This window comes from Gavia stellata, chromosome Z (assembly GCF_030936135.1).
Source record: "Gavia stellata isolate bGavSte3 chromosome Z, bGavSte3.hap2, whole genome shotgun sequence".
Taxonomy (NCBI): Eukaryota; Metazoa; Chordata; class Aves; order Gaviiformes; family Gaviidae; genus Gavia; species Gavia stellata.
This window is the reverse complement of record NC_082637.1, coordinates 59,504,821-59,648,999: the sequence shown is the minus strand read 5'-3', so window position 1 is coordinate 59,648,999 and position 144,179 is coordinate 59,504,821. Positions and strand designations below refer to the sequence as shown.

Here is a 144,179-nt window from a genome sequence, read left to right as displayed (position 1 = left end):
CAGTGGTAAGCTTCTCAGCCACAAATGACTCCATGTTGGAAGTTCAATAATGCTACATTTCCATTGCATTTACTACAGAAATAATGGTAATAAAAATATCAGAGATAATACTGATTGCATTTTATAGATATTTATGCATATGTATTTAAATATGTATATGTACTACATACATAAATATGAGACTTTTGATGCTGAAGATTGATTGTGTCTATGGCAAAATTTTCATTGTCTTAGCTGATATCAATACATTTAGGGCTTTCTGGCTCCTCTCTTCCACAACTGCTTTTCATTTCACCTTCCACCCCCCAACATCAACACTCCAGGAGACGAATAACTAGTTTGAAGTTTTAGGCAGTTTAAATATGTGTCTGTGTGCATATTTGTACACATACAAACATGCACACACAGAGAGACATATATATAGGTATGTATATATACAACTGGAGGAGAATGTTAAGTATCCTGCAAAAACAAAGTGATATTACCATTTTGACTTCAAGTTTGACACTATGTTGCAGAAGTTATTTACGACTTGTTTGAATGCTTTCTTTTCCCCTAGGAACTGTTATAATGAACTTTAAAATCCTAGTTATTGTGCTAGTAGATTTTCATTTCACATAACTGTCAATAAATGAAAAAAGTTAATTGCAGGGAAAGCTGGTGCACTTTATCTTTGTTCTTTTCAATGACTGCCCGTTGTCTGACTTCAAGTACATGAAAGCTCAGACTTCAACACCACACAGAAAAAGAAAGAAAGAGGGGCAATACTCTCATCAATTATATTATCCTTCAGCAATTTTTTGACATTTCATTCAAAGAAATCATTGTTCACACTTACAGCTGTTCTGTCTAGTATCATCCCAGAGCACACCAAGGTGTGGTAGAAGTTGCGATGACTATCACAAACTTTTTCTATCCATCATACACATTAACAATGATGTTTATCATAGTCATTCTGGCACACAAAAATGTTATTTCTTATCTCATAATGGCACCCACTGTTGAGGTTTTCTATTGGGATTATACATCTTCAGAACTACAATTATTAGACGGTGTAAGTAAGTGATTAGTAAACAAGTTTCAGTAATTTCTCATGTATAGAGTTATAATAGGTAAGGGAGCTAAAAGAAGTTATACTGTATGTTTTAAAGATGAAAAAGATAACAGTTGCATGTATATAGTAGAGATTCCTGATCGCCAGCAGTTCTGTAGATAAACTGCCAAAGAGTTAGATTTTTCCAAAATAGATGTGAATTCATATGCATGTATATAATTGGCATATTCCTCCCAGTCCTCTTGAAAAAGTGGCATAATCAAAAAGACAGGCTTTATTCTGACATTAATCTAAACCTAAGGCTATATATAATACCTATTATTTACCCACGTAACATAGATTTGAAATCTACTGTAAATGTTGATAGCCTTTGGCATATCCAAAGTCTGATCCTTAGCAATTAGCAACAGCTATAATAGTGTAGAACTTGTGTGGTCACTTAATTTAGTAAAATATATGATATCTGTCTCTAAATCCTGAATCTCAGAAATAAAAATAATTTCTCCTTCCTTTTTCTTGTACACTTATGGATCGTAACAACACCTTAATAGTGGAATATAAAGCTAGAAGGATATAATGGTACCTGTAAAAGAGTCTTTTCTGCCCCTCAATCTTAGGCTCAGTCTTTGCTAGTTCTATTTCATATTATGATTTGTGATAACATGGTCTTGTTTGTAATTCCTGAAGGGCTGCTACAGAAAGTAGGATCTTGAAGGGCACAGGGAAGCTGTTGATGACTCTAGGGAAGCAGCAGGGCCTGCTGGGGTTCGCCTTCTTGTCTGTCTCCACTTTCCCCAGTCCATACTTGCCTGCCCACTCTGGTGCACATAGCACTTCTCTCATATGTCTACTCTCTCCATCCTGCCTTTCTCTGCAGGTCTTCTGTTACACTCTTCCCCTCCCTCCATCCAGAGTGCAGCTGTGAAAATGGTCAACCCAATCTTCCATCCCATCCCTGAACTTCTTCCTGATCAAGGAATTGACTTCTGCTTGTCTAAACAGTTGACTACAAAGCCACATGGAGGAAGCAGTAGGGACAGCTTTGGCATAGAGTCTTTTTCTCCCCAAGATGGGCACAGCATCAGGTCATGTAGTTGCTCAAGCAATTCAGTCTACAAGTCCCTGGCACCATGTGCAATGTGTTGGGATGCAGCTCTGCTCCTGGTGTCCATCACCAAAATGAATACGGGAATGTGTGTGAGGACACACTTATGCTCAGTGACACTGGGCTAGGCAAACCTATGGAAGAAATCAGCTGATGGTCTCACTTTCTATTCCTTGACCTAGTTCTCACTGCTGAAACAACACCTATCCCCAAACAGACAGCAGGATGGTGTCAGTGGCTACCTCATGCTCACAGAAAGCAACAGGGCATGCTTTCCCACAGGGGACTGTATCTTCTACCTTTGTGTTTTCTCTGGAGTCCTGCCAGAAGAAAGTGAGGTGAGAGACCATTCAACAAGCACATTCAGAAGGGGAAAGGAAAGAGATGACCTTTGGCTGGCCTGCAGGGATACTAGGGCTTGCTCTGGATATGTGTGAGCTTGGTGCACTCCTTTACACCAAGAAGTCTGGGGGCAGGTTTAAGGCAGGGCCAGCTAATTTAATGACAGTTCACTAGAGCAGTACACATGTGGGCAAAGATTAGAGCAATTCAGCATACAATTCAGGAGAGAAAGAAAGACATGAAAAAGAAAGATAAGGAGAAAGGGAGAGAGAAAGAAAGAGAGAAAAAGAAAGAAAGAAAGAGAGAAAGAGTGGAAGGAAGGAAGGAAGGAAGGAATCCCCAACGTACTCCCTGATGGAAGGATTTGAGGGAGAGAATGATTTTCAGAAATACCCAAATTACTTTTGAAAATAAGTCCTAGCACAGAATTGGTTTAGACACCTGAGCCTGTTCAGAGTTGGGCAAATAATTTCCTAAATACTCAAAAAACAAGGCATCAGACCTAGGACTCCAGTACAAGTTATTTGGCATCTCTGAACTCAACCATAAAGAAAAGAGAACAAGATGCAGATTTTAACCAACAGCCCAGAAGCTATTGGCAACAAAATTCCCCAGGCACATAGGACTATCCTCAGGTTCAGCTTTCATGGACTCATTGCTTTTTATGAGGTGGGGTTGTGCACAAATGAGTTAGCTCTGTTGTGGACTAAAAAAATAGTTTTGAGTCAGAGTTGGAGAATTTTAATCAATTTTATTTATTGCTAACTAATAAACTTTTTATTACTGATTCTGATATTGAAAAATAAAAACTAACAATCACAATCTTAGAGAGACACACCTCAGCTCCCCTCCAGACATTTCTCCCCCTTTCCTGGTCCCTAGTCCCCTTACACACTCTCTACTCAGTCCCCTCAGTGTGGCGATGGGTGGCACAGGGCACTGGGGTCAGCACATGGCAGCTTCTACTCAATCGGTTCAGCATGGTCTCCTCCACTGGCCACAGTCAGACCTCCTCCTCCATCTCCCTCTGTCCTGCTGAGGTGGCTTCTTTGCTCCTGTCTGGCTCAGGGCAGCCAGTTTGGCTCCAGGCCTGCTCAGGGCAGCTAGTTTTGGTGCTGCCCTGCTGAGGCAGCTAGTTTCACCTCAGCGTTTCCCCTGCTCTGATGTGCCTCCTGCTCTGGCATCCTTCTGGTTCCTCTCCTGCCCTTCCTCAGTTGTGTCTCCTGCCCTGGCATTGCCTCTTGTGTCTCCCCCCATTCCCCAGCATCCCTCCTGCTCTAGCATCTCCCTTGTGTCTCCTCCCATGTGTCCCTCCTGCTCTGGCATTTTTTTTTTAATGTTTACCACCCTTTCTTAAATAAGTTTTGCAGAGGTGCCATAAACTCCTCTGACTGGATCAGTTTTGGTGCACCATGCATCTGGTTTGTACGTTGTGAAACAGGGTGGAACCAGCAGTGACTGGCACAGGGCAGCCCTGGCCTCCTCCCACAGGGGCCAGCGCTGCAGCCGGTTATACCCAGTACGAGCACTCATGAAAATGCCAAAGATAGTCCCTGCTTTTACTATGGATGCCTATAGCTACCCAAGACCAGGGATCACACTGATGAGCTCACCTGTGTTGGTATTCCGTTTCACTTTGAGGTTCAGTTTTGCCTCATGGATTTTACACCTTGCACTGAATCCTCTTCTGTCATGTAGTGTTAGTCCTGCTTCTTGGCCCCTTCTAACTGCAGCTCTCCCAAAGAGCACAAAACTGAGTGCCAGAGTTTGAAGAGAATTTGCTGTTTTAATGGCATGGATGTTATTCACAGACCTTCTTCTGATCAGAGTACTGCATGTACTTAAACCTTAGGAAACTTAATTTGCTGCCAGATTTGACCTCTTTTCAGAGGCTCAGGACAGAGAGAGACTTCCAAGCTCTGTGCTGAACCTCTTCACCACATGATCAGTACTCCAGACCACAGCAGGTTCTCATGCCTAGCAGTAAGACCTGCAGAACTACTACAGGCTGTCAAGATCCCCAGTCTTCCTCACTCACAGCAGCAGCAGAAATGCATGATGACTGAGGATGTTGAATTGCACAAGAGAGAGCTCCTTAACACCCATTGCCAGTAACACAGCACAGTACATGGAGGTCCTACACTATCCCTGACTCAGTCCCGTAGGACCCAGGCTACAGGACATCTTCCTCCTGATCTGCCTGGTTCTGAAATATGGGGAAATGCTGTATTCTTTTTTGGAGAACGTAAGTACTGGGAATACTTATTTACAGTAAGTACTGTAGAAGTGACAAGTACTGTGGAAGTAACAAGTACAAGGTGAGAATTTTAGCATATCTAAAATACCCTCATGGCCACTAGCAAGACATAGTTTACAAGATTAAAAGGCCAGAAGGTCCCAAACTGTGCGCCACTAGTCTAAGAACTCGAATATAAGACAATGAGCTTCTCCCTGAGCTAATTCCCATTTGAAACAGTCTCTAAAAAGAAAGCAAAGGAAAAGAAACCAGTCTTAGTGAAAGTGTCAAGGAGGAAGATATCAGCAGAGCTGTAGGAACGTGGTTCTAATGGTTAAAATAGCCTACAGTCCTACAGTTAAAATAGCCTACCTTCAACTTCAGTCAGATTTCTACCTCTTCAACTTCCATGTGCATATTCTCCTTCTGCTTTAGTCTTTAGGACACTGACAGAGCTCAACTGTCTTTGTGGTAGGAAAAGTAATTTCTGGCTCTCCAAAACAGGCCCATTTTCCACATAATTAAAAGTTACTAAGTTGAGTGTTGTTCCATCTCACAGACATTTTGAAGCTCTGCTCACATCGTACCAAGAGAACTAAGGCTGACAAGCTCAGCCCTATACCTGAGCTAAATTAAGTTATCTAGACTTAGTAATTATTTATTTATTTTGCTTTTATTTGAGAGCGTTTCACATCTTAGGCTACAAAAAGCCACTTTCCAAAACAGGTTCCTTTGGAAAAAATCCTTTTAGGGTTGAAAATTTGACTACAGTGTGACAAGGCCTAGAATAAGTCTTCCCTTAGAAAATATTATTTTAATCAAGACAGTTTCAGTCATTAAGAAAGTGCTACATATTTTACTGAAATGTAAGTACTACTACTGCTGTTGTCTTTGTCTTGTGTTTTGGGTTTTTTTTATATATGAGTAAGCTTCTCATGTATCAAGATGAGGTATTTTCTGTTGGTATTCTTTCTTTCTGTCTCAGTGCTTTTCTTTTCCAATTGAAAGTTTAGTGACATTCTGGAACCGCAGATTTAGTACTTCTAAGACAGATCACCTGAAAGCAGAATCAAAACTTTCCAACTTCAAATCACTCCCTTCTCTGGTACGACTGATAGGAAAGTAGCAGTTAAGAAAAAGTTCCCAGTAAGCTTCCTTTTCTGTCATTTCCATATGTAGTATAACGAGAGCTGTTTGTTGCTGTGTACCAACTTAGGACGAGTGAAGAGCCCTCACAATTTTGGCAGTCCAATTTTTGTTAGTCATGTACCATGTGTTGTTCATTGTCTTTATAGTCTGGATGAGATCAGTTGCCTAACTGTTTGTACTGAAATTTTCCATGGAGTAATTTGTAACTGAGGTGAGAGAAATGTAAATCTGTGACTTTTACTTTTGGTTGTCCCTACAAAGATAGGCTTTATGAAATGTAATTAAGTCCTTGCATACTGTTGTCCTTTTTGCATGGGTCATCTGGACAAGCTGTATGAATCAATGTGCAAAAGCCCCAATGTGAATAAAAAAATTAAAATCAATGTGAATAAATCCATGCATGTCCCTTTGTAGTTGAGAAAAACATGTTTCAAAGAAAGTTTAAAAATCTGTAGTATCTATTCAGGTTCTTCTGTAATTTTGTTCTTAAACTCAACCACTCCACAAGCTTTGCTGGAGGACAACATGTATTCAGTTATTCTGGTGCAAACTTGTGATTGCAAAGTATTCAAATCCTTCACATGCCTCCTTTACTACGAAAAGCATAAGAGAAGTGCCAGAACAGTCACAGGGAGTTTCTTACAACAACATGACACATAGATACAGTTGCAGTAGCATTTGTTAATTCTATCCTATTAGTAATGAAAATCACTTCTCAGAAACATTACCTGTACACACTTCATAATGTTTATTTTCACTGAACTAAAGAAGCAAATACATGTTCTTGAACACACAATGAAATATTGATGGCAGCATCACATCTTTTTCCTTAACCTTATGCATTTCAAGTCACTGCAGCAAGCAAATATCTTCCAGACATTAACAAATGTGTCCTTGCTGCATTCTAGGGAACACAATAATCCTATTTACATAGGGAAAACAATGAACAGAGAATAAAAGTGCTCAGAGCTACACAGGGGGCATTATGTAAAGGTGGGAACAGATGGCATTTATGCCACAGGCATTAACTCCCCCCTTACTATCTTAGCTCAAGTTCCTACTCATAATTGAGACACGCAGTCCTTCCCACTGTTACCAGCTTGGCTTTGGCTCTGCCTGCCATCTGAAGAAAGGAAAAACAGGCTTCAGGACAGGGACAAGGCTTAGACTTGAACCTGACCTTGACTTTGCCCTGTAGCCTCTGTAGGCACTGCAAGTAAGCTGAGTTACAGCAACATGGATTTCTGGGGAAGATGCTGAGTATTCCCCTGAAATCTTACAAAGAGACTGTAAAACTGAGCCTGTGTAGTTAATCTTATCGTATCACAGTGCCTGGGACACTTTGTATCACTCTGACATAAGATGTGCCCTAGTTTACATTTACTGACAGCTCTGGTACCAACTTTTTGCTTGTGTTTTATAAGAATTACAAAGATATCAGAATTTATTTGAGTTTTGGGGTTTTGGAAACTATGCTGAAGTACCTGTGCCAGAGCATATGTGAATCCATCTGCATTGGTCCAGCCACTTACTATCTAGGAGTGAGGGTTTGGGTATTTCTGCACTTTGATACAAAGAGTAAACACTTCTCCCTATGTGAAAAATCTAATGTTTGACTCAGTGCATCAGAACTAAGACCACATTTCTAGCCTGAAATAGCTCTGGGATAGCTTTTTTTTTCAGCATAGTGAAGACCTAGAGTATAGCTTGTTGCAAATTTCTCAGCCAAATCAGTTTTTGCCGTAGCAGAGCCTGTACTTAGACCTTCTGAGCACAGATAATAATTGGCTTATGCGGGCTTTTTCTGATGATTCCAGGTTGACTTAATCAATCAAACCCTCTCTAAAAAATATGGGGTGAGCCCATTCCTTTTTAAAATCAGAATCTGCTTTCACTTTACACTCTGAAACCTTCTCCCTGGGATGTGTTTGACATATGGGCACTGGGCACATCTGTTTTGTCAAGACAATATCGCACATCCATTAAATCTTATTAACCATTGAGTTACATTTCTTGAGTAAGATGCTTGAGAGGATTGTCAGGCAGGTTATTTATTCCCTGGGAGCTGGCTGGGAAAAAATGCTTTCTCTGTTGCTGCATTGGGTTATGTCTGGTATAGTGCTGAAGGAGTCTGAAGGAGCTGTGCAGTCCTCAGACTAAGTTATCAGTGTTGTACTGTTCCAATACTTCCCTCTGTGAAAACTGATCATCTTTAAACAGGGTAATAATGAAAATGCTTGAGGAATCAAGTGGCCGGTCCAGAAGACCCCTGGGTGAGAGAGGGAGAGAAACCTAACAACAAACTTTCTTGAGTGACAGGAGGGTTCTCTCAAATTGGGCCTTGGCATGCAGCTCATGCACAGTTACTACTGTTTCTCATCCTGAGCAGCGACTTTGCTCTGTGGTGAGCAGCTTATGCCAGGACAGACACTGTCTTCCCCATCTCAAACTCACAACACATATCAAGCAGGTGGGGAGGTTTGAGGACTCAAAAATGGCCTTGGTGATTCAGCAGTGGCTCAGTCTGTAAGCTCCAGAGACTCCTGGTTCAACCCAGCAGTAGTCTTCTCACTGGCTTATGTATTTTTTATAATACTGGAACACAACATAACTCTTTGTCACAACAGTGTTAAAAACAGAAATTCCCATTCCCATTGCATTGTGTAAGGGAATCCTGTTGGGGGAGGGGAGAGGAAACTTTGACCAATGATAATCTTCATTGGGAAACACTGAAGTGGGGGCAGTGGAAAGCATGGGAGAAGGAAGAGAAATTGTATCATCTGAGGTCATTGGACAACATACTCATGAAATTCCTGATTACTCTCCACTCCCATACAGAGGCATTGGCAGCAGCAGAATATTTGCCCTCTACATTTACCTGGATCTACTCCCATTTCCTTGAATGTTTGGTACAGCATGACTCACAGGACTAGCAAAGACTGAGGAATGAGAACACTCAAGCCTGGCAAGTCTAGTCACCCAACCCCACACAATCAAAAATGTGTCTGCTTAATCCATGTAAAGAGATTTCCTGTGGGGGAGAAACTGTGCTGCTCTTTCCTGTGCTTCCACACTTGATGCCCAAAGAAGGAACTCAGAATTCCTACAGTTCCTAGTGGGGGTGGCAGATGGACTTTCTCCAGGATATTAGTTTCCTATTCCATATTGCTGCTAAGGATCCTCAGTGGACCTGTTGCTATCTAGTGCTTCAGATACAGATCCTTGCAGTGCTTGAGGATGATGGCGAAAGGTACTGACTGGCTTTGATGGTACAGGAGAAAAACCACATGGTTAAAAAGGAATAATGCAGTGTACACCCAAAATCAATGCAGAGAAATTGGCCCATGCTCCCTTTGGCTGGAGTAGCCTAGAATTTTTTTATTAGCACCTGTCATTCATGATTGACATCCAAGAGGGGACTTAGCGATCATGGTAAAAATGGCTTGGGAATTTCTTTCCTCATTCTATTGCTTTGGTCTAGAGTTTTCCTTGGGAGGTTTATGTGAATGAGAGAAAGGCCAGGACCACAACTGTGGGGTAGCTAAACAGCTGAGGGCGTCAGGACCCCCTGCCTGAAGGATTAGCCCTGATCAGTGAAAATCAGTGTCATGGCTACATTTGCACATGATCAACACAGAATAGTAATATTCTACATGCCTATTTTTGAACAAAAGTAATTGGTGTAGCTGTAACAAAGGTGATGTATAGAATAGGAAGGCCATCAACTGAGAGGCTAATGTCTGCAGCCACAGGAAATACCTACTCTGGAAAGAAAGTAAATACCTAAGGAGATGACCAAAATCTTTGATTTGCCATGCAGGAATTTCTCCAGATTAAGGAAAAAGGAGAGTCAAAAGGGCTCTGCTGGACTCTTCTGAATCCTGAGACACTCCCAAGCTTTACTGCCTGACTTACCACAGTGGATTTCAAGGAAAAGTACAGAGCCCAGTAAAAAATAAATGGTTCACTCCTGAATGTGTGACAAGGTGACTCATGACAGCTGAGCTTTTCAGCCAGAAGCAATGAGAATTCACTGTTCTACCAAGCAGCCACTGGAGCCAAAGGCCATCAATACCAAGGTAAAAAGAACCTTTGCTCCAGACATCTGGATTTTGATCACTTCTTTGCTAAACTAGCATCCTAGTTGAGAAATTTGAGGGAATGAAAAACGGACTCCATAGTCAATGGTAAAAGGAGACCTTTATTGCTTTGCAACATTTCCTTTTATACCTTCTCAACTGACCATACGTGATGCACGCGTGATGCACGTGCCTCTTCTGCTTCTTTAATTGGCTTATAGCTGTTATCACGCAATATTTCATTGGCTGTGGCTACACAAGCCTCCTTTGTTTGTTCTCTACTCTGTTAAGTTCCCTTTTTCCTCCTGGCTTTCTTCCAATGACCTTAGTTTATAGACGTGCTTATCAGCTCAAGGTCACTGGCGTACTGATCTCCTGCAGAAATTCATAATGATAAAACAACTTGATGATTTAAAGAAAGGAACAAGTATTACTTACAGAATTCCCTTCCTCTGCATAGCCTGGAAAGCATACTTCATACCAAAAGTTGCAACGAAACCTTTGCATTATCCACATCAGCTACTGTCTTTACTATTTGTAGCCAAATTCTTGCTGTATTGCAATGGTGAGTTCCCTTAAAAATCCAAATTGCAAGAAACCAACGTTGGTCAAGATATTTAATTTATTGTTTTTAATAAGTTTGAAATTTATCAATCTTTAGCAGAGGATGAAAGGAGATGAAAAAGAAATCTACTTACATTTCATGTGTTGCTTGTCTCCCAGCTTATTAGAAACCTTTTTAAAAACCAAATGTAGGAAAGCCTTAAATATGTGTACCTGTTCATTTTGAGTTTATTTCACACCTTCATCTGTGTACACAAACAGAGTCTGCCCTTGTGGTACTGAAGTTCAAGTGTATGCAAACAGCTTATGGAGCCTGTTTGCTGGCCAAGGGCCAAGGCCTAGTGCTGGGTCCTGCACTTGTGTCACAAAAACCCCAGGCAACGCTACAGGCTTGGGGACATGCAGCTGGAAAGCTGCCCTGCAGAAAAGGACCTGGGAGTGTTGATTGACAGCTGGCTGAAGATGAGCCAGCAGTGTGCCCAGGTGGCCAAGAAGGCCAACAGCATCCTGGCCTGTATCAGAAATAGTGTGGCCAGCAGGAATAGGAAAGCGATCGTGCCCCTGTACTCGGCGCTGGTGAGGCCGCATCGCAAATACTGTGTTCCATTTTAGGCCCCTCACTACAAGAAGGACATTGAGTTGCTGGAGTGTGTCCAGAGAAGGGCGACGAAGCTGGTGAGGGGTCTAGAGCACAAGTCTGATGAGGAGCGGCTGAGGGAACTGGGGTTGTTCAGTCTGGAGAACAGGAGGCTGAGGGGAGACCTTATCGTTCTCTACAATTACCTGAAAGGGGGTTGCAGAGAGGTGGGTGTTGGCCTCTTCTCCCAAGTGACTAGCGACAGGACAAGAGGAAATGGCTTCAAGTTGCACCAGGGGAGGTTTAGGCTGCATATTAGGAAAAATTTCTTTACTGAGAGAGTGGTCAAGCATTGGAACAGGCTGCCCAGGGAGGTGGTGGAGTTACCATCACTGGAGGTTTTCAAAAAATGTGTAGATGTGGCATTGTGGGACATGGTTTAGTGGGCATGGTGGTGTTGGGTTGATGGTTGGACTTGATGGTCTTACAGGTCTTTTCCAACCTTAATGATTCTGTGATTCTGTTGACCAGCAGAACAAAAGACTAAGAATAAAAAGGGAAGATTGGATTTTAGATTAGAGTGTAGGAGTAGAGTGTAGAGAGTGCTTCCAACATGAAGAGTAAACAGCTAAGTAGAAAAGTGCTCAGGAGTTCATTTGGTGCAATTTCCCTCTGAGATCATTCTTTTAGTTTTGGAGTGAAATTTCCTCTTCATGAATAACAGTATGCAAGGGAAGTTCTCAACAGCAGTGAGAGGTATTCATTGCTTTATCTGACCTGTGAATACTGCACAGGATGTGAAAGTTCTCCTTCTAAATAGTACTGGACTGTTTTTACACCAAGTGCCAAAAACTCTTAGTGCTTTTTCCTCAGTACTGTGTTTCGTTCCTCCTACCCTGGTCTTTCCAGCACACACAGCTCCACCAGGACTGGGTTCTTTATCAGCTTTGTAAATTTCAAATGCCTAATTTAGGCACTGTTACAATCCATTCTGTAGGTAAAAAATAAAAATAAAAAAAAAAAGTGAACTATTTCAGCTAGTCTGAATTCTCCTGCCAGTCTGTGTATCTCTAAGTTGGAGGAGTCATTTGTGTCTCTAAAATAATCTAGATGCTAGACTCCAGTACTAATTTAGATGCAGGGAATAACCTAGACGCTGGACCATGGGGATCAGGCTCTCATGGTCACTGAGGGAGGATTAAAAACACATGGTGCATTTAAAAAGGTTCACACTATGAGCTCTGGACCAGAGTGGGACTAAGGTATGGTATTTAGCTTTGATGTCCATCCAAAGTGTAAGTGCCAAGACATTCTGCAGACATTACTCAGAGACTGGGAGTAGACTGCAAACCCGTAAAAACTCTTCCCTCCATGCAGATCCATTCCATCTAGCAAGCTGTCTATTGCTTAGTTATCTGAGTTTCTGTTAAGAACATCCTCCCATGCAAAAATTACAAAGACAAGACTTGGTGTTAAAGCAAATTAATGTGTGCCAGAACACTGAACGCTTTCAATTTCCTTTGAGGAAAATGAGTCATCCCTTATGTTTACGAATAATGGCAATGACCTTGATATTATGTGAACTCTGGTTTAAGGAAATACCTTTATGCTTGAGCCATCAGAAACATACCTGTATTGATCCTATATCTGGGAATACTCCAAGAAGAGTGGAGATACAGTTCTGACAGCTCTGTCCTTATTAATAAGGGTGGAATTGACATGACAAGAGGAAATGGCCTCAAGTTGTGCCAGGGGAGGTTCAGACTGGATATTACAAAAAAATTCTTTACTGAGAGAGTGGTGAGACACTGGAATAAACTGCCCAGGGAGGTGGTTGAGTCACCATCAGTGGAGGTGTTCAAGGAACATGTGGACGTGGCATTGTGGGACATGGTTTAATGGGCATGGTGGTGTTGGTTGATGTTTGGACTTACAGAGTCTTTTCCCACCGTAGTGATTCCGTGATTCTGTGATTCTGTGAATTCAAGCCTAACAGATTTATAAATGTCCACATTACTTTTTGTCCTGGCACTGGTAAGGCCGCACCTCAAATACTGTGTTCAGTTTTGGGTCCCTCACTACAGGAAAGACATTGAGGTGCTGGAGCGTGTCCAGAGAAGTGCAACAAAGCTGTGGAGCACAAGCCTTATGAGGAGGGGTTGAGAGAGCTGGGGTTGTTTAGCCTGGAGAAGAGGAGGCTGAGGGGAGACCTTATCACTCTCTACAATTACCTGAAAGGAGGTTGTAGAGAGACAGGTGCTGGTCTCTTCTCCCAAGTGACAAGTGATAAGACAAGAGGAAACGACCTCAAGTTGCACCAGAGGAGGTTTAGATTTTATATTAGGAAAAATTTCTTCACTGAAAGGGTTGTCAGACATTGGAACAGGCTGCCCAAGGAGGTGGTGGAGTCACCATCACTGGAGGTATTTAAAAGACATGTGGATGAGGCACTTAAGGACATGGTTTTGTGGTGGACTTAGCAGTGCTGGGTTTATGGTTGGACTTGATGATCTTAAAGTTCTTTTCCAACCTAAATGATTCTATGATTCTAATTCCACTGAATTCCTCACTGAATCTCCAACTCTGCTGACGCCACTGTGACTACAGACCAGAAGGAACAGCTGTGGAAAAATGAAAACTGAGGAGATGTCTACAGTTAAGCTGGGGAACCATGGTCTGCCTCCTCACAGTTGCTTCAGGACTGTACTTAGGTGACTTAGTGACCAATGCTCTGACATGGTAGAGCAGCTCCCTGTCACAAATGCTTGTTTGGGGTAGGGGTACAGAATCCATTTATCTTTTTCCAAAATTCAGCAATCTTCAGCTCTGTGCCATGCCTCTGAGAGGTGGAATGAAACCTGCAAGACCTTGTCAAAATGAAACCTGGAGGACCCTGTTAGAAATCTTGCCTGCTGCAGATGACTGTTACATTTCCCTGCGTGGCCAGATCAAGCTCTTATCACTAAGTGTTCAGCAATTCCTAGCCTTGGTTCAGATTAAGTCCAAAAGCTATTTCAGAAGTAATTTCATGCTTCTGAAGGATGCATTTCCACATGCGGTAGATTTGTTAGTCGGTCTCACCCTGAAATACATCTTCACTGCCAGAACCTAGTGATAGTGCTCTTCGTGTCACCAAAATCCATGTATTAATATGAACAGTGTCTTGGGACAAACATGGAGCACTCTGAGTGAAATGTTTTCATTTAAATGAAAGTAGGATCACTAATGGCTTAGCAAAATATGTATTTCTACTAGCATCAAGGACTGTAGAATGAGACTAATTTGACTGGCTTATGACAGTTTTATTCTGTGCAAACCCACAGAAAGGTTATGTACCCATGTGATGGAAATGGGCAAAGCAAATTAGGCACAGAATAATCACAACTGAAATTTAAAGAAACTGAAGAGTTAGGAGTTGGTGACTACCTTGTATAAAAATTATATTCATAGACATTTTACAGGTAGCCCAAACTTTTAGATCAGGGCTTGGCATAGCTCTAGAAACTTGCTTTAAGGCTTGGGTATTTCCTAGTCTGTGTTTTGGGGGAAGGGTGATATAGGGGTTCCAAATATGCAGGAGGGCCAGATGTGAGTGTAATCCAGGTTATGCCAGGGTCTCTGAGGGCATTTAAACTGAAGTTCTTAGCTATCTATCTGGTTGTAGAGTGGATTTTGCAGTCCAGGTGGGATCTTTTTTGCTGCTAGTACCTGAGCCTTTTCTAACTTGTCCCTACAGTACACTGCAGAAACAGCAGTGATTTCACCCTGTTGACCTTGCTAAATGATTGATGCATTGTCTGCAACCTACTAAAATCTTGTAAATTCTCACCCAGACTTTCCTCAGCATCAGTTGGAAGGGAATCATATTCCTACGAGAGGGAGTCATTACTCTGGTATGCTTGTCAGCATTGGTAGAGGATTTTAACTTGAGTGACCTACCTGACATCAGGAATGGGCCCTGGGTTGGGTATCAAAGAGGGTAAACAGAAGATTTTTCTTTATGAAGCTAGACAAGAGGATTTTTCATTCTTCCTTTCCTAGCAGCACAGATAAAAGACTGGACAAATGGTTAATACCCACCTCTCTCTCCTGAAGAATCTTCAAATCCTACAATTATTCCTGCTCTTGAGAAAGGCTTCTGATACCTGATTTGTGCTAAATGCTGCCCTGACTCATTCAGTGACTTTCCTCCAATGCAGACATGCTTGGGACAGTAGATAAGTGGTGGGACTACACTGTTAACTTAAACTGTGAAAGTACTGAAGTCATGTTCAGGAAAATGGGGAGGGGAACAGCTTTCTATTATTTAGGACATTTTTCCTTTGTAAAAAAAAGCAGATTGGACTGTGGTCTCAGAGAACAATGGGACAGTATCCTCTGCTGAGAATGGGACCTCTCAGATGACCAACTGGCAGTTAGTGAAGCGCTCAGCAATGTAGAGGATCCTTTCCAAGACTGCAAGAAGAAAAAGTGCCAACACAGTATAAAGCATAGATGGAGATCCCTCCCACACTGTATGTAAAAACTTGGCCCTGAAAAGAGTTGTGCTGACCAGCAGAGGCTGGGCAGACAATAAATGTACTGACATGAAGCAGATTAAATTTTAAGCTGTGGCTAAATTAGTTGAAATATTCTTTGATATGATAAATATGCCTGTAACATACTTTGCTTTTAAGACAGCAAATCCACGGAACATTGAAATGCCTTTTGCTGGGATATATAAGCAAGAGCACAAAATTGTTGTGCCTGTGCTGGAAGGGTTTTACACCAAATGTTAAAACTGATGATAAAACTGAACTCTTTATATATGTACCTATGCCCAGGACCAATGGATTCATCTAAAGTAGAGAAGCATTTTGTTTTGCACATGAAACAGTTTCATTTTCCACAAGTCACACTATGCTAAAGTGGCTCTTTTTACTCTCAGTAGGCTAGAAAGTTACCTTCACTTCTCAAAGTTTTTGCCTTAGGAAAGACAACTGTACTTTTGAAAATTAGGTTGCTCCTTTTTCTCTATTCTGAGTCGGACAGGAGAGAACAGATCTGGAGGAGTCCTTCTTGGGTCTTTATGAAAATTTGAGTTAAAGGATCACACAATAGGGTGAAACTTACAGCTAAATGTGGTTGAATTTTGTATGTCATATAGTAAGTATACTAATTGTCAGTTGTACAAGTTTCCATAGGCTTTGGAGCTCATTGTTAACCTCTCATGAATTTCTACTGATAATCAATGTCTTTCAGTTCAAGGTAAGCGTCTCTACATGATAGCTGTACTACCCTTATTAGCTGTTGCATAGACAGTCTGTTCTCTTCATTCATGAATACCTAGACTCCAGGCACTGGAGATTTCCAAGTGTCCCCATGAACAAGGTTCAGTTTCTATAACAGTTAGACCTGAATGAGACATGGGAGATGCAGAGACCCCACCTCATATAGGAAGAACAGGAGATTTTGCAGGTAAGTTGGTAAGAAAAATGCTTTTATTTTCAAACTCAGGGTGTTTGCAGTGGAATCTGTTGAGACATGGTTCGGAAGCACTGTGCAGTTCCATTAAAATGGGGTAGTGGTGCAGTAAAGAGCAAGAGAAAGCATGCATGGAATACCTTTTTCAGTGAAAATTAGGAACACACAGGCTGCCAGAGATTCCTGTAGTCAGGCCTTTAGTCTATGGAACTGTATGATCAAGTACTCTGACTGCTTGGACCAGAGACCTCTCCCTTCAATCTGCTGGTGGTTATCATGTTGTTGTGGTTTAACTCCAGCCAGCAACTAAGCACCACACAGCCGCTCGCTCACTTTCCCCACAATGGGATGGGAGACTGAGTCAGAAGGGTAAAAGTGAGAAAACTCGTGGGTTGAGATAAAGACAGTTTAAGAGGTAAAACAAAAGCCGCGCACGCAAATGAAGCAAAACAAGGAATTCATTCACTGCTTCCCATTAGCAGGCAAGTGTTCAGCCAGGAACAGGAAAGCAGGGCTCCATCACACATAATGCTTACTTGGGAAGACAAATGCTATCACTCCAAACGTTCCTCCTTCCTTCTTCTTCCCCCAGCTTTTTATTACTGAGCCATTACCATCATATGGTATGGAACAGTCCTTCAGTCAGTTGGGGTCAGCTGTCCTGGCTGTGTCCCCTCACAACTTCTCGTGCACACCTAGCCCACTTGGTGGTGGGGCGGTGTCAGAAGCAGAAAAGGCCTTGACTCTGTATAAGCACTGCTCAGCAACAGCTAAAGCATCCGTGTATTATCAACACTGTTTTCATCACAAATCCAAAACATAGCACTATAGGAGCTACTATGAAGAAAATTAACTCTATCCCAGTCAAAACCAGAACAGATGTCAAAAGCATTTTTCAGAAAGAGATGCAATTTTGTGTTGGCATATCTACTGCATCCTTCAGGAATCTCAGTGACAATTGATTATTGTCACCAGCAGAAAACAGCCCATTTGTTCTGATTCTGGTGATTAGATTCTGGTTTTCTTTATGTTTGCTATATTAAGGGTCTCTTTTGTATTAGCTGCCTGTCTGTAATAGATAATGACACGGGCTAGTAATAAATCCAGTCATAAGTTATTGGCCTGGAATCATAACACTTTGTTGCATTTTAACCTGTCGCGTTTTTTCTTGTTACTTAGTCCCTATGTATCATCTCTTCTGTGGGATTCCTCTATTTTTTATTCTTCTCTTGGCACTTCAATGCCATGAGCAGCTTCTAATTTATCTAATGTTCCAGGCTTCAGTCAGCAACAGGGCTTTTCCCCTTCACTAGAAAAGTCTGACAATTTTTCAGAGGTTGGTTCAGCAGAATGGACAATGAGAGATAAATGAGTCTCTGCCTATTCACTGAGTTCCAACCAATAGTCCCATGCAAAGTCATTTGTTAGAGGCCAAACAGTAACTGTTGAAACAGAGTAGGTGGGATATTCAATACATGGAAAAAGTTGTTCAGCTTTCCCTCATTGTGTCCATTCACTTGGGCTACAGCTGAACCTCTGATACTGAAATAAATTACAGAAGAATGAGAATGAGCCAATGATGTGTTTCCTCTGGCAATGTTGAGCGTATCATTCACACAGGTGACTATCATTTTTAAGATACATTACATAACCTCTCAAAATCCACAGGGCTTTCTGTTTTCTCCTACAAGTAACCACAAAAACATCTCACCCGAATTATGCATTTTTCCCCAAAGGAGTTTGAGACTCATTAAGTCTTTTAAAAAATATCTTTAAAAATGTGAAAGACCTCAAAACAATATATTCTGTGAACCCGAACTGCTTTTACTTTTCTCTAAAAGAAGTTTTCAAGATTTTTCTCCCCCTTTTCTATGAAGATATTTCCAAAATGAACATTGATAGCATGTGGAGAAACAATATCTAAAATACCTTCTCTGGCAACGAATTCTTTGTGGGCTGATGAGGACAAGGAAGAACTGCTTGTGAGATGGGAGAAAGGATCATTTCAAATTTTCTCAGACTGCAGCAATGGTGTGCAATAAGACAGGCCAAGAAAGATTATGAGAGTTAAGCCAAATACGCCTCTCAGAGCATTGTCAATGAGCAAAAATGTCTAATACAAGTGCATTGTGCTGTGCTCTCTAGGCCAATGAGACTTAAATCACTAACAGTATACATACAGCAGCTATCTCCTAAAACCAAACTAAAGATAATAAAACAATTACATTTTACTTCTAGTGCCCTAGAGGTATCTGGGCTGATTTTATGACTGGTTAAATCTTCTTTGTGAATTATAGAATCATAGAATGGTTTAGGTTGGAAGGGGCCTTAAAGATCATCTAGTTCCAACCCCCTGCCATGGGCAGAGACACCTTTCACTAGACCAGGTTGCTTAAAGCCTCATTCAGCCTGGCCTTGAACACTTTCAGGGATGGGACATCCACTACTTCTCTGGGCAACCTGATCCAGTGCCTCACCACCCTCATGGTGAAGAATTTCTTCCTTATATCTAATCTAAATCTACTCTCTTTCAACTTAAAGCCATTATGCCTTGTCCTATCACTACATGCCCTTGTAAAAAGTCCCTCTCCAGCTTTCTTGTAGGCCCCCTTCAGCTACTGGAAGGCTGCTATAAGGTCTTCCCAGAGCCTTCTCTTCTCCAGGCTGAACAACCCTAACTTTCTCAGCCTGTCTTCATAGAAGAGGTGCTCCAGCCCTCTGATTGTCTTTGTGGCCCTCCTCTGGCCTTGCTCCAACAGGTCCATGTCCTTTTTATGTTGGTGGTCCCAGAGCTGAACACAGTAGTCCTGGCGGGGCCTCAGAAGAGCAGAGTAGAGGGGGAGAATCACCTCCCTCGACCTGCTGGTCATGATTCTTTTGATGCAGCCCAGGATATGGTTGGCTTTCTGGGCTGCAAGCAGGCAGTGCTGGCACATGTTGACCTTCTCATCAACCAACACTCCCAAGTCCTTCTCCTTAGGGCTGCTCTCAATCCATTCTCTGCCCAGCCTGTATTTGTGCTTGGGATTGCCCCGACCCATGTGTAGGACCTTGCACTTGGCCCTGTTGAACTTCATGAGGTTTGCACGGGCCTACCTCTCAAGCCTGTCAAGGTCCCTCTGAATAGCATCCCTTCCCTCCAGCATACTGACCGCACCACACAGCTTGGTGTCGTCTGCAAACTTGCTGAGGATGCACTCAATCCCACTGTCCTTGTTGCCAGCCAAGACATTAAATAGCACTGGTCCTAATACCGACCCCTGAGGAAAGCCACTCGTCACTGGTCTCCACTTGGACTTAGAGCTGCTGACCACAACTCTTTGAGTGCAACCATCGTGCCAATTCCTTATGCACCAAGTGGTCCAGCCATCAAATCCATGTCTCTTAATTGGCTTAGGCTAATCAGATAATGTAGGAACATCCTAATTTTTTGTAACCAAGACAGATTTTTTTCATGACAAGTCTCTCAGCTTTTCTGGCTAACCAAAATGGAGGCAGTGTGAAGGGATCACTGGAGCCTGAGCGGGAGTTAAAGGAGTTGTGGCAGCTCAGCCAGAAACGGGATTACTTTTGACATAATAAATAACTTTTGAAAGTGATTCATAGTGGTGAAAACCATTTGAAATATTTGTCTATTGTGTTTAACCAAATGTGGCATACAACCATGTTGTCCCACAGCTAACAGAAATCAGCCAGATATATGGGAGATGATTTAACAGCATTTCCACTGGTGTGTTAAATATTCACACACTTGGGATTTAATTATAGGCATAACAAGCAAAACAGGACACTATTGAAATTATCTGTATTTCCCAAGGTAGGCTGGAGCAACACTCATGGAGCAAAAGAGAAGGACCATTTTTTATGTGTAGAAAGGTAGGAGATTACATTTCAATAAATGCTCTCTGCTATGTCAGTGATGGGCAAACTTGTCAAGTGTCCTGTACATAAATGTCAAGTACCTAGTTTACAAAATAATCTTCAAAAGCAGATGAGTGGTGAATCCAACAACATGATTAGTCCTAGATGTCTTATAGAAAGAGGGGAATTATTGCAAAGGCATATGTTCAGCACACAGATCAATGAACACTCAAGAATCTACTGGGATGCTGAGGCTGTGGCAGCCAGTTGCTGTGGAAGGGAGACTTGTACTGGTCAGTTTCATTATTTTTCACTTTGATATGTTCATCTTGGCTGAATCAAACTAGAGAAGAGGGATAAAAAACATGCCATACTTGGAGACTGAGCAGTAAAGAAAAGGAGCCATTTCAGTACAGTATGATGGACAGAACTAAAAGACAATTCATTTCTTCTCATTCTTTACCTACATTAAGCCCTCCTGTGTTGTACCACAGTGAACCCATAGAGCAGGCCTTGGAATCGGCACAGAATTCACTTGTTGCTGTAATAAATAGATGCCTGTTGAGCCATCTCACAGGCCCATGCCTGGCTGGTGATCTCACATAACTTGCGGGTAAATGCCATGTCCAGGCTCTGGATGACAAAATGGTCAATTCAGTGAACAACTCTTTAAGAAACACTATGCTAGTAATAGACTTTCTTTCAGGACCTTTATCTCTGTGGTGTTGAGAATGTGTGTGCTTCTAAATCATTATGGTGTTGTGTGCACTGTGGAAGAGGTTCATTCTCTTAACTAGTTTCACTGTACACAGCAAAAGGTGTTGTATTTCACTGCAGTCACTGTAATTTATACAGACATGACTGGTCTTTCCTTGGAGAATCAGAGGTGTCACTCCATGCAGTGTACTGCAAGATGCACGTCCACAGCTATTCACATGCCCCATGAGCCTTTAGCACCTCTAGTTCAACAGAACTCTTGACCCTAAGGAAGGATGGAGGCATATGAGGCATTTTGCTGGAGGCATATGAGCCAAGTACAGCCAACAAGCAGAGTATGAACAGGAGTCAGATTCATGCAACAGCTCACACATCTCTCAGCCTCAAACTCTTATTTGAGTGTGAGCACCACATTTTGTCCATACAGCCTCTGGAAATGGCCAAGAGACCTGTCCTGCTCTCATGAACAGGCAATAAAGAGAAGCAAAGTCTTGAGAGAAATTAAGGTCTCCAAGCTCTGATGAGACCTAAGAGCTCTTCTGAATGAGTGGGATACAAGAGGAAATGACACAAGTGTGCTGGCCTTAGAGGGATATGCCTTCCTCTAACACATTTAGAAAGTGAACATTAGGCCAACAGGCAGTATGAGATTTCATCTGATATCTTAAGCCCAATCACTTATGTTTAGATGAGACCAGGGGCTTCTTACTGGGGAGATGTGTGTGGAGTAAATTGCTACACAGATTACATGGAAACATCATCTGAGGATTGATTATTCCCCCTCAGACATGGGCTTTTCACTAGCATGAGTCCAACTGGCCATATTGGCCTACCATTGACATTACAGGCAGGTGGAAGACAAGATATGCCTCTGGATGGTCCCAACAGCCAATCAGTTCTCCTCACATGCATGGCCAGCAACTTCCTTCCTTCTGCTCCGAGCAGGTGCAGATTAACACACAAGTTCCCTGAGATGCAATAAATAGAGATTTGCAAGTACAGTTAACTCCAATTATGACTGCTCCCTTCCACTATCTCCCATTTCCCTGAGTTTTCTTTTCTCCAGAGGCGGGATTAATCCCTGTGCATAGTCACAGACCTTCAAAGGACAGATATAGGTGGGAAGGTAATACCCCACTGCCGTTAGGACAAGAAAGTCATCTCATGCTTTAGTTCTCATGCAGTTTTTTTATCTCATCTAGCCAAGAAAGGAGCAAAGTTCAGAAGGAGACTTTAAGTATCTTTTCTTCCCCACTGCTCCAAGTGCCTCTATTACTTCCCACATTCCAATGTATGAGGTATGACTGGTCACCACATTTCATAGTCATGTCTTCCAGATATGTCTGGAGGCCAGTGGCATAATAAGCTGGGTGCGGAAGGCAGAAGGTCAAATAAGGCATCTGCAGATACCACACATCAGTCACCAGCTCTTTGCAAAGGATGCCATAAGACTGAGATTAAGCGATGATCTGGTGTCTATGAAATACCTTCAGTAAGAAATGTTTTTGTTATCTTAGGCAAAGGAGGAGCAGGGCATGCTAGAACTTCTCTTAACCTTTGTAATTCATGTCTTTTCATGCCTTTGTCATTGTGATCTTTTTACTTTTTTTATCTTTATTTATCTATTTTACTTTTATACTTTTGTATAGACTTTGACAAGGTCTCACGGGAGTTTTTCTCTCTTTCATGTCGATTTCTATAACTTTTTCCTGAGAACACTTGTTGCCATTTGCACTAGCAAGCGCTTTGGATTAAACCATTGCCAGCACAGATTCCAGTGTATTTTATAGTGCTACTCAGTCCTGCTGGAATGGAGAACTCTCCATAAAATAAAATCTAAAAGCAGCTTCCTTCTGTGTCTAAGTTGAATGTCTAGCATAGCAGGACGTGGCTCTATGCTGCTCCACACAAAAGGGGCTCAGAAGGGTGCAGCAGAAACAGAGATAATTCAGACACTAGAGGATGTTGAAACCCATGAAGCCTGTTGTCAGAAGGCCAAGAGCTCAGAATCGGTCTGGCAAACTGCCAGACTGATTAGTTTGAGAATGAACAGAGGATACTTTCAAGAGTCTACGTGTCACCTAACTACTAATGTAGGAGATGACAGCAGATTTACATTGGTTTTGATTAATTCAATGCTTCTCCCAACAACATTAAATGAATATAATTGATGTTTAGAGCTTCTCATTCTTACCAGTCTCCCATACAGGACTAGCTAGATGTGGTATTCAGCCAGATATATATAGAAATATAGAACTGTGAGATGTTTCTGGGGTCACCAAAGACCAGTTCACAACTAAAACATGTAATTATAACATTGAATTACTCCCATTTCTATAACAAAAAATTTTCTTCATGAAAGTATGGATTAAGTCTACTTCTTTTCTCTCTATTTGTCTTTCAGTTATTATTGTTACTTTTAAAGAATAATAATTTTTATACCAACAACTTGAGATGGAATTTATTTACTTACTTGATTTACTATTTATTTGCATGTACTGCAAAATAAATAATCTACCCTTTACTTCTGATATTTCAGGAATGTTTTGGCTTTTCACTGCGATTCACACAATAATGCAACTAGGAAATTGCAGCGTTTCCTATGAAAGGAAAATGCTATTTTTCCACCATTCTTCTGTTAATAGAAAGGCAGCAATTAGAGTATTTTGATTGCAGCAACACGTGTGTTGTTGTAGTTTTGTAACTATGTAAGGATCGTTCCTCCCTTCTTGACACCACACGTCAATTTGGGAAAGTAACAGGTGAATACACGACATTACAACAAGACATAATTTTCTTTGGTTTCTGTATTCAATGAAAACATAAATATTTAGGCTCTAATATCATTAGTGGAAAATTAATGCCAATTAAAGACATGATTGTTATTCCACGCTTTGAGTCAAGCAAGTTTATGGAACAGACCCCTTATAACTCTCGGATAATAACCATCTGGACTCAGGATCAGGAATTCAAAGGATATTAAGCTCTGGTATCCCCAATAATGATGTTTTATTGAGTCTGTGTAGAAGACAAAGTGGCATTTCATAAGGGAATATATGAAAGGGTGATAAACAAATTGGTTACCATGTTAAAGGGTCTTCCAAGTTGCATTCTTGAAATATAAATATATCTGTATTCTTTCCTGTTCATTTTGGTGGCAAGAGTTGTCCCTCAAAGCTGGATTCAGTCATTGGAGACTTACATATACAAGTTTTTTCCAGGAGTCATAGTAGAGAGGTCTGTGCCAGGAACCTCAGGGCGGGTCCAGAATCCAGCCCCACTGTATAATCCTCTCAAAATCTCCTTTGTGACAGACAGCAAGCAGATTCACAAGCCCAGCCACTACTGCTGTGCTATTAAACCTTTCGGGCATGTGGTCAGTCAGCTTTTCAGTGGCCTGTGGGCAGAAGTTTTGTTGAGGAGAAGAAAGGTGCAGTGTGGATGCAGACCATGCTTTCCCTTTAGCCATGCTGTTCCACCCTGTTGCTACAGTACAGCAAATATACCACCCTGTCCACTTGTTCCTGTTTTTCTCCACCTGCTACATCTTGGCCTGCTGCAGCTTCTCTAATCAATGATCAACTCCGTTTTGAGTGAGTGAATGGAACGCAGCCAGGACACACTGGCTGAAATGAAATTCATTGTAGGGTTAGTAATGATACTTTATGGATATATTTACAGTTGTATTTTCTTTGAAGACAGCACCAAGCGTCAAACCTGGATTAAGAACTTCAATATGAGTACTTGAACATCTGCACTTGAAATCTGCTGGTCAAGTATGCCAGGCTGTGTAAAAGACCTGCCTACAAACTGCCTGAATTTGAAACTCCCCAGGTAGCCAAAACATAAGGTAGAGCCAGGCCCGTACCTGATGTGAATTACCACAATCTTCTGGTCCCATTCACATTACATCCTTATGTACTTTACTAGTAGCAAACTAGTAGCAAACTTTACTAGCTCACAGCCTTTTCTCTATCACTGACAGAAAAGGAAGACTTCGCTTGCTTAATATGAAAGCAAATTCTGCCAAGCAGTAATGAAAAATGACAGCCAAGACAACCTGCTTTCTGGGATTTCTGCAGCACTTTTGACTCCTAGAAGAGATCAGAATGGACAAGAAACAAGAAACATCCTCTTTTCCCAGTGACTGCCTCAGATGAGCCTTTTCTTCGCTGTGACTAGGAAATCTTTCACTTCCTTCATGGTCTAGAACAGGCCTTTTTTGGACTTACTACTGACGGATATATGTGATACTAATGCAAAGTGGGTAGATCTCCAAGCTGTTACTTACCCAGAACTGCCTGCTTTCTTCTGTTTTGTAAACTGCTGTGTTCTTACTTGTGGTGGATAATTAATTGCTACACACATGGAAAATTAATTCCTCAATAACTGAAAAGCACCTTGTCCCTGTTCAGAGCACTAAATCAACCTCAGCCACAGATGGCAAAGCAGGGAGAAGCATCAGCAGAGGTCGAACTATTAGGAGAGAAGAGAAGAATAGGCATGTGCATGTGGGAACACTTTCACTGTGGGAGTCACTACGTTCCCAGGTCTTGAACAACCTACTTCTGCAGCTCTTAAATGCACAACCATTTTCACAGCATCAGCCTTTCACAGTATCATTTGCCTTTGTTCAGGGAAAAAATATACAACATCCTCAAAAAATCTATTATATTTAAAAGAGCCACTACATTTCACCATTCCCTATTAAAAGTGACCACAGACACCAGTTGATGTACCTAGACATCCTGCAATTGAATTTGCAGTAGATATTTTAAAGGGAGATACAGAGAATCGCCAACATTTTTTCTCAAAAAAAAAAAAAAAATTTTTGGGCCAAGATGGATGCATTTGCAGTGACCACTACAGATTGTTACAAAGTCCGCAGTGGAAAATCAGTGGCCACTACTCTCTACATGGTCAGACTATGAATATTCTTTAAAAACTTGGTGAACTCTGAGGGTTTCAAGGGGACCGTGCAAAGGCTGTAATAAGTATGTGCAGAAACAAGACCTCTGGCATTTGGGTGAGTTACATTATTTGAGTGAGTTTCATTATCTTAACTGAGAAGGCTGTCATTTGACCGAATTTAAACAATATGATTCTCTTTAAAGCTCCTTTCATGGTTTCCAAGCATGCTAAAATGCAAATCTGTGTCTGGATTACTAGCAAGGCCATTGCAAAATCTCCCATCATGTAACATGGCCAAGTTTGGGCACCCAAAAGCCAGGATACACTAGATAAATGGAAGCAATTAACCTTGTATTGAGTCCAATGGAATGAAACATCTCATAGGAGGACACTGACTCAAGGCACAGAAATGATTTACTAAAAAATCAGAGCTGCCTTGGTTGTCATGCAGCATATGCCCATGTACAAGTCACTGAACCATTCTGCTCTTCAGAAGCAGAATTTCAGGCCTCTGCAATGGCTGTGTGTCTGTTTTCCTTGTAGGAATTTCAATATTGTGAAACATCTTCGTATTGTTTGGTTACAGACCATTCTCCTCTTCTGTACAAGCTAAAGTAGAAAAATGCCCTACTAAATCTGACTGTAAGAAAATGTTGGTGTTGAGAGACAAGGTCCTTTTTGCCAACACAGTCCAATCAAGACCTAGAAAGATGGTTTGTGTTCCTGTTGGATATTGGGAACATGATAGGAAAGCTGTGAATCAGGGAACTCAGGAACTGAAGAAGGGCTAGAAGAGCTGCTTACACCACAGAATTGCATCAGGCCAGACAAATGCATTGTAAATGGCAGTTGCTGACTCTTGCAGGTATGAAGCAACACCTGATCTGGATTAGTTGGAAGAGTATTCTTCTTTAGATCCACAATGTGCAGGAAATCAACAGTAAAATCTGCAGGCCCATATTCCAACAGAGTTATAAAGATAGATGTATGGCCAGCCTAAAAAATCAAACTGGAGAAACTGTATTTCCTCTTTCAGTCGTAACTGAAACCTGAGGAAAATGAGGTGGAACAAGGCCTCTGAAAGTCATTAATTCATTCTTCTCCTTGAAGGAGGGCAATGTTAAAACACAACCAATAACAATAGAATACTCTATGTGCATTGTAGATTTGGGAAATGTTAGAATTAAAGTTGCATGCATAAACATAATTCAACATCTTACTTGCAGGTCTTATAATTCAGCCTTTAATTACAGAATTGTATTTTATGTTTCCATAGAATTCAGGCTGAATTACTGCACCAACTGGATGGATTGCATATTGGGAGCCTATGTTCAATATTAGCTTCCTTTCATGTTTCATGCATGGAGCAAGGCCTCAACTTCTACAGACCAGCTCTGAAACCAAGATTATGAAATTTCTATCTCTTGTCTCTGTAGTTGCCACTTGTGTATTTCAGAAGCATCCATATATGATCACTTGACCAATTGCTGAAGGCTAAACTCACTGTGCTACAGTATCTGCTCAAGCCTTTTAGAGGAATGTAGATGTTTATGGGTGGATGTGTTCATTTTCTGGAGTCTCTGGATTTGAGTCCCACCTCAGTTCTTTGCAATTGATTAAGACAGATTAAAAGTTTCTTATAGTGCAGAACTTTACATGTTTCTGTTCCAATTCTCTGCTGAACAGCTCATTTTGAAGAAATGCTCACTTCCAATCTCTGACCAGTGAAAATCAGTCATTATTATGTTATGAAGCGGAATTATGCTGATATTTTTCTTGGAGAGTACAGAGACTAACTCCTGTAAAGTACTATTTCTTCTTCATCATCATACTGAAAAAGTAATTAGGTATTCTGAGTCTGATGTGAACAAGGGTTAAAAGGAGTAGGGTGGTGGGTTTTTTTCAATCTTCTCAGTAAATCTGGGAGCAGTTTGTGAGTTTCCAAATTGCCACTTCCACACATTCTAAGAGTGTAATGTGGAACCCTTCAAACAAGAGGTGTTTCCTCATTAACAAAACTATTTAGCCCACAAAAATTAGAAATAAGATCAGAACAAGGGCGAAATTTTTCCTAATTCCTTTTTTGGTTGTCAGAAGGCTCTGGAATTTCACTGTAATGATTTTTAAATTATGCTTCCTGAACAATGGACCTAAAGCAATGCAACAGTACCACTGCCAGCAGGATGCACAAGACAGCCATGGAACAGTAGTTTTGCAGATGAGAGGAAAGCTTCTTTAACAAGAAGAATCTTCTGTTTTCTTCACAACCCAATAGACTTTTTAGCAGACATGATCCCACAACAAATTAGAAAACACCACCTTGCAAAATGGGAATTTTCCATCCAGATATTTCATTAATAGAATAGCCAATTTCTTCCAAATCTGTTATTTACATTCTAATCCACCTTAAGACATAATAGGGTCTCCTCTGATTGACCATGATTCATGATGTCCTAAGGCTAGATATAGCCAATGTTCAGGTAGAGCTAGTATGGCCAGCATATGAAGGATTGAAAGTTTTGGTAAAGACACACACTAACCTATTACAGAGTTTGTGAAACATGCCTATTCTGCCTATATTGCATGTTACATTAATAACAATCAACAAACAGTACTGAGCAACTGACTAACCTTCAGTGAATCAACTAAAGCCAAGTTTCAAAATTCACCTCGTTCCTAAGTTACTCTGCGTTATCGCACAGCCTTCTGTGTCCTGTCTGCGGAGGTCAGCAGTTGTTGATGATCTGAGGCCTGCTTGGGTGGAATGAATTTCCTAATGCTGTCAATTGTAGATTGGCTGGGCTTTTGCATCTTTCCCTGTGCTTTGTCAAGAATTTTCCTCTCTATTGAATCTATGGGTTAGATTTTTTACACAAGATAAAAGGCACAATGCTATGGGAGGAGGAAGGAACTACTTCAGGGGCAGGATCTGCACAGTGTGCCATGGGAAAACCCATTTGGGGTCTGCCCAATGTTGCATGAAAGCGGGGCTCCCAGCATCTGAAGGGACATAAGAATGTCTCACTATGTATATTCTTCTTTTTATGCTATCTTATTAAAATGGCTTTTTTATCACACCATTTTTTATTGGGTCTTCCTTACTGAGATCCGGAAAGAACCATGGACTGTGTCTGCTGCCCCACTCCCATGCAGAACAGTACCCAACTTACATGTGATTTCTGTTGCTGTGCTGGTCACTGTTCTGCTGAAGGAAGCCTTTGATGACAATACGGCACTACGAATACTTGTTGCAGGTTTTTTTGTACTCACATGGCAAACACAAAACCTGTTGTGACCCGTGTTGTTTGTCTCAGCACACACAGCTTCATACAATGAGATATTGTTCTTCACTCCAAGCCCCATATATCATCTTCTATATTATGCTACTAAAGGCTCCAGTTCTGCTTTATCATCTTTAATCTAAGAGAAGACACTTTTTTTAGCAAGTATTTTTCCCCTCTCTGATGCTAACCATGCTCCACTCATCACTTCTGCAAAATCCAGATCTGTAGTTCAGCTGAAAACTCTAATATTGTTCACTTTCCTTTTCTACTCTGTATTTAGAAAACACACCCTTTCAGATGTTAATTTTTTATGCTGGGTCATATATTCCTCAATATTTTGAATCTCACTTTTGAAGTAAAGCTTCTTTTTCTATGCAGTAATGAAATCTGTTTTATATAACAGCAGTCCAGATGCAGTTTATACTGCATCTGGAAGTAAGCAAGAAGAAAGATCATCTTCTAATTATGTTCTACCTCACTGTCTCTTTCACCCCACCCCTTCACTCCCCAGAATTTTCTTCATCTGCTCCGTGAGGACAAGACTGAGTTGATCATTCATAGATTTACAGATCAACACAAGTCAGCAGTAGATTAAACCCTGTTGTCTGTGTATCCTTAAGGGACCCACAGACACCTAGCTCAAGAAAGAAATTTGATTCTCACAGGGTCCTAAGAGCAAATACCTGAAATAAAAGTCAGGGATGAGGCTTTACATTGAGAACCCTTCTGCTAATAGATAGCATTAATATGGACATATGCAAATTTGGTTACAAAATAACAAACAAAAAAAGGCAAATTATGAAAAGGTTCAGAAACATGTGTAAACTTTGGAACATGCTCCCAATCTAGCCCATGCCCATTCTAGAAAACCCTGGAAGTTCTTAAGGCTCCTAGACCACTTAGAAATTTTCCTCTAGGCTCATAAACCTATGAGAGAGACACCAGGAGCTGGCTGACTTTACAGTACAGTGCTTTTTGTGAGATGCTGAATTTGTTGTAGAAGGAATTCTTCAGAGCCTTATCTTGAAACTGGAAAGCAGTGTCATTTGTCTTAAGGAGTTGGTACATAATCAGAGGAGAACAGAGATGCAAGATATCCTCAAAAATAGGAGTGGAAACCCACTTAGACCCTACACTGAGACAGAGGCTTGCACACAGGGGCACCCAGCTTGGGTGGGGCCAAACAAGGAATGACCAAGAAGTTATTGAGAGCCATGTGCACAAATGTGAGTGGCAGGGTTCGATCTAATATTGCAGAAGACTGTTTCAGTTTCCCAAGTACTTCAGTTTTAGAGAAGTCATATATACTTGATCTCAAACAACCATACTTTATATTTGCTCAGCACCTTGAAACCAAATGCTTTTTAAGTTAGTTTTATATAAACACGAATTCGGACACTACTTAAATATCAAAAGGTGAGTTATGGAAATTTACTTCCACAATAGTTTTCACCTTTCTGAAAGAATTGTGGTTAATATCACCATAGATAGCCATCTTTGGGTATTGAAATATATCCCACAGAGTTATCAGAGTACCCCAAATATGGCATACTGTCTTTGGGTCTGATAGCCCAGCATACAAGGAGGTAGGAACCTTGTAGAATGACCGTGAGTTGACACTGCATCCAGGTGTTACTTATCTGTCTTGATTTCTTTGAATTACATCCCTATGGAGATCAGGACTGTGTCACTGACCGCAGTGGCAGAGGATGGTCTCTTCCAAGTGACAACAACTGCAGCACCCACTCCTGCCGTCACAACAGAAGCCAGCAAGCCTGGTTATGCTCCTTTCTTCTGGTCTACATTCTTTATGTGTATACTGACAACAGGACTTCAATACAAGCACCTTTCTCAGCAGGTAGTATTCAATCCTGTTATCTTCAGATGATGACAGAGAAGAGGCAAACTCAGATCCCTTGTTACCCCATTGTAAGGAGGAAGAGATCTGCCAGTGACTCTGCTTCAGCCGGAGCCAGGCTGGAAGCAGCTGGGCTGGAAGCACATGGCTTGCCTTTTTATAACCACTTGATGGCAAAACTTGCACACCAGTGATTTGGGACAGCTAGGCTCTCTCCCTCCAAAGATGGGTGACATGGTGCTCTGTTGCCTAGGGGGTACCTGCATCCATGTTCTTTGGCCTTCTCTAGCTGTTTCATATCCCTCCCATGCCATCTGACTAAAGTAGGCATCACTAACTGGAAACAAAAGACTCCACGTTTTATCCAAGGCTCTTCCTGAAGAACCAGAACTTCCTGTGAATGTATGCTACAGTCACAGGTTCTTCTTGCATTCCAAAACTGGTCTTTTAAGGTAAATGCTGTAGTAACTTGGTGCTGGTTTAAACGGCAAGAAAGTCCCACTGAGTTGATTCCATCCCAAATTTGTATTCAATAAGACTTGCTTTTCTATAAGCTGAATGGCCTGACACTGGTTTGCTAGCCCCTCTTTCTTATAGCACAACTGCCCTTTACATGCCAATACAATGTGAATGATTTTCTTTGCATGCACAATATTGGAATTCTTCCCCCTTGCAAATCTTCCTCTAGCTCAGCTCAGTATAGGCTACATGTGAGAGAGCTGCTGATCTGCATGGGTCAGGCCATACTTCTGGTTATAGTCGTTGGAAGGCCTCTGCTCCATCAGCTGACCCATCTGGCCTTGTAGACTTCCATTGAAAGAGCAACACTGATTAACCTAGTGAACTCATTGCTGCAGCATGTTTGGTCCTATATACTCACATTTTAAGTTACGCTTTCCCTACTCCTACGGTGCTACTGCAAAGTGTCTTGACCACCCAATAATCCAAGTTTCCATCCTGTTCTTTAGCCTTAGGAGCACATTTTTATTTTTTAATTCCATCTCAGCCCTTTTATTCTCTCCCTAGCTACCCATTTGTGTCATTGCACCAGAATAACATGGCTCCACTTCTTCTTTTGAATGGTGAAGGAATAGCTCCTATCGTCTATATTTACCTTCTACAACACTAGAGGCTAAGGACTACAATTCATTTACAAAACTGAACAGATAATAAGAACATTAACCATATTCATAGTATGACATAGATTCTCCAATGGAACAGGGATTTGCCTAGAATAATAATGAACACAAATTACAAACAGGATAATATTCCTATCAGTAGGATGTATCACTGCAAATGATTCATATGCCATGACAACGACAACAAATTATGGTGTTACTGCTTATTCTGGATCATCTCCCTGCCTGTGCAATACTAGACCAGAGGAGATAATGTTATCAGCACTTGGCAGCAAACACATCTCTAGTGGTTTAGGGATGTGGTTGAGGTCACGGGTTGCCAATTCTAGTGTTCAATCTTTGCAGAGCCCTGATATCTTGATTTTGAGAGGGCGCTGTCAACTGGTCTGGTTTTCTTCATCTCCCAATTTTATTCCAGGTGAAACTCATGGAAGAGCAGTGAGGAGGAATGAAGACAATTTTTTTTTTCTTGCATTAACCTAGACTAGTATTTATTACAAATGGTGTGTAGGAAAAACATAAAATATCAAATGAAATCATAGCTGTGTTTTCCTGGAACTGAAGCCTGGGTAAAAACTAGCTGGTAACCTTGAGCCACTATTACTTAGCTCTTGTTTTCCTATCTGTGAAAGGGCACACTGCCAGCTACAGTAGAAAGCAAACTACAGTGGCCTTCAGTGTCACTCCCAGAATGATGTAACGAACAGTATTTCTACATGGATTGAATAGTACACAGGAAACCCAGTAAACTAATTGGCGAAACATGGTCTTATTTGTATTCTAGCCACAAAGGTGCTCCAGTAAAGCTTATATGGGGGATTTTGTAATTCATCAGACTGCAAAGAATTCTGTTAAGTGTCTTTTGAAAACAGTATTATTAGAAACAACTAAGTACAACTTTAAATCGGAAAGTGCATCACTTAATACAAACATGCACAAATCAACGGATCAACATAAAAAGCAGATTTGGAAGGTGAAGCTGTGCCTAGCTACTGTTAAAATTCTCAAAAAAAGTTAAAGTGACAGATGAATAAACTGAGGATAGGATTTAGCTAGGCTTTCAAAAGGCTTCTGATACTGTTTCTCTCAGGATACTTTGAAGGAAATGAAGTAACAAAAGAACAGCACTTAAAGTCCTGTGATGCATTAAAAACTGGCTAAGAGACTGAAAATTAAGAGAAGGCATAAATGGCCAACTCTCACCTCTGAAAGAGGCTAACAGCAGCATGCCTGTGGGATCTGTGCTAGGATTGCTGAGGTTCGCTAACTTATAATTACTTGGAAAAGAGTCTGAACATTGAGCTGGCAAAATATGATGAGGACTTAAATTTACGTAGGTTACCTACAAACAGGGAAGAGCTTGAGGATATCTCAAGAGGACCTAGGAAAACTAGGTAGAGTGAGAAGCACTGACACAGTCAACTGCAAAGCAACACACAATGGGAAGACTGTAGTGTGACCGAGAACCCCTGCTCCTGACCTCCAGTAATACGGTTAGCGTAACTAATGCCATTTTATAAGGCAAACAGCCATTCTCTGTGACTGAGCTGGTCACAGAATCACAGAATCACAGAATCAGTACGGTTGGAAAAGACCTGTAAGATCATCGAGTCCAACCTGGGGGAAAAAAAAAAAAAAAAAAAAAAAAAAAAAAACCAAACACACAACATCAAAAAACCCACAAAAAAAAAAACCACAAAACCCACGCCATACAACAACAATAACAAGCCACAACCCACCCAACACCACACAGCACCATGTCCATCAAGCTACATCCCACAATGCCACATCCACACGCTCCTTGAATACCTCCAGGGAGGGTGACTCTACCACCTCCCTGGGCAGCCTATTCCAGTGTTTCACCACTCTCTCAGTGAAGAACTTTTTCCTAATGTCTAGCCTGAACCTCCCCTGTCGCAACTTGAGGCCATTTCCTCTAGTCCTGTCACTAGTCACTTGGGAGAAGAGACCAACACCCACCTCTCTGCAACCCCCTTTCAGGTAGTTGTAGAGAGCGATAAGGTCTCCCCTCAGCCTCCTCTTCTCCAGCCTAAACAACCCCAGCTCCCTCAGCCGCTCCTCATAAGACTTGTGCTCCAGACCCCTCACCAGCTTCGTCGCCCTTCTCTGGACACGCTCCAGCACCTCAATGTCCTTCTTGTAGTGAGGGGCCCAAAACTGAACACAGTATTCGAGGTGCGGCCTCACCAGAGCCGAGTACAGAGGCATGATCACCTCCCTGCTCCTGCTGGCCACACCATTTCTGATACAAGCCAGGATGCCGTTGGCCTTCTTGGCCACCTGGGCACACTGCTGGCTCATATTCACATATAAGGTCCCTTTCCCCAGTTCATCAGGTCTTGAAGGTCCTGCACACCAGGCAGACTTCTTCTCTACCCCCATATCAGTCTCAAGCTTTCTGGGTGCTGGGTCACCTTCTTCCCTCCTTACCGGCCTTGAAGGTCCTAGGCACTCGGCGAACCAGGTTGTGATAACCACGTCACAGAAAAATGAAGCATAACAGCACACAGAGAACTGTCTATAAAATCAAGTAGTTACAAGACCTAAGTGGGACTTGGACAGGAACTGCTGCTGGGTGCCAAAACCCGTGATCCTCCAGCGGCCAGGGACACCGCCACTGTTGTCTGCTTCCTCTGAGGACTGAGTCTAGATTATGATTGTTGTATCGATACTGCAAGCCAAGTATTAAGATTTGGCCTGATCTGCAGATGGTCCATGTGATTAGGAACCATAAGTAAAGGTGTGGTATAAAATTCAGTGCTATATTGTGTATAAAATTGCGCTACACTGATTCCAATTACAAAAATCCTGTGCTACTGTGGTCATAAAATTCTCTACTATGCCGATCATAAAATTATTTTAAAAAAAAAAGCTTTAATTGTAACTACAACTTAGTGCCATCATCATTCTATTGAGGATCCCCAAAAGAATCTGTTCCAGTAGTGTAAGGTGACAAGTAGTACTGCAGCTTTCAGTTTAGGATGAATAGTGACATCTCAGCAGGGTAGCCATCAGGCATATCCATCTGGAAAATCGTCCTGTTGTGCCAGTGGAGGTTTTTGGGTCACATCATGCCCTGCCTCACGCAGCACAGGAAGGGGGAAGAAAACAGATAGGAGAGCAGCTTCATAGTAGCACAAAACAATTTTGCTTGAACAGAACCTCTAGAAATCTCTGGACCACTGCTCTGCTCAAAGCTGGGCCAGCATGAATCTGCATATTCTGGGCCTTCTCCATTTGAGTTCTTGAATTTCCAACAACGGAGATCTCATTACCTCTCTGGGTCCCTGTACCAGTGCCCAACTTTTCATCACTGTGCAGAAAGTCCCATTACTTCCAGGGGCTTACGTGTTGCACTGGAACTCAGAGCAGAATAGTAGTCAGAAATTCTGAGGTCATTGCACATTACAGCACAAAGCAGGGAAAAGTGCTTGCATCAAAGTGACAGATCTCCCATTTATCCAGCTGAGTTCAGGCTGAATCAAGGTCCCAGCCAGATTTTGCAAGCCACAAAGAACCTTGTGCTGCTGCAGCCACGTCATTATCAGGATTCATCATTTTCTGAAGGGTAGCTAGGATTGAAGGACACAATTCCAATGATTCCAGACTGTCCGTACCCAAAGCAAATCTATGATGCAGCCCATAAGGGTCACCTGAGACAGACATTTCCAGAAAGAGAGACACCTAACAATGCAAGGAGATGACAAGTGTGATGCTTGCAAACACCCTATATGCTAATTCCAGCTGCTTTTATGAAGCTGCTTTTGCAAATTCTACAGGGCATCTATAGGTAACATAGCCCTTCAAAATCTGACTTTGAATAGCCCATGTGATACAAGAAAACTAAAGACAATTGAACATGAACGACACTGGTTCTTGGAGGGAAAGAGTTCATCACAAAAGTGAAACTCAAGAGGAATACTCTCCGTTTCTCTTTTCTTGCAGCAGGAAAATACAGGACAAATTGGTTGGACTTACTTAAATAACCAGAACGTGATGGGATGGATGATGGGAACAAGTGTACCCTGATGAATTTTGTTGATGATAACAAACTGAGTGGGGAAGTGGACACTTCGGAAGGGAGAGCCACCCTGCAGGAAGACTTGGACAGGCTGGAACAGTGAGCTAACAAGAACCTTATGAAGTTCAACAAGGACAAGTGTAATGTCTTGCACCTGGGAGAACATAATCCAGGAGTGCAGTACAGGCTGGGATCTATACAGCTGTAGAGTAGCTCTGTGGGAATGGACCTGGGGGTCCTGGTGGACAAGCTCAATATGAGTGAACAGTGTGCTGCTGCGGCAAAGAAAGCCAACAGAATGCTGGGTTGCATCAACAAGGGCACCACCAGCAGAGATAAAGAAGTCATTGTCCCACTCTGCTCAGTGCTTGTCAGGCCACACCTGGAATACTGTATTCAGTTTTGGTCCCCAATAGACAAAAAAAGATGTGGGTAGGCTGGAGAGGGTCCAGAGAGGGGCCACAAGGATGATCAAAGGGGCCGGTCTTGTTTAATATCTTTATTGATGATCTGGATGAGGGGATAGAGTGCACCCTCAGCAAGTTTGCAGATGACACCAAGTTGGGCGGGAGCGTTGATCTGCTGGAGGGTCAGAAGGCTGGACAGGCTGGATCGATGGGCCCAGGACAATTGTATGAGGTTCAACAAGGCCAAATACCGGGTTCTACACTTTGGCCACAACAACCCCAGGCAATGCTACAGGCTTGGGGAAAAAGCTGACCTGCAGAAAAGGACCTGGGGGTGTTGATTGACAGCCAGCTGAATATGAGCCAGCAGTGTGCCCAGGTGGCCAAGAAGGCCAACAGCATCCTGGCCTGTATCAGAAACAGTGTGGCCAGCAGGAGTAGGGAGGTGATCGTGCCCCTGTACTCGGCGCTGGTGAGGCCGCACCTCGAATACTGTGTTCAGTTTTGGGCCCCTCACTACAAGAAGGACATTGAGGTGCTGGAGCGTGTCCAGAGAAGGGCGACGAAGCTGGTGAGGGGTCTGGAGCACAAGTCTTATGAGGAGCGGCTGAGGGAACTGGGGTTGTTCAGTCTGGAGAAGAGGAGGCTGAGGTGAGACCTTATCGTTCTCTACAATTATCTGAAAGGGGGTTGCAGAGAGGTGGGTGTTGGTCTCTTCTCCCAAGTGACTAGTGACAGGACAAGAGGAAATGGCCTCAAGTTGCGCCAGGGGAGATTCAGACTGGATATTAGGAAAAAGTTCTTTACTGAGAGGGTGGTGAAACACTGGAACAGGCTGCCCAGGGAGGTAGTGGAGTCACCCTCCCTGAAGGTATTCAAGGAGCGTGTAGATATGGCATTGTGGGATGTGGCTTGATGGGCATGGTGCTGTGTGGTGTGGGTGGGTTGTTTTGGTGTGGATTGTGGTGTGTTTTGTGGTTTGTGGGTGGGGGGTTTTTTTGGTTGTTTTTTTTTTATGGTTGGACTTGATGATCTTACAGGTCTCTTCCAACCTTAGTGATTCTGTGATTCAAAGGACTGGGAAGCCTGACTTATGAAGAAAGGCTGAGAGAAATGGGTTTGTTCAGCCTTGAGAAAAGAAGGCTTAGGGGAGACCTTATCACCATGTTCCAGTATTTAAAGGGTGGCTACAAAGAAGATGGAGACTCCCCTTTTACAAGGAGTCACATGGAAAAGACGAGGGGTAATGGGTACAAGTTAATCCTGGGGATATTCCGATTGGACAGAAGAGGAAAATTTTTTACAATCAGAACAATCAGCCATTGGGAGTGGTAGATTACCCAACATTGGACACTTTTAAGATTCAGTTGGACAAGGTGCTGGGTCATCTTGTCTAGATTGTGCTTTTGCCAAGAAAGTTTGGACCAGATGATCCTTGAGGTCCCTTCCAACCTAGTATTCTATGATTCGATGACAATCACAGAATGAGCACTTCTCCTTACTCAGGAATAAACCAGTTGCTGGAAGATGTCATTTTGGAAAGTCAAAAAAATCAGATCTTCCTAGTAATCCCATGTTTAGTCATACACATACCCAAAAGGGAAAATACTCAGAATTTTGATAGCCTGTGGATAAAAAACTGATCTGTAATCATTACCTGAATATGATGCAATATGCAGAAATAGGAGGAATCCAAATGCATTATGGATGCTACACACCCTTTCTGAACTATCCGACATTAGCCGCCAAGGAAGAAGTGTATCAAGAAAGGGAATATTTCTCTGTTTTGCGATAGCAGTTCCTAACGTGCTGAATGCTTGTGATTTTTTGCCTAGCCCAAAGCCATAATAACCAGAAGGATTTTCCTCCTTTCCAGCTTTGTTGTGGATATTTCAATGTGAAGAGCTGATCAATATTAAAAATGTTGGACTTGTGTTCTTGTAGCATAACTGTAAAGTTAGATATGGCAGCATTGCTTGAGTGTTTATTAATCCAGAAAGTTCTTTGCTCTGTATGTCACTTGCTACTTTTTCTTCTTTATCTTAATTTGAAATGCACTACATGTACTGCAGCACTTACTACACATGGAAAGGAGAATCATCAGAGGAAACAAATGTCTTGTAAATTCCCGAGTAGGTGCTACATAAATTCATTATTTAATTAAAATAATAAGATTAGGACTGTGCACACTTAGTCAGCACAAATGAATGACGTGTGCAATAATATACATGTATCAAAAGCCAACTCTTCATTTCGTTTCAGTGGGAGTAAGAATCTCTTTATAACTCATTCTCCAAGTTGGAACAAATTGCAATTGGTACTTCCACGTCAAGAGATGCGGAGCCAAGCAGAAGCAGATGTTCAATTCAGATCGTAATGTTTTAGGATTTGTTATTTCACAGAGAAGTTTTAAGAAAGTTGTCTTTCACCACTACCCCTCCATCCCTATATTTGGTAAAAAAATATGCCAGAAATCAACAAACCAGAACTCACAAATCCAGTCAAAGCTCTGAAAAGATGAAGCCTGGTTCCTCCAAAAAGCCATGTGAAAATGACTCAGAGCAGGGACTAGGAGTGCTGCAGGTGCAGATACACCCTGCATGAGCAGAGTGGGGTTGGAAAGCAGCCTGTGCACACCTGTGGTCCTTGCAGACTCAGGCTGGCTGAGATTTGATGGTAGGTAAATTAAGAGACCCTCTGAAATATTAAAGGAGCTGCCCTGCATTGGCATCATTTTGCTCACCTGTCACTCCAAGCTGCCTGCAAACGCAGCAGAGAAAATGTAGTTCCTCATTAAGCCATAAGGAACAGTATTGTCTGAGTTTGTAGTATTCCTGGGGCCTTCCTGCCCCTTCCATGCCTCCATGCTGGAAAGACTGGCAGAACAGGAATTAGGAAGCTGCTAGACTTCTGGGTAACGAGAGTTTTAAAGAAATTGAAACTCATTTTGCTTCAGGACAAAAACTCGCCCTTATATAAAGGGCCTAGAACATGCCATTCCTAGAAACAGCAACTGTTGAGAGTCTTGCAACCCCTTGGAAAACGCTGGTACTAGCCTGTCAAGAAACAGGACATTTCTTATGTTCAGGCTGCAAAGCTGCTCTGAAAAAAACTAAAGGTGGACAGGATGAATATGCTGAGCAGAGATGGGAGAACACCACTAAGGATGTAAAACCAGAAATGTTTCCAGTTGCCCAAGCCAGTAAAGGGAGCATGCTATCCTTTCCACACAAGCTGATGGCAATGCTACAGGAAGTCCTGCCAGGAAGGAATTATAATTGAACCCTGTGCTCATAGTGGAAGAGCTCTGTTCCCAGGAGGTCACTAGAACATACAGACACACCACTTACCTTGAGCAAGCTGCGTGATAATGACCAAATTCAAAGGATTCCTTCGCATTCAAAAGAGAGAATGAGGCTTCCTATAGAGAACGTGCAGTCAAGAGCAGCGTTAAAATGGTCCATAAAACCGGATAAAAATGTCATGTGAAAATCTAATCCACCTTTAGCTCATGAAGATAATTAACTCATGAAGGTAACTGATTCCATTCTGCCCTCAGAATTCATGACTGGGGATGGGTGTGTAAAAGGTACTACAGGTATGACTCTGATGTTGGGCTTCAACAATGCTAACAGGGTACTACACAGGTGTTTGCCAAAATGCAACAGGGGACTACACAGGTGATTTGTAATGAGAAGTAGATAAAGGATTCCTCTTCTCTCCCCTCCCCTATTCTGAATAGAAAAAGAGAAGATAAGAAGAGGTCCATCTCCCAAACGATTAAAAGCAACAGTGCAAAATGTGACTAGCTCCTTACATCTTCACACCACTCTCTGAACACTGTATAACATTGCCTTTCCCATCCTCAAGAAGGGCTTACATCTCAGTTCTAATTTCAGGCCACCCTTCTGCACAGAAAGCATGTTAGGACCTCTGCTGTTCATGTTAATAACATGTCCATGCACCTGGGAAAGGCACCTACCAACAAAATACACAGTATCCCGCTTGCTTAGCATCAGCCCTAGCCAACAAAAGGGCTTGGTGCCCTTTGATAGGGGCCAGCTGGGCACAGTCTAAGATCCCCCTACCCTCCTGAGGGGAAGGGAAGGCGAACAGGTAACAGTATCAGGAAAGTCAGAGCTCAAACTGTACAGACAGGGGCTGAGATCACATCACCCTCGCTGCAGGTGTCCCGGCCCCTCTAGACGACAAGCTAGAAGGTAGACGGAGGCTCCTGAACCTCAGGCCAGCTGGGAAAGCAAAGGCACTCACACCTCTTGCTTCCTCACGGCGGTGGCTCCGCTCCCCCGCCTTTTCACGGACGCAGAGCGGAAGCCTCGGCGGTTCCCACCCTCCGCAGCACTGGCCCAGCGGGGCCTGACACGTCCCCGCCGCCTCTTTTCTGCCGCGGAGCGCAGGAAAAGGCCGTACTGACGCTTCCCCGCTGCCCGCACACGCTGGCTTCTGATGATGATGCGCGCCTTGTCCCTCCTAGGGCTTACGACGAGGCAGCGATGAGCTCCGGAGCGGGCCCCCTTCAGGGAGACGCTCGGCCAGCCCCCTTCCCGCCCCACGGCCAGGGCGGAGCGCACCGCACAGCCACCGCCCGCCGGCACCTGGCCCGGCCCGGCCCGGCCCCGCCCGGCTCTCCCAGCTCTCCCCGCCCCTGGCCGCGGCGGTGGGCGGGCCCTGGCGGCGAGGCCTGCATGCAGATACGTCCCCCGCTCTCCCGGTGCGTGCTGAGACCAGGCCGGGCTGCGCTGCAGGCGTGGAGAAGTGGGGCTGCGCTTGCGAGAGGCCCGGAGCCGCGGGGGAGGGCGCGGAGCTACGGCGAGCGCCTGGCTCGGGCCGGGAACGGTTCCGTCACGCCGGGAGGTCGGGGGCCTAAGCGGGGCCCTTCCAGTCGTTGGCAGCGGAAGAGCGGCGTGTGCGCGGAGGGGAGCGGCTGGCCCGCCCCGCCGCTCTGCTTCTCCATGCGGGCGGCGGCGGTGAGCGGGGCTGGCGTGCGGGGTGCCGGGGGCAGGGCGCGGGGCTGAGAAGCCGCGGCCGGGAGAGACGATGGCCAAATGGCTGAATAAATACTTCAGCCTGGGCAGTAATAAGACCAAGAGTCCCCCGCAGCCTCCGCGGCCCGACTACCGAGAGAAACGCAACGGTGCCGGCAGCGGGCCCCGCCCCGACGGGCCGCCGCACCTCCACCTTCACCACCACACCTCGCCCGGCTTTCCACACCGCCGCCTGCGCGACGACACCAGTGACCTGCTCCGCGCCTATCGCGCCCAGAAAGACCGCGACTTCGAGGACCCCTACAGCGGGCCCGGGTCATCCCTGCGCAAGTTGCGCGCCATGTGCCGCCCGGACTACTCCGCGCCCGAGGACCTGGTCGAGGCGGCCCCCAAGGCTTTCTCCTCCTCGTCGTGCTGCGCCGCGTCCCCCGTCACCTGCGCAGCCGGCTCCCCGCACCTCTTTCGCAGCCACAGCGAGCGCCGCCCGGCTACGCCGCCCGACGTGAAGTACGTCTCCCCCAAGCACCGGCTTATCAAGGTCGAGAGCGGCAGTGGCAGCGATGGCGCAGGCAAGAAGCTCAGCAAGGGCTCCAAGCAGCTGGCGACCTCAGTCCCCTCTGCCGTGAAAGATAAAGTAAGTGTTGTGCTCCTGTTCCCGCCCCTGTAGACTAGATAGTAGGGCTGGGGCTATGTCAGCCCCTGGAAGGGTTATTGGTGAGGGGACTAGCTCCTCTTGGAATGCATCTGGAGCAGCCACTGCTCTCCACCATGCTTCACTGGGTGGCCTGGCCCCTTTTAGTATCTCAGGGCAGGCAGGGCATGCGCAAGACTGGCACATGAAGTGATGGTGCTCTGCCTCTGGGCTTTCAAACTCACCTCCCTTCTGATGGGGCAGGGGTGCCTAGCCCTGCCTGCTCTGGGGCACAGTGCACTGCCAACCTCGTGACTGGTACCAAAGCTCTCGGGTTGGCATGCTCCTGCAGAACAGGATGTGAGCCTTTGAGGGGGTGCTTGGGGAGCCCTAGAGTCACTTGAGAAGTGCTGCGCTTGTGACCCAAAGTTGTCGCCTCAGCCCCATTGCATGTGGTATGGAGCAGTCATATATAAAAAATTAATAAAATAAAAAAATCTGATGCCATCCCAAGTCAGACTGCTTGTTTTTAAGGAGGCAGTTTGTCATGTGTTCAGTAATAACTTCTTTGCCTCCTAGTTCAGTGTCGAAGGTGAAGTCCTGTGTTACAACAGCGTCACAACTTCCATGATAACTGTGTTTCCAGCTGGCAGGTAGCTGAAGCAAACTCTATAGCTACTGGCTCAGTTGCAAATGTTCTATCTTCTACTAGTTGTTCTCTACAAATATTAACAAAATACTGTAGACACAACACTAGAACATGCTGGGCTTAGGAACTCAGGTTACAGCTGGGAAGCTTTGCAGAGGGAAGTAGCGTTAATTATTTTCTAAGCACAGCACATATCCCCTCCCCATTCGTCCTCTGAGTGTGGTTTAGTTTTTTCATATATTGGAAATTAATATTTCTCCATTTTGTAAATTGGCATTTACAACTTCAGTGTAACAGTCATGTCACAGGAATTCTAAGTATGTGCTGAATCTTATCAAATTAAGTGATCTGTGTGTACACGTTTAAATATGTAACATGATTGCATTGAGTGGTGACACATTTCTGTGACAACTTGATAAATTATATCTTCTCCAGGAGGAATTCCAAATAAATCAGCTTGTGATGGTGATGATACAAGATTAAATGTCTAGAATTTATTACACTGTCTGTCATTTTAGGTGTAGTTCCTGACTAGAAGCAACTTCTTTTGTGGAAGTGAATGATTAAAGTTAGAGTCTCATTATGTTACAGTCTCAATATATTCCGTCTTCTTTCAATTGCCTGTGTTGATAGCATGGATCTGCTCTTAGGCAAATACTTTCAGCAAGTTCATACTTCAAAGAAAATAACTGCTTGTGGCAAAATGCTTCCAAATGCAACTGCTATTCTTTTTTTTTTTTAATAGGGCATGATTTTTTTTATTATTATCTTTCAATTTCAGATCCTACTGAAGCAATTTACAAAGCAGAAACTGCATCTGTTGCTAGGCAACCTGCTACTTTGCGTGGTCATAAATCTGTGTGCTGCTCCCAAGCCCTTGTTGCAGGTTCTAAAACTTGTTTTAAATAAGCAGCCTACAATTTTTTTTAAAAAGATAGAGAACACTCATGCCATAGTCACATATTTTCTGTTTTTGAGCGAGAGAAATATATGTGACAAGCAGGACATCTTAACATGTCTGAGAAATAAAATTGTCCCTACACCTCAAAAGGTAAGTGTGCCTGCCCCCACCCACAACAGAATTTGGTCTGAGGAGCTATATAGCTTGCCTTTTGTTCAACTGTGTTATTTCCTCCCAGTAATGGAAATGAAATGTCTCTTATTTCACAGCCCTGAATCGTAAAGCCTGACAGGTGCACCTGGTAAGCTGTGGTCATAGTGGGCAGGCAGAGAACTGCTTCTCTGCTACACCTGTCATCCACTGAGGAGAAAAAAATGAGGAATTTAGTTAACAGAGTGTGTCTAGTTCAGTGGCAAATAAAGCAAGTGGAAATAAACTTCTTTAAGAAGGATATAGTAGAGGGAACAGTAAAGATGGCATTAAAAAAGCTAGAGGTCTGATATTCAGAAGAGTTGATAGATATGTTAAAAACATCAAGGGGAAAAAAAAAAAATCTGTGAGTTGCATAGCTTAAGCTAGTAAGTACCATAGGAATGAGAAAAGATCTAGTTGCCATATAGGTCTGTCATCATAGAAATATGTTAGTGTTTAATGATCTAATAGTGTTCGCTAAATGCTTGTGTTCCATTTCAGCACCTCTGTTCTTTTTCACATGTAAGGATAGAGTGCTATTTTCCCTTATGTGTTAACTGAGAAGTGAGAAGTATGGTTTTCAACATCTCAATGAGCAATTTTATAACTTTTGTGACTGGTCATCAGTAAAGAGTTCACTGAAAAGCTCAGTTGTGTGTTAAACTTGAGTTACTAGAAAGGGAAGGAGATTCAGGAAGGTGCTTGTTTGGTGTGGTTACTTTGCCATTTGTGCTTTATAAGTATGAATAACAACAGACTGGTTAGTTGAAATTCCCAGGAAAAAATGATAGACTAGCTGATTCAGGGAGCAAAGGAGATGGAGATTAAAAGCAGTGGCAGGTATGATTGTATTTTGCAAGATTTCAGGCATACATTGTAAAAGTAACCACAGAGATGTAATGTATCTGGGCTTCAGGAAGCTTTGATGTGTAGAGGTTGAAGTACCAACTAAAGTTGAAGCAGACAAACCCAAATTGCCATGCATCTTTGAAAGTGAGTTCAATAACCTTTATAACAGGTGCCCAAAGGACAGTCACCATTGCCAGATGTCTTTGAATTCAAATTAGTGGTTGGATTTTTTTATTTAGATAGTACAATCAGGTTTTGGGGCTTTAACAGTGATGCTTATCTTCAAACAAGGGAGAGCAAACTATGTTAGAAATCATGGCGGAAGCAGCTCAGTTCCTCCAGTATGGAGGATAAGAAATTACTGGCTTCCATCTTTAGTGCTGACCTGGGAGAAGTTAACTGCTTCACTGTGCTGTAGCAGACGGATGAGTATAGGTAAGCCGGAACAACATGTGGCTATATGCCGAAAAAAACTGGTGACTACTGTATTTGTGTAAGAATAAATGCGAGACTTGGCTTAACATCAACTTAATAACCAAACCACTTGGTGAACTGGGGATCTAAAAGAATGAGTTCAAGTCTTCCTGAGTGACTCTGCTCTATCTGGCATTGTGTGTAAATCCATGAAAGTAGTAATAGTTGAGGGGGAAGTGTCTGTGTGAAAGGATACTTTGTGTATTTTCTCACCTATTACACTTTTTTGAACCTAAACATTTCTCTGCCTGGCTTTGCAGCTGAAGAACCTGGAACACTATTCAAAGAGCAACTGTATTATACTCCATTGCAGTAGGTTCTTAGGATTTAAAAGGTGGGATTGTAGCGTACTTGTCCTTTAAAAGATAATTATTTCATAATAAACAGCATTTTGCACTCCCTCTGTGCAGTGGAAGCAGAACTGTGCAGCAGTTCTGGATATTGAATGCAGAAGACACTGTAAGTTGCAAGATCCATTTCCACAGGACAGGACATATCTGATGCTGTAGAAAATAGCTCAGTTCTGCACAGGCATGGCTGATCCAGTACAAAACCACCTAAGTGTTGTGTGGCAGCAGCAATCAGGCAGGAAACTGATCAGGGCAGTGTAATTGCTGGCTTGATTTACAAAGGTCTGTAAGCAATGTCTCTGTGTGAATTCTATGCTTGTACAAGAAAATAACCCCCTTTTTTTCCATGGGATCCACCTGAGAACTGTGTGGTACGGAGATCTGGCAGCTAACTAAGCATGAAAGCTAAACCTGTTTGCCTTGAAAGCTTTCCCCCATAATGTAAGAACCAAGTACCATTCTGACATTGCAATAGACTATGGAAATGCCGTTTGAACTTTTAAGGTCTTGCATGAAAGTGCTTAGGCTCCATGGAACGTTATTAATATCTGTATATAATTAAAGCCTTTCAGTAAACATTGAGAAGATGTTTGTCTTATTTCTGTATATGGAAGGTCTAAGTTTTATATGATCTTGCAAGTGAGAACAAATCAGGTGTATTTAACAGAATCTTGCAGCTGGTATTTCGAGCTGCACTGAGAAAACACTTGAAAAATGTCTAAGCTGTGTTGGAATTATTTCTATCAAAGATAGAGTTTCTAGAGATCCTAAACTACAAATGTAACTCCACGTCTTATTCCCACATTTAATCCATTGCAGCAGAGTGTCAGGTTGCCACTCTTTACAGTTGGTGCTACTCTGAAACAGTCTTCCTCTCTGCCTGTAGTTCCCATTGGCATATGGCTCTGCCTTTGTGTCAAGGGTCTCAAGAAAAAGATATCAGTGGCCACTGGTCTTGTGAACTTGCGTAAATGGCTGGGACAAGGCCACACATAAAGGCAGCAAACTGCTTTTTTTCCATGTATCTCATGTTGCTATAGTGCGGCGATAATGCAGCTAGAAATGCATTTTTCCACGTATGTCAGTGTCATGATTAAGGGGCTATCACAGTCTTATGAATGGGAAGATACTCAGCTATTACCTGAACCTGCAGAGTCTTAGTGACTATAGGGCTGTTCAAACTGATGTGGTAGGCTGTTCAGTTACAAGTATGCCTGGCATCTGCAGTGTATGGCACAGCTTGGAACAGTCTCAGCTCTGGGAGCCATCCAAATTTTCAGACTCTTGGACACAGAGAGATTCAAGCAGAGAAAGACTATCAGGAAGGACTATTAAGTAGTTGGATACATGGAGATTGAGGGAGGGAGTGGTAATCTTCTGGAAGAGTGTATCACGTGTATAACCCTCTAGTAATCAGATCCAAACCATTGAAAGTAAGTACTTTAGTTGCTGGATTCAAGTGAGAAGACTGACTTGCACCTTCTGAACTAAGATGTGCTTATTGAACTATTTACTGGGAGACTGTAAATGAACATGTTCCACATGGCATTATTCTGAAAGAGGCTAATACTGCAGTACAAATGCCTGTAAGGGAACTGGGCAGGGTGGTGGACCTTTGTCCTGTTTCCATCCTTTTCCATGCAACCTGTGTATCTAATGTCTATGAACCATGCTCACTTGGCACCCAATGAGCAAGAACACCACTCTTTTCTATGTACCCTCTCTTGTTTCACAGGAAGGCATGCAAGATGAATGTGATGAATGTGCGGGGCTATCTTCCCAAATCCAAGAGATCCACACTGCTGCTAGGAACACAGGCTCTGAGCTGTCATGTGCTTAATTACTGGGCTCATTGCATGGTACAAAGTATTCATTCCTTTTGGACTGAAAGGGTGAGGGGTAGAAGATATTAGATAGGCAAAAACTCAAAAGGGACACATTTTTCTTTTAAAAAGTGCCTGTGTTTGTTTTGCCTTGGTTTGTCCAGCTGTAATCTGTTTGGTTGCATCTGTAGTCATAGACACTTCCATCTTGATGTTGTGTCCCTGTCCTATTCCTGGACAACAAGAATTAGCATGTGTGTTTTTCTGTCTTTTCAACCTGTATTCTGAGCATCCTATGGCAGGAGAGGTGGCTGCTTATGTGTTCTGGAGTAGGGTTAATCTGAGCTTGCTTGGTGCTTTAACTTTTGTCTCCCCATCTGTATTCAAAGTCACATCTTTAAAGAGTTGCCAAAAGACATTTGATAATGACTGAAATTGGCACCAGGGACTTAGCCCTTACTGCAAGGAAAGAATCACAAAATTGCAGAATGGTTGAGGTTGGAAGGGACCTCTGGATATTGTCTTGTCCAGCCCCCCTTGCTCAAGCAGGGCCACGTAGAGCCAGTTGCCTACAATCATGCCCAGACAGCTTTTGAATATCTGCAAGGGTGGAGATTCCACAAGCTCTCTGGGCAACCTGTGCCAGTGTTTGGTCACCTTCACAGCAAAAAACTGTTTCCTGATGTTCAGGAGGAACCTCCCATGTTTCAGTCTGTGCCCATTGCCTCTTGTTGTGTCACTGTGTCCCACTGAAATGAGCCTGGCTCTGTCCTCTTTGCACCCTCCCGTCAGGTATTTATGCACATTGATAAGATCCCCCCCTGAGCTTTCTCTTGTCTAGGCTGAACAGCCCCAGCTCGTTCAGCCTTTCCTCATACATGAGGTGCCTTGTTGAACTGCATGAGATTCATGTCATCACATTTCTCCAGGCTGTAGAGGTCCCTCTGGATTGCAGTACGATGCACTAGTATCTCAGACATTCCTCCCAGTTTGGTAGCGTCTGCAAACTGGCTGAGGGTACACTCTTCCCTCATCATCCAGGTCATTAATGAAAATGTTAAACAGGGCTGGACCCAGTATTGACCCCTGGGATACACCACTGGTCACTGGACTCCAACTAGACTTTGTGCCACTGATCACCACCCTCTGGACCTTGTTGTTCAGCCAGATTTCAGTCCACCTCACCATCTGCTCATCCAGCCTTGTACATGAGTGTCTTATGGGAGACAGTGTCAAAGGCCTTACTGAAGTCCAGGTAGACAATATCCACTGCTCTCTCCTCATCTACCAGGTCATTCATTTGGACTTCCTGACCATAGTTTTCAGTTCTAGCTGAAAAACTAACAGAACCACTCATGGCTGCAGTGGACTGCAAGTACTTGGGATGTTTTCCATTGGAGAGATGGAAGGCCAGGTTAAAGTTAACTGCTTGTTAATATTTGACTCTAAAACATAGCTGCAGTCTGTTTGGTCCAGATTAAAAAAAACCTGCAGAGCTGCTTTTTTTTCTGTAGCTGATTCCATACATTGATGTCAAACAGTAATGCTTGAATTCTTGTGTTGTCTCCATGTGGCCTTGCAAAAATACGAGATACTGGATTATCAGTGGCTGTATTCCCAAAGGATTTCAAAGCATTTCACAGGCTTTATGTGTGAGAGTGATAGTGACCACTGGGGGACTTCAGCCACTTAGAATATATAACGTGGTATTTCTTTATGACTGTGGACTAAATGCTGCTGAAGGGAACTACAGGAGGAATGTGTGTGAACAGCCTATCCTCCTGGAATTCAGATCTTTGCTCTTCTGAGCTGTTTAAATACCTGTTTTAATCTTGCAAGGTTTAAAAAAACATAAAACCCAAAGCAATAAAAGATATTCTTAAATCTTCAAAGAAAAGTCATAAGTGTCCCAAATGTAGTTTTAAAGATCAGTATGTAAAGTCTGAATGAGATACTGTGCTGGTTTTGGCTGGGGTAGAGTTAATTTTCTTCATAGTAGCTAGTTCGGGGCTACATTTTGGATTTGTATGGAAAACAGTGTAGATAATACAGGGATGTTTTTGTTATTGTTGAGCAGTGCTTACACAGAGTCAAGGCCTCTTCTGCATCTCACACCATCCCAACAAGTAGGCTGGGGGTGTACAAGAAGCTGTGAGGGGACGCAGCCGGGACAGCTGACCCCAGCTGACTAAAGGGATATTCCATACCCTATGATGTCATGCTCAGCATATAAAGCTGGGGGAAGAAGAAGGCAGTGGGGGACATTCGCAGTGATGGCATTTGTCTTCCCAAGTAAGCATTATGTGTGATGGATTTTCTCCAAACTAGACAAACCCAAAGTCCTTAGTCGTTCCTCACAGGACATGCATTCCAGCCCTTCCACCAGCTTTGTTGCCCTCCTCTGGACACATTTGAGTACGTTAACATCCTTCTTAAACTGTGAGGCCCAGAACTGCACACACTACTCAAGGTGAGGCTGCACCAGCACTAAATACAGCGGGATAATCACCCCTTGACCAGCTGGCTATGCTGTGTTTGATGCACCCCAGGATGCGGTTTGCCCTCTTGGCTGCCAGGGCACACTGCTGACTCATATTGAGCTTACCATCAACCAGCACCCCCAGATCCCTTTCTGTAGGGCTGCTCTGCAGCCATTCCTCTCCCAGTTTACACTTGTGCCCGGCATTACTCCATCTCAGGTGCAGAATCCGGCATTTGGACTTGTTAAATTTCATGCCAAATTTCATTCTTGTTAGATTTCATGTCTTCTGTGTAACTCTGCCTGTGGTGGGTGTGGAAAGAGGTAAATGCTTGGTTAGTATTAAACTGGGAGAATATCCTGCCAGTCAATGAGAAAGAATTGGTCCAGAAAGAATTGGTGGCTTTTGTGATCTGTGACTAATTTCTCTCTGTTTCAGATCAGAGAGACATTCCTTTGCCTCCATCTCCAGTGCTCCTCTCTTGTCTCCCATACCCTGATACGTTGACACTAAAGAAATAAGCTCGTTAGCCATAGTGATTGGTGTGATTCCCCTGCCAGAGATCTGCAACGTATATTGAAGAATGAAAGGCCACTGCAGGTAGTTTAAAACTTAAAATTCATTTGAGAAGCTGTGCTGTAGCTGACAGACATGTATCTCAGGTAGAGGCAGTGCAAATTTACTGAAATTGTAGCAGCAATGAAGAAGGTGAGCTGGATGATTTGGGAAATCCTGGGAGCTATTTTTCTGCTGCAAGGATTAGACAAATGGCTCAAAGATAGATAAGGATCAGAAGCCTGCAACCTAGGAGAAACTAAAAACTGCCAGATGCTCCAAGTTTATAATACGAGGGTTGAGAGCTGCCTAGAATGCTAGTTCAATTCTGTTTTGGGAAGAACAAGTGTCCCTAAGGCTGCAGACAAATGCCTGCCTTTTTTTTTTCCCCCACCCCCTGTACTGTTGTTATGAAGCTCACACAGGAAAAGTTCTAGTGGGGGGCTCAGAGAGGTCTTTGGCTGCGGGGTGCAGCTCCCAGCTGTTGTGTGTAACGCTGCACTCTGTAACCCAATGGATGGTTGATTTGGCCTGTACATGATTGTGATACAATGTGTATTGAAATGGATGACTTGTATAATCTGGATTCACTGAACTGCATGGGTGTTGCTGACAGGTTTCCATCTGGCTTTCAAGAATGATGGAAAGTGTTGTAGGGAACACAGGTGCTGTTGAGTTGGGCTTGCTGTCACCATATCTCTGAGGGTGCTTGGTGGTATATGTCTGCTAAATACTGAAGTCATTTTAACTGCTGATCTGACACGGGGGAAGAGACACTGAATAGTGGCATACAGGGAGGAGATGTCAAGACCAGTGGGAATTTCAGCTGGAGTCCTGAGCTGTGATGTAGGGATCCTGTCTCATCAGGGGGTGAGGTTTGTCTTAAGGTTGTTTTTCCCTGGTCCAGTGCGGACTGAGTGCTGGGCTCCAACGTCTGTCCGCTCCATGAAACAGGCTTGAGTAAAGCTGAACACTAGACTGGAGAGTGGGGAGTTCTGGAGTGACTTTCCACCCAGGATAATGCAACTCAGTGAGTCCTGAGCTGTGCAGGTGAACAAGCTAATCATTCAGTCACTGAGTCCCTTGGGAGGCAGTGCTGAAGGGCAAAGGAGTCCAGTAAGGCTGGACACTCTTCAAGACGGAAGTCTTAAAGGCGCAGGAGCAGGCCGGCCCCATGTGCCGCAACATGAGCCGCCAGGGAAGAAGACTGGCCTGGCTGAAGAGAGAGCTTTGGGTGGAACTCAGGAAAAAAAAAAGACAGTTTATGACCTCTGGAAGAAGGGGAAGGCAACTCAGGACGACTACAAGGATGTTGTGAGGTTTTGCAGGGAGAAAATTAGAAGGGCCAAAGCCCAACTAGAACTTAACCTGGTGATGGCTGTAAAAGGCAACAAAAAATGTTTCTCTAAACACATTAGCAACAAAAGGAGGGCTAAGGAGCACCTTCATCCTTTACTGGACATGGCAGGGGGAAACATAGTGATAAAGGAGAAGGCTGAGGTACTTAATGTCTTCTTTGCCTCAGTCTTTAATAGTAAGACCAGTTGTTCTCCGGGTACCCAGCCCCCTGAGCTGGAAGATAGGGACAGAGAGCAGAATGAAGCCCCCATAATCCAAGGGGGAATGGTTAGCAACCTGCTACACCACTTAGACACCCACAAGTCTATGGGACCTGATGGGATCCACCCAAGGGTACTGAGGGAGCTGGCAGAAGAGCTCACCAAGCCACTTTCAATCCAATCATTTATCAGCAGTCCTGGCTAACTGGCGAGGTCCCAGTGGACTGGAGGTTAGCAAATGTGATGCCCATCTTCAAGAAGGGCCAGAAGGAGGTTCCGTGGAAGTACAGGCCTGTCAGCCTGACCTTGGTGCCAGGGAAGATTATGGAGCAGATCATCTTGAGTGCCATCACGCGGCACATAGAGAACAACCAGGTGATCAGGCCCAGTCAGCATGGGTTTATGAAAGGCAGGTCCTGCCTGACTAACCTGATCTCCTTCTCTGATGAAGTGACCCGCTTAGTGGATGAGGGAAAGGCTGTGGATGCTGTCTACCTAAACTTTAGTAAAGCCTTTGACACCATTTCCCACAGAATTCTTCTGGAGAAACTGACTGCTCATGGCTTGGAATGGTACACTCTTTGCTGGGTAAAAAACTGGCTGGATGGCTGGGCCCAAAGACTTGTGGAGAATAGAGTTAAATCCGGTTGGCGGCCAGTCACAGGTGGTGTTTCTCAGGGCTCAGTATTGGGCCTGTTTTGTTGACTGTCTTCATCAATGATCTGGTTGAGGGGATCAAGTGCACCCTCAGTAAGTTTGCTGACAACACCAAGTTGGGCAGGTGTGTTGATCTGCTTGAGGGTAGGAAGGCTCTACAGAGGGATCTGGACATGCTGGATCGATGGGCCGAGGCCAACTGTGTGAGACTCAACAAGGCTAAGCACCAAGTTCCTGCACTTGGGTCATAACAACCCCATGCAACACTACAGGCCTGGGACAAGTGGCTGGAAAGCTGCCTCGCAGAAAAGGACCTGGGGATGTTGATTGACAGCCAGCTGAATATGAGCCAGCAGTGTGCCCAGGTGGCCAAGAAGGCCAACGGCATCCTGGCCTGTATCAGAAATAGTGTGGCCAGCAGGAGTAGGGAGGTGATTGTGCCCCTGTACTCAGCTCTGGTGAGACCACACCTTGAATACTGTGTAGTTTTGGGTCCCTCACTACAAGAAGGAAATTGAGTTGCTGGAGGATGTCCAGAGAATGGCGATGAAGCTGGTGAAGAGTCTGGAGCGCAAGCCTTATGAGGAGCAGTTGAGAGAGCTGGAGTTGTTTATCGTGGAGAAGAGGAGGCTGAGGGGAGACCTTATCGTTCTCTACAACTACCTGAAAGAAGGTTGTAGAGAGGTTGGTGCTGGTCTTTTCTCCCAAGTGCTAAGTGATAGGACAAGAGGAAATGGCTTCAAGTTGCACCAGGGAGGTTTGGATTGGATATTAGGAAAAATTTCTTCACTGAAGGATTGTCAGACATTGAAACAGGCTGCCCAGGGCGGTGGTTGAGTCACCATCCCTGAAGGTTTTTAAAAGATGTGTGGATGTAGCGCTTGGGGACATGGTCTGATGGTGGACTTAGCAGCATTAGGTTTATGGTTGGACTTGATGATCTTAAAGTTCTTTTCCAACCTAAATGATTCTATGATTCTATGACTCAGAGTTTTCCACCACTGTTGTGTTATTAGGAAAATTATTGGAGCAGCTGTGGTTGGTGACTCTTTGGCAATAAGTCTAGAGAAGCCTTGTGGTAATAGGCAGCAGTTGCTGGCTTGATATATCCAGGTTGTTGTACTAGTCTTCCAGCTGTAGTATAGTTTCGTAGAGTGTCTCTCTTGCAACTGGAAAGCCTGCACAGAAGAGCTTCTACGACTCTGAAGTTAGAGCATTTAGCGTGCTGGAGGAGTCAACATGCTCCTGTTGCTGAAGGGAAGGTGGAAGGGGACACAAACAGTTTGCAATGGCAGCTGGAGGTGAGCCTGAAACACCGTGACTTCAGAAGTGGCCAGCTGTGTACAGACCTCTGGGCAGAACAGCAGGATGCTGGCTGTGTTTCTTTTTACAGGGTGATAGGCTGGAGCTACACAGCTAGGCCTCTCTGAGGCAGCAGAAGGGTGGACTTCTTTCTCTCCTCCCCACAGCTTTCTGGTGCGGAAAGAGGAGCCATGGGGCCCTACTGCTGCTCAGCAGGTTGGTGCCTTATCTTTGAGAGGTCAGGTGGACTGCAGGGATGCCCCTGGAAGGATATCACTGTATGCAGTAGCTTTCCAGGTCCTAGCACTGGCATGCCCATTACAAGCTTGCCTTGCGTGTTTCACAGTTGGTTTACCTCTTACTGCTTCTGCATAAGTTCACCACTTAATCTTTCTATCTGTTGATTGCTATGAGGGTCTATACTTAAAAAAGCCAGCTGTGGGAGAGAGGGAGGTAATCCATTGCTTTTACACGTCTTTGCTTTTTCAGTAGTGATGACTTTGATCTGGTTCCAGCAGCTGACAACTTCATGGAGACAGAAGAGAAAGCTGTATGGTGTGGATGCAATTCATGCTCTTGCAGTATCTGTAGATTGCGATGTCACATATGAAGACCCTGGAGTGTTCCTTGTGAAAGTTAAATTTGCGTCTGTGAACAAGCATTAGCTTACCATAAGTATTAAAAGAACAAATAATATTAATAGTAGTAGTGAGATATGTCCCTATGATTACACTTCCTTTTGTCATTGTGTTTTTATGTTCAGCCAGCAATTCTTATTAAAGTCTTCAAACTGATAAAGCTAATAACTGTGGGAGACAAGGAGGAGGTATACTGTTTAACCGCAAAAGATAGTAACAACCTGCATATGTTGGATAAGGCTAAACTGGATAGTAAAAGAAAAAAAAATCTACCTAAAAATGAATGCAGTGTTGGAGTTAACACAGGTGGCAAAAGAAGGGAGGTGAAAAGAATCAAAATGCCAACAGCAAGTTTATTGCCTTACAGGTTCTGACTTTAAATACAAGTGAAAACTACATGGTGGATACCACGTATTGCCTGTGGAAGCATTTTTCTAAATTGTTAAGCTGAGTCCACAGCAATCTATCAGTGTAGCGTTTGCATGTCTTCCATCTTCATGGGAACTATTATATCTGTGAACAGAATACAAATGCCTGCTTAATCACATCCTCTGGTCTACTCATCTGTCTCTCTGGTCTACGCATCTTCTGTCTGATGTCAAACTGTTGCTGTAGTCTACCAGTTTTAAGTAAATTTAAGTTTTCTTGTTAAATATGTTGAAATTATTTGTAAAGTTCTGAAATCTACATTATAGGTATGTACATACACATACATACACTAAAATATGATAAATATATGAAATATATAGTTATTATTATTACATATTATTTTATATACATAAACATGCATATTGCTGAGGAAGAGTTTGTGGACTTTTTGTCTTTGGAGACTTTTCAAAACTTATGTGGGCAAGACACCGACAACCTGGTCTAGCTTTCATATTACCCCTGCTTTGAGCAGAAAAGTGGTTTAATTGTCTTCAGAGGTCTCATGGAACATAAGTTTTAATGTAACTCTGATGTTCAAAAACTGCCCTGGAGCCTGAGTGTTGCCAACAGACTTATTTTAATATAGTGCATTCCTATAAGGACAGTAGTACAGGATTTAAGGTACAGCTCTGTCAAGGTGGAGTGCTTTTCCCCATTCTGTAGATGAATCTGTACAGTAAGTGAATGTGGAGTTAGTCTGACAGTAGTCTTTAAAGCATACAAGCAAGCCTTCTTCTGCAGAGGCATGAAAGAATGAATAGGGCTTTGTTCAGATCAAGCACATGTGTATACAGTCGGGCATGGCTGGGTGAGTCAATGGGAGAGAATGATATTGTGAGGACACTAAAGCAAGGCTGAATACTGGTGCTGATCAGCAAGAAGAAATGAATTGTGCTCGCTTCTATAGATTGTCCTCTGAATTTTCACATGGGTATGTGCAGGAGCTGGGTTAGGTAAGTCTGCATGTGAACACAGAAGTACTGAGAGACTAAGTATAGCTAAAACAGCGTTACATAATTCTGTTTCAACAGTTGGGCCACCATAAATCCAGCTTTGTTACTATTGCATGATAGCACAGATACTATCTGCAGCCTTTCCTTCAAAACTGCTCAGATAATAAAAGAGGTCTGTATTACACTTTTTTACACATCCAACTTAAGGCAAACTTGCAAGCAAACTTAGCATTAGGACTGTTCTAATGTAATGTATTTGTGGAAGTGAAACCTTCTGTAGACAGAATAAGGTTATGCACTTTATTGTGATTTACAGGGCTTTTTAACTCTAAATGAGAAATTAGGTACAGAAGACCATATATTGGAACTTATGTAAATGACTTTTAGCCTGATTAATGAGGAGAGAGGATCTAGAAAGGAAAAAGGTGAACCTGTGTTTCTCTTTTTAACCATCAAGGTTGCTAGTAAACTTCTGGTTTGCAGTCTGGTCTTGTGGTGGCCAGTTTGCCATTGTATTTGCTTGGATCACTGAAGAAATGCCTTTTCTGTATTTTTTAGAAGCTCCTTTGCTCCCCAAGCTCACCGACACCATTTGGTATAGGAGAGATGTTTGTGTCTCTAAACATCTTTGTACATGTCCTTCCCTAACAGCAGTTGGTTATAGTGTCTGATTCTCAGACATTCATGCAAAGCACTGCCCCATGGCAAAGCATGTGGTTTGACTTCTCATTCCTTTGCTGCCCTGTGTCAGCATGATTGTATCCTTGACTAACAGTATACTAGGCACTGTGTTGAAGTGGAGGAAGTAATATGAAACCTGGCAGTTGAAACAGCATATGGTGGCTTCCGGTGATAGATAGGAAAGGGACTGTCATACAGATCTTCCTTTTACTGTAAAACAGTCCATTGACAAGGAAACAGACATAAGGTGTCGTTTTAGAGTAGTTGTGCATTGTGCATGAAGTGTAGAAAATTGTTTTACAAAACATATTCTGCTAATGGCAGTGCATGGGATACAAATATTTTTTTGTCAGGCTTTTTTTTTTTTAACCTGGTTTTCTCAAGGGAACAATGCGTATTAACTGCTCTGTCTGTCTGTCCTTCCATAACTCTTGGATCTATTGGCAGTTGCTGGAAAGTGTGTTTTCAAATTTAAGATAGTTGAGTGGATGGGTCAAGGAAGGACCCTTTCCTTACTGAGGGGAAAGCAGGTAGAACTCTGTAAACTTCCAGCAGCAGCATCTGTGTGGCCTGCATTGCTCTATGTGAAGCAGGGACACACATGGGATAGTGGGGAACTGCAACTACTGCCTGGGAAATCAAGGGCATAGAGGAGAGAAATGGGGAGGCAAGAAGACAAGAACTGTTGTTTATATATCAGCTTGTTAGCAGTTGGGTCCTGTCACTGTGAGTGTGTGGACTTGTAGAAACCACAAAGAACAATTAATCTTCTCTGAAAAGTAAGCCTTGTATATGGGGGAGTAGCTCTTGAAACCCTATTATTAAATAGGGACTTTTTTTTTTCCCCAACACCTTGCTACCAGTCCACATCTGTCTCAGAAATTTAGGAGTTACCTTTCCCAATTTGTGCTTCAGTTACATTTTAGACAAGGAATGTGTCCTTCTCTGGAAATCAAAGCTATGAATGAGGCCTGTAATTTCTTCCAGGGGCAGGTCTTTCCAACACTCAGGTTTAGGAGTAGAAGGAAAGGCTCTATACACAGCTGCTTCTGTAGAGTAGTCCTCTAGAATTGTGACCTAAATTTCTGACTCATTAGCAAGATATTAGAAATCCTTCTTTTACTCTTCCCAGTCCTCCTGCTGAACCTTTTGGGAATTCAACCATGTACAGATCACTGTGTTTGCAGGTTTTCCAAAGCTGTGAATTTTATTTTGAAAAAAGGCAGTACTGAGGCTATGGAGAGGATTACTCAACACATTCTTGAATTAGGTGCTTCATGGAAGAAAGCGTAAATGCAAGTCTTTATTCATTTGGAAAACAAATCCAGACCAAACTTCACAGTCCTTCTGTATGCAGGCTGAGCTTTGTCCAGGCTTCATCATCACCTTTCTGATGTGTAGTTGTCTGAGCATTAAATTAAAATATTGTTTTTAAGGAAACATCTACTTAGGGCACGTTTGGGATGTGATACCTGGAGAAGCTTGGGGGACAAGGAGAGAAATTCAGTATTTGTCAAAAATTTCACATTGTTGTAAAAAAATCAAAACAAAGCAAAAAAACACCTACTATAGAATGAATTCTACTGTAGCTAGTGACTGGTCTTTTGTGACTATAACCTCTCAGAGAGGATGAGGAATTTTCATTACATTGTGTTAAAAGTGTTAACCATGGTGTTCTCTGACACAAATTCGCAGTTTCTAAGTGCTCTTGTCTTCTGTATCTATGCTGACAGTCACATGTTCCTGTCTGTGATATTGGTGGACTTAATTGCCAGTCACAAAAGCCAAGAGAGGACTATATGGTCTGCCTTTTTTTATTTAAGTATATATTCATAATATATTTATAATGTATAATATTTAGTAATAAATCTGCTCCCAAAAAAGTTTCCCATAATAAGTCTCCCAAAGGTTTGGCTGGCAGGAGAGGTCTTGGTTTTCTGCTTCATGTTATTTACCATAATTCCTCTTGGATTCTTCCAGAATAGTGTGTCCTTAATCACGATAGTCACTAAATCAGTCAAGTAACAAACAGTTCTGTGCTCAAGTTGCTGTTTCAAGGATAGATCTTTTGTATTTCCTTTCAGTTCAAAGAGGGGTTATCCCCAAAGACTCTGTTTATTTCAGTGTGGTAACTTCTTATTGGTTTCTTTTTTGTTTGTTCCCTTTAAAATGTGGTTTTTAGTCAGACAGAGATATCTGCAGAATTATGCATTTATGTATGTTCTTTGTTTTCTTCCTGTGGCTGCATATGTAAATCATGCTTTTGCATATGCAAATACCCATTTAAACTTGTATTTAATATAATAATATAAGTAGGATTTAAATGGTATTTTTTAAGACTGTAGAAGAACAAAGACTATGCATCAACAGTGAAGCTTGCACCTTAGTTAATATATATTAGAGGGGTAAACCAGAATCTCAGCTTGTATTTAATTTTTGGGGTGGGAGGGTGTTGTCCATGGGTTTTTTTCATCTTGTGTCTGCTAACTGACTTTTTAACTAGAACTATGGTTTTGAGTTTGTCAACTTGTCTGGCAACTGAGCCATACTCCTTTTCTTTTGCCTTTGAGTTTTAACAGACAAACTGCTAGGGGGAACTTCTTTGAGTGTTCCCTAAATCCTTGCTCTCTCTGGTCATGGAAGCTCAAATACAAGTTTCACTTGCTTTTGATCAATGCACTTCTATTTATGTTCTGGAGTTTCTTTTGCTTGAAGTTACTCATGCCTCAAGTTACTACATGATAGAAAATAATACAATATGTGTATGGGGTGCCATAGGATGGGCTTGTATGGACAGGAATCAGTAGTTGTAAGAGCTCACAGCCCACTCTGAAAATCTTGCATTCTGTTAAGACATAAGCCACAGGTCTTTGACAATAGCCCTGACAAATGCAGTCGGTTGAGACAAGAATTTGGAATCTGAATGGCTGCCTGAGGCCTTCTGGGGATTCCCTGATAGCTGTGGTACATTTTGACAGGTAGGACCCACATGAAAGGTAGCTGGATTTGGCAGATAGGAGAGGAAAGTCAACTGTGTCCTGCTCCAAAGTTTGGACCCTGTGTGTGAATGCCCTTTCTAGCTTGCAGTTACAAAACCTCAGCATGTTGCTACTCCTCTGATTGTGTCTAAGGCAAATGAGGCAGGTACAGCATTAGATCCTGGGTAGCCTGACTGGTTGAGAATTCTGGAAGGGGAGGGATGCATTGGTAGACAATGGATGGCATCCATTCCCTTCTTTTCTGTCCCATGTTTGTCAGTCACTAACATGAAAGATCAATTTGGAGGCCAGTTGAAGAAGTTTAGACATCTGGCTTGGAAGTGCAGTTAACCCAAGGAAGGGCTTTGCATGCAGGCTGTAGGCTGGGATCTTCTGTGCTAGCCTTGGCCTCTGGATCACAGAAAACAAATGACTGGCTGAGACCAGTTTGCTGGGCAGTGGCTGAAAGTTGTTGGGAGAAAAAAACACAACACAAATACCGCTGTCTGGAACACTGATGATCCCTGGTGAACATGGAGCCACTTTATCACACAGAAAGGCCTGTTCCTACATGCCTATGGGGGAGAGGTGACAGCATGGTGCTTTCTCATTGGATCTTCCCCACATGGCATGGAGATGATTAAGATCATCATCTGCAGAGCCCCACTGCACATGCAAGGGATGTACCTGGGATACTCATAGGCCTGTGAACAGAACTTGCATCTAAGATTGGCAAGCTTGTGCTTTGTGAGGATGACATGAAACGGTATGAGAACAATGTATTCATACCCTCTGGCATGAGGCAAATGTTTCTTTTATTATGTGTACCATGACTAGAAAACTCATGTACTCAGAACCTTGTCATTCGTTAAAAGACTTTGTCTGTACTTTGCCTGACTTTGTCTGACCTACTGCATCTATATGGAAGTTGAGCTTGCTAAGGTAAAAGTAATTTCTAGGGTGATGTCACAAAGACCCTTTTTCTGGCTGGGATCTCTGAGAACAGGAGAAATAATCTTCCATAATGGGACTGTGAAAAGGAGTTTATACATTTACAGTAGGTATGTTATAATAGAACTAACAGGCATATTCATTTGAGGCTTTCAAGCCTTTTTGAATGAAGGCTTCTTTTTGAATGAAGGCTTCTTCTTGAAAGAAGTAGAAGTAGAAAAACTTGAGCCTGCCTAGAAGTGGAGAATTTATAGCTGTTAGCAAGTATAGAAGAAATCAAATATTGGCACTGGCCAGCTGCTATATCTAGGCTGAGAATTAGTAAATTTTAATATATATAGAAACAGTAACAGTCAACTGGGGAGCCGTCTGACACCTCAGAGCTGTAAAGCTACTTTTAATAAGGAAATACAGATATACAGCTCCAGGAAGGTGAAGCAGACTGCTCTTTCTGCCTGACTGAGTGCTGAAAAGTGGGTTTGGGATTTGTTTGGGGTTTTTTTTGTTTGTTTTTTTTTATTTTGGGGTTTTTTTTGGGGGGGTGGTCATTTGGGGGAGCCAGTTTGCCCAATCTGACAAACTTGATAGGTGACATGATTGAAAACATAGTTATGGTGCACTGTATAGAATCTCATAGTGCTTGTGACACTATTATTCATCTGAAGGGGAGGAGTTTACACCCACTGTCCAAGCTAGGGGAGGTTTTGACTCCAGGGATTACTGTAGTGGATATATTTCGAGCCTCACTCTGATCTGGTAAAGATTTACAAATAATAAAATATAATACTAGTAATAAATACAATAATGAAATAATTTGAATTTGGACGTCCTTACATTTTTTTAAATTTCCTTGTTAGAAAGCAGCTTTTGCTTTGCTAGATCTCTTCTGAATAACGAGTTAGTTGCTTTAGTCCTTCTGTTGATGTTCGGTACAGTAAGCTCTTGAGTATGTTACCATTATGCTTAAGGGAAATCAGTCTTGATTTTTATTTTGTTTGACAGCATTTTATAGGTACACTTTTCCTCCTAGTATATTTTTGGCAAATGGAGAAGAAATATCAAATAACTGTGTTAGACTGCTTTTTGTTTCATGTTTCAGTACAGTTATGCTAAGGATTAGCAAGTATTACTTGTCAACATTTGTAATAGGAGAGCAGCACAGAGCCCATGCTACCATCCAGCAGCTCTTGACAGGATTGCATCAGAAGACTAAATGGATGGCATTTCAGCTGTACCACTCCTGGAGATAAACCTGTCCTTGGGACTACAAGGAATTAATGCTGCATGACACACATTGTTGTCTTTGTCTTACGTGTGTGCAGCTGCTGTCACTTCACTTGCTACTTTGGCATATGTTGCCAGGCAAGTGGGAGGGAACTTTTTTCCTTTGGGTTAACTGTTTTCTGCAATAATGAGGCAGTAATTTCAAACACTAAGTGGGAGAAAGAATTATTTTTTCCTCCCTCTATTATCCATGTCAGTTTGGTGGTTTCTGGTCAAACAGCAACTTCCAGATACTTTAAACTGAGTGGAGGAAAACACAATTTATAATTAAAATTAATTTATAATTAAAACATCAATCCCAGATACTTTGGTGTCCCAGCTGTTAACCTGTGACTGTAGGACAGCTGAGTCTTGCTCTGACACTCATATCTGTGTGTTCAGTGATAACAAATACATATTCTAAAATGTCACTTCTTTGGGCTGTGCTTGTGAGTGATCTGTAGTCCAGAGTTGGGAGCTTATCCTGGGGAATGTGTGGGGGGGGGTTATTTGGTTGTCTGGTTTTTTGTTTTATTTTGGGGATTTTTTTTGTAAGCAAAGTAAGTAGTATAAAATTTCAGTGTGGCAGCGTTACAGGGCCTGAGTAGTGAGTCTGAAGTGTGTTAGATATTTTGTTCCCTAATCTTGAAGGAGGTCTCTGCCTTTTGTAATATAGTGTTCATTTACTTCATGGCATTTGTGCAGGTGTTTGATCTGGAAATGCTTGTGTGTCCTGTTTTATGCTCTGTCTGGTGGGGTATGCTGGCAGCAGGAGACAGAAGAAGATGCAGCTTCAGTCTCATAGCTGACAATGGTACTCCTAGTTCTTTGTTGAAAAGATTGAAGTTGTTGGATAGCAGTCTGCTGTCTTACTGGTACTGATCTTAAAGATGTAAGTAACTGGTGGGACAGAAGGAATCTCGATTGAATAATTCCTCTTAAAGAGAGTAAGCCTTTGGAGCATAACCCTTTAGGCTTACCCTGCTTTGAGTGAGGGGTTGGACAGGGTGATCTCCTGGGGATCTTCTTTCTCACCTGAATTATTTTATGATACTGTGGTGATTCTGGTGCTGAGGCCTGCCCCTGCTTTCTCTGCTTCAGACTCTTTTGCCTGTCCTACATTACATGTCTGTGCTCTGCAATAATTCTCATATGAGGATTTTTTTCTTTGTACTGGTACCCTTGGCAGCTTCTAGAAACCAAGTTTAACTCTACTCCTTCAGTGACAGGGAGGAATGAGTCCTGTTACTTTAATCAGCTGATTAAAAAGCCTATATAACCAATGGGACTTACACAGCATACAGTGATTTTGCAGGGGCCAGGGAAGAGTGGTAATGTAGAGTAAGGGGTACGATTTTCTAACCTTCAGGTTTTTCTAGTCTCCTAATGGAGGAAGGAAACCCTTTGAGAGAAATATTGCCACAGATGGGTTCAAGGAACTAAGTTTAAACAAGAGGCTTGTTTTGTATCTTGTTCCTTTTCAACTGAGAACTAAAATTACAAAACTTCTTATTAATGCAGTGAAAAGAATAACCTTTGAGTATTTATTTAAAAAATTTTTAGCAATATTTTCAGTTGTAGCTGATAAACCTAAAAAGCAGAGGGGGTGAAGTAAGTGCAGGTGAAAGTGTGCTTTTTTTGCTGAATATTAGCAAATTTCTCTGATAGGAATTGCTCTGGATTGAATGTGCTGACTGACTGGATCTTTCTAATTTGTCAATCCCAATTATTCCATATCCTGTGCTAGTGAGAAATCTTTTGACATAGAGTCTGCCTTTGTGAGGTTTCTGGTATGAACAGGAGCACACTTCTATTTCAGCACCGTTTAGTAACTGATTTGCAGCAATTGCCTATTTGTCCTCTGAACTCACGCTGTGCTATGAAGATGGCATAGGATGTGTGAAACTGATTTTTTTGTTGTTAGGGTGTTACTGCCTTCTAGTTTGCATGTCTGACTGGAGATTCTTCTATCAGTTGCTTTCCTGTCTTTCAGGTATTGATAGCTGATGACTACTCAGATCCATTTGATGCCAAAAGTGAGTTGAACAGAATGGGAAAAGGGGAGAACGCTGGCTATATGGAACCATATGAAGCCCAGAGAATAATGACTGGTAAGAAAAGACAATTGCACATGTGAGCTTTAATTGCATGGCAGTTCACATGGATATTACAGCTGCTATGAAACAGAAACATGCAAAACCATGTTTCTGAAGCTGCTTAGGCAGTCAACAATAAATGCCACGGAGGCTTTTCATGTGCCTGCACATGCCTTGATGTCTAAAAATACTGCTCTGGACCTCACTATTGAATATAGATGGTTTGTACTGTCATGTGAGAAGATGAAAATGTGAGCAGTGGGAGTTGGAGTGTGTATTGCTCAGCTTGGCAATGTCAAGGCTGTCGACTGTGTAGATAGTAGAGATGGCCAAAACATGATGTTTTGTTAGTTCACATAGAAACAGTTGATCAATTTGCTTATGGCCTTTTTTCCTCAATCAGATTCAGACTTCTTGGTCTTCCTTCTGTTGGAGGAGGGCTGCAAAGCTACATCTTTGTGTAGCTTCCTTCCTTCCTTCCTCTCTTCTCTGGTGTTTTTTTGTACCAATGGTCAAAGTGAGACACTTTAGGATGCCTGTGAGCCTTTAACTGCTATTATTGGTAGGGTTCTTCCTTTTCTGTCATGTAGGGCGGTAGTTAATGGTGGTATTGTTGTAGGAGTTTGGACTGTTTGGACCTCTTGTCCTGGCGTTATGCAAGTGTATTGTCCGTGTATTTTCCTCATATTATCTGCATCCATTTCCTACTTGTTGGCTGTGCAGTCTGTAAACTTTTCTGGCATACGGGGCCATATGGTTTTAATTTATGATGATTTGACTCAGTCAACACTTAGATTTCTGAAGATCAATTCTGCATTTCTTGGATTTGTACAGCAGATCCTCTTTTTCTCATTATGAGGTGAAAGTCACTCTTGTGCCCAGTTAAGTTGATTGTATGCTTTCCTTTTCTATTGGCAGCTCCTGGTTTGGGCCCTCAGGAAAGATTAATCAGTGGGGGAAGATGAGGCTGTTGGATGAAAAGATCCTTTTTTCATGCAAGTGTTCCTATTTTTCTTTTCTTAAATAGCATTTCTGAAGAGAGACACAGGAAATGACATGTAGACTATACTGTTTGGAAGTTTTCAGTATCTTAGAGAGGGGCTTATTTCTCATTGGTTTAAATCTATTCGTTCTAGTTGAGTAATTTCTCAGAAAAACAAATTAGTCCCAATAAGTTCCCACTCTTCATACAGTAGTGATGAGCATTTGTAATTTTAACTATGAAGTTTACAGTGCTTTGATTTCTTTCTTCCTGTATTTAGGACAGGAGCTTATTCTATCTCCTTTTCCAGATCAGCCATAACAAATGGGATGGTTCAGTGGACAATACCAGATGGCTTAGCTGAAGTAAGGGACAGTAAATTTGTGTGTCCTTGCAATTCCAAGACATCCTTTTGCCAAATTAGTGTTTGGTGCAGCTGATAAGCTGTTGTATCTGCTCCGTATGTTATTACAAAGCAAACATGAAGAGCTCCTAAAGATGCTAAAGGCACTTTGGATACTGGGGTTTAATTCAGTATACTGATATAGCAAATGTTCTGAATATGCATTCGATTGAGCCAGTAGAAGATGCTTGATATCTCCCTGAAGATGTTTAGTGCTTTGAGATCCAGGAATTTGGTTTCCAGTCATCTTGTCGTAATGCTGATAGAAACAGAGAATGTCTTCCCATAAACCTTGCTGAAGTCAGGTGATATTCCACTGTATGTAAGCATGTGGTTTCATGTTTGGGGGGTTTTTTTGCACAGTTGTTGCCTTTGCATTTTACTTGACAAATGAAAATGCAAAGGCATCTTTTTGGGGAGAGTTTTTAAAGATTCAGTTTATATTTCCCAGGTGAGTTCTATTATGTATCTACTAGTTCTAAAGAAGGCCTTTGGACTGCAGTTTGATTGGCCTTAAAATGCTTATTACTTTGTTTGTTATGTTTCTTTGTTAGCTGTGCTGTCTGATGAACAAAAGAATGTTATATGGCTATCCATTTAGCTTAACTAACCTGGTGAAGTCCTTCTGACTGTATTTAACACATATTAATTCCAGAGAGGTGGAATTTGCATACTGCAGCAGAATGCACTTTAGGAGAGACAGAAAACAGAATAACTTTTTGTCAGTTATTCCTTGTTTACAGGTGTACCCTAACTCTTGATCAACTCTGGAAACCAGGTGTAAGGGCTAGTTTGAAATAGGAGCCTAAAGTTTTTGTGCATGCTGCATGGTCCTTTAGTTAGTAGAGGATTAGGCAAAAGGAAATGTATATATAATGTAAGACCCTATTATTTCAATTTGAGAAGCTAAGCTTGCACCTGAACAGAAATGTATGATGTCTGAAATAACTAATATGTTCATTCAGTACTTATTCTTCCTCCCTGAAAGCTCTCTGAGCTGACAGTTGTGATACAATTGGTTCTCAGCTAATGTTTAATTTAAAAAAAAAAAAAAAAAAAAAAGTCTTGAAGTTGATTTCAATAGACTATTGAATGATCTATCTGATTCCATTCTGTCTGTGGTTAGAATTGTATTTAATCAGGATTGAAGTTTCTTCTGCTGATAGTGTCCCCCAAAAATAATGTCTTCCCAGATTTGTGGTTGATTGAAAGAAAGCAACCTTTATGCCAAGGTTTGGAAAGTTTTTTCAAGTAAAGGCTAAGGTAAAGCATGTTGAGAATGAATGCATGTTTATAAGCAGCTGTCATCTCCTGGCAGCCAAACACATACATGAATATCAGCCTGCGCTGATATTCATGAGTGTCTGTCCTGTCTCCAGGATTTCCATGCCAGAGGTTCAGAGAAAATCCCTGGTAACCCAGTTCCTGGTGTGCTGTGCGGTCTGAGTCTCAGCTTGGTTGGGTGTGCACCCAAAGCCACAGGAAGAGTGTTGCATCTTTGCCTTATCACCTACCTGTTTGGGGATTGGATGTCCCAGAGTAAATTCAGATGTATGAAGGAAGTTATCTGTGATCTTAGTATCTGACATACTGTATCCTGGACTATGCATGGAGTAAGATCCTGGCCTGGCTGCTATCATGCATACATGAAAACAAGTAGAGATAGCTAAGACAATGCTGATTTCTAAGGATCCTGAGAAGTAGGTGAACCAGAGAGAAAAAAGTAACCTACTAAGAAGATACTGGCGTTACTGATACTGCCTGGATAACCACATCCTAGCAAGAAACAGATTAGGAAGGACTGGAGGCAAAGAGAAGAGGAAAGAAGAGGAAAAACATTACTGTAACTGGGATTCCTCATAAAGCTGCAACCCCATGGGCTGATTTACATCTGAGCTGTCCAACAGCTGAAAGGACTCTGTTCTCTATTGGAACGGAAGTATAAATCCCCATTGTTCCCTTGCAAGGGCTAGACTTTTTACCCAGCTTTGTTGTAAATATGGTGTTTCCACCGCTTTCTTATGCAAGCTTTCAATTCTTATTTTTCCTCTAGCATCAGTCTGTAGCTGCTGCAATAACATGTGGCCCGTCACAGAAACAGGTCTGTGCTGCCTTACCCAGCCTGTAACCAAGTGTCATTGCTTGGATCAAGTGTAGGAGGTACTTCATGCTTGAGAGTGAGTCCCAGAGGAGCAGTGGCTGGAGATGCTGCATTTGAACATAATTGAATAGTTGAGGCACTGTCAGGCCAGAGTAGTGGTGCCCGTAACAGCCAGGCTGTTCCGTCATCCATTCTTCTCAGGGAATGCTAGGGGAAGAGAAGTTAGGTTCCACCTGAGTATTTACTCCCATCAGCCTGCGCTGCATGTCAAATACTGGAGAGGGTCTGTTTGTTTTCTGTGGTAATCCCTTACCTGAGAGGAGGAAAGGTGCCTTCAATTCATGGATATGGCTATGCTGCAGAAGAAAGTGGGTATCTTTTTTCCCTTTAAAATCCCCTTAAAGGCATATGGCCCTATTCCAGCCGTACCCTGTGAGCTGGAAGGGGTAGTGCCTTTCTACTTTCTCCTCACAACTGTGCGTGTTGACACAGTTCTTCCAGGTATCTCTGCCATTCAGAAGGAATTAAGTCAAGTCCTCAGACTGCATGAAACAGTTGCAATCAAATGCCAAATCAAGGCAGTCTATTCCACAGCCATCTGTGTGCTGGATCATAGAGTGCATCTAAAACTCACCTTTGGAGCAGAATCCAATTTTGGATCATCACTCAGATGGAGATACACTGTCAGCCAACTTGTTGCACAAAGAACTATATCCTTGTAAGGTATGATAAAGAGTACTGGCTACAAAAAAGAGATAACAGATGGACATCTGTTGTTCTTCTTAACTTGCTGCCTGGCTTTGAAGGGAGCCCCTTACCTCCAACTCACAATTTTTTGACTGCAAGCTGCCTAGCATGATATACGCTATAATATAAAAATCAGTTTACTTGAACAATAGTAAAATTAAGGTCAGTTCAAGTCTCAAACTACTTTGGAACCACATTATCAGAAATGGGGGGGGGGGGGTATTTGTGAGAGGGGAAGTAAAAAGCATTATCGGAGGGCATGCCTACCTTGAGGGATGTGTGTTGGCAAAAACACTGCTGTCTTGTCTGTGCTCTAGAATGGGTAGTGAAGGAGAACTGGTGCAGGCTAGTCACTTGAGTTAGGACAATGATTTGAAAGTTGTGGTAAGCATATGGTACATCAGTGTCTTGATTTCTTAGAGGCCTAGAAGTGCCACAGGCCTGTGCCCTGCCTGGAAGTTTGAATGCACACCATGTTTTTCCTTTGCTTTTTTAGGCATCACCTAGCGCTGTGCCAGGGGCATCAGCCCCTGCATGGGGTTCTGGCCTCTGTATCATGCATCTGCCTCAGAGATATGGTAGACAGGGAAAAACCCCTTTTGTATTTCAGAATTCTGTAGACTTCAATGGGTAGCATTTCTGAAAATAGATACTTTCCCTGAGAAGTAACATACCATGTGGTATTCCTCATAGACCAAATGCTGTGTTGTGAACAGACTTCAGAAGGCTGTCATAAGACTGTTGATAAAATACACAGTGTGCCTATTTTCTGTTTGGGGTAACTTTAGAGGCTACTCAGGGCATAAAAAAATCTCTTTCCGGACAGTCAAAGGAAGCAGGTGTTTGAGGAAGCAGGAATTCTGTTTTGTTATTGATGCATTTCTCACAAGACGCTACTCACACAGTTGTCCTGGGACCTGGGCATGTTTGATCTTGTAGGTGGGATATACTGACCCATGAGATCAGGGGAAGTGCTCAAAGTGCATTGAGTCAGTTCCGAATCAACACAGCAGCATGCTGCCAGTACCCCTGGAAGATCTAAGTCGCAAAAGGTCTTCTGGCCATAAATGGAAAGCTGAATTCAAATCTCCCAGATCTGAAAAGAAAATGTCCTTCCCCATAGAAGGCTGGTCTATGTAGGGCAGACTGAACAGATGAGCTTGTGTACATGCTCCAGGGGTGGGTGACTGGTACAGGAGAAGGATCTGTGTGCTGGACCTGAAGAGCTGGAAATTATTTCTTGGGATGCTCTAGAGCATTTGGATCATGGCACAGAGATACCTGTTGTCTTGCCTGTGTTCAAGGTGTTCATCAACCTGGGTGATGACACAACTGCACTATCAGCAAAGGTGAACATAAACTAAGGGAAGTGCTTGATGAGGAAGGGCAGAGCGTCCATCCAGAGGGGCCTTAATAAATGTGAGGATTCTGTCAACATGAGGTTTTTTGAGGTTAAACAACGGGGATATTAGAATTCCAAAAGAAAATTCACAGCTTTGCTCACAGGCTCACAACATTAACATCCTCCTTTCTTTCTTCTTTTTCTGTGTATTTATCATACTGTCTCTATATACATCACCCTGGTTATGCAGAAGAACAGCAGTGAGCAAGTTTAACTAGCTCACAACTAGGGATTTTGGGCTTTGCCTCCCCCGCCGTGGATGCAGAAGGCTGAGCCTCCTCTCTAGGTGCAAGCAGTGCTAGAAGAGCAAATGTCTTCATGTACTTCACTGCTTCGTTTGTAGGGACTGTGGTAAGAGCCTGTGCCTGAATCACAATGGAATCTCCAATGCATGACAGGCAGCCTAGCAAATGCAGTGCACCTGCCTTGACTGGGACCTCCCCATGGACATGCTGGGAGCAGTAGCTCTGTCTTGCTGCAAGCTATCACAGCAATGCTGGGAGTGTGGGGAAAACAGCATTCCCATGAACCTGCACCTACTTCAATGGGTCTTGGGTGTCAGTTTCCCTTGTAACTGGAGAGGCCATTTTTTTGTTCAGACATGTAACTTTATCTGAATAGTCACTACAGCACATTGGTGGTGAGTCAGTTCTTGTAACCTCCTTTACCAGGTGGCCTCTGGCATCTTGCTTGTTGGCACTGAGTTTACCACTACAAATAATGTAAAAAGGGCAATGATAATTACTTTGATAAATATTAGGCCGCATAGATTAGCACGTACAGCATGGGATGTTTAGAAAGAACATTTCTGGACTATTGAAGGTCACTGAGCCTAGCAAGCCAACCTGTGATCTTTAAACACTGTAGTGGCTGTGTTTAAGATTTGCTATCTGCTTGTATCTGAATATGGCAAACAGCTGTAGCCAACACAGAAGAGGGAATGTGTTTGCCCACTAAGCTCAACAGTTGGCATAGTTTTCAAAAGACTTTAAGCTTCTTCTCTTGTTCCTATATTAGTGTGTGTTCCAATTCTAGATTCTATTTAAGGTTCTAACACTAGGCTAGCCATGACTAGAAGTCAACCCAAAATGAAAATTTATCCATCATCAATCCATCTCATATGGTATTGAGGATCCTTCGTAGAACTCTTATGTTTATTGTCCTGTTGCCAGATGGTGTGAATAAGACTACATGCTGGTTGTTCTAGCAGAACAGGTTTTAAGCTTTTTTTCTTAAAAAAAAAGTGGGAAGAAGTGCAAAGTAACTCTTCACCCTTGAAATTTGATGTGTATGTGCTCTCAACTCATCGTTTGCAATGTGGAGAGCCACTGGGTGAGATTTTGAGAAGTTCGATAGCACCCGGAAGTAAGCTTGTGACTGGTAACAAGGGCTGCACTGGAAATCTTTGGGAGCCCTTCCTAGAGCTGACGAAGAAGGGGATGTCTGATGTGTCCTGAACATACCCATCATTTGGAGCATAGTGCTAGTGTTACTGTGTGTGTTTATAGACCATGGCCCTCACCTGCTGCTAGCCTGATTGTAGTGCAAAATTCCCTGCAGTGCAGCAGAAGCGAGGACATATGTTCTGAACAGCTGTGCTCCTTCTTCAAAATATGCTAGAAGTAATGTTAGTTATAAACCTCCTGGGCTTCAGCATCTATTTCAAGTTGTTTCTTACTTCATTAGAAATTTGGACAGAGATTTCATTCAGCAATGATTTAAAGGAAAGAAGCTGTCTAGGGACAATTACAGAAGAGGACTTCTTCCTTTGCATTAGGTCTTATGTGCATGAATTGAGGCATGTTTGAAATAAGGCTGGATCTGCTTCACCACAAGTCCTTACCTTCTCTCTAGGCAAAGCAATCAATCTCACATGTGCTGTGAAACTGTATCACTTTAGATCCATGGCTAGTTGCCACGATGACCAATACTTCTCTTCATGTATCTCTTCACACCCCATGAGTGAGTGTGAGGAGATAAGGCCAGAATGTATAGAGTCTTATTTCTCATGTTGGGAGAGGCTGTGGTATTGGGAGAGACTGTGGTATGTTGTTGTTGGTATAATTAGATGCATAACTGGGGGTAGAAACCAGCTGTGCATAAAATGAATAGCATTCCTCTATGTTTAAATCTGGCCCTAAAATTATTTAAGGCATTCTATCTAATGTGTGATATTTTGGTGGTCCTTGCTGCTCTGGATAGTGCATACCAGCTTACAAATGCGTGAAAATAAAAAATTAACTCTTTGCCTCTACTCTGTACAGCGGGGTAACTGTAAAATTGGCCTTTTCCTGAAAGAGTAACTGTCCGCTGACCTTGGTCTAGAATAGGAGTTAGAAAGAGAGAGACCCTGTGTCTTGCCATTCAATGCATCAGTTGCATGCACAAAATTTTGTTGCTTAGTTTCTGTGTATAAACATATTGTCCAGAATAGGTTTAAGCCAAGGTTTAAATGCTTTTTAGTTTTTTTCCTGTTTCAACACCCTCATCTTGCTTTTATGGCTTGGTATAGTCTGGAAATGAACTAAATGGTGAAACTTGAATCACAAGCCTGAATATAGTTGGAGTTTTTTTCAGTTTCTTGCCACTTCTTCTCATTAAGACACAACTTACGCCCAAAATAATGGGAACAAGATGTCCAGAACTTTGGAAAGGTAGGTCAGCATCATAATAGACTAGGTGAGAGTGCATGTGGAAGGAACTTAACTTCATTCATGCAATTTACTTGCTCAGTGCCTGATGAATCTGGCCTATGTTCTTCCACAAAAAGCAAAGTGAAGGAATGGATGCTTGAACGGTTGGGAAAGAGAAACCATTGAACTCAAAATGCTATTAAACCCTTGCCTGCAGTTTGGAAGACTCCCTGCATCATGTTGATAAAGAAGCAGTAGTTTCAAGCCACTTTGATCAAGAGGGTTACTTAGACAAAACCTATCGGCTTTCCTAATATAAGCAACATGTGTAACATATGATGGTGCTTATTCCTTGGTGGCTGTATGTGGTTTGAACACAGCATTGCCTTTGGCATAGAGGGTTGTATTTAAGTTTCTTAATACACTTTGATTCTGTGTCTGTTTTAGCCTGCCAGTTACCATAGGTATTCCCTTGCCCTCTACCCTATCCCCCTCACGCCCAGACAAGTTTCAAGTTTTTGGGGTGCTTTTCTTAAGAACAGTGGTCCTTTTAATGTTGGGCGTGAATTGCCTGTCCCTTCAAGACAGGGATGCTACAGGCAACAGTTTGAGGAGCACTGAGGTCTGTGTGGTCCAAGAAGATCTGTCATTTTAGAACCTAACTTATCCTATGATCCTGCGACTAATCTGTAGCTGTTCTGTGAAAGTGAGAAATGGCTGTGAGAATCAGGATATCCCAGGCCAGCTTGTGGGAATCCATGTTTGTTTGGTCTCAGTCCATTTCCAGCTTTGCCACCATGGTCTTTTTAAACTTAATCACTGGAAAGACCAGACAGGTGCATGTGAGGCATAAAGAAGCAACCTGCTGAAATATAGCTTGAGCAGGGGCTCATCCATAAATAGCCCAGTTTTCCAGAGGTAACACTGGGTGGGGGATATGCAGCAGTGAGTTGATTCCTGACAGCTGTTCACTATCCCTTCTTGGGATGAAAGAGCAGAGGCTGGACAGATGGTCTTGCAGGCTAGATTGGACCTGTATGTGCATGCCTGGACTCTGTTGGCAGGGATTCTGGGTGCTTTCCAGCTGGAAGTGTGATGGAAATGTAGGTGACTGATACCATTGTGGTCTGCATGGGAAAGGAAGGGAGTGCTGTAAACTCTTGCTGTTGGCTCTGACTGGGAGGACTGTTACTTATTGGGTGGGGCACATCAGTGGTACATCTTGCTGACTTATCAGTTCAGCCCTCAATCTTCCCAAACTGGTCCTAGTTCTATTGTTCTTCTGCAACATTGCTCAAAAGCAGAATGGAGAGAATTTGTTATGTGAAGAGTCAGCAGCTTGGGAGAGACGTGAACTGTTGCTGATGAGATTTACAGGGATTTGTTAATTGGAGCTGGAACAGTGATGCTAAAGGAAAAAATGAGACTGGCAGCACTTGGGACAAAAAGCGAAACAAAAGTCCTTTGTCACAGTCATGTGCCTCTTCTTCAAAGTTATGCTTTGTTTTCTTCTTCTCTTTCCTCTTGTTCTTTTGCAAAGAGGCTTTTAGCCAAAGAAATTGTTTGAAGTCCATATGAAAATGTTTAAGAGCAGCAGTTTAATAACCAAGCTAGTATCAGGATTACAACCCTGGGAATAAATATTTCTACCCTAACCCAGATTTTTTTTTTTTTTTTAAAGAAAACTAGTGAATATTACATGCGCTATGAAGTCAGAAGGAATTTCTACCCTGTCCTGACCTAGCTGTGCTCAAGTCAGAGGTCTTACTGGGGCTAATTTTTTTTCTTTTGACTAGTAAGGACTCTTTTTTCTCAGAAGTACTTTCTCAGTCATCCTTTCATATTACATTCTCACTGCAATCACTTTGGGCTTTTCTTTATTCTGTGCAGAAAAGTTACGTAAGCTCAAACAAGATGATACAGGAAGTATTAGTTAAGCATGTGATGAAGTAAACATAATACTTCCTTGAAGGAACAAGATACCCTTTCAGCTGTGATATTTTGTCATCTTTGTTGTGCTTAGCTTGCTGGTAAATGGATAGAATTTTTGCCTGCTGGCTTTGCATCCAAACTCTGAAAGTTTCTAGTGGCAAAATATGAGGAAAACCTGAAGTAAATGGAGTCTGTTTCTGACATCAGCTGTAATGTGGTAACTACAGTTTCTCCTGCATCTTTTTTGGTTTTGTAACTCAAACCAGAGATTTTTCTTATCCTTAAAAGTAAATGAGGGTTGAAGATTCAGCCAGTTCTGTGTTTGCTTGCCACTGAGACTGAACATCTTGCCGTATCATTTTACCAACATTTTAATGTGGCTTCACAGCAGTGTCATAAAATGAGCTTAAAACTTCAGTGGGAAGTGGTCAGAAACACAACTTCTTTTGTGCACTATGCATTTTACGTAGGCTGGCAACAACATAGAGCTTTTCTCCTTCTCTAGTTTCTGGCTATGAAGAACTCTGCTTGAAAGTGCTCTTTTGGAGGAGCTCAGATACCCATGCAAACTCAACTATTCATTACCATTCTGGTTGCTAAAATTATTAGAGGCTATTTTCTGTGAGAGCAGCCTGCCCTTTCTGGATGGTGTCAGGTAGGCCTCATCTTGGTTTGGTGTGTGTTGGTGTGCTGATATGTGCCATTTCTTTCTGTCATACCTACCCAAACAAAGATCTAGGAAGCCTGCAGTGTGTTTTTGCTTGCTGCTGGACCATGTTGTGCTACTGTGACTGAATTTCTTGAGCAATATCAATGTGTGCAAAAAGAAGATGGAAATACTCAGTCTTCATCTGAGCTTGCTTTGGTTCTGCCTTGTTCAGTTTCATGTGTTTGTGCCTTGAAGTGGGAGGGTTTGCATACAGCTTGGTTTCGTGAAGCAGGATGTAGGCATGCACAACTAATGCTGTTGTAGGTCAGACTAGCAGTTAAGAACAAACCAGACAATCTGGGGGGAAATGAGGCTTGTCTGGAGGAACTCGGGGTTTGCTTTGAGTTCTGCGTTCTTTTTCTGTGGACTGGGTAATTTGAAAAGCTATGTGAAGAAGCAGTGGGGTTTATGGCTTTTGTGCTGTTGTAGCTCTCGTATGGTCTGTCAAACAGTTGCACTTGGCTGGGATGGGCTGCAAGGCAGAAAAGTGTGTTGGCATGGCTGAGTCTTCTCGAGCTTTTCCTAAGCATGTCCTGCAGCAAGTCCTGTAATGCAGCCTGAGGTGGGCTAGAAGGCATCTATACTGCTGTGTCAATTGAGATAGAAAGTCAAGAGGGAGACAAAGGAAAAAAATGTGGTGTCTTTCAGATATACCATTGCTTTTACATGTTAAGGTGGGTAGCACTTCTTATTGACCTTGCCTTTGGTTGTGAGATGCACCATCACTGAGCAAATCCAGCATCATGATAGAATATAGAGCATATCAATAGACAGCCTCTCCTAATTACTTTTTTTAAATCTTTCTTTAAAGACAAACAAAGAACAAAACACCCAGGAAAAAATCCAGCTTTCCACAATTGTCTCTTTGGGTGAGGTTTTGTGCATTGAAAATGTTTGTGTGCACATTGGTCAGTGGTTTAGAGATGCATATTAGAAAATAAGAGTGTAACTGGAAAAATTACCAGAAAATGTTGACTCGGTTGTATGCACCAAGATCATGACTGGAATGAATTTTTATAACATCGTATTTTCTGATGACCTAAGTGGAAAATACCAGATGTTACCCTTCATGATTTGTGATGCTTCTGTTGCAAGAAGGGAAAAAGAGGACTGATGTATGGTGTTCACATGACTGTAGTTTGTTTTCCTTAACAGTAGGGTCTGTTCTTAATGATGTTCTGCTGAGAGCTAACCAGATTTATTTGCTGTGGTTAGGTATCTGTGTAAGCACAAACGCTCTTGAGTGATGACGTGATAGACTGTATATTTCAGAGCATTTTATCAATAGCTGCATATATTCAAACACCGCTTCACATTCTGTACTGTTATATAGAAGTGTTGTCCAAGGGGAAAAAAACAACACTGCATTACAGAATCACTACGGTTGGAAAAGACCTGTAAGTTCATCAAGTCCAACCATCAACTAGTACCACCATGCCCACTAAACCATGTCCCGCAATGCCACGTCCACATGTTCCTTGAACACCTCCAGTGAGGGTGACTCCACCACCTCCCTGGGCAGCCTATTCCAGTGTTTTACCACTCTCTCAGTAAAGAAATTTTTCCTAATATCTAGCCTGAACCTCCCTTGGCGCAACTTGAGGCCATTTCCTCTTGTCCTGTTGCTAGTCACTTGGGAGAAGAGACCAAGACCCACCTCTAAGCAACCCCCTTTCAGGTAATTGTAGAGAGTGATAAGGTCTCCCTCAGCCTCTTCTCCAGACTGAACAACCCCAGTTCCCTCAGCCGCTCCTCATCAGACTTGTGCTCCAGACCCCTCACCAGCTTCGTCACCCTTCTCTGGACACTATGTAAGGGGACTTTCAACTAAGAATTGGCATCTAGTCATCGTTTGCCTGAGTACTATAATAACTACAGACAAATCTGCAAACAAGTGCAAGGTACTGAATGTTAGCAGCTAGGCAGCTCAGTGTAGAGTATTTGAAGTTTTACAAATACTAGGTATTAGTTGCGCCTTCCATCAATCAGTTGCTGAGCTGACTCGATGAGTAAAGGGATCATAGACCAAAGGGGATGAGTTGAAATGTTTTCCCAGTAATTTCAATGTTCATATCCCTGTCACTTTTTCTGTGCCAGCAAGTCAGCTGTCTTTTACTGCATGCAAGGCCTTGGATTGTGAAAAGCAAAAATTTATGGCTGGATGTGATGACAGCAGAGCAGCTTTCAGGGTCTACTCATGTGGAGGCAGAATTCTGAATTAAACCATTTTGTCTCCAGAGCTGAACAGCAACTGTAGACCATCTTTCATGGTCTACACGATCCTTTAATGATCCTTACTGTATGCACGTGCAGGACTGTGCTGGACTTTGAGCTTACTGAATCTCCCATCCTAACATTTGGAGTCATGTCTGGAGGCCTTTACATCCAACAGACAGTGATTCATCTTGACTAGGTGCTGATTAGAGTTCCTAGATTGTGCCAGTAGCTCAACTTGAGTGACAGAACAGAAAGATTGCAAGTAGGACAACACTTCCCTTGGCAGGGCAAGTCGAAGTGGGCAAAATTGCAAATGGTCACTGTGGCTGATCACTGTTTCTTGCAAATTGCCATTTGCAAAATTGCAGATTATTGCTGTGGCAAATAATCACTGTGGCTGTTCCTTGCAGTGAACAAGAGAAAAACAGATGGTTTAGTATGCAGATGCTGTGTGGCTTTTACTTCCTGCCAAAGGAGGAAACAGAGTACTGGTAGTGCCTGCTCTTGCTGGAATCCTGGTCAGAGGGAAAGATCTCTGTAGATGCATCAGATGTCACTTCCAATGCTTAGATGTCTCTTTGTTTTCATGGCATTTTTCTGAAAAATTACTAACAAAGATAAAATAATGGTCATTAGTCATCAGGGAAGCTTCAGGCTATGTTTTGAGCTCTCGGTTTTGTTTTGTGTTTTAATCATAATGACACAATCATTCACAGGCTAGATGTTTTTTAGAAACAATGTGCGAGTTACATATCTGTGTTCCTTTTCACCATCTAGCCACCATGTCTGTGGAAGAAATCTGTTCTAGCAGTTTTTAAGCAGCAGTTCTTCTCCCTGCCTTGTACCGTCTGTGGGGAAGACACTGGAATAAACTGCCCAGGGAAGTGGTGGAGTCACCATCCCTGGAGGTGTTCAAGGAACGTGTGAACGAGGCATTGTGGAACATGGTTTAATGGGCATGGTGGTGTTTGTTCGTTGATGGTTGGACTTGATGATCTTACAGGTCTTTTCCAACCTTAGTGATTCTGTGATTCTGTGAATGCTAGCAGGTGGCTAAAAGAGCACATCTCACCTGGCTGAGAAGACATCTCATCTGGTTTTGTTAAATCAGGTATGGCAGCTCTTCTGGTTACATGAGTCTACCATCTCAGTCTGCCATATATGTTGTTCCTGTAGGCAACTTCTTCCCCACTCTGTATCACAGGGCAATTAAGTCTGGAGGGAGGCCTCTATCCACTTCCCCTTCTTCTCTCCCCACTCTCCTGTCCCAAGTAAGGCCATGTTCAAAGTTAGTTACATGCAGGGAAGGTAACTCCTCTCTGGGTAATCCTAATTGAACTTAAATCTCCAGCTATCAGGGAATTAGTTGCATATTTTGTCTTTGTTTTAATAAACTCACTTTTGCTTACATCTAGATATCCCTTGCAATATCATCTTGAATGTATAAATACAGATAAATATTTACACTTACTAAAAATCTTTTTGATCAGTGCTTATCTCATTTGATGCTTTTGAGTAAGCTTTCAGTAAGCAGAGACTCTCACAGGCAGACAAGATTCAAGAAAATGTATTCCTTCTGTGTAAGTGTTGAATGGTATTTACATTGTGAATGGGTTCTTCTACTCCTTTTCCATCTCAAGGTGATTACTGTGAAGGTGTGAGATTGTGTGCCTGAAGAGAGAGCTAGCAAGGGTATTGTGAGCATCAGTAGCAGCCATGAGTAGCAAGACTGATCTAACTGCAGGGAACAGTAGCCATATTTGCTGCAAGCTTCTCTGTCCTGATATTGGAGAGTGTTAGCTTGTCTAAAATAGCCACCACATTGGTATCAGAATATCTTTCAAGGAGAATTGATTCTGTTTGTGCTAATCTTAGAACAAATTTTTTGGGGCACTGTAGTTTGTGTCATGGGCTGGTGAGAAACATTATGCTAACAGGTATACATGAAAATACCTGTGCTGCACTCTGTTTCCAAGAGGGCTTCCAGTCCCACTTACCACAAGGAATGAATCCTCTTTTACACAGCTTAGAAGCTTCAGAGTATGTAATGAGAATCATGGATTTTGGTTGAACCAAAGTCTCTGTTTTGCGTTGTTGCCATTTGAATTGCTCCATTTAGCCCATGAAAAAGTGATCCTTGAATCCCAAACATTAGTGCTCCTGATCAGAAAGGTCAAGAAAACCTACAAGCAAACCATGGATGTAGTATTATGATGCAACTGGCTGTAGCAACATCTGGAGTTGGCTGTTGACCAAGTAGCAGTAAATGTACAGAATCTTGTGGAGGTTTTTTGGACTTTTTCCCCTCCCCTAAATAAAAAGGGCATCCCTACTCCTTTTCTATGTCTTTCTGAGAAATGTGTAAGGAGTAAGTAGCTAAGCAGCATCAGAGCACCTCTGAAGAGGTAAAGTCTGCAGAAATTATGAATTTTCAGATGGCAGCTATAATGTTTAATCACTGCTTATTTAACAGAAAATTAAGTGTTGAGGGGGGAGGCTTTGTAGAATAAACTTCTGCCTTCAGGGACCTGAAGAAATTTAATTTTTTATTTCTTTGCCTCTGCCATAAAAGAAATACATCTCCAAGGACAGTTTTCATGTCCTTTGGGAGCAGTACTGCTGTTCTTCCAGTCCACCAGGATTTAGGTTTTCTTCCCATGTGTTTTGTTTTTTTAATCAGCCTCCCTCAACTCCACCAACACCCAGCCCTCCTCTTCCCTGCCTCTCCCCACCCCTGAAGAAAACCATGTACTTCCTGTCGTCTTGGGCCATGGTATGCTTGCTTGTTTGTTTTCTTTCAGTAAATACTTTCTGTGGAAGATATTAATGGTTTTTGTTGCTGGTTTATTGATACTTATCATAAAGGGACTTCTCCCCTCCTGCCCTTGCTCTGACTGGCCTAATAGTCTTTCTTTATCAAGATTGTTGGAATGTAAAGTTGCTTTGAATGCTTCCTCCTGGGGTAATGATTCATCCTTGGACTTCAGTAGGATTTCCATCATGATGCAGGCTGTTTCAAGACATTGCTTTTCACATCTAGAGGTTATGCCAAGCTCTCACGCCAAGGCAGGTGAACAAATGCCTGTTGTTCATTCCTGAAAGGTGGGTTACTTCTGAGTTACTTGGCTTCTGTTCAGAAGGAAAAATGAGGGAAGATCGTCTCCTATCCAGCTTTTCCTGCAGCAAAATCTGGAATCGTAAGCATTGGGAGGCAGTTGCTGCAGTCTCAAAGCAAAACAGCCATCCCTGCTATTGGAATGTTATTGGTGTTGTCTTGTGTCCCAGCAGTTGCAGGCACTCAGCTGGACCTGGAAGCAGAGCAGAAAGCAGTTTGACTTCTGGTGTCCTGAGGTTAAATTTGAGCAGAGGTACAACTTAGCTTTTGTGATGAACAGACTTTGCACTAATACAATGAAAATTCTGCAGCATGAGTTCTGAAATGTTTCCAGATCATCTTGCCAAGATGGGCGTGAAAAGAAACATTAATGGTAAGGCTTGGAATACGTAAGCAGTTGGCTAAGTATTTCTGACTTGTTTATGGAAAGGGAAAGGAAATGGATTCAATGGGAGCAAATGTTCTTCTGTCAGGGTAATCTTTGCATTAGCATCTGTCTTACGCCTCTGGCAAATTGGCAAGTTATTGGTGCATGTGTAGCCTACCCATACATCTGGTGCAAACAGCTCACTGCCCTTTAATGTGGTTACATGCCCGTTTAGTGGCTTTCCATTGGAAGCCTCAAGAGCAGAGCATGTGGAGAGCAGAGGTTTCAGCCAATTCAGCAAGACCTGTTCCCTGATAAAGAGCAAGAACTCCAGCTGAGACTTGGCTTTCTGTGTTCAGCAAGTATTCACCAGTACCTCTCCATGTGAGCCTGAGCCTTCCCAAGTTTCTTTCTACTCCCACTGATAACTTCAGTTTTTCAGTGACAACTGAGAACACAAGGAATACAAGTGGCTGTTGTCCACAAACAGGCCTTCCTCTTGAGTTATGTTCTCAGGTACCTTTTCTTTTTTTTCTTTCTTTTTTTTTTTTTCTTCTGCATATGGTACTCCTCTAGTTATCCCAGGCTTATCTATAGAAAGCCAGTGTGCTACAGCAAGTCCACCAAACACTTTGCGGGCTGCTCTTCTGGGGAGCTTAAATATAAAATATTTGAATCCATGTTTCGAAAGTTATGCTACTCAAAACTCTGCTCTGACTATCCTAGTTGAAGACAGCTTAGCCTGTTCCCTAACTGCTGAAACACTCCCTCCCTCTCCCTGTGGGCATTTTGCTTATACAGAACAAGATGCAAATAGACTCTAGCAAGGGATCGTTGTTTGCTTGCTTGCTTTAATTAAACATGCAGATCTTTGTGATGATAAATGTTTAGTTTGTCTGTGTGCCTTGAAAACTTGATACCAGAAAGATCTGTGATTTCCAGACAAAGTTACTTCAATTCTAAGACCCTTGCAGCTGGAATTATGTAGTAGATTTGAGTGGTGCAAATGTACTAAGTGAGAATAGTATCACAGTTGGTTATAGTTTTCTATGTTGTGTAGTTGATAGCAGGTTGCATTTTTTATGTGGTTAGCAGAAAGCTAAATCCAGGCCACTAGGATTGAAGCTGTTTAAATGCTAAGTTCTAAGAAGAGAGCATAAGTGAAAAAAAAATCTGGAGGAGACCTGTAGTCTGAATCCAGATCCCCCTGAGACAGGGGGGCAGAATTCTTAAAACTGACAGCTGTGCTCTGTACAATCCTATTCCAGCACAGTGTTTACATGTTAACATGTGTTAAATACATGAACAATCTGCTGGGATTCCTTCAAATAGCTATGTATCTGTGGTGGGTTGACCCTGGCTGGACACCAGGTGCCCACCAAAGCCACTCTATCATTCACCCTCCTCAGCTGGACAGGGGAGAGAAAATATAATGAAAGGCTCATGGGTCGAGGTAAGGACAGGGAGATCACTCAGCAATTAGTGTCACGGGCAAAACAGACTCGACTTGGGGAAGTTAGCTTAATTTATTACCAATCAAATCAGCATAGGGTAATGAGAAATAAAACCAAGTCTTAAAAAACACCTTCCCCCCACCCTTCCCTTCTTCCTGGGCTCAACTTCACTCCTGATTTTCTCTACCTCCTCTGCCACAGCAGCACAGGAGGACAGGGAATGGGGTTTGTGGCTAGTTCATCACACGTTGTCTCTGCTGCTCCTTCCTCCTCTAGGGGAGGAATCTTCACACTCTTCCCCTGCTCCAGCGTGGGGTCCCTCCCATGGGAGACAGTTCTCCATGAACTTCTCCAACCTGAGGCCTTCCCATGGGCTGCAGTTCTTCACAAACTGCTCCAGCGTGGGTCCTTTCCACGGAGTGCAGTCCTTCAGGAACAGACTGCTCCAGCGTGGGTCCCCCACATAGTCACAAGTCCTGCCAGCAAACCTGCTTCAGCGTGGGCTCCTCTCTCTCCATGAGTCTACAGGTCCTGCCAGGAGCTTGCTCCTGCACAGGCTTCCCATGGGGTCACAGCCTCCTTCGGGCATCCACCTGCTCTGGTGTGGGGTCCTCCACAGGCTGCGGGTGGATATCTGCTCCACCTTGGACCTCCATGGGCTGCAGTGGGACAGCCTGCCTCACCATGGTCTGCACCATGGGCTGCAGGGGAATCTCTGCTCCAGCAGCTGCAGCACCTCCTCCCCCTCCTTCACCACTGACCTTGGTGTATGCAAAGTTGTTTCTTTGATGTATTCTCACTTCTCTCTTCTCCGTCTGCCGTTATGCAGTTGTTTTTCCCCCTTCTTAACTATGTTATCACAGAGGCGCTACCACTGTCTCGGATTGGCTCGGTCTTGGCTAGTGGTGGGTCTGTCTTGGAGCCGGCTGGCATTGGCTCTATCAGATATAGGGGAAGCTTCTAGTATCTTCTCACAGAAGCCACCCCTGTACCCCCCCACTACCAAAAGTTTGCCATGCAAACCCAATACAGTATCTGAACAAAGTTAAGTGCATGCACAAATGACCTTGAAAAATCATTGTACTTTCATTCAAGGGCTTCTATCGACAGCTATTTGTTGGGGTTAGAAGCATTGCCAAGCACTTTGTCCCATGCTTTAAGAAATAGGGTGAAGCTTTATCCATCAGTATGACCAGTATGATGAACTCTACATTGAGCTCTGTGTTGTTGAATGGAGATGGGTCAACCAAGTATGCTGTGTAAAATCCCACCGGTAGAATACTGTCACCTGTCCTGATTTCTACTCTTAGGCTTCTCAGGTGTGAAGGGTGTTGATAGCCCTTGTACTTTGCTGAAAAGTCAATTTCAGTGCTAGCTTTTCAGAAGTTGGCCTTCATGGCAATACTGTTTCCAGCGTGTTACCTTCATAGTCAGATTTGGCTCACTGGCCTAAGTCTTTGGTGGTAGAGAAAGCAGCTGACAAGCTGGTAGGACTGTCATTTTAAATGCTGCACCAGTCTTGAAATCTGTAGCTGAAGTGGAGATGGGTCTGTTTTATCATACTTGTACCTGATATGTGTGGATAAGTACACTTTGGAATCTGACATACTGGTGAGTGAAAACTTTTATTTTAAGAGTGCAACTACATTGTTAGCCCTCTTGTTACTGCATGCTTTAGTTTGAGATGAAGGAAATATCTGTTGGTATCTGTATCTTGTAGAAGAATCTGGTTGTTTTATTGTCTGTTGCATCCTCTTGGAAGGAAAGCTGTAGAAACGTACCTATTGGGTTCTGTAAGCAAGTAGTACTGTCTTCAAAGCTTCCTTTTGTTGGCTTTATAGCTGTTCTGTTTTCTTGATGATATACCCCCTAATTCTCTCCAAACTCACCCCAGGAATACGGTACATCTATGATTAATGCTGTTGAATTATTTAAGACTATTAAGAGGTTTAGTGTGGCTGCTGGAAAGGTTACCATGAGGTTATCTGCTTGTCTTGTAGAGCTTTGTCTGTTCTGCATGTGAGTGTTTGTTAAAATTGTTCACCAAATGGAAAGAATGACAAGTTCAGTCTTGTATCTCATAATCTTGTGTTCCCAGATGTCTCAGTTTCTGTACCTTGCTGGTCAGGTTCTTGGTTTTACACAGGAGTCAAGACTCCCAGAACCTGGTTCTGTTATAACTGCTAATCTGCAAGAATAAGAATTGTAAGTTCTTTCAAAATTTCAGTTGTTTCTTCTTCTAGTAGCTGATTAACTTAATGAGCATAATTCTATAAAAATGTGCTTTTCTTTATCAGCAGTAAGAATTCAAAGGATAAAATTAATAAAAGTGAAAAATCAAAAAAAGTTAAATTAACACAGTTTTGGACTTCTTGGTAATTCCAGCAACTATTTTAGCACTTAGAGCTGTCACTGTTAGAGATTACTTGCAAACCATGAGAAATGCTTCATCACAAATGTTCTGTTGTCTTCAACTACCTAATTCTTAAATATCAAGTCTGCACGGAGCTGTCAGTGTGTATAATGCTAATACTGTTTGTGGTACAGATTCAGCTTTGCTGCTGGTTATTGAAAGGAACTGTTTCTGATTTAACTTTTAGTAAAATTACTTTTCTTTACAAATACTCTTCCAATATATTAAGTAAAAGATGGACTTTCAAGTAAATTTATAGGAAGCTTTATAAAAGAGGCTGTGTGTAAATATGTGTGTATAAGTGTGTATGTGTATACACGTGTATATTTTTATATATGCATGCGTATATATTCTCCCTATGTTTTAGTTTTTCTTAGAGAAACTTTTCTGCTTTAGGATCAAGTATTTGTAATTTTTCTAATTGTGGTCCCCGAACATGAACCATGCATCAGTAGCATACCACCTTCTATTTACAGTAGTAAATAGAAGATGGACTGACCCTGGCTTTGTCTAGCCAAGGTTCTGCAAACTCCAAAGAATGGAGACACCTCTCACAACCTACCTGATGACCTATCCTAGGGCTGCACTACACACCAGGGGAAGAAGATTCCCCCAGTTTCCCACTTGGATCTCTCAAGCTACGTATTGTGTCTGTTTCTCCTTATTGCATCTTCTGACACTGCCTGAGAAGAGTTTGGTTCTGACTGCACTTCAGGCAGCTGAGAGCTGCTGTTATATCCCCCTTGACTTTCCCCTCATCAGACTGACCAAAACCATCTCTCCTTATCATAGGCCCCAGGACCCTGCTGTCCCGGTAGCTCTGCACTGGCTCCTTTCTAGTTCTATGCACTGGCTCACTCCTTGCACACTCCTTGTAGGGAGTGTGCAGACTGGACACAGTAGGACCCACCTGTTGGTGAGTGTAGCCTCCTTGGGGCCAAGGGTGAAGGCATGACAGCTTGCCCCTTGATTTGCTATCTGTGCTTATCCTGACAAAGCCCAGTTTTTGGTTTGCTATATTCAGGAGGGCAGTACACTGTTCCTTGCTGTGAAGCTTCAACATGTTTACTTTTTATAAACTCAGTGTTAATTTAAAGAAATACACATTCCTTAATACAACGTGAGCTAAGCTCTAGTTAATAATGCTTTTGCTTAGTGTTCTTACTCTAGTCCTAGCTCATTTTCTGCTGATATGCTGTAGAGGTAACTGCAGAGAATTTTTTTTGTCAACATATAGAATTATACTGTGGGACTTATTTTTTGAGATCTTTGTATCTTCAGATTGCACTCCTGAATGATCTCCTCTTGAAGAGTTAACTGCATACACAAATTTCAGCATTCTTGGGGATTTATGTAGAGTTGCTTCTAAGCGTACTTTACACAGGCTGACAGGGATTGTGTACTTCCGGTAATCTGGCTCTGTGCAAGCTGGAGAGTGTTGGTGGAGGCATGAGGCTATGCTGTGGTTGTTAGCTGGAGCAAACTTTTGCTTCCAGCCAGTTACCAAATGTAGAAGTAGAATTTAGAAGTCTTGTACAAGCTTGCCATCTGTATAATTATGTGGCTATTAAGGAATGGATGGAAGTTCAATGCTCTAAAATTATTGACTGTGATGATAAGGCATGGGTAGTAGTGATGCTGACGCAATTTTCTTTCTTGCCAACAGAGTTTCAGAAGCAGGAAGGCATGAAGCCCCATCAGAAAAACATGCAGCTCTATGACACACCCTATGAACCAGAAGGCAGTGGTGTGGAATCCGATTCTGAAAGTGTGGTGAGTCACCGTTTACAAGAAAGCAAATTGCCACAGGATGATGACAGGCCTGCAGATGAGTATGATCAGCCATGGGAGTGGAATAAAGTCACCATCCCAGCTCTGGCAGGTAGGATTCCTAGATCCCAACCAGGAAATTCTTTCTCACACTCATAGAGTATGTACTTGCCTTTGGGAGGATTCAACTATTTCTGCTCTTTTGGTGTGTGTGGGGGGAGAAATCTCTGAAAAGCAAATGTGGGTAGTCTCAAATCTTTACCCACTGCAGAAGTGTGGAACATTGCACTTTTTGTTTGGTGCTTCAGCTGACCTGTTGTCAACCATCTCAGCACTTGGTTCATGTTAGTAAAACTACTGTTTCTTCCACTCCTTGCCCCTACCCCCATTCTAATGGTGTTTATTGTTGAGTGACTCTGTGATGAGGAGGTTGCTTTGCAAGGTCCTTAAATTGTGGGGCAATTCTTGAAGGGGCAGGACAAAAAATAGCTGTATAACGAGCATGCACTGACATTCGTCTACTCAGTGATGAGTTTCTTGGTATTTGGAGTATTTTTGTTATAATTGCAAGCATTTCTATAGATATGTAGAACTTGTTTTCAGATTAATCCTTTTGAACTGCTGAAGTTCTCCCACATCAAACATTCTGTCTCTGTGAATGTTTGTGCTTGATGTTGGTTACACTGCTCTTTTTTTTTCCCTTTCTGTTGCTTTGTCAAAATGGCTGAGGCGGGCTTCATTCAGTGAGGATGTGATTCTAGAGGTCACATCTTTTTCTTTCTTAGAGCCTCTGTGTGCCCAGCAAAGCCCAGCTGTATCAGTTGGTCTGACCATGTTCCAGGATGCTCTTGTGGGGCACTAGAGTCATACATGCCCTGTGATTTTCCCCTCAGTGGCATGTTCTAGTGAAAAGCTGTGTCTAGGAGCAGGGTTGCTCCCCTTCCTTTTTAGGAGTCAGCTTAGCAGAAAGCTTGGAAAGGAGAGCTATGTGTCGTGATGATTGTGGGGATCAGGAGAGAAGAAAGGAGATGTGGCTCTGCGAGGGAGCGTGGAAGAAGCCTGAGAGCAATTATTGGTAATCAGTATGCATTTACCCTGGGTAAATCCTGCTTGACAAACCTGTTTGCTTTCTGTGTTGAAACTACTAGATCTGTTAATGGAAGGAAAGCAGTATGTGTCATCTGTGTTGACTTTAGCCTTCAGCATGTTGTGCTGTGGCATCAGCTGTGTTACCTGGTTTGGAATGCTGTAGCCTAGATGGATGGACTACAAGATGCGTGAAAACCTGTCACAGTCATTGACCACAAAGGGTAGGGCTTAGTGATTCATAGTCTTCCTGGAGTCTGGTTATAAAGTGTGTGTCGGAAGTGTGATTCCTCAGGGGATCTGTTATGGAATCCTTCCTGTTCAGCATCTTTATCAGTAACCCACAGGAGGAGGAGCTGAAATGCACCACATGAAGTTTGGAAAGATATTAAACGCAGAGGAGGGGGGGTGTGTGCAGAGCTGCCATTCAGAGGGACCTGGACAGCCTGGAGAAATGGGCTGACAACAAGCTTGCAAAATCCAACCAGGACAAACTCAAACTCATCTGGAGCAGACTAACCCCTTGCAATGATATGGACTGACGACTGGTTGACTTGCTGGATTACAGCTTTGCTGGAAGGGGCTTAAGGAGTCCTGAGGGGAAGTGGACTAAATGTGGCTAGCAGTGTTCCCAGGCAGTGACGAAGGCTAGCAGCATCCTGGCCTGTGTGAACAGGAGCACAGCCAGCAGATCAAGCAAAGTGACTCTTCCTCTTTACTTCACATTTTTTGTGTAATGCTGTGTCCAGTATTCTGATGTAAGAAGGATGTTGATAAATGTTGATGTCAGCAGAGAGCCACCAAAATGACAGAAAACTGCAGCACATAACATGTGAGGAGACACTGAGAGAACTGGGCTTGCTTAGCCTGGAGAAGAGAAACCTTTGTGGGGATGTAATAGCAACTTTCCAATGCCTATGAGGAGATCTTCAAGAAGATAGAGCCAGTTTCTTCACAAATGAGCAGGTGCGTGATGGGAAGATGAGACGTAAGTTGAATCAGGAGAGGTTCTGACTTAATACACATACATTTTTTTTGTCTCTGCAAGGACAATCAAGCATTGGAACCAATTGTCCAGGGAGCTTTTGCAGTCTCCATCTTTAGATTTTTCATCCTGTGTGAAGGGATGACTGGATAAAGTTCTGAATAACCTGATCTGATCGCATAGCAGACCCTGCCTTGAGCAGGTTGAACTAGACACCTCCCACGGACCCTTTCTACCTGAATTATTCTATGATTTTGCATTTCTGTGTGCCATGATATTGCCACACTACAGAGATGAGAAGTGACTTCTCTCCACAGCTGTCCAGGGCTACTGTTCTGTAAACAGAGCCTGTTTTGACAGTACCCTTCTTGGGTTTTTGTGACCTGATTCCCTAATAGGTAGGTGGATGTGGGTGACAGAAATGTGTTTCTCTTCTAGGACAGTGGACCAGAGGAGTGGCAATCTGTTATGAGAGTGATTCTGCCTCTCTGCTTCATTTGTTATATCTTTAGGTTGTGGTTGATTTGGGTTTGTTTCCAAGCCAAGCTGATGTCTGCAGTATCCATCCTGTGCAATGTGGGTGGGAGCAAGAGAAACATGGAAGAACCTGCTGCTTAAAAAGAAATCTCTTGCTCAGCATCCCCTTTCTTCTTGTTGCACTCCTATGGAACAGAAGAGGAGGTTAGAGAAAACTGATTTCTACTTCCTAGCAGTATGGTTTGCTCTGGCATGTGAGCTGTTAATAACCTGCAGAGTTCCAGGCTCAGTCACTTTCCCATTAAGCATATGCCGATAGTTCTTTCAAGCCCTGATCTAAACCAGCATCCAGTTCTGCTGGATGCTGTGCAGGTAAAGTAGTGTCTCTCCCTGAAGAGTATGAACTTGAACACAAAAGTTTAACCTGCTTGTTTGGCTTCTAGTAGGGTATACAGTTCTGCTGCTGAGCTCTGCCTGGTGGAAGCAGGCTTTGGTTCATGCTTGCCTGAGCTGACTCATCCCCTTTGCTGAACCAATTAAAAAGCCTGCAAGACCTGTGCTAGGAGATTGCCTGGCTGTGAGATCCTGGCTATGTTTTGGGATATGTATTGTGTGTCAAGACAGGCTGATCAACAGAAATGTGTATCACTAGGTCTCCAGTGCCACAATGGGTGTTTTGCAGGTGCTGAATACCAGTCTGGCGTACACAAGTAAAGTCTTCTGCTTTGGGTTTGTACTATGGCATTGGTGCCTGCCCCAGTTCAGTAGATATTTCTGTGCCTTTTCATGTGTCCCTGTGATGGCAGCAATGCTGCCTTTGCCTAGAGCATATATGCAGCCTTCATCTTCTCACAGGTGAGCCTTACTACACAGCAGCATGGTCCACAGTAACTGTTGTAGAAGTAGGGTGTGTGCTACCTGGACAGATCCACAAGCTACCCACAGCACATATGGGAGCTGTGCAGAGCCACAAGCAGTGAATTTGCAATTGGTCTTAGGAGGCTCTCTGCATTGTTTTCCAGGGAATATCTCTATTCTCCATTCCAGATTCTGGAAGGTTTTCTACCATTTTCCCTCTATTACCGTGTCTGCATCTTGCCCATCTTTCTTTCTTTTGTTTGTGGTCTTCTTTTCCTCTTTCTTTTGTCCCGCAGAACTGCATCTATATGTAGACTCTCTTATTCATCCTCCTACCTGACACCTGGTCCCACTCTGTTACCTTCTTACATCTCCTTGGGATTTGTCTTCTCCCACCTTCAGACACCTGCTCCCTATCACTCCAGACCCTCTCCTATTAGCTTGTGTGTGCATGTCTGCCCACAAGGAAGAAGGATGGTGTGCTTCCTCACTCATCCCCATCCTTCTAATGCTCTGGACTAGGCTAGATGCCATGGGAATGTCTGGGCTACAGTGACTACAGATTGCTGTTGAAGAGCTTCTGCAAGGAAGCTGAACAGTTAATTCTTGCTGACTGTGTTAGCTGAAAGGCTTCGAGTTATTTTTTGCCAACCTGTCCAGAGTTTGCTTGGCTGGAGGCATGTTCAGCCATTCTTGCATGTGTTCCTGGACAGTTTGAGGTTAGAGCTACTTTTGAGCAAAGAATATTTTGTTTGAAGGTGAGAGGGTAGGGAAAGCCCTTGGACTGCATGCAAGAGCAGAGAGGAACAAATGCTTGTGCAGGTGACACTTAAGTCTTCAAAGGTGGAATTCTTTAGGGCTGTTTATCTCTCTGTAGCTTGTTTCTCTGATTTAGCGTAGTACAGGTATTCTGTGAGTTGAGTTTTTCCTTAAATACTAGTTTTGATAATTTTCCAAAAACTAAGAGTAGTATCAGAGTTATTGTGAGCTTCCCAGACAAGGATGGCGATTGTGTGCTCCCAGAAGTCATTTTTCTTTCAGAGTATGCAAAATACTTAAACCAGAAACTTCATTGTTTAGCAACACTGACATACAAGCTATGGGACCAATACACATCTGTCTGCAGTGAGATCACACTTTACAGATTTCTCTATTAGTAATACAGCAGCCACAGAAATGGGATTAGTAGTTTTAAAAGTCACTGTCTTAGGAGTCATATGTGTGCACAGGGAAATCTTAGACCTTATTCTTCATGTATTGTGCATATTATATGAAATGGCTGATTTTTAATTCATTGAATCCAGAGAACAAATTTATTAGTTTCTACTGCATACCTTTTTGTGCACAACTCATTTGGTGTTTGTAAAGTCATTGAACTCTGTAATCATCTTCATGCCCACTTTTTTGGTCTTTATCAGATAAATTCTGAAATAGTTTTTTGAGTGTTGATTTAAAAAAAAAGAATCTTAGTTTTGTACATTTTTTCTTCATCTGTAGTTTTTAGTTTGTCTACATGTGACTGTAGATAATAAGGCACAATCTGTCCAATATGAGATTTTATGATTGGCCTATGTGTTAATATTCTTCTAAGCATTATGTAGTTAAATCTTATGAAAGCACAGAGAATTAAAATATTGCTTTACAGAAGTAACAGACTAAAGAGAAGTTTAATTAAAAAGTATTATGAGATGGTTGAATTCCTTATGGGTTCAGCATGCAGAATTCTGTTTTAAAATGCTAACAGTAAACACTTTTTGAGATTAATTAGATTTCTTTGATCTTATCTGTCATTCATTATAACTTAGTATGTTTTAGGTACCTGGTTATTTGTTACAAAGGAATGCATAAGGATTGGCTGCAAGCATAGATTCAAACTTTCCTATTTTGAGAAGTTCATCTGAAGGAAGAAACAGACTTTCGTGATGTGAAGTGCAAACACAAAGAGACTTATGCAGCAAATGTTTTTGATTTGTCAGATGATAGACGCAGGAAACAAACCAAAATGGCAAGCAACACTAGAATTATTACGAAGTTAATTACTCACACAGTCTTTTAAGGAAAACAGTTCCACTGCCATGATTTAGAGTTTTATTGCTGAAGCATTGATAGAACCTGTTTATCTCCAAACCAGAGTTTGAGATGTGCCAGACTGAAAGTGGAAAACGTGCACAAGCTGTAAAATCTGCTCAGGTTGAGGGGAGCATGTCTGCACTGTGGCTCCTAAGCATGGGGCTGGGGCTGGTGTCATGCTGACATTTGTGGACCAAGCTATATATGGCCTTCCTCAGGGACTTCCACTGTTAACTGCAGTGTTGAAAGACTTGTCTCTGTGTAGCAAAGATGGAGTGCAGCATTTTGACTGTCTGCAGCTTGAGTTCTTTCACAAACAAATTTGGTTTTGTTTCATCAGAAGCTGTAAAGCTGAAGCTGAATTGTGGTTTGGATGGCGTTTCTGGGAAGTGGGCAGGTCTTGTTAGACCTCCTGCTGAGCTGGGCAGACTGGTTTGCCCAGAAGAGTTGAGGCTGGCAAAGTAACAGGAACAAAGTAGCTTTCTGGTGCGTAAGTCTGGCTGGAAAAGGAGATAGCAATACCGGAGAGCCCATTCAGGAATATCAGGCTGACACTAGCTCCCATTTGAGTGTGTGAGAAATCAAGCCTTTCCAGGCTGTCATGTGGGGATAGCAAACCTCTGAGTAGAGGAAATGCATGTGAAGTCTGTAGAGCCCATCTTAGTATGGCTTTACAAAATAAGTGGCCCTCTGTTATGAAGAGGGCCATCTGGTAGTAGTTTTCAGCACTGATCATGGACTTCTTGAAGGAGGATCTGTAGATGCCAAACTTGGTCACCTCCTCTGGCTGCAGCTGCTGTTGCACAGAAAGCTGGTGCCTAGGACCCGGGGGGACTTGAAGCAGGGGAGTGCTCCATGCCACCACCAGAGGGGTATGGCACCATCTACTGGGCAGAGGAAGAGAGACCACATGGAGAGTGAGGAAGAGTCAAGTGTGCAGTCAGCTCCATAACTGTAATGGCTATGTAAACAGAAATACCATAGCAATAAAAAACTTTACACTTCCAGCTGTACGGAATTGAGCTTCTGAACCCTCACTGTATATACTACAGCTTTGGTTAAGAGGGGGTTTATAGCAGCCGAAACTCAGTCCTGGTGACAACATTGTATGGGTTCATGCCTGCCTGGGTATCACGCTTGCCAGTTTAATCTGTCTGGATATCCCTTTCAGACTGATTCTTCCTGCTGATTTCATTGATAAAAAATAGATAGGCAAGAGTCTAGATACATGTTTGAGCTTTTCAGACAGATAAAACATTCAAAAGCATCTGAAATTTAATTTCATCTGTGCTATTTTTGGAGGACAGATCCTACTTCTAACCACCATGTTGTGAAGATACTGCTGTTTGCAAGCAGAACTGAGTTTCATGTGTGTTTTGTGAACGAAATTTTTTGGTGTCTGAAAGATGTTCCTTGGTCAGAAGCTAACATTAAGTTCACCAATATTCATAGAGTTCCCAAATTACATCCAGGTGTTTTTCTTACAGTTGAAATAATAGTGCTGTTCATATATGTCACTGGCAAGTAAACACATGCAATGTTTCTCCTTATTATGCTAATCAGCTTTCATTACCCAGTAATAAGGTTAAATCTGAGTTTCCATTTTGAGAAATAATCAGCATATTTCTGCTATGCATACTTCAGAATATGATTTAATATATTTGCACAATTTTTTCAATAATTTGTGCCTACTTTCTCTGAATAGAAGGGGAATTTGGAAGTGTCCTATGCCCCATGAGGAAAGCATATAAAAATTACAACAGAAAAAAAAAAAAAAATCCAAAACATTTTCTACATCCAACACATTTCTATTCTGTATGCAATATCTTTTTGAACATTACGGCTGTCTTCCTGTTGTATAGCATTGCTTTAAAACAGTAAGTACTACCAGCCACATGCCTAACTGGCTGTGTGTTATAAGTTGAGTTCTAAATGCTGAGATCTACAACATGCTCTTGTAGGGAGTCCCTTTAATTGTCCTTGTAACATTTTCTGTGATATTGCTGTTGAAACTCACAGAGGAGCTGATTGTGCTGTGTGTGTTTGTGCACATTATGATGTTTGCTTCCTGACACAGTGAAGTTTTTTTCTGCCTGGTTCCCACTAGGTGACCTTAAAACAATAATCCATCTGCAGCTGGGAGAGTTAATTTTTGACAAAGAAGCAAACCACAGAGGGCAGTAAGAGTCAGGAATATGGTGTGGGTAGCTCCTTTCACTGTTTCTGTCAATATTCTGTTCTTTAATTTTTTAAAATTATAGGTATGTAGAATCTGTACGTGTAAGTGTAGTAAGCGTGGAATGAGGATGCTGACATCATTAGTATGTGCTTTGCTACAGATGTTGTAGTGCTCTAAGAAATTACAGCTTTGCAAAATAAGTCGTATTGCTTTTCTTGGCGTAATATAGATTGTGAGAGCAACTAACAAATGCCATTTTCCCTTTTCATCACTTTGTACCCTAATGTTTCAAGACAAAAGCTTTGTGCCAGCATTGTATAAGTGGATACACCTTTAATTCATTGCTGCTTGCCAGTACTTCTGATGTGGATAGATGGATCTTAACTGTCTGGGTTTGCACCCAGGTCACTGTTAGAATGATTCCACATAAACTGAGGCAAGCTGGTTTCTTGGTGTTCTCACTTGTGTGTTATTGTAATTATGGTAGGTGACTGAAAACCTATCTTTGTTACTGTTACTTGTTTGACAGTATCATCTCTTGGAGAAGAAAGTATCAATTTTTAAGATAAGCACCGGTTATTGTAACAAGGTTTAGAAGAGTGTGGATTTTGTTACTGGAAAATCAAGAGAGTTTTAGGACTGTGTTTTGCATACTTAGAAACACCTTTACATGATACATATAACTTTGTAAATAAACCACTACATCTTAATGCTAGTATATGCATGTTTATTCTCCCTGGGAAGTATGAAACCTCTCTGAGTGCTACAGCTATTTTGGTCCTTATTAACCTTGCCTGGAGAGGTAATTATTGTGTATCTTGCAGCCCAATTTAATGGAAGTGAGAAACGGCAAGCATCTCCTCCCTCAAATGACCAGCGCAGGCAGTTAAGAGCACCTGGAGGAGGCTTTAAACCCATCAAACATGGCAGTCCAGAATTTTGTGGGATCGTGGGAGAGAGAATAGATCCAACTATTCAACTGGAAAAGCAGATGTAAGTAAGAACAGTAATTGCTCTCTAGCTCTTTGCCTCCCCACTTACAGGAGCAGCAAGTGTCCCAAGACATGCTGTCCCCCTCTTCAGTATCCCCTGTGTTAGTGCTCACAAAAAACTATTCTTATTAATCCTGCAAAGTGTAAGTAACTTTTGGGGGGGACAAAATAGAGTTAAACAGGAAACTCTTATCATGAACAGTGAATTTCATCTGCCAAGTAGGAGCAGTTATTTCACTTTCAACCATGTTGATTACATTGCATTAAGGAAAACAGGTGTATATCACATATATACAAATTGTGCTTTAAAGCTGCACAAATTCCGTATCTTTGTGGCTGCTGTTTCTAGTACCTCAGGCATGCCTTGTATCTGGCTGTAATACTGCTACAGGGAGAGACTGATAAGACCACTTACAAAGCTTTCAGAAAAGAGACTGTTTTTTCTACTCTGGTGGTGTCAAACTTGAGGGTGGTATTTAGAGACAGTTTTGTCAGCTCCAAACTCAAGTTCTGGGGGAATTCCCTGGAGTGACTGTCTGGTATCCACAAGGGTGGCCTCTGCCCTGCTTCATTGTTACCCTTCCTTGAACCATTTGGACAGACTGGCTTGTGTGATGAAATGGCCCGCTGTGTTGTATCATACCAAAGGTGCAGCCTTACAGAAAGGGCCAGAATCCCCTGTTACACAAAGAAAGAAAAATCTTCTTGTGGAGCAATTTACACAAGTTACACTGATATTTGTGAGCACTGAGGAATCCAATGGATTCACAGAGTAAAGTGAGGAAGCTGTGTCTTGAATCCCTGAAGGCAGTCCCACTCCAGAGACTGTCATTCTAAGTTAAATGCAGAATTTATTTTCACAGGAGAGGGAGGGCATAAATTAGCATGGATGTGAATGTGCTTTTTGTGAGAATACTTTGCTCCTGAATGGTAGCAGTATTGGGAGGATTAGCAATCCTTTTGCACTTCAGATCCTCAGTAGGAGATAATCACCTCTGTCAGTTGTGTCTGAGAGAAAGTAGTTCCAGAAATCCCTTTTCCTTTGACATTCTATTTCTATATGCAATATTTGGAAACTTAACCTTGAAACAGCAAATAATATCATCCACATGTTGTCATATTCCATCTAATCAGTCTCAGCCTTTGAACCTTCTGCTCATTGACAGATTGTAGACCTATCTCCAACAGAGGAAGCAGCAACCACGATTGTGAAGTCAGTCACTGATACTGTTAGGTAAATGACTAAAAAGCTATAAATTTGACTATAAGTTTGGTCCCCAGATTTGGGTAGTTCCAGCCCACCATACCCCCAAAAAATATATTTAAAATACTGCAGTTGTTCATTAACTTTTTACTCATAAATATATCGTCATGTAGTTCTCTCTTTTAGTGTAACTGCAGTTATATATAACTGCAATTGATAATAACAACTGAAAACTGCACAGCCAATTTTTCTTCCTTTAATTATTCAAGTGTGAATCACATGAGATTCTTTTTGATTCTGCACTATGCAGGATCAAACCTGAAATGAATGCACAGTTAACAATAATGTGTCAGAAAATGGAAGAGTTTAGATTTATTGTACCTTAAATTATTCATAATCATTCAAACTACTCAACTTTTAGTAGCGTGAGACCTCTCCACAGCACATGCCAAGCCATTCCATCATTCTCTACAAAAATTGAGTCTGTTTTTGTAGAGAGGAGTACAAGATCTAGAGGAAAGGAAGCATGCAAATTGACCAAGTGGGTTTCTAATAAGCAGGTTATGAAGTTTCCCAAGCAGGCAGAAATACCAAGGTGTGATAATATATCAAGAAAATACTTCTAGTTGCTTGTGATTAAGGAATCTGTAACTATGACCTTAGTAACTCATGGGCCCAGAGAAACTGAATTAATTGGTTCCATTTCCTCAATAACAGTGAAAAGAAGAAAGTGTGTTCTGCTGTTTCCATTGTCTTATTGAAAGGGAATCCCTCCCAGCCTTATCTACATGATCTGGTGACTTCCTGTTTTGCTCTGACCAATTCAGAAACAGAGTAGTGTTGTGCATTATATGAGCTGTAAAAAGTGATTATACTTACTGTATAATTGATGCAGCTGTCCTGTCCTCAGTGGAGCTGTGGCCACTTAGTGGCTGAAACCTGACTATTGAGAAAGTAAGGGACATCAGGAAGAATGTTCTATAAACCACAATCAGGATGCTTTCAATCCTGGGAGGAGATCCTGATAAAGGTCAAAGTGTGTGATTATGTTTGAATTTTACTTTCAGTTTTGCATTATGTGCCTATGTTTTCCATGATATCTTAGAAGACATGCATGTCTTCAGGTTTTTATGTCCCGTACTTCTGCATTGGTATCTGTCACAAATTGTTATCTCACTATTTTGTGATCACATCATTGACATCTGAATCTTTGATCTTTCTGCACAAATACCTATATGCTGACTTTTTAAAAATAGATACACCCAGAGCAAACAGCCCCATTACAGTTGAACAGCAAATTAGTCAGGAACTTTAAGCTGATTACAGCACTGTGCTTATCTCTCTAGCTAGCTGGAACAGGAGCAATCTGAGTGTTCCATTTACGTGGGCATATGATTCACAAGCAATTACGCTTCTGAATACTGCTGTTTACTCTCAGCTGTAGCTAAAATGCTTCCAGGGGTCACTTCTGAATCAGATGTTCTCCTATCAGCAGTTGTCCTCATTCTTCGCTGTTTTTCTTCCAACTGTTTCAAAAGCAGGTTTTGCTTCCTGGAACCAGCACTGCATTCTTTTTCCCTGAATCACTCTGCCAACTGGGGAACACCAGATCTGAAGAATATATGAAATACTTCCCTCTGAATATCAGAGTCCAGGGTGTCTCCCTCGTTTTGGCTAGGTCACATTTTACTTCGGTTTTATTTGGCCCTTTGGGGAGAAAAGAAAGAAAAATTATTTGTAGCTAATAGGAATAATTTTGAGACTCTCCAAAATCTATTTTCTGATTTACACTTAGTGTTAGTATTCTTCCCTTACACTCAGAAGACAACCTAGTCTTTAAATTGCTTGTTGAGAAATATCCTTCAGCAGTAAATATCTAATGGGGGATAGGGGGAACACTGACTGAAAACATTCTCATCTGTGCCTCAATTTTATTTGTGAAGCGATGGAGCTGTCAGGACCTTCCTTTCTAATTTGTCTTGTATATACATTAGTAATACTCTCTTTTTAGCTTTCTCTAATGCAGACTTTGGTTGTAACCAGGCACACAATGAATTTTTGATTTGAGCACCAACTTTTGCTTAGCACATTCATCAGATTTGACAACGGAGCTGACATCAGCGCAAGGTAGTTAAGAGCATGACTTCTGTCTAAGGGATCTCTCTGGTCTTTATTCACATTTATTACCTTTTAGTTGGAACATCTCCCTTAGAGTAAGTTCAGCAGAGAAATAAAATTAGAATAAATGGAAGAAAACTTTTTTGCACAAGGCCAGTGACAGTTCCTGGTGATAACAGAGAGCACTTTGATGTATGCGTTATCCTGCTTAGGCAGGCATGGTAGTGTCTCATTGTGCTTCAAAGTGCATCTGGCAATTGCAGGAAGGGAGCGATCTTCCTCACAGATGTGACTGGCCCAGTGCAGGGCCAGGCACATTACATGGCTTGGGAAGTCTGGGGAAAGAGTCAAAGCGTTTGCTACTGGACTATGAGATTTTAATTGCTGATACAGAGCAGCATGTGCTGAGGAGGTTCTTTGTTTGCAGTGGTCAGTTTAGTGAAGGACCCACCTCTCATCTCCCCATTTTCTTTCTTCCCTGAATTGAATACACCCAGTCCACAGATCTGCCAGAGATTTACTTAAAGCACTCTGAGTTGTCACAGCTGTGTTTAGAACAAGTTTTGTTGTTACAGATCTTCACACTTTATCACTTTTATCCTTTCTTAAATATTTATTTGAACAAATAATTTCCACTAGTAACTGTTCATACTCCTCAGGAGTTATTTTCTTTTTGTTTGCTTTTGTTTGTTTTATTTTTGTTCTTTTGTATATTAGTTGAAATACTGATATATCACAGGGATGAAATAGAGTAAATGTGTATATTGTGGATCTACTGCTTGCAAGATAGAGATTGTAGCATGTTGCTCTGAGTGGGAATTTCTTACATAAATGTGTACACCAGTCCTGTTGCTTGCTCTCCTGATCTAAGTTTTTTTCTTTCAGCTGACAGCAGCTACAGGCCTCCACAAGTTGTAAAGTTAACTTCAGATAATGCAAGCATGTGCTTTTTATCCATAATATTTAGACCTTAAAGGTATCTGTGTGATATTAACCATTATTCATGGGTGTGAAAGGAGTATGAGTTGGAATATGTGTCTGTATTAATCTCTCTGCTTTTTCCTAGATGGTATCATGGAGCAATCAGTCGGGCAGATGCAGAAAACCTGTTACGTTTATGTAAAGAGTGTAGCTACCTTGTAAGAAACAGTCAAACAAGCAAGCATGACTATTCTCTTTCACTGAAGTAAGTACTTGTCAGTAAAACATAATAAATGTAATTTATAAGCCATAATTTCTCTGCAAGAGAAAATGATCTAGTCTGTTGCTGCACTGGCATAGCTCAGAAGGGCACCCAGAGAGTTTGAGACTGTCAGTCTGCATGATGTGTAGTGACAGTCACTGAATTAAGACCTTGCAGTTGGGGATGTTAAAAGATTTTTAGTCTTCATTTGGTGCCCATTTAAATAAATAAACCTGCATATTTTTTTTCTGGTCCTGATTTGAAATGCTCCTGCTGCTTCTGCTTCAGGCTGAATAAGCAACTGTATTGTTTGGAGGTTTTATTCCTTTTGCTTCATACACGGAAGGAAGGCTTTGTGTGGTTTACTGTGGTAGAGCTGTACCGTATTGCTACAATTCTTGAAAGTAAAAAGCCCAGGATCAAGGATGAAAGATCTACAGAATTAGTAAACGAGCATTGTTCCAGTCTTAGTGCTGCTTTGAACTTGCCTCACCTACCTTAGGCTGATCAGGGTACCTTACAGATGTTGGCTTCAACATATCATAGAACAGAATCATAGAATGGTTTGGGTTGGAAGGGACCTTCAAAGATCATCTAGTCCAACCCTCCTGCCACTGGCAAGCTCGCTTGCATTTCCAGCAGAGGAAGAGTTTCCAGGCTTTCCATGCAGGAGAACAAGAAGCCCCTTGACCTTGGTATAGATTGTACAAGTGCAAAGATAATTGTTTCCTTTCTTTCCTTCTTACAGGATAGGGTCTGATGTGGAACCCACCCTTCCAAGTAGGTCTTGGACACAGGCCTACTTGCCTTTTTTACTAGCGCTACTCCTGACAGGTTGGCTTTTACATGGTTTCTTCATAGGTCTGTTCTGGAGACACATTTTACTGCTGGGATGATGGTAATACTTGATGGTAACAAGGTAACACTTTTACAGACAGCACCAAACCTAATCCTTTTTATATTCTTAGGTTCATTAGAAATAAAGGGCCACATCTGCTCTACCCTGGTTTAGTCTGATGGTCTAAAGAGTAAATTTCAGATTGGTTTTATATCCCCAATTTGGATTGAGTAGAAGTGCATCTGTTAACCTAGTTTTAAGATTCCATTCTAGGACTTAAGAAAAATATTTTGTAGGACTACTTTTTAAATCTCAACTCCTTTGCCGTTATTGTTGGGATCTCTTTGTAATACAGAGGTCCACCTTGAACTGCAACACACCTGCTTTAGAAATGTGGTTCAGCCTCTGCTGTCTCTTTTGTCATTTGACCTGTGTATTCTCTGATATAGTAGTCCTCTAGATATTTTCAAACACTGAAGCATTAATGGCACATGCTTCAGATATATCTAGGATTAAATTTTCCCTTAAATTCTTGTAAGTCTTGGAATATAACTTTCATTTTTAAGGATTTCGCTTAATTCTTGCATCAGCACAGTGATTTTTGTTATTCAACCAGAGTACAACTTCAAGAGAAAAAGGTGACAGTTAAATTTATATTTTGCAATTTTGGACATCTAGATGCGGCCTGTTAATGTTCTTTTGTGCGTCCTTGTGTGTTCTATTCCAAAGTTTTCTAAACTGGATTTCCTGATGGTACTTAAGTCTCTCCATAACTTGCTGTATTGTAAGGTAGCTAGATGATTGACCTCCTCCAATCTGTGTTTTCTGGAGCATAAGATTCTTTTGTACTCTTCAGCTCTTCTGCTACACATTGTCAAATCTAGTGCTGACTCTGGCCTCTTGATCTAGTCTATTAATTCTGTATACCAGCTCCTTAGGATGATGATCGTTCTCCTGTGGCCCCTCCAAAGCTCACATCATCCTCTTAAGCCCATGGTATTGCAATTAGAATTCATGTCCTGTCCATTAGCCTGTGATCAATTTTTTTTTTTTTTCAGGAGCTCTCCTGACATCCTGTAAATGTAATCAGTGTTTTCTCTCAAAGTGTCTAGCTGAATAAAGGATCATGTCAAGTTATTAAGCAAACCTGCTTCCTTTGCTAGAAACCTGCTTCTATTTCACTTGCAATCTCAATGACCATTACCATCTGCAAACTACTGACAAAGTTTGATGCTGTTGTTCACATCTGATTTTTATGCACTGCCATAAGGCTTTCTTCTCCTTTTCCCCTTATTTAGGACATTGAATTTATAATTCATTGTTGTTTTCTAATCCTCTCCTTAGTGAAGATGATTTTCCAATCAAAGTAAGGTTTTGAAGAGTTTTGGTAATCATGGAGATCTTGTTCCTTAAGCTCAAAGAGTTGAGTTATTGGACAGTTCTCAGGTTTCACTCACGATCCTTGGTTGAAACATTTCCTCACAATCAGCCTGGTTTATGACTACTTTTAGCTGTGGGAAGCTAGCCCTTCAAAGTGCCAAACACATGATACTATTTTGTGTTCTGATTCCCTTGCCTAAAGGCATCTGATCAGTCTGTGATGAGGTTATTTTATGCATGCTTACCTTGAGGTCAGCCAGAAATCCTTTCATTCATGTCATTGACGTGCAATCTTACATCCTCATTACTACCTGACTTGCAGGATCTCCTGCTTCCTTCATCTTTTGTTGAAATGTGAACGCAGGGTGTGCCAGAACCTTTCACTAGTAATGGATAGCAGTAGTGAGAACAGCTGCGTCAAGTGTGAGCAAGTGGATGATCTACTTAGCCTGGTGGGAGAGCTACAGGAGGAAGTAGAAAGGTTAAAGAGCATCAGGGACTCCGAGAAAGAGGTAGACTGGTGGAACCATGCCCTGCCCTCCCTGAGATAGAAACGGGAACAGCCACCAGAAAAAAAGCAAGATCAAGGGGATCCTGTATCCTACCTCCACCAGGCAGAAGGCAGTAGCTTAAAGGAGTGAATAGAGGCAAGTCCATGATCAGGGAAGCAGGTGAACCCCCTCCTTGCCTACCTCGTCTTCCCAGCTGCCTCTGTACAATAGGTATAAGGCTCTGGATGTGGAAGGTCAGTCAATGGATGATGTGGATGACAGTCCACCTACACTGGAGCTGTTGCCAAGGTCAGAAAGGCCTACCTCTCATAGCACGACCACCTTGACGAGGAAGAAAAGATGGGTTATAGTTGTAGGCAGCTCCCTTCTGAGAGGAACAGAGGGTTCAATATGCTGGACAGACCCGTCTCTTAGTCAAGTCTGCTGCCTCCCTGGGGCCTGGGTTAAGGACATCACTAGGAAACTTCCTAGCCTGGTGCAGCCCTCAGATTATTACCCATTATTGCTCTTCCATGTAGGTGGCAAAGAAGCCTCAATGCCTAGTCCAAGGGCAATCAAAAGAGACTTCAGGGCCTTGGAACAGTTGGTAAGGGAATCTGATGCACAGGTAATTTTTTCTCTGTCCTTGTAGTTGCGGGCAGCGACATTGGAAAAAAAAAGATGGACCCAGTGTATTCATACATGGCTCTGTGGCTGGTGTCAACACCACAATTTCGAGGTTTTCGATAATGGCATGGTCTACACAGCACCAGGCCTGTTGGCATCAGATGGGATTCACCGTTCTCAAAGGAAGAAGAGGATCTTTGCTCATGAGCTAGCAGACAGAGCTTTAAACTAGACTTGAAGGGAGAGGGAGATAATATCAGGTTTGCCCATGACAAACTGTGGGACAACACACCAAGGTTAGAGGGACAGAGTGCTAGCGAGGGCCCTCAGCCTGTTGCTCTGAGACATCCTGGGTACACTGTAGCACACTTGAAGGCTTACAGAGATGAGCCGGGGCTCCTGAGGTAAAAGGAGCCAACAGGGGAACACCAGTGAAATACATCAAAGGAATTAAGGTGTGTTCCTCTAAGAAGATGACATGGATAACAGCCCAGCTGAAGTGCTTCTACAACAGTGCACGCAGCACGGGCAACAAATAGGAGGAGTTGGAAGCTACCGTGCCGCTGGAAAGCTACGACCTAGTTGCCGTTACTGAAACTTTGTGGGACAAATCCCATGACTGGAGTGCAGCTATCAATGGCTACAAGCTGTTCAGAAGGGACAGGTGAAGAAGGAGGGGTGAAGGTGTTGCCCTCTACATCAAGAAATGGATAGATTGTGAAACGCTGTCTCTGAAGAATAGCCATGAGCAGGTTTAAAGCTTATGGGTAAGAATTAGAGACCAAGACAACAAAAGGAACCTTGTAGTTGGTGTTTAGTACAGGCCACCCAGTCAAGGGGAGCCTATTGACGAAGTGTTACTCCAGCTACAGGGGGCATCATGCTCAGAGACTGTCATCCTGCTGGGGGACTTCAACCACCCTGACATCTACTGGAAAAGTAGCATGGTGAGCTGTAGACAATCCAGGAGACTCCTGGATTGAGGATAAATTTTTAAGCCAGGTAATAGACAACCCTACCAGAGGGGATGCAATACTGGACCTGATGGTCACCAACGCAAGTGAGCTAATCTGAGACAGCAAGATTGGAGGCAGCCTGCACTGCAATGATCATGCACTGGTGGAGTTTGCAGTCCTGAGGGGTATGGGTCAGGCAAAGAGTAAACTCAGGATCCTGAATTTTAGGAAAGCAAAATTCCAGCTGTTCAAGGAATTAGTCAATAGGATGCCCTGGGAAACTGCCCTCAGGGACAAGGGAGCAGAACAAAGCTGACAGATCTTTAAGGACACTTTCTATAGAGCGTAAGAGCTCTCGATCCCCAGATGCAAGAAATCAGGCAAGGAAGGCAAAAGACCAGCATGGATGTGTTGAGACCTGCTGGTCAAACTAAAGAGCAAGAAAGAAACACATAGGCAGTGGAAGCAGGGACAGGTATCCTGAGAAGAGTATAGGGATGCTGCCTGTCTGTGTAGGGATGGGGTCAGGAAGATCAAGGTGCAGCTGGAGTTGAACTTGGCAAGAGACACAAAGAATAATGACAAGGACTTCTGTAGGTATGTCAGCCAGAAAAGAAGGTCAAAGAAAGTGTACCCCGCTGATGAACATGACTGGCAAACTGGTAACAATGGATGAGGAGAAGGCTGAGGTACTCAACAACTTTTTTGCCTCAACCTTCCCTGGCAACCTCTCTTCCCACACCTCTTGAGTGTATGGACCTCAAGGCAGGGACTGGGGGAGCAATGTCCCTCCCACTGTAAGAGAAGATCAGGTTCGAGACCACTTGAGGAACCTGAACATACATAAGTCTATGGGACCTGACAAGATGCATCCCAGAGTCCTGAGGGAATTGGCTGATGTAGTTGCAATGCCATTCTCCATGATATTTCAAAAGTCATGGCAGTCAGGTGAAGTCCCTGGTGACTGGAAAAAGGGAAACATGGCACACATTTTTTAAAAGCATAGAAAGGAGGACCCTGGGAACTACCAAACTGTCAGCCTCACCTCTGTGTCTGGGAAGATCATGGAACAGATCCTCCTAGAAGCTATGCTAAGGCACATGGAAGACAGGGAAATTATTTGAGACAGCCAGCATGGCTTCACCAAGGACAAATCTTGCCTGACCAACCTAGTGCCCTTGTATGATGGAGTGACTACATCAGCAGACAAGGGAAGAGCTATGGATGTCATCTATCTGGACTTCTGTAAGGTCTTTGATGAGGTCCCCCACAACACCCTTCTCTCTAAATTGGAGAGATATGGGTTTGATGGACTGACTGTTTGGTGGATAAGGAATTGACTGGATGGTTGTGTCCAGAGAGTAGTGGTCAATGGCTCAATGTCTGAATGGAGATCAGTGATGAGTGGTGTCCCTCAGTGGTCCACACTGGGACCAGTACTGTTTAATATCTTCATCAATGACATAGAGAGTGGGATTGAGTGCACTCTCAGCGTATTTGCAGATGACACCCAAGCTCAGTGGTGTGATTGACACACCTGAGGGATGGGATGCTATTCAGAGGGACCTGGACAAGCTCAAGAAGTGGGCCCATATGAACCTCATGAGGTTCAACAAGGGCAAGTGGAAGGTCCTGCACCTGGGTTGGGGCAACCCCCAGTATCAATACAGGCTGGGGGATGAAGAGACTGAGAGCAGCCCTGTGGAGAAGGACTGGTGGATGAAAAGCTGGACGTGAGCCTGGTGGATAAAAAGCTGGGCATGAGCTGACAATGTGCACTTGCAGCCCAGAAAGCCAACCATATCCTGGGCTGCATAAAAAGGAGTGTGGCCAGGTCGAGGGAGGTGATTCTGCCACTCTAGGGAGACCCCACCTGGACTACTGTGTCTGGCTCTGGAGTCCTCAGTACAGGAAAGACATGGACCTGTTGGAGCGGGTCCAGAGGAGCAGCACAAAAATGATCAGAGGGCTGCATCACCTCTCGTATGAAGACAGGCTTGAGACAGTTGGGGTTGTTCAGCCTAGAGAAGAGAACGCTCCAGGGAGACCTTATTGTGGCCTTTCAATACTTACAGGGGGCTTATAAGAAAGATGGGGACGGACTTTTTAGTAGGGCCTGTTGCGATAGGACAAGGGGTAATGTTTTTAAACTAAAAGAGGATAGATTCAGGCTAGATATAAGGAAGAAATTTTTATGATGAGAGTGGTGAAACATGGGAACTGGTTGCCCAGAGAGGCTGTGGATGCCCCATCCCTGGAAACATTCAAGGTCAGGTTGGACAGGGCTCTGAGCAACCTGACCTAGTTGAAGATGTCCCTGCTCATTGCAGGGGGGGTTGGACTAGACGACCTTTAAAAGTCTTTTCCAACCCAAACTATTCTATGATTCTATTTCTGACGTACTTTGTGTCCTAATAGGTTTCTAGCGTAAGCAGTCCTATGTCTTCCCCTGTGTGATGGTAAGAGAAATTTCAAGCCTACATGTTTTTTCAGTTTTGTTGACTTCAGTGAATAGGCTAAGAAGTCTACCAGTGGTGCAGCCAGTGTTCAGGTGACTTTGTACTATTGTCAGTGCTTCATCTTTTAGTGACATTTATATAAGACCCTCTGTTTCACTTCCCATTTTCATCAGGAAAGACATATGGCTTGCATAGAAGTGCTCAAACAAGGTGTGCATGGGGTGGTTGGCAGAGTTAACCATAGACACAATGGCAACTAGCCATCCCCTCCTCAGATTGTACGGAGGATGGGTATAGCCTAGTTCATGGTGGTGATCCCACTGCTGGAAGTAAAAATACTTCTGTTTACAGAAGAGAACCTCTGAAACATTCAACTGTAGACTTAAGTTGCTGGCTGATGTCACTGGCAGGCAGTTAATTTCCATTATGATCACTAGGATATGAGTAGGATATGCAACTGGACTTTGCTTTTAAAAAAATCGTAAAGGAGCTGCAGGCATTGGGCTGCTGGCATGAGCATGATTGGGGTTGTGTGTAGGTACCTCATTGCAGTGGTTTTGATAATGCCAACCGAGTAAGAGACTCTTCGTAATAATGTTTTTGTACTACCAACTGCTGCACAGCACCTGACCATGTGTTGCCATGCCAATCCAGTGCCCCCCTTGCAACATGGGGCTAGCATCAGGATAGGCATCATAGGATGGTATAAAAACAGGCTTTGCTCACTTTTCCCTTAACAGACAGGTTTGGGGGTACTTGAGGTCTTCTGTAGGTGTGAGATATCTACAAAACACAGAGGCTTTTGAATGTTGCTGTCGAATGTGCATGGTCAAATGATGTTCAGAACAGACCCTTTCAGCGTCAAACTTCTGTTCTATTTTACTGGTGCATTTATGATGTGTGAAATGAAAAGCATGGGCTGCAGAGCATCTGGTAGCACACTATAAAGACACATAGTACTTATGGGGGATACTTGTTAATAAAGCTGTAGCACAAAATCATGTCTGACTAGCCGTGTGTGATTTACTCTTGTTATAAACTTGCAACCTTGACAGTTGTTTCATTAACCTACAATAACTGCTTTAGTATATTGCTCTTGAATCCTAGCTCTAGAGTTGGTAGATGCTACAGTGGAAAAAATGAGCAGCTCTTCTCTGTGAGTAATTCCTGAATGTCCGTGCTGGTTGGACTCTGCTTCTCACTTCTGCTGCAACTTGCCCTAGGTCCTTGTCCTACATCCTGCTCTGGTATGGTGTGTACTTTGTCGCTGCTTAGCACACACTGTATGGCCTGTGTTTCCATGGAATGACATCTCAGGAAGCACTCTGTGACTCTAATGTTAGAGAGTGCAGGCATATGCTAATATGCAACTACTGGCTTTGAAGCTGACTGTAGTTTTAACTGTTTCTTGCCATGATTTCACCAAATTCATTGCTATACAAATTGAAGCTGATGATAAGAGGTTGTAGGGAATATAGGCAATGGCCTCAAGCCCCACATTTGTGATTCTGTTCTAGTCCTTGTGTCCCGTGGGAGTGGCTGCCAGATGTTTGAGAACTGTTTCTTAGAGGCCTTTTGATTAAAGGTATAGTGCCCCTGTTTCCCAAAAACTGTGCAAGTGTCCATGCTTCTGGTACGATTACAGAAACTTCTATTTGATTTTTTTTTCTGAATAAGCTGCTTGATGGATAAAATTAAGGAGTATCCTGATTGCCAGCCCCATGGTGGTACGTTTTGCAGGAAGGACTGGGACCTTTATTGCTAGCTATAGCCCTGTCTCCCAGAATGGATCAGTGAATCTCAATTTGGCTTGCTTCTAGGTCCACAGGCATAACAGGTACTTACCACAGCTGGTAAGGCTCCTTGTGCCCCATATCTACCCTCTAAGTCTACCCCAGCAGGCTTTATATATTTGGACACTTCCCTTATGCCTTCATCTCATAATTTAATCCCATCTCTTCAGTGCATTTATTCAAAAACCATATAGCATGACTTAACGCAGGCAAGCCGTGACTGAGCTCTGACCTTGTGAGTTGAAATGCCAGAATAATCTCAGCAATGCCTCAAGGCTGCCTGTTATCCCATGGGATCCTAAAGATCTGTAGATCAAGTGCTGTGCAGCATGATCTGCTCCAAATGGTAGTAGACCCAAGCATGCCTATTCTCAGGCTCTCCACACTACTTAGCCAGAGACCACTGTGTGCCACACAGGAGATCTTCAGTAGTCTGGAGAGGCATAACAGCAGCAGGGGCTTTTACTCTGACAGAACTGAAGGGTTACTATCCTTAGCTATTTCCAATTCCCCCTCTACTTGAAGCATGTCTTTCCCTTGCACCTGCATGCTTGGTGCTTTCTGTCAATGCCAGGAGATGTGCTTGATGCAATGGAAACTAGAGGCAATGTGTTCCCCAGGGGCTGTTGCAGTGCTGTGAAAGCCCTATGGAGCAAGGTTGTCCTAAAACCCTTTGCCTGAGACAAACTCACTTGGGTTCTGTCTGATTTCCATTAAAGCACATAGCTCCTTCTGTTGGAAGGAACCAAATGGAGGGGGCTGGTTCCTTTTTGGAACCAAAGGGAGGGGGCTGGAGTTTGGGACCACTGCTGCTGTTGTATGTCCTTGAGCTGATGTGTCTGTTCAAATAGTAAGTTGCCTGTAATTCACAAGAGCACATCCTTGGCTATATTTCTTGCCAGAAGCAAGAGAGAGCAGGATAACAAAGGCTTCCTAGGAACTTCTGAAAAAAAAAGGTTTACTGGATTTCTGTCAAAACATCTCTCAGCTTACCCACCTCTGTCAAATCTCCTTGTGACTTTCTGCTTTTCTTACTATGTTGTTCCTAAGAACATTCCCCCTACTCTTTAGGTAGGGGAATTGCCAGGGTAGAGCACCAAGTCTTCTGTCAGCTGTGTGGTCTCATGGCAGACTGAATGAGACCATAAGGCCTTTATGTATGTTGTTTGTGAACACCAGCTCCCCCAAAAAAGAATGTTGTCAAACTTGTAAAAGCAGGTGGAGTTGTCTTGACCTAGGACCTTCCACATGAGAGGCTGGAAGACTTTTTTTATGTGTAGGAGAGAAGGGAGTACTACCCCTTCTGCCAGCTCCCTCAGTACCCTTGGGTGGATCCCATCAGGTCCCATAGACTTGTGGGTGTCTAAGTAGTGTAGCATGTTGCTAACCATTCCCCCTTGGATTATGGGGGCTTCATTCTGCTCTCTGTCCCTATCTTCTGGCTCAGGGGGCTGGGTAGCCAGAGAACAACTGGTCTTACTATTAAAGACTGAGGCAAAGAAGACATTAAGTACCTCAGCCTTCTCCTCAGCCTTCATCACTATGTTTCCCCCGGCATCCAGTAAAGGATGGAGAGTCTCCTTAGCCCTCCTTTTGTTGCTAATGTGTTTAGAGAAACATTTTTTGTTGCCTTTTACAGCCATCACCAGGTTAAGTTCTAGTTGGGCTTTGGCCCTTCTAATTTTCTCCCTGCAAAACCTCACAACATCCTTGTAGTCATCCTGAGTTGCCTTCCCCTTCTTCCAGAGGTCATAAACTGTCTTTTTTTTTTCCTGAGTTCCACCCAAAGCTCTCTCTTCAGCCAGGCCAGTCTTCTTCCCTGGCGGCTCATGTTGCGGCACATGGGGCCGGCCTGCTCCTGCGCCTTTAAGACTTCCGTCTTGAAGAGTGTCCAGCCTTACTGGACTCCTTCGCCCTTCAGGACTGCCTCTCAAGGGATTCTGTCAACCAGGCCCCTAAACAGACCAAAGTCAGCCCTCCAGAAGTCCAAGGTAGCCGTTCTGCTGACCCCCCCCCCTTTACTTCTCTGAGAATTGAAAACTCTATCATTTCATGATGGCGTTTCATTTCGGTATCTGTATACCCACATGAGTGAAATGAAATACCTGAAATAAAGAGGCACACATATTGAAGTGTCTGTGAAGGAGAGATAATGTGTAAGGAAAATATTGTGGAAAAGTTGAATTTACACAAACCCACAAACATATACAGGAATGAACCCACAGTTCCCCCTTGTTTTGTGTGGAGCACTTGACTGTATATTGTCATCTCCTGGCAAATTCTTTAATCTGTGTTGAGAGCAAACTGCTGTGAATGTGGATGATTTGTATGTTTATATATACAAGGGTTGACTGGAAGGAGGCAGTGAACTCCAACATTAAGCTTCTGGCACTGTAATACTAGTGCTCTCACTGCAAAATGTGTAAAAATTGTTGGCACATTCTGGGACAAATACTGAAATGGTCTTTGTTGTGCAGCTGCATAAATCGATCACATTAAATAGTAGAAAGATAGGGATTTCATTTAGGTTTAAAAAAAAAATCACCCTGTGGAAATACTCTGTCAAGAGACTGACAGAATGCTGACTACAATTGGACAAAATTAAACAGCTTGAAACTACTTTTCTAAAATGCAGTTCCAAGCCTACCTAAGCGGTACAGTAGCCAAAGGTACCTGTGTTTCAATATGTAGGAACACTACCTTTTTCCATTTTGGTTCATTAAACCAAGGGTTCCGGTATCTGTTTGGGCTGATACTGAAATCCAATGAGTGAATTTTGTCATCTGTGGTTGCATTGCTTGATCAATGACCCTGTGTTTTCTTTATTATTATTGTTGTTTAGGCCAAAATTATTCTACTTAGTCATAGAAATAGGAAAGTAGCTGATCTGTAGGTTAGTGAGATGTGGATTTGCTTTGTGGGGTGAGGTAAGCTCTGGTAATTGTGTAGCTTTGTGTCTCTAAGATCATTCTTTGGCAAAAATTGCAGCATCTAGTACTGTCTAAATGTTGCAGGCATCCTCCAGGCATTCATAGTCACCATTGTTTTTCAGGTGTGTTTGTGCTTCTCAGGGACCTTCACCAGCACGTGTGAGTCAGCATTTTTTTCAGTTAAATGTCATACCTTTCTGATTCAGGGAAAAAGGAAGAATGACACCCTGATTTTGTATTGAGATTAAGTGACAATTATTTAAAGTCTATTCTTTAGCTTTGTGTGGCAAGTTTTTTTTTTTTAAAAAAAAAGCTCTTACTCTAGTTTTTGGGTTTATGCTTTTCTTTTCCCTCATAACAAAAGACTAACTTTAGGTTTCCCAAAACACACCAATGTCTGGCGATGAGAATCTACGCAAATATTACCTGTATTTGAAAAGTTAAAAGATGGTAGTACTTGCTCAATTTCATTTAATATAACTGAATATTGTGCAATGGACATGTCTCTGAAGACCATATTTTCCAATACCAGAAAAGCTTTCTGTGTTCTCTGAACCTTCAGAGGGTCAGACAGGCTTAACTGTCATGGGGAATTTGCACATGAGTTAGTTGTCTGATTCAAATTCCAAAAATTACCATTTCAAATGTATGAAACAAGCATCAAAGTTGCTTCGTTATCAAATTATAATGTATCTGAAGATAAAACATTCATCAGGGTAGTTTAAGTTGCTCATGTCAATGTCTGTTATTTTGAGATACCATAGTTTACCCAGGGAAGAATAATTGCATGTGAATTGGCTACCTCTGGGAGCATCAGAGAAGGTCCTTATGATGTACAGATTCATGTGTTCCTCATCTCAGTTAGAAACAAGGAATTGTTATTGTTGGTGACAAGTGTTTGAGGCAAAAAGCGTCTTTCTATGGATTGTGATCCAGAGAGCTGGGCCTCCTTGTCAGCATTTTTTAAAGTCTCCATAGCAGAAGACGGAAGGAATACTATCTACCTTCCCAGAACAAAATCATCCCAAAGGCCAGAGGGGCAGCTATGCATTATTTTGTACCTCTTCCAGCAACCCTGCATTGTTTCTTGTGTTTTCTCTTCTCTGTATTCATTCAAGGTTGTAGGTATTTGGCTCACTCATACCCTCCCACTCTTCCCTTAAACTCAATTTTAATTGCATAAGATTGGGTAAAAACTGCAGATCCATACTCCTGGTAACTATGTTGTGACCAGGGCTCCCAGTCTCCAGCTGCCATTGAAATGCCTAGTGGCAAGCTCCTTATATTAGGTCTGTTTTTTCTAGCAAGCAGGCTGGTGAAAGAAGTGGAAGTACGTGTGCAAAGGGAAGAGGAGAGCCATAGCTTACTTGGAAGTGTGTTTCAAGTGTTCAGCAATGACTTCACTGCACATCAAGGTCATAGAGGTGCCTTCCTAATGTAACAATAGAACAACATCTAGGGTATTATGTTTCAAACTTGCTCGATGAAGACCAGCCACGGCTGGGCTCTAATAGCTGATTCTTTCAGTCAGGATTTCCCATTCCCGAAGCTCTTTGCAGCAGTGTGCACCACGCCTGCACCACTTCATTTCCTGACTCACACTTAAATTTTGGGAAATGTGGCTATTCTCGATTTTAGATTAGGATTATTTCACAAGTCAGCTAAATGTGAAAACTGTGAGTAAAACCAGCAATGGACTTTGCTTTCTGCTCTGTCAGATAATTTCTGCACAGTCATTGCCACTGGAGGGAGGAGCTGAATTCAGAGAGGATGGTGTCTACTGACATCCTGATCCTGTGGACTCATAAAGAGGCATGTGGTTTTGCCTAAATAGCAGAGGGGACTGCAGGCAAAGTTTTTTGTCATCATGAAAACGCAGGATTGATCTGTATAAGAGGTCCTGGACTTTGGGTGGGTTCCGGGTTTTGGATTAATGCTGGACTTCGTACCTTTTAGTTGATTTAAAACACGTAATATATTCTTGAAAAGTAACTGTTGTTATATCGTAAAAAAATACAAGTTTCTTCCTGTCAATATAATTTATAAAGAGGTAGCAGGATTTTTGATGGCTCTTTAAATCAGCAGTGGAATAAAAGTATTTAAAAGTGTATTACTAGTCCGCTGTTGGCCTAAACAGTAACGATAGGAACCTGGCTGTTAGCAGACAGCAAGGATTTTGTCACTTCTGCAGAACTGCAACAAGCTAAATATCCTTACTGCCTTCAAAGCAGCAGATGGGAATTTGTTACAGAGAATGGAGCCTGAGCTCAATGGAATGGTCTTCACACATGTTGGATGCTGTTGCAAATGGACACTGCTAGCTCTTGATAGTAGGGGAAGAGACATTGTTTCTTGTACCGTGGAGACAGTGGCTGTCAAATACAGAATGGCAGTGTTGTGTATTCTGTGCTTGAAAAAGAGAGCTGAGGCAGGAAAAGCAGTGGACAGGTCAGCCTCTGAATGTATCCAGTAAAGGATTTTTCAAAGTAAACACTCATCCGGGGGAAAAAAAATGAGTTTTTCAGAGGAGAGTTTAATTTATTTCTTTGTTGTTGTGGTTGGCATGAAAGATTATAGGTTTTGTTCAAAGTGACAACATATATTATAAAATAAAATTCTGAAATGGAAAGGCATTTCAGAATGGAAAAACAAAACAACACAAGATGTGTTTCCTACATTGCTAGAATGTTGTTTTCTGATGTTACTGCAAAGTTGCTGCTTTTTTCCTTGTCGAAGTGACATTTCATCAAAATGAATACAGAAAATCTGTTCTGACAAAACAGCACTTTCTTCAGCAAAAACAGTGTTCAGAAGGCTTGGGTAATTTTTCTGATTGTGAACATGACTGGTGTTTCAAAGCCATTAACATTTTCTGGCAAAAAAATCTAGGTTTAATATCTAATTAATGTTTCCTGAACATTCTTTTACCACACTTCAGGCATAAGATCAAAAAAAGCACAGTCTGATGAGCTGTCTGCACAATTCCTTTCCCATCCTCACTGAGTTTTGAAAACTGAAGGGAAGTCTGTGGGAAAGCTGTAATTCAAAGTTACTTGGTTTTATGGTTGTGTTGCAAAGTGTTTTAAACAAGGTGTGACTATTAGTCATGTATCAAATATTGTGTCTGTGTAAACATCTGTGCTTGAGAGTTCCAAAGCAATTTGTTGCAGGGATTAACAACTAGGAATGCTCCTGTTCTGTATTTGAAACTTATGGGAATGGTTGCAATAAGGAAAGGAAGCAGTGAATATTGTCTGTGGTGGCACTGTTTTGTCACCATTTTCCCTCAGTCGAACAAAAACTCGGGAAAGAATTATTGCAACATCTGAGAAACCATAGTGACATTCAGAATTCACATAGTAACAGTATCACGTGACTTAGGTCAGGTCCCAGCATCTTCTCTTGCAAAATGTGTATGTCTCATCTCTTCAAGGCACTGGCTTTCATCAGTGTTCACATATGTGAATTTGGGATTGCCATTTAGGTTCTGTTCTTTGAAAACCTTGGGCCTGGCAGGTTCTAATAGTTATTGCTGTTGAAAGAGCTGAGAAATCCATATTCCAAAATGGGTCTACTCACTATCAGGCACATGTTCTGCTTGTACTTGTTCAGGTAGACTCCAACTAAGAAAACTAAGCAGAAACTGATTTACAACCAGTTTAATCATGAGGGTTTTTCCTTATTTCTACCTGAAATTTCAGTAATCTCTCTGCATACTAAAATCAGAGCTTAGATCGAAAGGTTTTGGAGGAGAGGAAGAGGGAGGAGTATGACTTCCAGGTTCCTTTCTGAACAGTGTCCCTATAATCCTAGTCACTGGTCTAGCAGCAATAGTGCTGTTAAACAAGTGTAGATGCATTCTGCCCTTCCAGTTACTTGTAGACACTGATTCTCTAGGAGTCCAGGCATACCAGAAGAGGGGAGTCTGTAAGACAGGCTTCAAGAACAAATGGGGAAGGGGAGGCAGCACAGAAGGATCCTTAGTGTAGATGTGAACAGTTTCAAATCCTATACACCTGGAAGTCCTTAATTCAAGGGCTTGGTTTCAAGGTGCTAAGCTAACTTTCTTCCAACTTAATTTGTTCTTCATTGTGAATGATGAGAAATGTTTGGTTTGGTATTTCTAGCTGCAGCTAGTGACAGCTCAGTTGGTTTCCTTGGAACAAGGAAGGCAGATAACAGATTCACAATGTAATTTTTGGAAACTAAAAGGAGGCAGGAAGGGAGTGAAGGAGGAAAGTGTTTGAAAACATAATCTTTGCTTTCATTCACCAGTAAGCCCAGAATAATGCTCAATTTAAAGAGTTCTGGACATCCAGAAAACTAGCCAGGAGAGAAATTAGAACTCAGCACATCATTAACAACGTGGTGATAACTATTGGCTGCAAACACTAGCAATCTGTAAAATTCGTTCATTGACTTAATGTTCTTGCCTCTCAGTTCTTCTCCTTTTGTGAACAGAAAATTTGCATGCTTGACATTGCAAAGCTTTGAGGTCAATTTCACACAGCTCCCAGTTGCCCCCTCTACTCTTCCTCAGCTTTCACACAAAATGACCTCTGAATTCCATTTCTGAGGGCTCTCCATTCAGACTGGGTTTTCTTTAATGAAAGTAATTCTGGGGTTTTTTTTGGAGAACAAAAAAAACATAGAAATACATGGGAAGAAGTAGGTTGGGATGTGATTTTTGTGGAATTATTTCACAAGAAACCACAATAAAATCCACCTCCATTTCAAACCAGCCACAAAACACTATTAAGGGGAAGACCTGCAAAAAGGAAACTCTAGGTTTTAGCCTGCTCTAACTCTAAAAGCTGAAGAAACACCACATTTGCTGAAAGGGAGAAGATACAAAGGAGGTAGGCCATGAGATAGTATGGAGGTGGGAAATAACCACTTCTCAACAGTCAAAATGCTAGGTTAGATGGTCATCCATTTCCTCCCAGTTTTCCAACATACTGCCTTGGAAAGAAAATGGGAGCTAGCGATTGACTGAAGGCTGTTAGAGATGTCACTGAATAATCAGGGGAGATAGCTGAGAATGAAGATGACTGAAGATTACTGATAACTGAATGAAGATAACCTCACAGGTTTTCATCTGCACATGGCCAGTTGACAGTTGAATCATCTGGGATGATCTAAAAAGATCCTGGTTGCAGTTGGTTTTAACTGAAAAGCTGTGTGCAAATAAAATCTCCAAGTTTTTAGTCTTAGTCAGTTTTCAATGGCTAAATGAGCCAAATGTCACAGAGGGCTGTGATGATAAAATGATGATTCAGTGAATGCAAGGAGAGGTTCTTCATTCATTGAGCTTAATCCTTCTACCCCACAAGTTGCTTTGCTTTGTTACTGATTTTAACATTGCAGGACTATGCCCCTTAAAAATTGTAATGGAAACTGCCTGAAAAGAAGGGATGTGGGGTGACATCCCATTGCTGTGAAATAAGATAGAACTCTCAGAAAACAGTGATGGAGTTTTGGTGCTCGAAAGGCAAACTGTGCGTGGATTACACACTACTGTTTATGAGAGATGAGGGTGACCCTTCTAACTCCAGTCATATCAATTTTGTATGCAAGTGTTTTTAACTCATCTGTCATGAAAAGAATTGATTTAATAAAAGTGTTGCCCTATGTTGTTCATGAAAAATTCATTGAGCAATTACCAGGAAAATTAAGAAGTGTAAGAGGTGCATACTAGCTGCTGGCAATATGCACCAGCAGCTGCAAAATTATGTAAAGTATTATTAAATATCTTGCTTTTTAGGAGTGGATGATTTTGTTACTAAGGTCAATTTCATTAGCAGTATTTCATAATCTTCTTGATCAAAAATTTCTTTTTGTTATGATAATGAGTGATATCCAGCATTGGTGTGAATTGCATTAAAGATTGCATACATTAATGAGATGTGTTACCTGCTGGGGAGTTCTCTGTGATTACAGTTTGCTCTTCAAACATGTTTTATCAAAGGAAGAGAAATTGACAAGATTCTTCTTTTAATAAGAAACAGGGCTGCTGGAGCCGCCTTGTGCAGCATCACTATGAGCCATAGACAGTGCTTTGGTGAAACAATATGATCACAGAACTATTAATTCATGCCATACGTAAGCTGCTTTGCAGTGAAGGGAAAAAACAACAGAAGAAATATTCCTTTGTTTGTACGCAGATGGTCTGAAGCTCTGACTGCCAAGCCAGAACACTGGTCCAAAAGGAGCTGAAGCAGTAAATTAGAATAGAATAGAATAGAATAGAATAGAATAGAATAGAATAGAATAGAATAGAATAGAATAGAATAGGTTACATAACCCAAAGTAGCTGGCTTTCAGCTGGCCATGACTTTAGCTTATTGATGGAAATGGTCTCTCCACTATATTTGTCTGGCAAGCCCATTACGCTAAAGTGTTTTCATCCTTTCTCCATGCAATGAGATATTTGCTTTCCCTGGTCTGAACTAACAATTTGCAGATGGCACTAATAAAATAAAAAAAAAAGGAAGACTTTAATATTCTAAAATGCACAAGCGCACAGGAAAGTACCATGTTCCCTGCTCCTAGGAGTCGGTAGTTGCTCTTCTGCCCAGTTTAGGATATCTGGCTCCTCAGCGTTTCTGTCAGACTAGGATAGACCTGCGTGCAGGACAATAGCTTGTCTACAGTCCTGTCCCCATTAACTGCAAGATTTCTCTACAGACTGCAAGGTGATGTCATCCCTGCTGGCTGGTTGGCAAAGGGCAAATCGAAACAGCAGGACGTGAGCAGTCTGCTATGCAGCCTGCACCTTGTAGTCTCTGCCATCATATTAGATTGACTTCTCACTTTCTTGAACCTCTCGGGTGTAAAAATTTGTCCCCCTTGCAGGTCTTCCCCTTAATAAAGTTTTGTGCCTAGCTTGAATTGGAGGTGGATTTTATTGTGCTTTCTTGTGAAATAATTGTACAAAAAACACATTTTCAATTTCAGGGAAATTTTACTTGGGAGTCCTGAAATATTTCATAGGTTTCTCTGATTCTTTTTTGATCTTTTTTCTTTAATAGTAGATTTTTACAAATGTTTCAAATCAAAATTTTTGTTGAACTAGAATCTCTGCTTAGTGATTTCTGAAAATATACAAATGGTAAAGATTAATCATAGACTCCTAGAGAGATCTGGTTGGGAATGGACCTCTGGAGATGTCTAATCCAACCCTCTGCTCCAAGCAGGACACAGCCATCAGGTTGCTGAGGGCTTTGTATACGCAAATTTGGAAAACTTGTGAGGATGGAGACCTCCTGACCTGTCTGAGCCTGGTCCCAGGGTTGCACCACTCTCATGAGGAGGAAGCATTTCCCTATGTCCAGTGGAAACTCTCTTTGTGGCAGCTTGTGTTTGTTGACTCAATATGTACCTCTGAGAAACTTGCATTTTCTCTGTTAGTCTCCCATTTAGGCAATGGACGACTGCAACCTGGTACTCTCCATCTCACCTTTTCTTCTCCAGACTGAACAGTCACAGTTCCCTCAGCCTATCCTCATACATCATGTGCTCCCATCCCCAGACCGTGTTTAGTGGCCCTGCTCTGAACTTGCTGCAGTGTTGGCTTCTCTTTTTTATGGGGGGCCCTCACACCAGTTTCAGTTACAGATGCAGCCTAACCAGTGCTCTGTAGAGGAAGTAGACACCTTCTTCCAGCAACTGGCTATACTTGTGCTACGCAGCCCAGGCTGCAGTAGGCCTTCATGGGCAGACTATTGAATCATGATCTGTGTCCTGGCCACCATAGTTCCTCTTCTGAACAGTTACGCCCCAGCTTGCACTGCTGCCTGGGTTTATTCCATCCCAAGGGCAGAAGCTTTCTATTTGCCTTGGTTGAATTCCGTTAGGCTGCTATCCATAACTTCTAGGTCATACTGTTTTTCACTCACCTTCACAGTGTGGCCTCCCAAAACGCTGCCCTGTTGTCGTGGTTTAGTCCCAGCTAGCAACTAAGCACCACACAGCCGCTCGCTCACTCCCCCTGTACCCCAGCGGGATGGGGGAGAGAATCGGAAAGTAAAAGTGAGAAAACTTATGGGTTGAGATAAGAACAGTTTAATAAATTAAATTAAATAAAATAATAATAATAATAATAATAATGAAAGGGAAAATAACAACAACAACAAACAAACAGAAAGACAAGTGATGCAAATGAAAACAATTGCTTACCACCCTCTGACCAATGCCCAGCCTGTCCCCAAGCAGCAGTCCGCCAGCCAGCTTTCCCCCTAGTTTATATACTGAGCATGACATCATATGGTATGGAATATCCCTTTGGTTAGTTGTGGACAGCTGTCCCAGCTGTGTCTCCTCCCAACTTCTTGTGCACCCCCAGCCTACTCACTGCTGGGGTCGTGTGAGAAGCAGAAAGGGCCTTGACTCTGTGTAAGCACTGCTCCGCAGGAACTAAAACATCCCTGTGTATCAACCCTGTTTCCAGCACAAATCCAAAACATAGCCCCATACTAGCTACTATGAAGAAAATTAACTCTACCCCAGCCAAAACCAGCACGTTCTCCACCCCTTATTCCATACCATTTATGTCATGCTCAGGTAGCACACTATCCAATACATTCTCATTACCTACCATCACCCTTCACATCCTTTGATATAGTACGCAGATACCATTCCCTTAGTCTATGGAACACCCCTGTGAAGTGTCTGTAAAATGTCCATAAATACCCACAAATGTCCACAAAATGTCCATTGAGTTTATTTAGTCCATGACTTTGGGCTCCATCTGTTATGGTGGTAACTCAGGACAAGAGAGAAGTTGTATTGCATGGAGTTATTGGGCACCACAGCCAGCTCAGGTCAGGGCACTGCTGCACTTGCACTGCTTCTTGTAAGGCTTGTCCTCCATTGGTTCAGGTGGTTCCTGCTATAGTAATTCCTGTAATATATAACTCAAATCATGGATTAGTTTCACCCAGGATTAAATCACCTTGAGGTATGCACTGGAATCCCCCATCCTTCTGCATTACCCACAAAGTGCACCCAGGTCCTTGAGCAAAAACAACCCCATGAATAGGTTTACCTTTTTCTGAGGAAGGAATAACCCAGACTTTTTCCCAGCAAGTTCCTTATATGTACTGCGGGGATCTTATCTCCTTCCACAGTGCGCAGCGGTTTTGATTGGGCAGGGCCAGGTCAACTGGCAGAGCCTCTAGTGTTAACTAGCCAAGCAGCTTCTGCTAAATGTGTATCCCAAAGCTTGAATGTCCCAGCACCCATAGCTCTCAGTGTAGTTTTTAACAGTGCATTGTATCGTTCAGTTTTCCCGAAGACTGGTGCATGGTAGGGGATGTGATACACCCAGTCAATGCCATGCTCCTTGGCCCAGGTATTAATGAGATTGTTTCGGAAATGAGTCCTGTTGTCTGATTCAGTTCTTTCAGGGGTGCCGTGTCACCATAAAACTTGCTTTTCAAGGCCCAAGATAGTGTTCCGGGCAGTGGCATGGGTCACAGGGTATGTTTCCAACCATCCAGTAGTTGCTTCCACTGTTGTAAGCACATGCTGCTTCCCATGGCAGGTTCGTGGTAGTATGGTATAATCAACCTGCCAGGCTTCACCGTATTGATATTTCAGCCATCGTCCTCTATACCAAAAAGGCTTTAGCCGCTTAGCTTGTTTGATTATGGCACATGTTTGACATTCATGGATAACCTGTGCGATGGCATCAATGGTCAAGTTCACCCCTCGATCACGAGCCCGTTTGTATGTTGCATCCCTTCCTAAATGTCCTGATGTGTCATGGGCCCATCGAGCTATAAATAGGTCACCCTTATGTTCCCAATCCAGATCCACCTGAGCCACTTCAATTCTAGCAGCCTGGTCCACCTGCTCATTGTTTTGATGTTCTTCAGTGGCACAACTCTTGGGTATGTGAGCATCTATGTGACATACTTTTACAACCAGGTTCTCTACCCAAGCAGCAATGCCTTGCCATAATTCAGCTGCCCAGATACGCTTACCTCTGCGCTGTCAGTTGGTCTGCTTCCATTGCTGTAGCCACCCCTACAGAGCGTTTGCCACCTTCCATGAGTCAGTATAGAGATAAAGTACTGGCCATTTTTCTCGTTCAGCAATATCTAAAGCCAGCTGGATGGCTTTCACCTCTGCAAACTGACTCAATTCACCTTGTCCTTCAGCAGTTTCTGCAACTTGTCGCGTAGGACTCCACACAGCAGCTTTCCACCTTCGAAGTTTTCCCATAATACGACAGGATCCATCTGTAAACATGCTTCTCATTCTCTAATAATTTATTATACAGAGGGGCCTCTTTAGCACAAGTCACCTCCTCTGGCGACACTCTGAAGTTTCGGCCCTCTGGCCATTCCATGATCACTTCCAGGATTGCCAGGAGGTCGGGGTTTCCCATGCAAGCCTGTTGCGTTATCAGTGCGACCCACTTACTCCGTGTAGCATCAGTTGCGTGATGCGTAGAGGGGACCTTCCCTTTGAACATCCAGCCCAGCACAGGCAATCAAGGGGCCAAAAGGAGCTGTGCTTCAGTACCAACTGCTTCTGAAGCAGCTCAAATTCCTTCATATGCTGCTAATATTTCTTTTTCAGTTGGAATGTAATGGGCTTCAGATCCCCTATATCCCCGGCTCCAAAACCCTGGGGGTCGACCTCGAGTCTCTCCAGGCACTTTCTGCCAGAGGCTCCAGGTGAGGCCGTTATCCCCAGCCGAGGTGTAAGGCACGTTTTTCACATCTTGTCCTGTCCAGACTGGCCCAAGCACTACTGCACGAACTATCTCCCATTTAATTTGTTCAAAGGCTTGCTGCTGCTCAGGGCCCCATTCAAAGTCATTTTTCTTCCAGGTCACTCGATAGAGATGGCTTATAATCAGAATGTAACACGGAATATGTATTCTCCAGAAACCCACAACACCTAAGAAAGTCTGTACTTATTTTGTTAGTTGGTGGAGACATAGCTGTTATTTTATTGATCACATCCATTGCGATATGGATGACACTCATCTTGCCATTTTATTCCTAAAAACTGGATCTCCTGTGCACGTCCTTTCACCTTACTTTTTTTATGGCAAAACCAGCTTTCAAAAGAATTTGGATTATTCTTCTCCCTTTCTGAAATGATTCCTCCATTGTGTTGCCCCACACAATGGTGTCATCAATATACTGCAGATGTTCGGGAGCTTCACCTTGTTCCAGTGCAGTCTGTATCAATCCATGACAAATGGCAGGACTGTGTTTCCACCCCTGGGGCAGTCGATTCCAGGTGTGCTGGATACCCCTCCATGTGAAATCAAATTGTGGCCTGCACTCTGCTGCCAGAAGGATCAAGAAAAACACGTTGGCGATATTTCTTGTTGCATACCATTTGGCAGCCTTTGACTCCAGTTCATACTGAAGTTCTAGCATGTCTGGTATGGCAGCACTCAGCGGTGGTGTGACTTCGTTCAGGCCTCGATAGTCCACTGTTAGCCTCCACTCTCTGTTAGATTTTTGCACAAGCCATATGGGACTATTAATGAGTGAATGAGTCTTATTGATCACTCCTTGACTTTCCAGTTGATGGATCAACTGATGGATGGGAACCAGGGAGTCTCAATTGGTGCGATATTGTCGCCAGTGTACTGTCATGGTAGCAATTGGCACTTGCTGTTCTTTAACTTGCAGCAACCCCACCACAGAAGGATCCTCTGAGAGACCAGTCAAGTTAGACAGCTATTTAATCTCCTCCGTACTCAAAGCAGCTGTACCAAAAGCCCACCGGTACCCTTTTGGGTCTCTGAAGTACCCTCTCCAGAGGTAGTCTATGCCAAGGATACATGGAGCCTCTGGACCAGTCACAATAGGGTGCTTTTGCCACTTATTCCCAGTTAGGCTTAATTCAGCCTCCAACACAGACAGTTCTTGGGATACCCCCATCACTCCAGAAATACAGATGGATTCTGCCCCCTTGTAATCTGATGGTATTAGAGTACACTGTGCACCAGTGTCCACTAGAGCTTTGTATAAAAACAAAGCCCCCTCCTGTGGGGCTGATATGCCAGGCCATAGAATCCACACAGTCCAGTAAACCCGGTTGTCCCTTTCCTCCGCCTGACTGAAGGCAGGGCCCCTCTGTTCCTGATCTGAGTCTTCATTACTTGGTTTTTGTAAGTGCAAAACAGAAGTCCCTCCATCAGGATCAAAAGTACAGTCAGCCCTTTTACTCTGCCCAACAGACACTGGAGCAGTAATTTTCCTGGATGGATGCTTTTTGGCTGTTGTTTTTCCTTGCAGTTCCTGCACTCGAGCTTCTAGTCTCCAGGTAGGTTGACCATCGCACTTCCTCATGTCCTCCCCCTGGTCACGCAGGAAGAACCACAGGGTTGCACGTGGTGTGCGCCACCGGTACCCTTTCCCTTGAACAGGAAAAGGCTGACTCTTAACAGCTGAGGCCTTGGTTGGAGTGGATGAGGAAAATCTACCCTTCTCAGCTTGCTCGAACATGTTTTGGGTCAGTCTGTGTCTGTCCACAGCTGAGACACAGGCACACATGGAGGGAGCAAGATTATCTTCGTATTCTCAGAGTTGCCTGGCCAGTTCATCTATAGTTGGTGCCTCTGTGTCTGTCCAGTTCATTATTGCCAGTGTGTGGGGGTATAACGTCACTGCATTTCGTACAAACTTTCACCACATGGACTGTGTGCACTGGATTTTATCCCAGTCTTTGGATGCCTGGTCATTATAGATCACCTCCAACACGGCTAATTCCCTCAGATACTGGATGCCCCCCTCAATGCTGGTCCATTTCCTTCGAGAATTTGCACATTCTTCCTTGAAGGGATACCTGTCCTTCACACTTGACAGGTGTCACTGCCAAAGACTGAGGACTCCTGCCTTTTTTCCAATGCCTTTGTCAATGGCCTTATCCTTAGCAAGGGATCCCAGCTGCCGGACTTCCTTACCCTCTAATTCCTGACTACTGGCCCCAATATCCCAGCATTGAAGCAAGCAGCTGAGAATTAGCTCACTTGGTTGACGACTAAAACCCTTTTGCATATCTCGCAGCTCACTTAGGAATAGGGATCGGGTGGTTTCTGTCTCATTGGTTATCTCAGTCTCTTCCTCCTCCTGTTCTCATGACTGCTCTGCCACAGAACAGGCTGCCTCTTCTGATTCTTTCTCCTGCTGCCTCTTAGGAGAAGCTTCTTCATCCCTTACTAAACGAGCTGACTTCCCCTTCCACTGTTTCTTTTTAGTTGCAGAGGCGGCTGATACAGTGCCTGGCTTAGCCAGTGTCTGTGGGTTTGTTTTCCCTCTCTTCTCCCTGAGGGTGCTGCACGATATCAAGCAGTGTTTGGTAGATACTGGCCAGGGCCCAGCACAGTGCAGTAAGTTGTGCCTCTCTGGAGTAGCCACGGCATTTTTTTTTCAAACATTCTACCACTTCATCAGGATCCTGTAGTTGTTCAGGAGTGAAGTTCCAGACCACTGGAGGTGAGAAGTTCTCTAGATACCTGCCCATATTCTCCCACCTGCTGTGCCACTCATGAGCATACTCTTGTGGAGCCTGGGTCTTAGTCCTAAGTTGCATGTTAACCATAGACAAAACCGAAGCAATATTTCTAAGAAATACCAACAGAAGTATTTTAACTACCCAAGGATGTTCAAGATACTGAGAAGTTACTGTAATGTGGGAGACAACATCACAGAAGAAGGTAGCAAGGGTGCCGTTCTGTATAGCCTCCACAAAAACCCTCTCAGAGGAAGAAGTATAATTGTTAATTGTCTCCATGAGATGGTACCCAAAGTACAGTAATGGCTTCAGTACAGAGACCAAATACCAGATTAAGCTCAAGGTCAGTGCTTTAAAAACGAATCTCCCAGGCAAAACATCACTAATCACTACAGAGCACAGCAAACTGAAAAAGCCAACACCAATCCTTAACAGGTACAACAAAAAGAAGAGCATGATGCAGATCAAATAAACTAATGTTGAGAACAGATGAATCCCTTCTAATATGCTCTGTTGAATCTGTTATTATCTCAAACCCTTCAAGCCCCACATTGGGCGCCAAAAAGGACTGTCGTGGTTTAGTCCCAGCTGGCAACTAAGCACTGCACAGCCGCTCGCTCACTCCCCCTCTACCCCAGCGGGATGGGGGAGAGAATGAGAAAAGTAAAAGTGAGAAAGCTTGTGGGTTGAGATAAGAACAGTTTAATTAAAATAAAATAAAATAAAATAAAATAAAATAAAATAATAATAATAATAATAATGATAATAATGATAATAATAATAAAAATCGTAATGAAAAGGAAAATAACAACAACAACCAAACAGAAAGACAAGTGATGCAAATGAAAACAATTGCTTACCACCCTCTGACCAATGCCCAGCCTGTCCCCAAGCAGCAGTCCACCAGCCAGCTTTCCCCCTAGTTTATATACTGAGCATGACATTGTATGGTATGGAATATCCCTTTGGTCAGTTGGGGTCAGCTGTCCCAGCTATGTCCCCTCCCAACTTCTTGTGCACCCCCAGCCTACTCGCTGGTGGGGTCGTGTGAGAAGCAGAAAAGGCCTTGACTCTGTGTAAACACTGCTCAGCAGGAACTAAAACATCCCTGTGTATCAACACTGTTTCCAGGACAATTCCAAAACACAACCCCATACCAGCTACTATGAAGAGAATTAACTCCACCTCAGCCAAAACCAGCACACCTGTCATGATATCGAGGAGATACTTCTTGTTCATTTATGGAATTCTGGTAGCCATAGACATTATATACTGTAAGCTCAATGACTATGTACTACCCAAACCTAAGTATCTACTTAAGTCCTTATTAGGGAAGCAACAGCTGTCTGTCATGAATACATGGCTTGTAGCAGTTCGTTTACATTATAGGCGTTTTCTTTCTGTTTTAAAAAGGGCATGTGCCCTTGCCCTTTCTGCATTAAAGTGCACTTAGCAGATTGTTCTCCAGTTCTTGCTACACTCCTGAAATTAGCATGCACCTGTGATTCCATTAATTTATCTGCACACTTTTAAGGCATTTTGTGGCAAAGCAGATACATAGCGAACTGAAGGAAGGGAATAACACATCTGTACTCATAATAAAGTATTTAAAGATGCCACTCGTGTTTAAAGGAAATAATTTAGAGAGCAATTATGATTTGAAAGAGATTTTTTTCCTCTAAGAAATTGATATTTAAAGCAAGATTTTAAGCATGTAGAGCTATAGTTACAGTGCTTGCAGTGGTTTGTGCTTACCGGAAAGGGTCACTTCATCAGAGAACTGTTGAACATATCTGAAAGATATGAGCTTGACTGTGCGACAAGCACTTCTGTAGGGAATGCTGCACCTGCTAACTAGAAAATGGCAGATTTTAGAGAAACTGCTTTTAACATGGCATGTTTTGTTTTCCTGCTGTAGCTTTCTGTGTCATCTTAAATTGGGTTTCCTTGCTGACATAGACAGACTCCAGTTTTAACACTATTGTCTTTCCCTGGGCACACTTGGAAGAAACAATGCTTTGGAGCCAGCAAGTTAGGGAGTGGGACATCAAGCAAGCTGTACAAAGGCCCTCTAGGCCACATTTAACATCTTGAAGTGTGGGAGCTGTCCTTGGCTCTTGTTTTGTCCTGGCTAAATTCTACACTCTTAAAATAGCCTGTATGACATGCTAAAGATAGCAATCGCTGAAGGGTCACTGTGTAAGACTTTATGCCATTAATCTTGGGAATGAGCTCATCTGAGGAAGTTTTGTGAGTGAGGCACATGACCTGCCGATGTGTCTATGAAGAGAGCGTCAGGCCTCTGACAGGCCAAAACCAATGATAACTTTTGGTCCAGAAGAAATGATTGGCTGTAGTGAAAAGTAAATGTTCACAGGAAAACATTGGGGGTGGACAGGAAAGGGGTTGTCCTCTGACACACCTCTGAATCAATTCTAGGGTAAGACAGCCTGGCACCTGGATCCAGAGAGCACAGGTGGTGAAAACAAAATACTAGCTTAGGCTGCCTTTGTGTTGGACTGTCCATGGGGGTTTGCAGCTAGCAGTCACTGTCTGTCAGAGTCTGGCCACCGTCTTGGACTGTCACCCAGCATCTACTTGCATTTTGTTCTCCTACATTCCCCTACATCATGAAGGAGAGCCTGTCATGGTGCTGCTCCTCTCTTCCCTATGCACAAGCATGAACTAACGCTTTGCTTTCCTTGCAGGAGCAGTCAAGGTTTTATGCACATGAAACTCATGAAAACCGAAGAGAAATACATCCTGGGACAGAATAGCCCTCCCTTCAACAGCGTTCCTGAAGTCATCCACTACTACACCACAAAAAAGCTGCCTATCAAAGGAGCAGAACACTTGTCACTGCTCTACCCTGTGGCTGTGAGGACCCTCTAATAACCTAGTCTCACCCCTTCCTGTGGATGGGAGGTGAGAGGTAAGCTGGGTTGCACAGAATTCATTGCTGGAATTCAGTGCTTGAGTCTGTGATGGAGAGTGGAAGCCTTTAGTCTTGGGAACTTGGGCGCCCTGCGGAGTTGTGTGTGGGACTGTGTGTATGGTAATCTTATGCTGCATCATGCCTCTAGAACCGTGCTTCTACATAAGAGAAAGAAATCTTATTTTAGTGCAAGGAGAACAGATGAACTTCCCAGAACTTCTCTGTGAATGAAAGTACTTCCCAACGAAAGTTCTTCCTCCGTGTTTTGAACAGAATCAGCAAGTTCTTTTCAGCAGTAAAACATCAGCAACTTTTACTCTCTTGCTACCCTGAGAAACTTCTCCATGTGAAAGAGTAACCTGACTCTGAGAGACCCTAGGGTGTTCTTGGTGGACCTGAGAAGGAGCTGCTTAGCAGGCAAGTCCCTATAGCTCTGGTCACTTAGCTTGGTGGGTTTTGGTTTTTTAATGCAGTTTCTTGGGGTAGTCAAATGTTGCATTCTTACTGGGCACACAGTCTTAAAATAATTTTGTGAGAGCAAATCATGGCCAATTATTTATGAATGGGGAATATAATTAAAAAGTAGTTTGTTCTATATTTTTATCCTTTTTGGTACAATATTCTTTTAAGGGTTACTGTCTTCATTTGCAAGTTTCATTCATAGATGCAGGCAGCTAATTCTGTTTGGGGCAGTTACACCATAATTTTCTAAGTAGCTGAGAATGAGTCATTTTAATATGTGGATTGGTATTTATGCATGAGAGTGGTCAAAGGCTTTTTTAAAGCTTTAGTAGGAAAAATCTTCACTTGGTCATTCATCTGGATCAAACAGCTGTCCCATTGAGGTAGCAGACTAACAAGTGTGTGTCACACTACCTTTCCATAAGATAGCTTTTGCAGCTGTGTAAATGAGAACTGAAATATGTAGCAGAGCAGAATTTGTTTTTCTGGTGTACCAAAGTGTTCTTAAAACATGGTCCCTTGACACACACCTCCTGGTGTACCAGTGTTCATTTTCACCGTGAGCAGAAAACCCCTGCTGTATTTCAGTCACTGTCAGCCAGAAGCACTGCAGAAGCTGCTCTGTACCTTAGTCCTGCCAATTCAGTGCCCATCGACTTGAGAGATATCTTCCATATGCTCTGTGTTCTCATTGAATGGGATAAGTGAAAAAAAAATAATTGTGCAGAAATTGGAACTGGGGAATCAATAACCTGATAGTCCTCACTTTGTGCCATCTTCCACCTATGTCTAGAATGTTGTGCAGTAACCCATCAGCTGTTGTAGTAACAAACTGGTTATATGCAGTTTATGTATTTGACAGACTGCAACAGGACTGTGAAATTGTGTGTTATTTAATTCAGCTTTCTTACCTACTATTCCCTTTTATGTATGCTTAAAAGAAGTGCAAATCTGAACATTGTAATGGAATAACCACTTACTGCTTGTAAAAGTAGTGCTTCATTGTATTTCTAATCTGATAAGAACCTCAAGAATGTCCCATATAATGTAATCGGTGATGAATGTTCTGCTTCCTTTTAAGCCTGCCTTGTTCTTTATATGACATCCATCACAGCTTGAACAGGAGTGGATCACACATACATGAGGAGCCTAGTGTCATTCTGTGCAGCAGCAGTAGTGGGTCAGGCTGTCCCTATCTCATCCATAATTTGAAGGTGCATTGGGCTAGGTTCTTACTGGTTTTCTGAAAGAAGGGTGGCACAATGGACTAGCAAAAGACAACATTCCTCACCAAGTGAAACCAAATATCCCCTTTTTCATGTACTCACCTACATGCACCTTTTATTTCCCTAAAGTCTTTGCATAACTCTTCATTCTCCTAACATCATCAAATTGGCAAGAGCATTCAGGCACCTTTAAGTTAGCATATTCTTCTCTCACTGCTGTCTGAGTCTTTGCCTGTGTGGGCTCTGGCAACTCCGTCATGCCCCTTGGGACAGAAATATGTCATATTTCTTCTTTTGCGTGTTGAAGTGCATTTTTGAGAATCTGGCATTCTTGCTATTCTATGGCCTGTTTTTCTTCTTCTGTGATGGAAAAGTAAGCCCCTACTCTAACAGCAATTACCAGTAGAAACTAATATCATTAACCAAGGCCTTGCCAGGCTTCCTCAAGCACATTGTCTTTAGCTCATGGAGAGGACTATTGTACCAAATGTTTCTTGTCATGGGTCTGATCGAAAGCTGAAGCCAGCAGGTGCCACTTTATTGCTGTCTGCAGATTTTGGTTTGGGATCCCTTGCTTCGTACAAATCAGGTCAATATGTACCATACACATGTGTATACAGTTTACTACAGCTTCAAGGATCAGATCAGGATTCTTGGTTCAGCAAGAGGAAATCATCTCAGAAAATGTTGGTTGTCTGTGGGAAGGTTTTTTTGATTATTTTTTAAAAAGACTTTTAGAAACTACTCAGTAATTGCAGAATAAATAAAACCAGGATTTTGTTTGCACTGTAATGTTGTCTTTGTTTATTTAAATGATTGTATGATAGTTTTCCAGTGAAGGGATATTCTTCCCAGACTTTTTAATGTACAGTGAAAATACGGTGTGTTGCAGTGTGTAGCATTGCGTATAGGTGGAAGATCTCGTAGCGATCATGCCTATATAGCACATTAAAAGTTTATTTTTAAAAAAAATATAAACCTCTCCCTTTTCTTCCTCTAATTGTCAATGTGTACTCAGATTGTCTTGAACAGCTAATAGCTGAAGTGGCCTTTCAGAACAACTTTTGTTTGTGTGTCTTAACTGTGTAGTGAAAGTAATCATTAGGCTATAGTCTGCTTTGGAGTCTGGAGTATGGTTCAGTTCTGCCTTAAGTGATTCTCTTGACAATGTACACCTTTGCAAGGGCTGTGCCAAAACAATACATGTGAATGACATTGTTGTCCAATTACTTGAAGTGCTCAAGGAATCCAGTGATTGCTGTTTACAGTGTAACACTAGTGAATCACTTTTTGCAGACTTTGTAAGAGGTGTTAATTAGGCTTCTATTTTGTTGAGTATTTCACAGTGTGATGAAAGCCCTTAAGCTGTGAACATCTGTATGATGGGTAGGAGAGTTTTAGTGGCCAAGATTACATATCACAGCTCCTTCCATAACTGGAAAAATCATTAAGGTTTGTGGAAGTCCAGTCATCACTGTGGGTTTTGTACTTGATAATAGTTTATTCTCTGACTCTGAAATTCAGTCTTTAGAGCCAGGATGTGAAGTGCAGGTCTCTTTTAAGTGCAAAGTGCAATGTTGGTGGAGGCTGCAAATGGCATCTTTCATCCAGGCTCTGATTCTGTATTCACCCTGCTGCACTGCTAAGCTACACTCTGGGGTACTCCGTTGGTCTGCTGCTCTTAGTTATTCATGCTGCCCTCAGTCTGTACCTGGGGTGGTGCCTGAGCAGAACACGTGAAGTCTTAACACTTGTTTAAATAAATAAATAAATAAAGCCCACTCAACACACTGCTGCCCTAGCTCCTTGGATGATAGAAGAAGAAACAAAATAGAAATGAAACAGGCATGTCTGCACTTCTGGTCTGAGCAAGGGGAGAAGGAATGAACAGTGGAGAGTCAACTGTTTTTTGTACATTCTTTCTTTTGTAATAATCTGCAATGATCACACATAACACACGGTAAATTGCTTCCTTTTATTCCTTCTTGCTGGAGTCCCCAGTAAGAAAGGAAGAAGAGTGGAAGGAAAGAGATCGCATCAGCTGAACAAGGTTGTTGGTCTGAAATGAAGCAGATAGAAGTCCTACTGAAAAAGGATGTTGATAAGCTGCAAGGGATGACCATGTTCAATCCCATTTTCTGCAGCATGTTATCACCCGTCTCAGGCCTTGAGCTTACTTTGAGAGCAATGTACCCACAATTCAGAGTTGCTGTGTTGAATTCAGCGTTCTGGACATTGTAGTTAGTTCAGTGACAAGATCAATCCAAACATTGCCCGTGCTTTCTCAAGTGTCTTTCTGGGTCCCTGGATTGCGTTTTTTGCTGCTGACAGTTCCAAGACACAAATACAGTAGCTTAATTTCAGCTTTGCAGGGCTCGATTTTCTTTCTAAGCTTGGCTTGGGGATTAGTATTACTGGGACATTGCACTGAATACAGGTTATAGTTAAGTATTGATACCTGCAGTAGTAGCATAGGAAAAACAAAATGTTGCATTCTATGCCAGACTATCAGAGCCTTCTTGGTCATGGTTTTGCCCCGAGTGGCACACAGGGCCCTCAATGCCTACGTATAAGCAAAGCTGATGTGGCATTTGTCATTGACTTCTATTTCTGGGGTCTATGCAATTACTACAGTATAGCCTACGGCACAATCAAGCCACAGAAAAATCCCAAGGTTCCTGCTGCCAGCCGCACCATTTGGAGAAGTAACTTTGGGGGACTGATATCAGCATCTCCACTGTTTTGAGTCAAGTCATTTTGCCACTAGAAAGGGACTGTTGACCTGTCAGCTAAAGGTCAAAGGGTACAAGGCTTGTAGACCAAGATTTTATTCAAGAGTACATCCAATGACTCTTCTATGTCTGTGTCTTGAACTGACATTCTGGACTGGGTCCATCTGGCAGTCCATATTTTGGAGATGACTGTAAGCTGTTAATAAACTAGAGGGAAACTCAGAAGGAGCTATTCAGGTGCAGCTTGATTGGCACAAGGAATGGGCCAGCATGAACCTTCTGGAGTTCCACAAAGGCAGTCCTGCATGGGAATGCACTGACCCCTTGCAAAAGGACAGACTGGAGGGTCACTGGTGGGAGAAGAGTAACAAGGAGCTGGACAGAAGTCAGCAGTCTGCCTTTGCAGTCATGAAAGCCTACTGCAGTCAGGACTGTGTAGTGGAAGTGTAGCCAGAAGGTGGAAGGAAGTGATAATTTCCTCTACAGAGCACTGGTGAGGCTGCATCTGGGTACTGTATCTCGTTTGGGTGCCTCTGGGTACAAGGACAGATGTCAACAAACTGAAAGAAGTCTAGAGCAGGACCTGTAGGATGGTCTGGGAGTTGGAGCACATGATGTATGAGGACCAGCAGTGGGAATCAGGCTGGTTTAGCTGGAAGAAGACAAGGAAAAAGGGGGATACACCCAGGGCCTGGGTACCTGGCCTACAAGGAGAGGAATGTTGCTGCTACTTCTAATCTGGTGCTTTGCATCACCTCAGGCTGCTGACAGCTTGAGCTCTCCCTCCTGTATTGCTCTTTAATTTCCCCACGGGAACTCTGGAAGGTATAATTGGAGCCCACTGATGGTGTTCTGGTGCTGCAAACTCAGGTGTGGGGGATTGGGTAGAAGGGATTTTAGCAGAGCCTTTCTGCTGTCAGTCAATCTGATGGTGAGAGTTTGCTTAGGCCTCTTCTACCACCACCACCTTCCCCCTGTTCATCACCACCATTTGTTTTGATGTGGCAGCAGGGAGCAGCCTGTCAAAGTGGGCTTGGAGCAAGGCACAGTGTTTAGCATTGGGGGGCATATGGAACACCACACAGACCCAGACACAAAGCAGGTTTAAAAACAAGCTTTGGTTTTTTGGCCAGTGTGGCAGTTTACCTGGGTTGGACTTGGCTAAACTTTAATTACAAGGAAGTAGACAAGTGTAGGGGAGTAATTTCAGGGTTTAGTTTAAAAGACATGCTCCAGCTGCAGTAAGAGTTGGAGGCAGAAGTAGTAAAATAGTATGCCAGCACTGGCATAGCCAACACGTTCTTTTCTGTTCCCATAATGGAAGGGCATAGACTTCAGTTTGCATTCACTTCGGAAGGAATCCAGTGCACCCGGAATCAATTACCCCAGGGGTGAAAGCATACTCTCGCCATTTGCTGTGGACTAATTCAAAAAACCTTAGAGATAGGCAGTGCCCTTGAACACCAGCAGTACGCTGATGACATCAAACTCTGGAGACAAATAAAAGACTAAACATTTAAAAAAAGGTTAGGTTGTCATTAAAATCCTGATGAAGGCAAGGTGTGCCATCAAGAAGTCTGAAGTTGAATACAGAAATAAAATTACTAGGGGTAAAATGGATGGACAGAAGGTGACATATCCAGTAAGTGGTAGAAAATACTAGTATGTTTCCCAAAGCTACCAACAAAAAGGAAGCTCAAGTGTTCCCTTGGAATGGTAGGATTCTGACAAATGCACATTCCTGGATACAGTCAAGTAGTGAAACCACTATAAGCAGTGGTGTAAGCAAGCTTGGCTTATGTGGGGACCCAAGCAACAGCAAGCCTTCCAACAAGTGAAGCTGGAAGTGGCACAGGAAATAGCCCTGGGCCCTATCCAAACTGGTGATTAAGTGCAATATATCTTATATATCACCTCAGGAGATGTAATCTCTTGGCGTGTGTGGCAAAAGAGCCCCGATGAATCCAAGGCTGATCGCTGAGATTTTGGAGCTGCAGCCACCAGGGGTCAGAAGCTAGTTACACACCTCAAGAGAATAAGACCCTTTCCACCTATGGAAGTGCTCAAGCAGTATCTGAAATGCCAGGAACAGAACAACCGCTTACATAAGTGCTCCAATTGCCTGTACTCCACTGGGTGTTCAAAGAAGGGGTGGCACCCATCCATCATACTACTGCCCATACTTGGAACAAGTGGACTGCCCTGGTGACCCAGTGAGCACATTTAGGAAATAAAGAACACACTGCACAGAAAGCAATAGTATGGAGTACCCTCACCCATTATGTGGCTGTATGGAGTGGAACAGGACAATCCAGTCAGTTTTCAGAACCCAAGGCTATGCAGTTAGCCCTAGAAATACCTAACAGGAAAAATGTCCCACAATGTATGTTTGCACTGAGTCTTTGTTGATGGCCAATGCTGAGTAGGGATGGATAGAACCACGGGAAAAAACAAGGATGGGAAGTTTGAGTTAAACCCCTGCGGACCACCAAGGTATGGCAACAAACTGCCTGCAGCAAAGACGAGTATTCATACATCAAGTGAGTGCACACATCCCCAACAGCTGGGCCACCGAAGAGTGCCAAAACACTAAATTCAACCAATGTACAAAGGGGGACATCACAGCCGTGGTTGCAACAATGAACCTAGACTGGCAACACAAACAAAAATCCATCATGGCCCAGTGGGCCCATGAGATGGCAATCCGTAGGGGCCAAGATAACACATGTCACTGGGGCCGAGAATGAGGAAGAGATCTTCCACTAGCCATGACTAGCCAGGTCATTTGGGACTGCGAAGTATGTCCTGTAGTAAAGGAAGCCTGGCAGAGGAAATTACCTGTTGCCTACACCTGAAAGAATATGTGGAAATTTAGTGAAGCTTGTTGGCAAGTTGACTACCCTAACCCATTCCCCAAGTCTGCTTCTGAGGAACAATGGTCCTCGCCAAGGTAGAAATATTGACAGGATGGTTGGAAACCTATTTAGTTCCACAAGCCATGGGGATGACTGGAACATGCTGATGATTATGTGGAGTGAATCTGTAGGAAGAGTTACAGACTTGTGTATACAATAAGGACTAGATTGTGTGGCAGGTGTTACAGGTTGGGCCTGGCTGAAATTTAGCTATAAATGAATAGATAAGAATAAGGGAACAATTTAAGAATAAAAAACCTGTTAATTGCTATGAAAGTTGCAAATGTGTCATGGGAAAAGTGTGGAGATACTTTTAGAAAGGGTGGACTGTGAATGCCAGTGAGGCAAGAGCCAAGTGTGAGACACTGAGAGAACTTGGATGAGCCAATCAGGAATCAGGCATTCTCTACCAGGCTGTAACTGGTATTGTCCAGAGTCACTCAAGAGAGACCTGGAAAAGACTTCCAAGAAAGATAATATGGGGAGAGACCCGAGAAACCTGGGGAGAATCCAGAGAGACTCAGAAGATACCTCAAGCAAAACCCTGGAGAGAAAACAGGGAGATCACAGGAATACCTTGGAAAAAACAGAGAGGAGCCCACATCCTTATACCCAGACTACACACAGCAGGGCTGGAATTGCTACACTGACACACCTGACTTCTTTCCCAGACCGTGTGGTCTCCCACACAGGGCAAGGAAGTTGTCACAGAATCACAGAATCAGAGAATCACTAAGGTTGGAAAAGACCTTTTAGATCATCAAGTCCAACCATCAACCCAACACCATCATGCCCACTAAACCATGTCCCTCAGTGCCACGTCCACACGTTCCTTGAACACTTCCAGTGACAGTGACTCCACCACTTCCTTGGGCAGCTTATTCCAGTGTTTCACCATTCTCTCAGTAAAGAAATTTTTCCTAATATCCAGCCTAAACCTTCCCTGGTGCAACTTGAAACCATTTCCTCTTGTCCTATCATCTGTCACTTGGGAGAAGAGACCAACACCCATCTCCCTACAGTCTCCTTCCAGGTAATTGTAGAGAACAATAAGGTCTCCCCTCAGCCTCCTCTTCTCCAGGCTGAACAACCCCAGTTCCCTCAGCCGCTCCTCATAAGACTTGTGCTCCAGACCCCTCACCAGCTTCGTTGCTCTTCTTTGGACACATTCCAGGACCTCAATGTCCTTCTTGTAGTGAGGGGCCCAAAACTGAACACAGTATTTGAGGTGTGGCCTCACCAGGGCCAAGTACAGGGGCACGATCACCTCCCTACTCCTGCTGGCCACACTATTTCTGATACAGGCCAGGATGCCGTTGGCCTTCTTGGCCACCTGGGCACACTGCTGGCTCATATTCAGCCGGCTGTCAATCAATGCCCCCAGGTCCTTTTCTGCGGGGGGAGCTCTCTTGTCACTCGTCCCCAAGCCTGTAGTGTTGCATGGGGTTGTTGTGACCCAAGTGCAGGACCTGGCACTTGGCCTTGTTGAACCTCATACAATTGTCCTCAGCCCATCGATCCAGCCTGTCCAGATCCCTCTGTAGAGCATTTCTTCCCTTGAGCAGATCAACATTCCTGCCCAACTTGATGTCATCTGCAGAGTTACTGAGGGAGCACTCAATCCCCTCATCCAGATCATTGATAGATATTAAAAAAAACTGGCCCCAATACCAAGCCCTGGAAAACATCACTTGTGACTGGCTGCCAACTGGAGTTAACTTCATTCCCCACAACACTTTGGGCCCAGCCATCTAGCCAGTTTTTTACCCAGCAAACAGTACACCTGTCCAAGCCATTAACACTCAGTTTCTCCAGGACAATGCTGTGGGAAACGGTGTCAATGGCTTTACTAAAGTCCAGGTAAACAACATCCACAGCCTTTCCCTCATTCACTAAGCAGGTCATATAGTCATAGAAGGAGACCAGGTTAGTCAAGCGGGACCTCCCTGTCACGAATGAGTGGTTTAGGCCACTTAAAGAATTACTGTCAAGCGTATTGGCAAAAGTGATTTTAACAGAAGTTTATAAAAATGAAACTTAACAGAATTCGATGGCAAGGTTCACTCTATTACTTACTAAAACATACAAAGGAAAATCAAATTAAGATTGAATTCGGAATGATTTATACAGAGAGGCAGAGGAGTGTGGAGAAATAAAAGGGGTAAAGAGTAGGGAAGAGCCTCCTGTTGAGTCACGAGGTTCAGAATGGACTCCCTTGCTTTCTAAAGTTCTCAAGGAGGAGTTTAGGTGCAGCTGAATACAGACTTAATCTCAGACTTGGTCAATGGTTCATGTCTCAAGGAAAAGAAAGGGTACAAGGAAGAAAGAAATCCTCCCATTGAGTCATGAGGTTCAGAGTAGACCCCCTTGCTTTCTAAACTCCTTCTCAGAGAGGAGTCTAGGTGTGGCTAGGTCCAATCCTAGTCCCAGACTTGGTCAAAAACTCTTCCACCAACTCTTCTACTTCTGGCAGGAGGAGGGTGCGTTCAAGACAGAACAATGGTAAGAGCAAGAGCTAGGCCCCATCCCAGCAGTACTGTCTTCTTAACCCTCACCAGATCAAGGAGCAGTAGGCAGAACTATTCCTGCCCTGCTCCCTGCTGGAAGGAGTGACATGCCCATGGGCTAGGGGACCTCTTCCACAGAAACAGGGTAGAGCCCATTTGCCCTTCTCTGGCAGCTGCCCACATTAAGGGTCTTTGGGATCTTGTGCTCAGGCAGTCTAGGAAAGACCTGCACAGCTAAGAAGCACCTGCTGAAAGCCCCTGCTCTCCTGGAATGGGGTGACAGTGTGACAGGTGAGCACTAACATCTAAGAAGCCCTGGGTTTGAGTATTCTTTATCTCTTGTCCCAGGCAGAGGCTCTAGTTCTACCTTAGCAGGGCAGATGTTTGGGATCATTCTTACCTGGGTCCTGGGCTTCCCCAGTACACCTGGGCCTGCCTTCCTAGAGATAACTTGATTTCACTTTCTTGGCCAGTCTCTACCACCCATGTGGTAAGAGTGGGAAGAGTGTGAGCTGGAAGACCTTCTCCAATGATAGTGAAAAAAAAGCTGTGAAAAGCTGAGCTGTGACACCTTATGGGATGGAGTATCTACAATTGTGTATCCCACAGGACTCCTTGGTTCTTTTCTGCAAAGCTGCTTTCCGTCCATTCAGTGCCAATTCCATACTGGCAGAGGGCCTCAATCCATTGTGTGTGCATGACTTCACATCTCCCTTTGTTCACGCTTGGCGCATTCCTCCAGCCTGTCAGTGTCCCTTTTGAATACCAGCCCTGCCCTCCATACCTACTGCTCCCCACCAAGTTTGGTACTTCCTGTGAATTGGCTGCAAGGGCAGTGTGCCCATCACCCCAGTTGTTAATGAAGACATTAAATATGTTGGCCTAATTATCAATCCCTAAGGGCATGCCATTCATACCCATCTGCCAGTTGGACTTTGTACCACACATCACAACATTTTACGCTGAGTGGTCCAGGCAGTTTGCCTTCCTGAAGTTCACTTGTCAATCCCTGCCTTACCCATTAAGCTACAAGGATACTATAGGAGGCAACGTCAAAGGCTTTGCTGAAGTGTGCAACATCCACTGCTCTTCCCCTGTCCGGTCAGCCAATCATCTCATCATAGAGTAGTTTCCAAGGAAGACTTCCTCCATAAGCTTCCTAGAGACTAAAAAGAGACTAACTGGCCTGTAGTTCCCCAGATCACACTCCTTGCCTTCTTGAAGGTGAGTGTGATGCTTACCTTTTCCGGTCACCAGGATCCTACCCTGAAATTCTGAAGAACAGTGTGCTAAAATTAATCTGGAATTTCAAACAGTGGTTCTGTGACTATAAATATTCCTTATGTAACGTAAGCAAAGAAACATTTTAATGTTTAAGAGAGGAAGTAGTACACATAAGATCCAAACTTTTTATGACATAAATTATTATATTCCTATGAAAGTCAATTTACAATGACTGAAGACTGGACCATATCTACCTCTTTGAGAGGAGTTAAGATTTCATCCCGTTGTTCATTAGTTTAACTTAAATAAACCCAGCATCCAAAGAAACACAAAGTCAGCATTTTTTCCTTCCTCAGGTGTTCAGGTGTGTATCTTCTATACACAGTCTTTTTTTCCATTATTTAATTGCATCCCCAAGAGTCCTGTTGCCAAAAGGTCCATTCTGCTATTGCAGTTTTTAATGCAGGAGGTGGCTCCATGGTAGAATTGGACAATCAGACCTAGAGCTGGTGTGATCCTGTGCTCCCTCATACCTCATTTGCCTGAGCTGACCCTTCCTGAACAGAGCACTGGTACTAGTCTGATCAAGGACTGAGCTGCCTTGGGAAAGTAATTCAATGAAAAAGCTCATTACCATTTTGCTGGTGAGCTTTCAGCAAGGACACTTGTCACAACTGGTTCCCCTTGCACCAGTAGACCAAGAGAGGAGTAGGAACATGTGAAAAAGGAAAGCAGGAGTGGGCCCTGACACCTACAACTTTGAGCAGATTAACTTACTGTGGAGCCTTTCCATAGGAAACACATCAAGCATAAATATATGGGAGAACCTCTTCTCCTGCCTGTGCAGTGTGGTATGAACCAAACTTTAAAGTATGTATAGTAACACCTGCCCAGATTAGTTAGGACTTCTCCAGGCCTGTTGCATAAAAAGTAAAAAGTATAGCAAACAAAGTACCACAGTGGAAAAGATGTACTTCAGAGCAAGCTTTTCTTTCTGTTCCCCTATTCTTCAAATATGTGCACATTTTTTCCTGGTATTCAGTTGGTGCACAAGCAATTTACTATGTCCTGATTTTTGTTTGGCAATTCATGTTACAAGATATATTTCCATTTGCTGATATGATGTGGTGGGTTGACTTTGGCTGGATGCCAGGTGCCTACCAAGCCACTCTATTGATACCAAAGACTTAAACAATTTGATTAGCATACAAAGAACAGACCCCTTTGTGCAAACTTTGTACAGATGAGTTAAGAAGATACTGCGTCACACAAACTGAAATATGCATTAGTTTTCCTGGAAACAGGCTGGCTGTGCTGACTGGCTGTATTGGGTTATGTTGATATTGTTTACCTGGAGATAAACCATGTACTGAGATACACCTTGGAGGAGCCTCTGGGTCTCCTGATAATGGCTGATATGCAAACTTGAGACTTGGCATTGTTTACATACCAAACAGCAAAGTCAGTGAAACACCCCCAAATGGGTGTCCTAAGGCTGATCATTATAATGTTAAAAACCACACCTCCCAGCTAGAAAAGCCCCCAACCCAAATAAGCCCCCTACTCTCTGGGCATGCGTAGTGAATTAAAAGAGAACTGTGTCTTTAAGATAAAGTAAGAAAGATCCTAACCAATAGTTAATTAAGAGGTGGGACCAGTAGGCTTAACTAACTTTGTTAACTGTTTAAATACTTGTCATGATTTCAACTGGGTGTGCAGTTGTTGGTCTTTAATGGCAACAATTTCCCCCCTTTGAAACTTGTTTAAAATCTAATTTTTTGCAAGTCTCACCTCCGTTTCATATTACAGGTTCATATGATTGAGCTAGTTGTTTAGTAATAAGAGCTCTCAAACATCCAAACATGATGCAAACAATGATTATCAATATTAGAAGAAGACCAGCTATAAATACTTGTTTTAACCATCCAAAATTAGGTAGCCAAAAAGTTACCAAGAAAAATTTAAGCTTTCTCTTTCTTTGGTATTTTCTGCTAACTCTTTCAACAGTTTTATTTTTCTTTCTATGACTTGTGAAGTATCAGTCAAATTGAAACGGCACATCCCTTTAAATTTTTCACACCCATGTTTATGTCTCAAAAGCAGATAATCAATAGCAGCACGATTTTCTAAAATGGCTTCTCAAATTCGTGTCATTTCTTCTCCTATGGCTGCAAGTGCTTGGGAAGTAAAGTTAATCTCTTTAACCAACTTACAAGCCAATCTTTTAATGCTATGATAATTCATAGCTACTCCAACCCCTGGGGCCAAGATTGCAGCTGCTGACATTTCACTAGGAGTCCACAAGGTCAATTGAGAAACACAATCTGTAGACAGAGTAGAGGCTTGTCTCTTCTGCCTAATGGTTTTCTTTTCATGTAAGTCTTCCTTTTTTGGTAACATTGTTGTTAACCTTCCTATTGCACATGGTTCTCCAGTGACATTTGCAGCGATATGAGTGTATGCTTTCTTTCCACAGAGAAGAAACCATCCCAATGGCACTTTAGTATTGTTGCAAATACTCTGATTTTTTTAATAATCAAAATATGATTATATAGAAAGGTTAAATTTAATTAATAAATAAATAAATTAGGATTGTTAAGTTAGAAACAATAACCATAGGAACCTCACCAGGGAGCGCCGTTCCATGCTGAGAAACTAACAGTAACAAGATGAAACGATGAAGAATTGAATAGAAAAGTTTTGTTTGAGACAGTGTGACCTGATATGCACCAGTGGTGCTGCTTGAAAATCCCCTTACCCTTCTCATCTCGATACGAATATCAAGAATGCCAATCAATAGATATTAATAGAAATAACCATTGATTATTCCTAGGTATGGATATTGACAGAAAAGTATAATCTAGGAAGCGATTAATAAAAAGATTAAATTATAGATATATATATTCTGTATAAGGGGAACTAGGTATGCTCTATCTCTGATTTAATCATAAACTAGCTACGAACAATGTAGCATTGTGAAAAAGTAGAATTTGCTTGTCAAGAGAATGATAAGTTGTAGGCCTGGTCAGTAAACCGGGGAAAACTTAAGAAGATTCCAAGAATGGAATTTTGTAACCAACCTGAGCATGCGCAAAGATTGGGTTCAACTAAAGGACACCATGAGGAAGACTATGGACGACCACCAGAGGACCTTAGACGACCACCTGTGTACCTGAAGGCGCATGCGTCACGAGCATTTACATATATTAATGAGTTCTCGGAAATTGTATGAATATGTTAATTGTTTCTTGGAAATACGATGTATATTATGATTGTATATAACTTTTGTAGCGGAGAAACTAAGCACACACACTAGGTGGAGCGATCCCCTGTGCCTCCAGCGCTGCAATAAAGAAGTGCCTGCTCACCTACATACATTGTGTAGATGAGTTTTTATATTACAGATTTGTAACAGTATGAGCCCAGGCATAACTCATTATCTCAGTTCTATTACATTTTAATGGGGGTTCAAATCTTGAAAGATTTTCACACTTAGATTGTGGAGTGCAGTTCACAAACTGAACGCAACTTTCAGATGGAAACATTCTTAGCATACCTTTTTCCCTGATTTTGCTTGTTTTTCCACAAGTATACATGCTACTGTATGTCATATTAATATTGAAAAATTTCAGAATAGTATAGTTTTTCAAAAGCATCTGGAAAAGAAACAAAACCAGATAGTTTTTCATTTTACAACCTAATTACGTAATATTACAGTTTTCAAGGGTCCCACCGGAATGGCGCTCCACTTGTCCTCAAGTTCTGGTGGAGGAGCTGGTTTAACTCGCGTGTAGTGGGTCCAGGAGTTGACTTCTTTTACCTTCACAGTGGTATAGATGGTCAGTAGGATTGTATAGTGTTCTTTCCACTTCTCTCTCAGCGGCTTATCTTTCCAGGTGTGAATATAGACCAAACCTCCAGGTTTAAAATGGTATACTGATGAGTCCAGGGGCAAAGGAGCTCACTGACTGAGGTACCTGTGTAAGGATAAAATGCACGAAAGGGACAGCAAATAATTTTTCAACATTCTTTCCCCTATAATATGCATTTGGTCACTTCGGTTACCTGTACTACTGACTGGATAGGGTTTTCCGTATAATATTTCAAAAGGACTTACACCTTCCCTTACTCGAGGGGTAATTCTAATTCTCATTAAAGCAATTGGTAAAAAATCCACCCACTTAAGCTGAGTTTCTTGACATAATTTTGAGATGTGCCTCTTAAGATTCGATTCATTTTCTCTACTTTCCCACTAGATTGTGGTCTCCATGGGGTATGTAGATCCCATCCAAACTGGAGAAATTTTCACAGAATCACTAAGGTTGGAAAAGACCTGTAAGATCATCAAGTCCAACCATCAACCCAACACCATCATACCCACTAAACCATGTCCCGCAATGCTTCAGCCACACGTTCCTTGAACACCTGCAGTGATGGTAACTCCACCACTTCCCTGGGCAGCTTATTCCAGTGTTTCACCATTCTCTCAGTAAAGAAATTTTTCCTAATATCCAGCCTAAACCTTCCCTGGTACAACTTGAAACCATTTCCTCTTGTTGTGTCGCTAGTCACTTGGGAGAAGAGACCAACACCCATCTCTCTGCAACCCCCTTTCAGATAATTGTAGAGAACAATAAGGTCTCCCCTCAGCCTCCTCTTCTCCAGACTGAACAACCCCAGTTCCCTCAGCCACTCCTCATAAGACTTGTGCTCCAGACCCCTCACCAGCTTCGTCGCCCTTCTCTGGACACATTCCAGGACCTCAATGTCTTTCTTGTAGTGAGGGGCCCAAAACTGAACACAGTATTTGAGGTGTGGCCTCACCAGCGCCGAGTACAGAGGCATGATCACCTCCCTACTCCTGCTGGCCACACTATTTCTGATACAGGCCAGGATGCCGTTGGCCTTCTTGGCCACCTGGGCACACTGCTGGCTCATATTGAGACAGCTGTCCCCCAGGTCCTTTTCTGCGGGGGAGCTTTCCAGCCACTCGTCCCCAAGCCTGTAGTGTTGCATGGGGTTGTTGTGACCCAGCTGCAGGACCCGGCACTTGGCCTTGTGGAACCTCATCCAATTGGCCTGGGCCCATCGATCCAGCCTGTCCAGATCCCTCTGCAGAGCCTTCCGACCCTCCAGCAGATCAACACTCCTGCCCAGCTTGGTGTCATCTGCAAACTTACTGAGGGAGCACTCAATCCCCTCATCCAGATCATTGATAAATATATTAAACAAGACCGGTCCCAAAACTGAAATCTGGGGGACTCCACTTGTGACCATCTGCCAACTGGATTTCACTCCATTCACCACGACTCTCTGGGCTCGGCCATCCAGCCAGGTTTTACCCAGCAAAGAGTGTACCTGTCTAAGCCACAAGCTGCCAGCTTCTCCAGGAGAATGCTGTGGGAGACAGTGTCGAAGGCTTTACTAAAGTCCAGGAGGACAACACCCACAGCCTTTCCCTCATCCACTGGGCGGGTCACCTGGTCATAGAAGGAGATCAGGTTGGTCAAGCAGGACCTGCCTTTCATGAACCAGTGCTGGCTGGGCCTGACCCATTGGTTGTCCTGCACGTGCCCCGTGAGCACCCTCAAGATGAACCTCTCCATAATCTTCC

General features: G+C 42.7%; 1 protein-coding gene across 1 annotated transcript; it reads left to right on the top strand.

Annotated features, from left to right (window-relative positions):
• The first annotated feature begins 41,494 nt into the window (after positions 1–41,494).
• Positions 41,495–127,456, top strand: LOC104261148 (SH2 domain-containing adapter protein B). Its single transcript, XM_059834179.1, is given in 8 exon segments — positions 41,495–41,660; positions 41,663–41,821; positions 41,824–42,428; positions 64,103–64,220; positions 86,347–86,562; positions 94,930–95,098; positions 99,486–99,605; positions 127,273–127,456. Coding segments are annotated over 8 exon segments (1,737 nt in total).
• Positions 127,457–144,179: the final 16,723 nt, after the last annotated feature.